Source organism: Triticum urartu, chromosome 2 (assembly GCF_003073215.2).
Source record: "Triticum urartu cultivar G1812 chromosome 2, Tu2.1, whole genome shotgun sequence".
Lineage (NCBI taxonomy): Eukaryota > Viridiplantae > Streptophyta > Magnoliopsida > Poales > Poaceae > Triticum > Triticum urartu.
Genome location: NC_053023.1, coordinates 445,559,451 through 445,703,629, shown reverse-complemented (window position 1 = coordinate 445,703,629; position 144,179 = coordinate 445,559,451).

The following is a 144,179-nucleotide window of genomic DNA, read 5'->3' as shown; positions in this document are numbered from 1 at the left end:
CACGATCACCGGACTGCCAGGAGCCCCGGAGGTATATGCTTCAGTGCAAAGGACGGCTCGCTTCCCCACTGCCCAACTGATATCAATGGCTGGTGCCGAAGATGATGGTGGGCGGCACCGGTTCGAGTTCCTCACCGGCCACTACTTCGCCATGGCCGGCACCGGCTCGAGTTCATCCTAACATTCCCCTCTTCCATGGAGCCCATGCGGGGTCAATGAAGGTCCTTGCAAAAAAGGATCCGGCAAGACACCTGCTGTGTACGCCGGCGTCGCCTCCGCGGTGGCCTTCATGGGACCCAAGCGGCGGCGGCCTCCCGTGTTCTATTTCTCCTCGATGATGGCGGCGGACGCAGAGGCGCTGGCCACCGACTCGTCGCTCTCCGCGCACCCGGCTTCTGTTGCTGCTTGCATGGCGCGGCCGCCGGCATGGGAGTCTGGGCCACAGAAACGGGAGACGCGGTATGAGGCGGCGGCGTGGACGACAGCAATGACGCCCGTGCGCCGCTCCTCGTCGAGCTGGCCAGGAGCGGCGAGTTGCTGAACCGCGCGCCGGCTTGGGGCGGCAACTGGCTCCGTCGGGCGAGGGGAGGGAGGTGGATCAGCGAGCTGCATAGCTCGTATCCGACGGGCTACCAGCCAGCTTGGATGCGGAATAACTACTCTTCGTAAGCCATTGTAAGAGTGGACAAAATGGTGGAGGAGATAGGGGAGCAGCCCATTCATGAACGGACGTGTGTCCAGAGTGGGTTTCTCGGCTTCCACACGGGCGGGTTTCATGGAGACATTTGAATGCGGCACGGAGGCGTGTTCAGCCGGGTGTGCCGCGAGTGGCGCCCTCGACTCTGACCTAGGACACCTCGCCGTTCTTCCACTGACATGTGGGCTCTTTGGGTGCATGGCATGGATGTCAGTGACCCAACGCAGGCAGCGCACAGCAGAGGAACCTTTGGTGGGCCAGGGCGGTCAGAAGCGGGCATTTCATAAACTGATGATTGTTCATTGAGTGTGACGTCATCTTTTTCATGTAGATAAGCCTACTATGTTGATAGCCCGTTCAATACGTTGTGATTCATAAAGACCGCTGCAAACATCAATGTTCTGCTTATCACAGATAAGATTGATTAATACCCGTAACAATCCATGTCCTTAACAAAGGGTGCATGCATGTATAGGTTGAACGTGTGTCTTGCGTCGTGTGCTGTGCATGCAGGCGTGCGAGTGTTGTGTGCATGCAAGGGTACATTTCAGTGTTGCATGCATGGGTGTGTACGTGCGTGTGTTCGTGAGTGCATGTGTACGTGTCAGTGTTGCACGCCAGCATGCGTGCGTGTGTATGTGTTAGTGTTGCACGCCTACATGCGTGTGTGTCTTGCGTGCGTGCATGTGTACGTGCGGGGTGAGGCTACATGTCAGTCGACTGACTTTTTCATCTCTGGTCATTAGATTTTCCAGCCGTTGGATACGAAATCAAGGGCCTCGAGTTTATCATCAAACTCCACCCCCCCTAAGCCGCCAGCCACCACCGGCCGAACCGCCAGCCCCCGCCGCCCGCGGCCGGCCTGCCCTCCCCGAAACCACTCCCCACCGCCGGTCCGCCGCCGCACCGGCCATCCCTCTAGCCCCCTCCCCCCGCCAAGCTTTTTCTCCGGGGATCCCCACCCCACCGCCCAATGAACGCCCCCAACTGCCGGTGACTGCCAACCAGAGGTCTCACGACTTCGAATACCCACCGACCACTAATTTATTACCATTTATGTCCTTCATATACGCACTGACGGGTGGGCCCTATGGTAATGTGCGCTACTGAATGTGGACCGTTTGACTTGTCAATTGGTCGTGTTATCAACAAATTACGGAGCTGTATGGTGAGCCAGTGACCGTATGATCACCCTAAAATGTACTCCTATTTTATTAACACAATACGGACTCAAACTACCATTTCTTTCTTTCATATACGGGCTGACAGGTGGGCCCCATGGTTACGCGCCCCGATGGTGCAACACTAGTTGCGCCGCATGGAACGTTTGACTGGTCAATTGATTGTGTCATCAACAAAATACGGAGTTGTACGGGTGAGCAGTGACCGTATAATCATGATATGTATTTGTTTAACACGGTACAGACGCAAGGGATCATATATACGCACAAGCACTCACCGCGATAAGCGCACACACGCGAACCCTACCCCTATGAGCACCTTCGAGAGAGTGGACCAGCATATATGATCTTGAGATTTTACAAAGTCACCATAGGTGCCTCGTAGTCGAGTGGAACGTCTCCTCCCACTGAACGTACGTCACCGGAAAATACTGAAATTAACGCAAGATAAATGCGAGCAATGGGACTTTAACCTTGGTGGGCTCGAGAAACCACTGTCCTCTAACCATCCAACCACATGTTGGTTAGCACGACAAAATGTATGTGGTGACCGTGATGAGCTTATTCTGAAGTCCAGTGACCATATCGTGCTTTCGCTTCAAATACAATGACCGTAAGTGTCGTCAACAAAATAAGGAGCACGCATCAAATGCAAAGTCCGTCAGTGTCATCAACAAAATATGGAGACGTATCGTGAGCAAGATACCGTTGTACTATTGTATATGCTTATTTTCTTAGCGGCTGATTGCGTGTGTGGTGTGGTGGGCACATCATTTCAAGTTGTGGTGGGTCAACATGAAGACTCATGGGTCGGTTCCATCCTGCGCCACATATAGGTTGGACCGAGACGTGTTATACGAAGACCCATGTGGAGGACTCGGTGTACAACACGAAGCTACCAGAGTCGCGGAGGACTCTATCCCCACTGGTGATAAGCCGACTATATATGATTTGTAACCCTAGGCCCTTAGTATGTTATACAAGCTTGGGGGCTAGTTCGTCGATAGTATACACACACGCACAATGCCTGGTATTCACGTGTACTTTGTACACACCCCTATCACTAATATACAGTACCAGGAGTAGGCTCTTTCTTCAACTGCAATTGAATTCTAGCATGTGCAGGTGTTTATTTCGTATTATCAATCCATAGAGTGAGAGCGGTTCGAAATACAGGCAATGGATGCTTTTGCATTTCATATATACACATTAATTACTGCACTCCATGTTGTTAGTGTGAAGCACTTTATACATTTGTCACTTGCATGGATACATTCCAAATTGCTAGCTACGAAATAGAATACATGTCGAATTCAACATAAAGGGGGTTTCGAAGATTCGAATTCATAGGAAGTGCATTCATCTATTTGAACCCAAGATAATGGCATTTGTAAATCAGATCTAAAAGGGGGCATCAATCTTTGTTGTGAGTTTGAACATGCTATATATATATTCATACGCATATCTAACTTTTTTTGCAACCAAGGAGATTATATCCGGAACCATGCATGAACTGAGGTAAGTTGCATATTTTTTAATATATACTCGTGTACAATGTATATTCAAATGTACCCCTTCCATTCCAAAATAATCGTAGCTTTAGGATTTTCAAGAGTAAAGATTTGTAAAGTTTGACAAATCCTGAAAGTTCAATTCAAGAGAACCGAAAACGTTAAGGCCTTCTTTGGTTCATAGGATAGGAATTTTATAGGAATAGGAAAATCATAGGAAGTGAGATGACATGCATGTTAATTCCTATAGAGAAAGAGATGTCATTTGGTGCATAGGATAGGATTTTTTCCATCGAGTCTAGGCTAATGTTTTTTTCCTCCAAAACGTGAAGGATTGATTCCTATCCTACATAGGAATAGGAATCCATTCCTACAAACCAAAGGGCTTCAAAGGAATTTTTCCTTTGCAAATCCTATCCTATAGAATTCCTACAAAAATCCTACAAACCAAAGGAGGCCTAATGCTTCTGCTCCAAAATATTGAATGAAGCGCCAAATAGGCCTCTGGTCACCCGAAACCGCGCGAGACTAATGTTTTGGTGGTAGGAAATTACTGTTCTGACTCTGGCCCGTGTAGCCTATCGGCCCAATGTCCAAAGGTCTAAACCGGGGTAGGTTTGTAACTTCACCAAGACGCCAGAGAAGCATTCATACGCCGTGGGAGCCTACCCATGCTCTCGGCCGAAAGCTATCCCGCCCACATTTGGGACACCTGACATGACTGTGCTACCCCCAACCCGCAATATGTCCGAAATTTTAGATGGGGGGAAAGTTTGTAACTTTCCCGAAATTTCAAACAAGCGCGTCTCAAACCGAAACATTGTTCCCCCTTAGTTCCCGCCTCCCTCCGTTTCCCCATTCATACTCTGTGGGCGCGAAAATGCCCTCTCCATCAGCCGCGAAACCCCAGCCTCCTCCGTCCTCCACCCCATAGCAGCAAATCCACCGCCGCCCTCCTCCATCACGCCAGAGCCGGTACCCCGACATCGTCATCCAACGCAACCACAACCGCAACGCCCTCAAGGACTTAGCAGCTGAAGCCGAGGCAGAGCTGCCTCCACGACACCGACGCTGACGTGCGCCGTACCAGAACCACTCCGACCACGCCGTCCTCCGCCTCACTGCTGCGGCTCCACTGTCGCAACCGTCCACCGCACCGGAGCTGTTCCCACTATGCCGTCGTTCGCCGCCTTGGATCTGCTTCCCCGCCGCCAACAGATAGCCACCGCACCACACTCAACAACTTGGCCATGGGTTCGTCCAAGGCTGCACCGTCCTCCACAACTTATGGTTTCCGGCGAACAACAAGAAGATTGTCGGAAAAACAGAAGGAGGACACAACACTGCCAGCAGAAAGAGGTACTCCACTTCCCTTATTCGTGCAAATATTACGTCTCCGCTCACACCGTATTCATCCCACGAAAGAAACCAATTGAGCGCTTCTTACTGCATCTTCTTCGTGATACTAAATGCACAAGGTTTCCTCCCTTTTACTATTTCACCTTTGCTAGAGGTCAGTAGCCTGCCTGGATTTCAATTCAGGGTCAGTCGAACCGCAATTAAAAGAAGCAACACCCGCTTAGGCGCGCGGAGCACCTAGTCTGCCTGTTCCCCGGGGAAGCGGTGCATCGGTGTCTATCATAGGGGTGTGGGGCACAGGAGCTGCTTGCGCCCGATCTGGAGGTCGGCGGTTCTTGAATGGATGGCCGGGGGCAGTGCCAAGCACAGTGGTGCGGTGAGGGCGAGGGGAGGGTGCAGGCAGGGGAGGAATACTGGGCCGGTGGTCGCTGGCGTTTCAAGGAAGATCGTCAACACTGACTCGCTGGAGGTAGATGAAGGTGATCTGCCCGTTCTTTGTACATCGGACGGTGCAGAAAAAATGGACTGACCTATTTGCTTTCAGTCGACTATTATTTTCATAGAATCTTGTAGTAATTTAGTGTGCCATGCATGTTGTAGAGCTATCATATGTCTCCCGTCATTTATTTCTCACCGACCCGCTATCTGCTACCTTTACACTGTACTAATTGTGCACACACTTCACCCATACTCACACTATTGTTTTTTTATGCATGGGTATTTCAGACTCTGACGTAGTGTTGATGAATGCAGAAAAGAAAAGACAGAAATCGCTCCAGTGTAATTTGAAGATAAGCACTAAGCGTTCCAGTGCTCTAACAGGTGCAGTGTCAGCAGTTGGAGATAGTAAACTTAGCTCTGCAGTTGATGATCTCAATTGCCACACACAACCATCCCAAGTGCTTGCTTTAACTTCACGCTGTCAAATGTGGTTGCATGTTGCATATGGTGTCTAGCTTGTATTGCTTCCAATTTGGTTAAATTGCATCTACTTACTTTACACATTATACCTTTGATAATGACATGCCTTCCTATTTTTGATACATACTACATATGTCTATTAACCATGTTCGTACATCAAACTAATGCTCTTTTGTATCCCTCGTCAATCACTTATGATGAGATAGTCACCCGGGTGGGTTTCTGTGAGACGCCATGCTCGTTTAAAGAGTGCAGTGTCATCCTCCCCACATGATTCTCAAGAAACAGCAAGGCTAAATGAAGATAGTCAACGTAGCTCTCTATTTGATCACCGCAATTCCCCCACACCACCATCGCAGGTGCTTGCTCTTACTTGGCAGTGTGATATGTAGTGTTTGTCTTACATGAAAGTAGTGTTCGTCAGTATCATGCATCAATGAGTTCTGAAGAGCAAATTTTATTCCTTTTTCTTGTGGGTTTGACTTGACAAGGCAAAATCAAGAAAGAGGAAGGAAAAGAGTAAGGAAGGCGATGATGGTGGTCCTCTGCAGCAACGTAAACGGAGCATCTGTACCGATTCTCCTTGTACTGATAGTGCAGTACAAGGTCCAAGTCTCCGCTCCCCTACTCCACCATCCAAGGTGCTTGCTCTAACTTAGCAGTGTGATATCTGGTTGCATGTTGCATATGGTGTCTAGCTCGTATTGCTCCTAATTAGTGTAAACTGCATCTGCTTAGCTTACACATGATACATGTGAACATGACACGCTTTCCTGTTTTTGGTACATACTATATCTTATGATAAGGCACCTTTAAGTCGCCACTGTGATATTGGTTGTGTCTTGCATATTGTCGGATTTCAGGTTCCGGCAGACCCTTGAGGTTCGAACACTGGGGTGCGCATGGAGATTTCGCCTCCTACCTACCTGCACCCCTCCACCATGCTAGGATCTAAAACTAAGGAAAGAACAACACAAGAGACACAGGGTTTATACTGGTTCGGGCCACCGTTGTGGTGTAATACCCTACTCCAGTGTGTGGTGTGGTGGATTGCCTCTTGAGATGATGATGATTAACAATACAAGGAACGACAGCCTCGCGAGGGTCTGTTCTTGGCTGGGGCGATGAACTGCTCAGTGGAGTTCAGTCACCTTCTCTCTCTCTCTGCCTCCAGCCAACCGACCGAACCCCCTCTCTCTGTGGGTGGCTGGACCTATTTATAGAGGCCTTGGTCCTCTTCCCAAATATTGAGCGGGAAGGGAGCCAACAATGGCGGGCTAATTTGAAGGGGGACAGCTAGTATCAGCTATCCTGACAAAAGTGGTCTTCGTGTGCGCAAAGCTCTGGTGATGACGCCGTCTTGGGATCCACGATGACCTCCGTCTCGTAGTCCTCCTGGTCTTGGTCTCGTTGCACCGAAATGGCAACCTTTGCCTGATGCCTCGGTACTCCGCGGCTACGCTTGCCCCCTTTGCACCAAAGAGGAAAGGAGGATGCTACGCGGGCTGGCACCCGCCTGGCACCCTGAGTCGTCATGGCTTGCGTCACGGGCACCTCGTGAGGTACCCTGCCTTTGATCTCTCCGCCTCCTCGTGAGCCAGCCTAACGAGGCCGTGCCTGAGGAAGCTCCGCGTCGTCTGCCCCGCGAGGCTTGGCCCCTCGCGAGGGTCTTGGGTTTGTGTTGGTGAAGATGGGCCGTGCCGGGCCCCCTTTGAGCCACGCCGCAGGCAGGAAAGTCTGGGGACCCCCGTTCCCAAAACACCGACAGTAGCCCCCGGGCCCAAGGCGCGCCCGGACTTGGCCGTGCAGGGAGGCGGAAGGGCAAGAGCGAAGCGCCGCGGGCCCTAACAGCCTGCGGCCTTAGGCGCCGCGCAGCGGTTGACTGGTCATGGGCGGCACTGTTCCCCCACGCCCTCCTTATTTTGCGCCACGCTAGGCGGACCCGTAGTCGTACATAGCCGTTCCCTTTTCTGTTTCTCGAGTGCCCTCTGTCCTCCTTCCGCCTGAACTCCGGCTTCTGTTTTCAACCTAATCTCGAACCTTCCCCCCCTTCCCATCGCCATGGCTCTGACGAAGAAGGGGAGAGGGAAAAAACCCGTGTGTCCGCCTTGCCCGCCACCGTCGGCGGCCCCCGCCGAGGGCTTGGGCAAGGTGAGCTTGGCTCTGGCCACCATCTTCAATGAATGCGGGAGGACGACGGCCTGGCCCGCGTCCCACTTCTCCATCAACAGGACAGCCACCAAGGTCCCGTATCTTGCCGACGCCCTGTGGGCAGGTCTGGTTTCTTCAACGCCGTGCTTTCCCACTATCAGATCCACATGATGCATCTGGGTCCTGAATCCATCACCCTCCTTTCGGTCTTCGCCTTTGTTTGCGAAGCTATGGTGGTCATCCCTCCTTCGGTTGCCTTGCTGCGCCACTTCTTCTCATTGCATCTTGTCGACCCTACCCAATGCTGGGCTTGCATGAGCTTCGTTGCCGCGCCTGAGACGGCGGCCTCTGGGATTGACTTCAAGCTCCCCCTGCCCGCGGTTGGGTTCCGCGAGCGGTGGCTGTATGTGGACGCAGGGGTGCCCAGCCCCCTGCTATTGGAGCCGACCTCACCTGCCGTCCCCAATTCGGGCTGGGGCCAGGAGACGCTTGAGAGCCCCCGGCTCGTCTTCGTGTGGCGCCGCTTCACGCTCTTGAGGTCTCTTGGCGTGACAGCACCCAAGGTGGTGAGGGAGTTCCTGCTATGCCGTGTTGCTCCTCTTCAACGCCACTCTCGCCGAATGTGGGCCTTCCGTGGGCACGAGGATCGTATGAGGCTCCAGGAAGAGGACCTGACTCCTGAGGTGCTGAGGACGGCGCTCTTGACCCTGGCTGGGGACCCCAACCCCGGCAGCGTCCGGCAGGGAGGGGCCTTGCTGTACCTCTGCCAAAGCAGGGGCGACTTTGTGAAGTAGATGCCTGTCTTTGATGAGTGGGGGCCACGCCCCGCCGGCCTTCAAGGGCCTCGCGAGAATCCAGTGGTGGCGACTGCCCTTCCAGTCAGCCAAGGCGACTCATCCTTGAGGGGCGGAGCAGGGAGGCACGAGGCGCCAGAGGCCGAGGGGGCTCCCGGCGCGGTGACAGTGTCGGGCGAGGCTCATGAGGAAGCAGCTCTTGGGGCCCGTGCCGCTGAGGCTGAGGGTGACGAGCAGCTGCCCACAGTGCCTGCGACTGGGGCCCCTGAGGCTCCAGCTGCGTCTCTTGAGGAGGCGATTGGAAGCGCATGTCAGGCAGGCTCCCCTGCCGCAGATCGCCTTGACGCTCCGTCTTCATCGAAGGTTGATCCATGCGCCCAACTATTGGGCCGGTTCCGCGTGGACTTTGGGGCACTCCGGAGGAAAAGGGAGGCCCTTGGCGACGATTACCCTTGTCGCCTGCTGAAGCGTAGGAAGTACTTCGCCACTGATGAGTAAGCCTTCTCCTTTCCCGGCTCCTGATCCTTTTGTTACTTGTATTGACCCTTCCTCCGCAGGCCCCTTCCAGCCGAGCTTGCGGAGACGGCTGAGGAGCCGTCCCTATTGACCTCGCCCCCTCCATCGTCCTCAAGCGCTCCGAGCAGCGGAGCCCTTGTGGTGAGGGCGATTGAAGAGGCGAACCACCCCGAGGCATATCGTGGCCCCGCACACCCCGCGATCCTCCTTCGCGGGCCTTCTCGTGGCATAGCTAGCCTGCCATGGGCTTCTCGCCTGGTCGTGGACTGCGGTTGGCTAAGGCGTTTCCTGCGCTCTTCTCCTGAGCACGGGCTGGCCCCAGGCCGGGCTTCTGACGCGGCGTGCCCGGCCGTCGCGAGGGTGCCAGCCCCCAGCCCAGAGGGGGAGTGCTGACTCGCGGCCCCCGGCGCTTGCTTGGGGCAGATGATGGTGTGGAAGACGTGATCGAGCGTGCTCGGGAGCGTCGCGCTCTCCGCCAAGGATTCCTTCGAAGGGCGACTGACGCAGTGAGCCTGCTTGGTGAGGAGCTTGCTGATGAAGACGCGCGCCTTGAGGCCGAGGGCCTGCGCCTGGCTGCAGAGAGGCGCGAGCTGGAGGGCGCCATCAGCGTGATCTTGATGAAGCAGAGGCCAAGGTGTCACTGGTGGCCTCTCGGGAGGCCCGGTCTCGGGCCGCTGAGGAGGCTCGGGAAGCTGACCGACGGTGAACGGCTGCGAAGGAGCGGGCTCGGGAGCTTCTGGCCTGGTGCCACTCGCTGGAGGAGCAGGTGGAGCTGCGCGAGGCAGCCCTTGCGTAGATGAAGGTGGCCTCTGGCGACTCAGCAGAGCTCCAGAAGCGTGAGGAGGCGCTGACGCTGGAAGCCCTGAACGTACCCGTGAGTACGAGCGTCTGGAGACAAGGGAGCGCTTGGTGATGCAGGCGGAGGATGATGTTGCCGCACAGGAAGCCCGCGTCCTGGAGGAGGTCGGACGTCGAGTGGCGATGGCGCGCTTGAACCTTGAGCACGAGTTCGAAGAGAAGCTGGGGCTGATCCGGGCTGAAGCTGAAGGCAGGACTGCCGCCTTGAGGGCCAAGCTGGAGGAGGTGGCGCGGCGGGCCGATGCTTCCCGGGCCGCCCATGAGGTGGCGCGAGGTGAGTTAACCACCTCCCAGGCTGAGGTGCTCCTTCTTCACCAGCGGGTGGAGGAGGCTGAAGCCGTCGCGCGCCAGAATGCAGACGAGATACGTCAGCGGTGGATCTTGGAGCATGAGCACGGCCCCATGCTCGCCACTCTCCGGGAGTGAGCCAACGCGGCCTTGGGCAACATCTGCGAGGAGGCCGTCAGCGAGCTGCACGCAGTCAACTACGCGAGCAATCTTCAGTTCTTCACTGATGTGGTGACGCAGCTGGAGGCGCGGTCGACCAGGGCTGACAGGTTGGTGGAGGAGAGGAGCCGCGCCCTGCTCAGGCGCACCTTTTCCCGCGTCTTCAGCCACCTCCGGAACATGGATCCCCACTTTGATTTTGACGCCGCCATCGCCCCAGTCCCCCAGGCCGCTCGAGGCGAGCTGGCGCACTGGGTGGAAGACAATGTGGACGCTCTTATCAGGGCCTTCTCCTCGGACAACGACGACGTGATCGTGGCGGCTGACGAGGGCGGCGTGATGGACAGCTCTGGTGGTGCTCCTGAGGACGCATTAGGGGATTCATCCGACTGATTGTGCATCATTCCTGCTTCCTCACCCTGCATGAATAGAACTCAGGTTTTGGCCTGATAGCTGTGAGAGCATTTTGGAGGGGGAGCCCCTCATGTAAAACTTGTGTTTATCGTATCAGTAGAAGCTACATCGCCCATGCGCCCGCGCCAAGTGGCTGGCTTAAGCGACGCGCTGGTCGGCTAGTTTACCTTTGTTCCGTGCTGGCCCTGAGGCAGCCCGCAGGGGGTTGTGGTGTCCTGAGTGTCCCCTGATTGAATCCGTAGGATCTGCAGTAAAATACCTTCCTGAGAGGACGCGGCGGCGGCAGTCTGGGCTGCGCGCAAGCTAGGCCTGACCTGGCTCGCGAGGGGCTCGCGAGGGGAGGCGGCTGAGGCAAAGTGGTAACCAAAACGCGAGAAATTGCTCGAACAAGACTAAGCACCCCTTCCCCGAACACACGCAAATCTCAAATTCGAATCCAACTTGAATCCAGCGGGGGAAAGCGACAACCAAGGGGAAGAGCAACGAAAGCAAACAAAAGGCCGCGTCCGGCACCTAGTCTAGTCTTGGACGTCTTCTCACCAGTGCGGAGCTAAGTGCTGCCTCTGGGCGTGGGAGGGAGCCCCAGGGCCTGAGGCCGGCACCCCTGAGACTCCGGGGCGTGTACAGCCCCACTCATTATTACATGAGAGTGTCACGGGGCAGCGAGCTTCACACGCACTAGGCCTTCTTCACAAGTACAGGCCTTGCTTCATATCGCCAGATGAGGGCCCCACCTTGCGCCACACTCTAGTGCCATCAACGACGACCGGAAACAAGGACACCGCCGATGGGGTAGAGCGGTCGCCAGCGGTTCCCCCGACGACCACGGGTCCTCCGTCGGGGGCAGGCCCTGGGGCACCTCCCCAGCGGAGGGCCTACCTCCTGAGAACACCTTGCTCCGAACGCCGCGGTGGTGATGTCGAATCCCTGCCCCTCTCCTGCAGCCCCCTGCACCCTCCTCCCGAGGGGTAGGAGACTGTGGGAGCGGGGCAGCTGCCCGCTGCGACAACCTGCACCTCCTGCGATCCATGGTTAGCGTATGCCTGCTGAAGAATTAGCGGTACCCGATAATCGTTGCCTCCAGCGTGCCCAGTGGGACCGTCCCGAGACTCCTGGAAGGGCTCAGCTTCTGGCGCCTCGTCCCCCCAGCTTGGGCTGAGGAGCAAGCCTTGTTCGCCCTCGTGTGGGTTTCCTTGGTCCATCATGAGGGGCATGTATTCCTCTGGCGCCGTCACCCCGAAGGCCACGCCGTAGTGCTCTGCGCGCCAGGCGGTCCTGCCTGACGCGCCTACCGTGGGTGGCAGCGCGGCTGTCCATTGGGGCCGCGGGTTGCATCGAGTCCTTCTTCTTCGCGGACCAGGAGCGGGGGCTGCGCCGCCGCCGGTCCGGTGCTGACAGCCTCGCAGGTGTTGGATTAGCCTTGGAGCCCACGGGCGCGCGCGGGGCCCCCGCGCGGGCCGCCCTGGGTTGGAGATGGGAGCTCGATGCAAAAGGGGTGAGCCCCCGAGGCAGCGAAGCCCAGGAGCTCTGCCACCCGCTCCAGCAGCACGTCACGGCCGCCCTCTAGCAGTCTGCACTGCAGCAGCTCTCGGGCCACCGTGAGCGCGTCCCTCGAGTTCGCTTGCTCCCGGCGGGTGTACGGTGTCGTGGTCGCGGCGTGATTGGAGGCCCTTGCTGCCGACCACGCCTGCCGCGGTGTGAGAACTGTCGAAGCCTGTCCACGTCGCCCGTGGCCCGCAGCGCCCTGCGGACCGCGAGCTGCCTGGGGCACGGGGTCGCCCGAGGCGAGCGGCTCTGCGGACGGGCCATGCCGCCCATGGGTCTGGGTTGCCCTCCCGGTCGCCGGGCATGGTGATGGCGACGCGACAGGGCACGGAGCGGTGGAAGACGAATTCTGGCGCACCCCTACCTTGCGCGCCAAATGTCGGATTTCGGGTTTCGGCAGACCCTTGAGGTTCGAACACTGGGGTGTGCGTGGAGATTTCGCCTCCTACCTACCTGCACCCCTCCGCCATGCTAGGATCGAAAACTAAGGAAAGAACAACACAAGAGACACAGGGTTTATACTGGTTCGGGCCACCGTTGTGGTGCAATACCCTACTCCAGTGTGTGGTGTGGTGGATTGCCTCTTGGGCTGATGATGATGAACAATACAAGGAAGAACAGCCTCGCGAGGGTCTATTCTTGGCTGGGGCGATGAACTGCTCAGTGGAGTTTAGTCACCTTCTCTCTCTCTCTGCCTCCAGCCAACCGACCGAACCCCCTCTCTCTGTGGGTGGCTGGTCCTATTTATAGAGGCCCTGGTCCTCTTCCTGAATATCAAGCAGGAAGGGAGCCAACAATGGCGGGCTAATTTGAAGGGGGATAGCTAGTATCAGCTATCCTGACAAAAGTGGTCTTCTTCTGCGCAAAGCTCTGGTGATGACGCCGTCTTGGGCTCCACGATGACCTCCGTCTCGTAGTCCTCCTGGTCTTGGTCTCATTGCACCGAAATGGCAACCTTTGCCTGACGCCTCGGTACTCCGCGGCTGCGCTTGCCCCCTTTGCATCAAAGAGGAAAGGAGGACGCTACGCGGGCTGGCACCCGCCTGGCGCCCTGAGTCGTCATGGCTTGCGTCACGGGCACCTCGTGAGGTACCCTGCCTTGATCTCTCCGCCTCCTCGTGAGCCAGCCTGACGAGGCCATGCCTGAGGAAGCTCCGCGTCGTCCGCCCCGCGAGGCTTGGCCCCTCGCGAGGGTCTTGGGTTTGTGTTGGTGAAGATGGGCCGTGCTGGGCCCCCCTTTGAGCCACGCCGCAGGACGCAGGCAGGCAAGTCTGGGGACCCCCGTTCCCAGAATGCCGACACATATGATTTATAGCATGTACTACTTCTAATTTGTTGAAATGCCATACAGTTTGAACTTGGCAGAGTGATATTGGTTGCATCTTTCATATGGTGTCTAGCTTGCAGTGCTTCTAATTTGTTGAAATGCCTTCTGCTTAGTTACCACATCATAGGTGTGAATATGTCACACCATCCTGTTTTCCATACATATTCCATCCTCGCATCATGTGTTTGCCTTTCATCCTAGTAGTGTTCGTCAGTATCATGCATGAATGAGTTCTGAAGAGCGAATTTTATTCCTTTTTCTTATCGGTTTGACTTCACAATGCAAAATCATTATAGCTGAAGGAAATTAGTTCGGCAGTGGATGATGGTGGTCCTTCGGAGCAACTCAAACAGGGGGTCTCTACAGATTCTACTCCGCCATCCTCCCAACAAGATTCGCAAGACAACACAAGGCTGGACAGTCAACGTAGCTGTGTAGATGATGAGCACATCTCCCCTACTCCACCATCACAGGTGCTTGCTCTAACTTGACACTATTATATGTGGTTGCATGTTGCGTATGATGTCTATCTTGTATTGCTTCTAACTTGAATTACATCTGCTTACTTTACACATAATGCATGTGAATATGACACGTGTTCCTGTTTCTAGAACATACGTGTACATGATGAGCACATCTCCCCTACTCCACCATCATAGGTGCTTGTTCTTACTTGGAACTGTTATACATGGTTGCGTTTTCCGTATGATGTCTAGTTTGTATTGCTTCTGATTATGTTGAATTGCATCTGCGTAGCTTACAACTTATACCTATAACGGTCACTTACCCATAAGACACATTTAATTTGGGACTGTGATGTAGGTTGCATCTTGCATTGTCTTCTAGCTTGTACTGCTTCTAATTTCTTGAAATGGCACTTACGACGAGACACTTTTTACCTGATAGAGTGGTATTGGTTGCATGTTCATATGGTGCCTAGCTTTCATTTCTTCTAATTTTGTTGAAATGCCTCCCGCTTACTGTTTTTTCATACATATTCCATCCTCCTATCGTACGTGTGAGTATGAAACGTTGTCTTTTTATGTATATATTCCATCCTCCTATCCTGCGCTTGCCTTACATCAAAGTAGTGTTCATCTGTATCATGCATCAACCAGTTATGCAGAGCTAATTTTATTCATCTTCTTGTGGTTTTGACTTCATAAGGCAATATCAGAAAATAGGAAGGAAAAGAGTAATTTAGGAGATGTTGGTGGTCCTCTGCACCAACGCAAACAGAGACTCTCTAGATTTGCCACTGCTACTGCTAATGAAGTTGAAGTCCCAAGTCTACATGATGAGTTCATCTCCCGTACTCCACCATCGCAGGTGCTTGCTCTAAGTTGACAGTGTGATAATTGGTTTCATGTTGCATATGTTGTCTAGCCTGTATTTCTTCTATTTTGATTAAATTGCACCTGCTGAGTTTATACGTTATACATGTGCATATGACATGGCTTTCTGTGTCTAGAATACACTGCATCTATCTATCATACCATGTTCTTACATCAAAGTACTGTTGTTGTGTATCCCGCATCAGTCACTCATGATTGGACGCTTTTAACATGGCTTTGATAGTGGTTGCATCTTGCATTGATTTCTATGTTGTACTGCTTCTAATTTTTCGAATTTTCACTTATGACAAGACACTTTTAACTTGGCAGAGTAATATTGGTTGCATCTTTCATATGGTGTCTAGCTTGCATTACTTCTATTTTCTTGAACATCCTTCTGCTTAGTTTGCACATCGTAGCTGTGAATATGTCATGTCGTCCTATTTTTCTTACATATTCCATCCTCATACGGTTGTCTTACATCAAAGTATTGCTTGTCTGTATCATGCATCAATGAGTTCTGAAGAGTGATTTTATTCTTTTGTGTTGTGGGTACAGCTTGACATGGCAGTCAAAAAAGAGCAAGGAAAATAATATAGTAGGGAGTGTTGTTACTCGTCAGGTGAAATGGAAAAGGTTCTGCCATCAAGATTCTGCTGGTACTTATAGTGCAGTAGCAGGTCCAAGTCCACCGGCTAAATCTACCAACACAGTATCACCTGCTCCACCAGCTGCAGCATCCGCTTCAACTGTACCAGCATCTCAACCAGTTACTCGTTCATTTGCTCCGGAACTGGCCAGTTCCCAAGCTGCATTCACACCTAGCACTACTTCCGAAGCACTGCTGACAAAACATGACTTGGCAAGATCAGATGAACCTCATGAGCATCAACACTAAGACAGTACCTGAGCGAGTCAAGTTGCAGTTGCATGCTCCTTTATATGTACTCTCACAGTTTGATGTACACTAACACTTTCCATATTCGTTGTTGAACTAGCACCACGGCGCAAGCGGAAACAGACATCAGGGATAATTCTTGACAAATTAACAAAATCTAAAGGAGGAAGAATGGAGATCCATTTTGAGGCAGGTTTAAAAAGGCCACGTGATGCTACAGAGTCAGCCAAGTTAGTATCAGAGGCAGCTGTTGCCGTCAGGTGTCATGCACGTATCCTCCCAACGTGGATCCAGTACAAGAATGAGAAAGACAATATGCAGTTTAACACCTTCCTTGACCATTTATCCGTAAGTAATGTTATTCATCGCAATTAGTAATATTGTCTTGCTCTGTCCCATACTTTCTAGATTCCTCCTAATAAGACTCACATTCTTTTTTCAACAGATGAGGTTCAAGTTGGATCCGAAAGATGATGCAACTAGACAAGCATGCACTCATGTTTTTCAGTCTGCTCTGCGACAGTATCGGTACCACCTTAGAAAATCTCACTTTGAAGGCAAGGCTAACAATGAAATCGCCCAAACATCTCCAGTGGAATATATTATAGATGAAGACTGGACAACCCTTGTTAAACATTGGTCCGATCCAAAGTATCAGGTAGGCTATATGTATTTGATCAGACCACATATTGAACTTGTATTTATGTATGTGCCTTACAAGTGTATCTTCTTCTAGGCTAACTGTTTGAAGAACAAAACCAACCGTTCTAAAGTGAAATTCCAACAGACCACAGGATCTCATAGCTATATTGCACACTGCGAGGCTCTTGTAAATAACTGCTACTTCCTTCTTTTTTTGTGCCATATTATCGTATCTATATTGACTTGTTCCAAATACAGAGGAAATCCTGTGCGGACCAAAAAGAACCTGAACTGAATGCAGTGCAAATCTTCAAGGATTGCCACACCAGCAAGATGAAGGGCATGAGCACACTAGTGCAAGCCGCTGTTGTAAGTCCTTACTCCTCCTGCCTTGAACTGATTGGTACTGTGATGTGTTCATTTAACTACTTGGTTTGCAGCCAATGTCAGTTACTCTGTTCACTTTTATTCACATTTGTCTTAACGTATCATTTCACCTTACATGGTTTAAAAGAGATGAAGGATATTCTTTTGGTCTTGATGTGTAATCTAGTTGTTATGTTCACGTGCGCACACAATGACAAAATAGCCTGTTTGTTTTATATCTGTTTGCCCATGATATGAATGATGTCATACTATGTTCATCCTACTTTAAACCATGTCTCTTTATCCTTAGATGTCAACAAATGTGAGGAATAGACAATACAATAGGCATGCTACATGGACATATGTTACGAAAGTGATTTTATTATGTAGTTGGCACTACAATACATGCTATTGTATTACAGTAGTTCACCGAAATAAGTTATGTATAAATGTTTAACCTACTTTGTTTGTTTTTATCTCATTAGTAACTTATCTGGTACACTAATCTACAAGTTCAAACTTTCAGGAAGCTATGGAACAAATGATTGAACAGCCACAACCACCTGAAGGTGACGAGGCTACTATAGGCACAATGTCACCTCTTGCTGCAGTGCGTCAGTATCTCTCCACTAACAGTGCAAAAAGCACCTTTCTGCGTAATTCTGGGTTGGTTGTCAATGTAACCTCATCCAAAACATCTACTGAACAAAATCTTCCTGCTAGACAGAGTGATATATCTGTGCTCCAGACACAAGTCCAGTCCCTAATGGACGTTGTTTCGGAAACAAGAATAGTGGTTGAGAAATGTCGTCAAGATATGAATGGTTTTGAAACCAGACTACCAGACATTCACTTCGTTGTACAAGAGTAATGGCGGAAAAAAGGTGGAGATCGTGCTGCTCCATCAGATTTTACAGCCTGAAACATTAGCACTTAGGTCAAATGATCTGTGCTTCTATACATCTGATGGTTCTTTTATCTAGAAGGACTGTAAACTTTATGCCAACAGGCCTTTTGTTGTATGGTTGGAATTTATTTTGTTGTGATACAACATTTATGATGCTGCCTCAGGCTGTAGTAATTACGACACTATTTTTGTACTAGTATGCAAGCACGCGCAATGCGCGTCTTTACGTTGCAGAGTGATTCTTGGGAATGTAAGTCATGAAAATTATTGACAAATAAAACAAATGTCCATTGTGCATGTAATCGGAATTACAATAAGAAAGCTTCTCTTGTTCTTACGGAATCACTCTCACATGAATATGTAATTTGCACAAAAATTGGGGTACCTATTGCGGAAAATACATTGATGAACCCACTTCAAAAACATAGTTCTAAATGACAAAAAAGTCTAAAAAAGTACATATGAGCACACTTCGAAAAACACATTCTTAAAAAAGTATATATGAACCCACTTCGAAAAACACATTTCTGAAAAAAAAGTTGCAGGCATTCATCCCCACCATGTTATACGTGCAAATAGAAAATTTCGTGGAAGAATTAAACAATTTTTTGCTTTAAAAAAGACGAAAAAACGTGTTGTGAAACACTATTTAGAAGCACTAAAAATTATATTTTATATGGAGTCAAAATAAAAATGCAATTATTCTTAAAATATTGTTTCCCGCACATATTTTGTGAAGATATACGCGTGAAATTTTGTTTTGTGCTTTGACATTTTCAAACATGCTTAAAATGCATTTTGAAAAAACGGGTTTATATATACCTAGGTTTAGGTAGTGCAGACCCTACCAATTGCTATGTTTCATTGTAGCATTTACTAAAGCATTCCACCCGGAACCAGAATGCGGCAGTGAGGCCATGTATCGTATGTGCATGCTGAAAAAGACGTACGTGGGCGCTGCACCTTGTTTGATTTGTTTACTTTTTATTTTTTATCCTTTCACTTTTTCACCTCCTGCCGGACTTGTTTCTCTGACCACACAGGCCATGTAGCTCTGCGGGTGTCAGTACTACTATAAAACAGTTTGTTAGCAATGTGAATATGGCATGGTGACTGTTTGCTCGAACGAACTGACATGCAGCGGGGTTCTTTACTCGAAGCTAACCCATTGATGTTTCTAGAATGACCCAGGCAACACCGAATGACATTGTAGCAGCGAATCCCTGCGCTATAAGCCGTCGGATGGAGCCCAGCGAATGGTCAGAAATGCATTTCAATGCGTGAATTCAAACATTCAAAACTCGTACACTATATAGAAGTATAGATATAGTGTAGGTTTATCTTAGTAATGTATTCGGCTGAAACCTTCGTAGGAGCCCAACATGCCAACATTCGTCGGGCCCATTCCAATTGGGCTAAAAACGATTACGGGCCGAAATGGCATGTAGCCCACTAAAAATATCTGGGCCTAAATCAGCATAAGCTTTCATATTTTTCTGGTAGGCTCGTGCCCATAGTGGGCCTTTAACAGGCCTAAACATAATTTGGGCCCTCTGTAAAAATAGGCCGTTTACAGGTGTAAATATCTCGAGCCCATAAAATACATGGGCCTTTAATAGACCGAAAGTGAGATTGGGACCTGATTGTGCCAAATAACCCACTGGACTTTAACAGGCCGAAATTTGGACGGGCCGTAAATGCGCCGACCTAATACACGGGCCTTTAACAGGCCGGAACTTCAGTCGGGCTAGATTATCGTCATTTTTATATGGGTCGTTAATGGGCCCAATATGACGTTGGGCCACATAGGCCCATGGTTTACGTCCGACATTAACAGGCCGAAAATGACGACAGGACGAAAGTGGCCCTAAGCTATAGTGGGCCTCTAACAGGCCGAATGTCAAACATGGCCGAATATGACCCAAATCCTTCACGGTCGTTTATGGGCCGAAAGTTTTGATGGCCTGTAAATGGGCCCAAATGAAGCCAGACCTTTAACAGGCCGGAAATACACCTGGCCGTAATTCGGCCCAATTACTTAGCGGACTGTTAACGGGCCAGAAGTGACCATGGGCCGCGTTGATGACAAGTTTAGGACAGGCTGTTGACGGGACGATTTGACAGAGAATGTTGGGCCTTTAGCTGGGCCGGCCCATTATGGTCAGCAGAATCTTGTGGGCCTTTAGCTGGGCCGGCCCATTGTGGTCCGCAAAATCTTGTGGGCCTTTAGCTGGGCCGGCCCATTATGGTCTGCAAAATCGTGTGGGCCTTTAGCTGGGCCGGCCCATTATGGTCCGCTAAATTTTGTTGGCCTTTAGCTGGGCCGGCCCATTATGGTCCGCTGAATCTTATGGGCCTTCGGTTGGGCCGGCCCATTTAATCTTTGTGGCCCAATTTTGGGCTGGTTCACGTGTCAACATATCATGGCCCATCTCAACCGTTGGATGAGTGACACATGTGCCAACGTGGAGCTGACGCGTGGATCCATCAGCCAATGATAATTTTACACGTGGAAAATCGGCATTGGTCGTGGCTGTTAACAGGTTATCGGATCCAAAATCCGACCTGATAGCTTAACGGCGTTCCGTTAGGGTGGATGCCATGTGTCGGTCACCCTTGACGAAAGCACTTCTGTGATGCGCGATTTATCATCATGGAAGTGGACACTTCCGTGATGATAATTTTGGCAATGTCATGGAACACTTCTACGACAACACAGGTATGACTATCTTGATTCTGTCATAAATTTGTCATGGATGTACATGCATGACAGAAAACGCGACCTACTGTGACAAACACATATCATCACGGAAGTGTATTTTTTTGTAGTGTATGCGGTGAAGAGGGGGAAGGGGACCATCATATGGAGTACACTTGATATGAACCCCGCTCTATGTGGGTGCATGGTTTATGGTTTTTGAGGCATGTGGCACATCAAAGTTGTGCATTTTGGGTATTCAACATATATATGTTTGGACCACATGCAAAGCAATGGTGGTTGTCCTCTCGCACCCACTTAAGCGGTTATCAGCGATATCGATGCTTTCCATTTGTGAGCCCGCTTGGTCCATCACTACTTTTTGCCTGACAACAAGAGAGGTTAATTTGACTTAGGAGGGGATTATTATTTTTTCTCTGGGATGACATGCATGATACAGCTTGAGCACACACGCATGCATGTGTACACATGAATCCCTCCCATCGAGTCGAAGAGGCTAGTACAACGACACATCATGAACCGATCTCGCTCTATGTGGGGAGATAGTGTATGATTTTTGACACACGTGTCACATCAATGTTGTGTATTCAAACATGCATGCACGCATCACCTCCATACATATGCATGTAGTGGTTGCCTTCGAACGGTACACTCCCTCGTGTGGTTATCAGGGACAAGCCTATATATTCGTGGGCCCGCGTGGGCATCCATGATCACCTGACCAACAACAAGATAAGTTACCATGGCAGATTCTTCATTTGGTTCGTGTTATCGTAGTATAGGTCATGGTGAGATTCAGACCTAATTAAGTTTGAGCGCATATACTATGCACGCATGCATGCATGAATCCCCGTCATTGGCTTGAAGTGTGGTGTAACATACATATGCATCGTCAACCTAACCCTCACTCAGTCTGGGGATTTCTAGTTCGAAATCACGGTGTCACATCAAAGTTGTTCCATTGTTACTCAAAAACGCACCTCTCCATACATATGTTTGGGCCACATGCATGTAGTGGTTGTCTTCGGGGACTAGCTACTTGCGTGATTATTGGCGAGCTAGCCCATATCCGGGGTCACATGGACGGCCATCACTTTGACCAACAACAAGAGAGAGGTTGTGCGACCAAGGTGGATTATTCTTGGTCCGTTTTACGATCCATGTTGGTGAGATATATGCCTCTCTGGCCCGCCGACTGAAAGTGTGTGTGTGGGGGGTGCTACTTCGCACTTTGCTTGGTGAACCTTGGTTGGGGGGGCATGCATTCATAGCATAGGATTCCCTTCATGGCGACACGAGGGGGTGGGGGATGCTACCTACTTCTCAATTTGCTAGGGGAACCTGTATTAGGGGGAGGGGGCTGCTACCTCTTGAGCATGTGTTGGTTTTCCCTAGAAGAGGAAAGGGTGATTCAAAAAAGTAGCGTAAGTATTTCCCTCGGTTTTTGAGAACCAAGGTAACAATCAAGTAGGAGACTAGACGCAAATCGCCTAGTACCTGCACAAACAATCAAGAACCTTGCAACCAACGCGATAAAGGGGTTGTCAATCCCTTCACGACCACTTGCAAAAATGAGATCTGATAAAGATAATAAGATAAATATTTTTGGTATTTTTGTTGTATAGATTGAAAAGTAAAGATTGCAAAATAAATAGTAAACTAGAATTATAGATCAGAAACTTATATGATGTAAAGTAGACCCGAGGGCCATAGGTTTCACTAGTGGCTTCTCTCAAGATAGCATATATTATGGTGAGTGAACAAATTACTGCCGAGCAATTGATAGAAAAGCGCATAGTTATGAGAATATCTAGGCATGAACATAGGTGAGGGAGTCCTGGATTAGGGGGTCTCTGGACAACCGGACTATATCCTTTGGCCGGACTATTGGACTGTGAAGATACAAGATTGAAGACTTCGTCCCGTGTCTGGATGGGACTCTCCTTGGTGTGGAAGGCAAGCTAGGCAATACGGATATGTAGATCTCCTCCCTTGTAACCGACTCTGTATAACCCTAGCCCTCTCCGATGTCTATATAAACTGGAGGGTTTAGTCCGTAGGACAACATACAATCATACCATAGGCTAGCTTCTAGGGTTTAGCCTCTACGATCTCGTGGTAGATCAACTCTTGTAATACTCATATCATCAAGAACAATCAAGCAGGACGTAGGGTATTACCTCCTTCAAGAGGGCCCGAACCTGGGTAAACATCGTGTCCCTTGTCTCCTGTTACCATCCGCCTTAGACACACAGTTCGGGACCCCCTACTCGAGATCCGCCGGTTTTGACACCGACATTGGTGCTTTCATTGAGAGTTCCACTGTGTCGTCACCATAAGGCTCGATGGCTCCTTCAATCCTCGTAGCGATGCGGTCCAGGGTGAGGTTTTCCTCCCCGGACAGATCTTCGTGTTCGGCGGCTTCGCACTACGGGCCAATTCGCTTGTCCATCTGGAGCAGATCGAGAGCTACACCCCTGGCCATCAGGTCAGGTTCGGAAACTTAAACTACACTGCCGACTTCCGCGGAGACTTGATCTTCGACGGATTCGAGCCCATGTCAGGTGCGCCGCACAGTCACGACGAGCATGACATAACTCTGCCATCGGACAATATTCGGGAGATCGCATCTGCAACTACTCCGACCGTCAATCCGGAGCAAATCGCGCCATCCGAGAGCGGAGGGATATACCCCGCCATGGAGGCCGCACTCTCAATGGCGATAGAGCTGGATACTGACCTCACCCCTTACGAGAGCCGTGTCACCGAACCACTGGATTCATCTTCGGCCACGGACTCCGAGCCGCTTAGATCCATACCCGTCGAATCCGACTGGGCGCCGACCATGGAGTTCACCTCCGCGGATATCTTTCAGCACTCGCCCTTCGGCGATGTGCTAAATTCTTTAAGGTCTCTCTCCTTGTCAGGAGAACCTTGGGCGAACTATGTCCGGCTAGCATGGGATGCGGACGACAAAGAAAATCGCTGCCCACCCACCACCCATTTAGTAGCCACTGTTGATGATTTAACCGACATGCTCGACTTCGACTTCGAAGACATCGACGGTATGGACGATGATGCAGGAGACGAGCAGGAACCACCGCCCACAGGGCGCTGGACCGCTACCTCATCATATGACATATACATGGTGGACACCCCTAAAGAAGGCAATGGCGACGAGACAGCGGAGGATGACCCCTCCAAGAAGCAACCCAAGCGCCAATGTCAGTGGCGCCGCTCTAAGACCCGCCACAGCAAAAATAGTGATATCGGCACAGGAGATAATAACACTCCGGATAGTGCCGAAGACAACCACAATCCCCTCCTGCACGATGTAGAGCCGGAGGATGAACAAGCTAGCCCTCCAGAGTAGGCAGCAGATGGAGAACCGGAGGAGGACAATTACATGCCTCTCTCCGAAGATGAGGCGAGCCTCGACAACGAAGAATTTATCGTGCCTAAGGACCCCGTCGAGCAAGAGCGCCTCAAGCGCCGGCTTATGGCCACAGCAAATAGCCTGAAGAAAAAGTAACAACGGCTTCAAGCTGATCAAGACCTGCTACCAGACAGATGGACCGAAGTCCTTGCGGCCGAGGAATACGAACTCGAGCGCCCCTCCAAGAGTTACCCAAAATGCAGGTTGCTACTAACCTTGAGAAGGAAGCATTGAAACCTCCATCACCAGTGTACGATGCGGTTGACCGGCCACCGCGTGGACGAGCCAGAGAGGCGTTTCATCCTGAAGTTCAGCCTGCACCCCGCCGCCACTCAATCAAAAATACCAAGGCCCGAGGCAACACACGTGACCTACGAGACGTATTGGACAGTAAGGAAAAACTCACAAGGTCAATATACGGGTCACGGGCGCGTGCGCCAACGCGGGACGATGATCGTCACGCCGGATACACCAAAGGTAAATTCGGCCGGGCCGAATACAGCAGACAAGACTCATATGAACTGCGTCGTGATATAGCCCGGCACAGAGGCGCCGCACGCCCCCTATGCTTCACTGATGAAGTTATGGATCACGAATTCCCGGAGGGTTTCAAACCCGTAAACATCGAATCATATGATGGAACAACAGATCCCGCTGTATGGATTGAGGATTTCCTCCTCCACATCCACATGGCTCGCGGTGATGATCTACATGCCATCAAGTACCTCCCACTAAAACTCAACGGACCAGCTCGGCATTGGCTGAATAGCTTCCAGCAAACTCCATCGGTAGTTGGGAGGATCTGGAAGACGCATTCCTTGACAACTTCCAGGGCACTTATGTGCGACCACCGGATGCTGATGACTTGAGCCATATAACTCAGCACCCAGGGGAATCGGCCAGACAATTCTGGACTCGGTTCCTGACTAAGAAAAACCAAATTGTCAACTGTCCGAACGTAGAGGCCCTAGCGTCATTCAAGCACAACATCCGTGACGAGTGGCTTGCCCGCCACCTTGGCTAGGAGAAGCCGAAGTCTATGGCAGCCCTCACGACACTCATGACGCGCTTTTGCACGAGTGAGGATAGCTGGTTGGCTCGCAACAACAACACATCCAGGAATCCGGGCACTCCGGATAACAAAGATGCCAACGGCAAACCAGGACGCAACAAACACAAGCGCCACAAATATGGTGATAAAACCAATAATACGGCCGTTAATGCCGGGTTCAGGGTCCCAAAGCCCGGTCAGCGGAAAGGGCCCCACAAAAATACAAATCCGGGTCCATCCAGTCCAGACCGCATACTCGCTCGCCAATGCCAAATTCATGGAACCCCAGAAACGCTAGCCACCCATACCAACAGAGAATGCTGGGTCTTCAAACAAGTCGGCAAGGCAGGCGCCAAACACGAAGAGGGGTCTGAAAGCGACGATAGCAACGAAGAGCCCCGATTTCCAAACACAGGAGGGCAAAAGAAATCCCCCCCATACTCAATCGGTAAATGTGGTAAATACCACCCGACCGGCCCACTTGGACCATATATACACCCTTAAGCATGGCGGCTCAACAGAACTCGCTGTCCCACAATATAAGCTAGGGCCGGTCACCTTCAACCGCACGGATCGTCCGGTTAAAGCCAATTGGGGCAATCCAGCCGCACTAATCCTCGACCCAATAGTAGACGGGTTCCACCTCACTCGAGTCCTTATGGACGGAGGTAGAAGTTTAAATCTACTTCACCAGGATACAGTGCGCAAGATGGGCATCGATCAGTCAGCGATCAAGCCCACTAAGGCCACTATTAGAGGCATCATACAGATATGGAGGTCAGTTGTACAGGCTCCATTTCCCTCGAGGTAATCTTCGGGTCACCAAAAAATTACCGTACTGAAGAGTTAATCTTCGAAATCGCCCCTTTCCGCGGTGACTATCAAGCACTGCTCGGGCAAACCGCGTTCGCTTGATTAAATGCGGTACCACATGATGCCTACCGTAAGATCAAAATGCCCGGTCCACCCGGTGCCATTACGGTTCATGTCAAGGCCGAATTTTACTTCGACACCAACAAATACATCACTGCCTTAGCAGCAGGAACACCGAGCAGCACCTTGCAGCTGAACCTTGAGTCGACACCTAGGCTCCCGGACACCGTCAAGGGGCTTCGAACTACTTTGCGGAAGGACACTCGGGCTCGTCCAGGGCTCAATTAAACACTCCGGCGAAGGCCATGATAGGCCGAACTCAGCGGGTCAACCGCCCTCCGGCACGCAAACATTTCTTATATTTCCTCCGCAGGTTCACCTTCGCACCGACCAGGACGGACTCCACAGAGACATTCCCCGCAGCAAACATCCGGCTACAATACGGGTCCGCACTCAACCTCTTCCCCCTGGTCACAGCAGGTTCTGCTATCACAACTCCTTTTTTTATCACATTACTTGTACCCATACGCATAGACGTATTATTCAAATACAACATGTGGATTTATATGATGTTCTACCGCTGATTATTTCTCATTGAAATCATTTCGTCAAATGGCACCCATACACAACGATATGCCTTAAAAATGCCAGGGGGGCTTCGTTTTCCCCGTAGCATGGCAATACAAGTCCGAACACCTTCATGGAAGTTCGGCACCCCGAACTTATAACATTATATGCATCAGCTCCGAATCATGTCTTGGGTCAATAGTTGGGTTTGCCCGGCTCCTATGTTTTGGTACCTTACGTTCTGCTATATCGGCTAAGGTAGCACTGGGAGAACTACTGCGATTGTGTCCCGGTTCTTCCGGACGAGCACCTCAGTAGAGAAAGCCGAAAACTGACTGTCATGATACGGCGAGAGCTGGTCAGCTATTCGAGCGATCGCAAAATCTTTAAGGATTTCTCTCGCATAATGCCATAACCAATGCAGCACGCGATGGATCGGCTTTTTTCTTCGATCAGGCGGTTATAGAGCCCCTAATACGGTCTTCCGAACACAAGGGGCTGCGCCGACCATACTAAAGCTCCTTTGGCTAAGTGAGAGTGATAAAGCCCTATAGTCCAATTGCCTGGTTCGTTGTGCTGAGCACCTCCCTTGGAGGACCCAAAACTGGGATAAAGAGTGCTCAGGTTTATCCCGAACACCCCCGTAATCCTTACGTGGGGGCAGAAGCCGACGACTGGCCAACTCTCATCCTTAATATACAAATGGTCGCACAGGAGGGTAAACTTTTATATAACAGGCGACATATCAACGACCTTGTTTAAACATTACAACGGACAACATGATCTGTATTCAGGGAAATATAATGTCGTTGGTGATGACCCACAAGTATAGGGGATCTATCGTAGTCCTTTTGATAAGTAAGAGTGTCGAACCGAATGAGGAGCAGAAGGAAATGATAAGCGGTTTCCAGCAAGGTATTCTCTGCAAGTACTGAAATAAGTGGTAACAAATAGTTTTGTGATAGGATAATTTGTAACGAGCAACAAGTAACAAAAGTAAATAAAGTGCAGCAAGGTGGCCCAATCCTTTTTGTAGCAAAGGACAAGCCTGGACAAACTCTTATATAGAGAAAAGCGCTCCTGAGGACACATGGGAATATCGTCAAGCTAGTTTTCATCACGCTCATATGATTCGCGTTCGGTACTTTGATAATCTGGTATGTGGGTGGACCGGTGCCTGGGTACTGCCCTTACTTGGACAAGCATCCCACTTATGATTAACCTCTATTGCAAGCATCCGCAACTACAACAAAAGTATGAAGGTAAACCTAACCATAGCATGAAACATATGGATCCAAATCAGCCCCTTACAAAGCAACGCATAAACTAGGGTTTAAGCTTCTGTCACTCTAGCAACCCATCATCTACTTATTACTCCCCAATGCCTTCCTCTAGGCCCAAACAATGGTGAAGTGTCATGTAGTCGACGTTCACATAACACCACTAGAGGAGAGACAACATACATCTCATCAATATATCGAACGAATACCAAATTCACATGACTACTAATAGCAAGACTTCTCCCATGTCCTCAGGAACAAAAGTAACTACTCACAAAGCATAAACATGTTCATAATCAGAGGGGTATTAATATGCATATAGGATCTGAACATATGATCTTCCACCAATTAAACCAACTAGCATCAACTACAAGGAGTAATTAACACTACTAGCAACCTACTAGCACCAATCCCGGACTTGGAGACAAGAATTGGATACAAGAGATGAACTAGGGTTTTGAGAGGAGATGGTGCTGATGAAGATGTTGATGGAGATTTCCCTCTCCCGATGAGAGGAGCGTTGGTGATGACGATGACGGTGATTTCCCCCTCCGGGAGGGAAGTTTCCCCGGCAGAATAGCTCAGCCAGAGCCCTAGATTGGTTCCGCCAAGGTTCCGCCTCGTGGCGGCCGAGTTTCGTCCGAGAAGATGGCTTCTTATTTTTTTCCCATCGAAAAACTTCATATAGCAGAAGATGGCCACCGAAGGGCCACCAGGGGGCCCACGAGGTAGGGGGGCGCGCCCAAGGGGGTAGGGCACGCTCCCCCACCCTCGTGGGCAGGGTGTGCCCCCCTGGTGAAGTTCTTTCTTTCAGTATTTTTTATATATTTGGAAAACATCTTCCGTGGAGTTTCAGGACTTTTGGAGCTGTGCAGAATAGGTCTCTAATATTTGCTCCTTTTCCAGCCCAGAATCCTAGCTGCCGGCATTCTCCCTCTTTATGTAAACCTTGTAAAATAAGAGAGAATAGGCATAAGTATTGTGACATAATGTGTAATAACATCCCATAATGCAATAAATATCGATATAAAAGCATGATGCAAAAAGGACGTATCAACTCCCCCAAGCTTAGACCTCGCTTGTCCTCAAGCGAAAAGCCAAAATCGAAAAATATGTCCACATGTTTAGAGATAGAGGTGTCGATAAAAATAAAATACGGACATGAGGGCATCATGATCATTCTTAGAACAGCAACTTATATAATTCTTGTCATATGATTTCATATGCTAGAGTAATAATTCAATCAAAATTTCAAGTATGAATCGTAGACTTCATTGAAAACTAACAAACTATAATCTTAGTCATTGGAGCAATTGCAATTTATCATAACATAGGAAAGAGTCAACATATAAGAGCTTTTTAGCAAGTCCACATACTCAACTTTCATATAGTCTTTCACAATTGCTGACACTCACGCAATACTTATGGGTATGGAGTTTTAATCGGAAACAGAGAAAGATAAGGGCTTATAGTTTTGCCTCCCAATGCTTTACCTCAAGGGTAATGTCAACAATAATAGTTCATTAAAACTCACATCCAATTAGCCATATATACCAGGATCTTTCCAACATACTGTGCTTGCCAAAGGATAAAATGTAAAAAGGAAGGGTGAAGATCACCATGACTCTTATGCAAGGTAGGAGATAAAAGTAAAAGATAGGACCATCGCAGAGGGAAGCAGAGGTTGTCATGCGCTTTTATGGTTGGATGCACAAAATCTTAATGCGAAAGAATGCCACTTTATATTGCCACTTGTGATATGGACCTTTATTATGCAGTCTGTCGCTTTTATTTCTTCTATATCACACGATCGTATAAAGCTTATTTTCTCCCACACTAATAAGTCATACATATTTAGAGAGCAATTTTTATTGCTTGCACCGATGACAACTTAGTTGGAGGATCTTACTCAATCCATAGGTAGGTGTGGTGGACTCTCACGGCAAGACTGGTTTAAGGGTATTTGGAAGCACAAGTAGTATCTCTACTTGGTGTGATGAATTTGGCTAGCATGAGGGGGAATGGCAAGCTCAACCATGTTGGAGGATCCAAGACAATATAATTTATCTCAGATGTAAGAAAACATAAACCATTACGTTGTGTTCCTTGTCCAACATCAACTCTTTAGCATGTCATATTTTAATGAGTGCTCACAATCATAAAAGATGTCCAAGATAGTATATCTATATGTGAAGACCTCTCTTTCTTTATTACTTCCTATTAATTGCAACGATGACCAAAACTATGTTTGTCAACTCTCAACAACTTTTATCCATCATACTTTTTCTATGTGAGCTCATTACTCTCCATAAGGCTCACATGATCTCTTTGTTTCTTTTTATTTCTTTCTCTTTTCTTTTATTCACTTAGGATCATGGCAAAATAATCAAGCCTTTGACTCAACACTAATCTTTATTATATATAGCTCACGGACTCGATTACATAGAAGGATAATAAAGCAAAACTCACAACTAGATCATACTAAGAACTTTTATTCTACTAGATCAAGATATTACCAAAAGGATCGAACTAAGAAAAACGATAAAGATAAAAGTGATGGAGATACGATACCGGGGCACTCCCGCAAGATTGGCAATTGCCAAGGGGAGTGCCCATACACGATGTTCAATTCTTCTTTGTTGGTGAAGAAGGTGGAGTTGTTGATGATGGATAGTCACACATCGAGCGTAGGAGGTCTTCTAACTTGCGGATAATGCCTTTGAGTGCAATGATGTGCTCCTTCAACAAAATATTTTCACGTGTGAGATACTTATTTTGTATACGAGCTAACTCAATCATCTTGAAAGCTTCAATCTCAGTTGGGGTAAGAAGATTGTGATCAAGTTGAAGGATGTCTGTTGTTGCCGGAACTTGGTCCTCCATTGCCTTCTTGATCCCTTCATCCTTGCTAATCTTCATGGGTTCTTCTCTGTTCAGCTCTATCTTCATTAGCCAAGCATCGTTGCCCTCATGGTTGGAGGAGGAGGGAGACGGCATAGTGCCTGGCCTTGACAACCCTGACAGAAAACAGCTCGAAACAAATACATGAGATTTTTGCGTGATACAGGAGTCAAAACCCCCGGGAGATTATATAATGAATTTTTACTGACCAAAATACGTGTCGTGTACGAAAACAGAGTCCGGAAAGCGCACGAGGTGCCCACGAGGTAGGGGGGCGCGCCCTCCACCCTCTGGAGCCCTTGTGTCCTTCCCGGAGTAATTCTTATTTTTCTATTTCTTGAAATATTCCAAAACGGAGAAATATTGCCTTAAAACTATTTTGGAGTCGGTTTACTTACCATACCACATACCTATTCCTTTTCGGAGTCTGAAACATTCCAAAAAGTGTCCCTTATGTATTCCTCTAGGGTTACGGTTTCAATAACATTGGTTTCAAAATTTATGGGATTACCTGAGATATAATGTTTGATTCTTTGACCGTTCACCACCTTCGGATTTGTGCCTTTGAAGTTGTTGATTTTTATGGCACTGGAACGATAGACCTCCTCGATAACGTAAGGACCTTCCCATTTAGAGAGAAGTTTTCCTGCAAAGAATCTTTAACGAGAGTTGTATATCAATACATAATCACCTACATTAAACTCACGCTTTTGTATTCTTTTGTCATGCCATCTTTTAACTTTTTCTTTAAACAACTTGACATTTAAATAGGCTTGGGTTCTCTATTCATCAAGTGAGCTAATATCAAATAGCCTCTTCTCACCGGCAAGTTTGAAATCATAATTGAGCTCTTTAATAGCCCAATATGCCTTGTGTTCTAGTTCGAGAGGTAAGTGACATGCTTTTCCATAAACCATTTTATACGGAGACATACCCATAGGATTTTTATATGTAGTTCTATAGGCCCATAATGCATCATCAAGTTTCTTGGACCAATTCCTTCTAGATCTATTAACAGTCTTTTGCAAAATTAATTTGAGCTCTCTATTACTCAGTTCTACTTGACCACTAGACTGTGGGTGATAAGGAGATGCAATTCTATGATTAACATCATATTTAGCAAGCATTTTACGGAAAGCACCATGAATAAAATGTGAACCACTATCAGTCAGTAAATATCTAGGGACTCCGAATCTTGGAAAAATAACTTCTTTAAGCATTTTAATAGAAGTGTTATGATCAACACTACTAGTTGGAATAGCTTCTACCCACTTAGTAACGTAATCAACAACAACTAAAATATGTGTATATCCATTAGAGGAAGGAAAGGGTCCCATATAGTCAAAGCCCCAAACATCAAATGGTTCAATAACGAGTGAATAGTTCATAGGAATTTCTTGACGTCTACTAATATTACCAATTCTTTGACATTCATCACAAGATAAGACGAACTTACGGGAATCCTTGAAGAGAGTAGGCCCATAAAAACCAGATTGCAATACCTTATGTGTAGTTCTATCTCAAGCATGGTGTCCTCCATAAGCTTCGGAGTGACACTTGTGTAGGATATGTTCCTGTTCATGCTCAGGTACACAATGTCGAATAACACCATCTACTCCTTCTTTATAAAGATGTGGGTCATCCCAAAAGTAATGCCTCAAATCCTAGAATAACTTTTTCTTTTGCTAGTATGAGAAACTAGGTGGTATAAACTTAGCAACAATGTAATTAGCATAATCAGCATACCATGGAGCAGTATAAGAAGCATTTATGACATTTAATTGCTCATCCAGAAAGCTATCATCAATACGAAGTGGGTCATCAAGCACATTTTCTAACCTAGACAAGTTGTCTACAAAGGGGTTCTCAGCTCCCTTTCTATCAACAATATGTAAGTCAAATTCTTGTAGCAAGAGAACCCATCTAATAAGTCTAGGTTTAGCATCTTTCTTTTCCATGAGATATTTAATAGCAGTGTGATTATTGTGAATAGTTACTTTAGAATCAACAATATAAGGTTTGATCTTATCACAAGCAAATACAATTGCTAAGAATTCTTTTTCAGTGGTAGCATAATTTCTTTGAGCATTGTCTGGGGTTTTACTAGCATATTGAATAACATTTAATTTCTTATCAACTCTTTGTCCTAGAACAGCACCTACAGCATAATCACTAGCATCACACATAATTTCAAAGGGTAAATTCCAATCAGGTGGCTGAACAATAGGTGTAGAAATCAATGCTTTCTTAAGTATTTCGAATGCTTCTACACAATCATCATCAAAAACAAATGGTATATATTTTTGTAATAAATTAGTAAGAGGCCGAGAATTTTTTGAGAAGTCCTTAATGAACCTCCTATAAAATCCAGCATGACCAAGGAAACTTCTTATACCTTTGATGTCCTTGGGACATGGCATCTTTTCAATAGCATCAACCTTGGCTTTATCAACTTCAATACCTCTTTCAGAAACTTTATGCCCCAAGACAATACCTTCATTGACCATAAAGTGGCACTTTTCCCAATTCAAGACAAGATTAGTTTCTTCGCATCTCTGCAAAACTCGATCAAGGTTGCTTAAGCAATCACCAAAAGAAGATCCATAGACGGAAAAGTCGTCCATGAAAACATCACAAATCTTTTCACAATAGTCAAAGAATATAGCCATCATGCATCTTTGGAAGGTAGCAGGTGCATTACATAAACCAAAAGGCATACGTCTATAAGCAGAAGTACCAAAAGGGCATGTAAAAGTAGTCTTTGATTGATCTTTGGCTGACACAGGTATTTGAGAGAAACCAGAATAACCATCTAGAAAGCAAAAATGTGTATGTTTGGATAATCTTTCTAGCATTTGATCGATAAAAGGTAAGGGGTAATGATCCTTTTTAGTTGCCTTATTTAATTTGCGGAAATCAATTACCATCCTATAACCTATAATAATTCTTTGAGGAATCAATTCATCTTTATCATTAGGAACAACAGTAATACCTCCCTTCTTAGGGACACAATGGACAGGACTTACCCACTGACTATCAGCAATGGGATAGATTATACCTGCCTCAAGGAGCTTTAGTATTTCCTTTCTTACCACTTCTTTCATTTTAGGATTCAGCCGTCGTTGATGATCACGAACTGGTTTAGCATCTTCTTCCAAATTAATTTTATGTTGACATAGAGTGGGACTAATGCCCTTAAGATCATCAAGAGTATACCCAATAGCAGCACGGTGCTTCTTTAGAGTTTTCAATAATCTCTCTTCCTCATGCTCTGAAAGGTTAGCACTAATAATAACAGTATATATCTTTTTCTCATCAAGATAAGCATATTTAAGAGTATCAGGTAACGGTTGAAGCTCAAACACGGGATCACCCTTGGGTGGAGGAGGATCCCCTAGGATTTCAATAGGTAAATTATTTTTCAGAATAGGTTCCTGTTTAAAGAATACCTCATCTAATTCCCTTCTTTCATTCATAAACATATCATTTTCATGGTCTACCAATAATGTTCTAAAGGATCACTAGGAGGTACGGCAATAGAAGCAAGACCAATAATTTCATCCTTACTAGGTAATTCTTCTTCACGGTGTTGTCTACTAAATTTAGAGAAATTAAATTCATGAGGCATATCATCTAAACCGATAGTAACAACATCCCTTTTGTAATCTATGGTAGCATTAACAGTGTTCAAGAAGGGTCTACCAAATATAATGGGACAAAAGCTATCTTGTGGGGAACCAAGAACAACAAAATCAGCAGGACATTTAGTTTTCCCACACAATACTTCAACATCTCTAACAATTCCCATTGGTGAAATAGTATCTCTATTGGCAAGTTTAATTGTGACATCAATATCTTCCATCTCAGCAGGTGTGATATCATGCATAACTTCTTTGTATAAGGAATAAGGTATTGCAGTAGCACTAGCACCCATATCACATAAGCCATGATAACAATGATCTCCTATTTTAACAGAAATAACAAGCATGCCCACCACAGGTCTAGGTTTATCTTTAGCACAGGGTTTAGAAATTCTAGTAGTTTCATCACAGAAATAAATAACATGCCCATCAATATAATCAGACAATAGATCTTTAACAATAGCAATATTAGGTTCAACTTTAACTTTCTCAGGAGGTGTATATGTTTTAATATTGCTTTTACAAACTACAGTTGAAGCTTTAGCATGATCCTTTATCCTAACAGGGAAAGGTGGTTTCTCAACATATGCAGTAGGAACAATAGGATCATTATAAGTGACAATCTTTTCTTAAACTTTAATAGGTGCAGCTACTTTTACTTCTATGGGAGGATGATATTTAAACCACTTCTCCTTGGGGAGATCAACATAGGTAGCAAAAGATTCACAGAAAGAAGCTACTATCTCAGAGTCAAGTCCATATTAGTGCTAAATTTATGAAAAATATCGGTATCCATAAAAGATTTAACACAATCAAAACTAGGTGTTATACCTGACTCCTTACCTTTGTCGAGGTCCCAATCTTCAGAGTTGCGTTTAATTCTTTCCGATAAATCCCATTTGAATTCAATAGTCTTCATCATAAAAGAGCCAGCACAAGAAGTATCAAGCATGGTGTGATTGTTATCAGAAAGCCGAGCATAGAAATTTTGAATAATCATTTTTCTCGAGAGCTCATGATTGGGGCATGAATATAACATTGATTTAAGCCTCCCCCAAGCTTGGGCGATGTTTTCTCCTTCGCGAGGCCAAAAATAATATATGTAATTGCGATCACGATGAACAAGATGCATAGGATAAAACTTCTGATGAAATTCCAATTTCAATCGTTTGTAACACCAAGACCCCATATCATCACATATCCTATACCATGTCGATGCGTCTCCCTTCAAAGATAAAGGGAAGACCTTCTTCTTAACAACATCTCCGGGTACACCTGCAAGCTTAAATAATCGACAAACTTCATCCACATATATATCAGATGCTCATTAGGATGTTTTGTTCCATCTCCTAAAAAGGGATTAGCTAGCAGTTTTTCTATCATACCCTAAGGAATTTCAAAGCAGACATTTTCATTGTCATTTTCAGTAGGTTGAGGAGCAACTCTTTGCTCTACTGATCGGGGTGAAGATACCCCGAACAAGCCCCTCGAAGGATTACTTTCCATAGTAACAAGTGACAGTAAATTTCAGCACACTATATAAATTTTTCCTTACCAAATTCCACCTACCAAAGGCGCTTCACTCCCTGGCAATGGCGCCAGAAAAGAGTCTTGATGACCCACAAGTCTAGGGGATCTATCATAGTCCTTTCGATAAGTAAGAGTGTCGAACCCAACGAGGAGTAGAAGGAAATGATAAGCGGTTTCCAGCAAGGTATTCTCTGCAAGTACTGAAATAAGTGGTAACAGATAGTTTTGTGATAGGATAATTTGTAACGAGCAACAAGTAAAAAAAGTAAATAAAGTGCAGCAAGGTGTCCCAATCCTTTTTGTAGCAAAGGACAAGCCTGGACAAACTCTTATATAGAGAAAAGCGCTCCCGAGGACACATGGGAATATCGTCAAGCTAGTTTTCATCACGCTCATATGATTCACGTTCGGTACTTTGATAATCTGGTATGTGGGTGGACCAGTGCTTGGGTACCCTTACTTGGACAAGCATCCCACTTATGATTAACCTCTATTGCAAGCATCGACAACTACAACAAAAGTATTAAGGTAAACCTAACCATAGCATGAAACATGTGGATCCAAATCAGCCCCTTACGAAGCAACGCATAAACTAGGGTTTAAGCTTATGTCACTCTAGCAACCCATCATCTACTTATTACTCCCCAATGCCTTCCTCTAGGCCCAAACAATGGTGAAGTGTCATGTAGTCGACGTTCACATAACACCACTAGAGGAGAGACAACATACATCTCATCAAAATATCGAACGAATACCAAATTCACATGACTACTAATAGCAAGACTTCTCCCATGTCCTTAGGAACAAAAGTAACTACTCACAAAGCATAAACATGTTCATAATCAGATTGGTATTAATATGCAAATAGGATCTGAACATATGATCTTCCACCAATTAAACCAACTAGCATCAACTACAAGGAGTAATTAACACTACTAGCAACCTACTAGCACGAATCCCGGACTTGGAGACAAGAATTGGATACAAGAGATGACCTAGGGTTTTGAGATGAGATGGTGCTATTGAAGATGTTGATGGAGATTTCCCTCTCCCAATGAGAGGAGCGTTGGTGATGACGATGACGGTGATTTCCCCCTCCGGGAGGGAAGTTTCCCCGGCAGAACAGCTCCGCCAGAGCCCTAAATTGGTTCCGCCAAGGTTCCGCCTTGTGGCGACGGAGTTTCTTCCGAGAAGATGGCTTCTTATTTTTTTCCCATCGAAAGACTTCATATAGCATAAGATGGCCACCGGAGGGCCACCAGGGGCCCACGAGGTAGGGCATGCCTAGGGGGGTACGGCGCGCCCCTCACCCTCGTGGGCAGGGTGTGGCCCCCCTGGTGAAGTTCTTGCTCTCAGTATTTTTTATATATTTGGAAAACGTCTTCCGTTGAGTTTCAGGACTTTTGGAGCTATGCAGAATATGTCTCTAATATTTGCTCCTTTTCCAGCCCAGAATCCCAGCTGCCGACATTCTCCCTCTTTATGTAAACCTTGTAAAATAAGAGAGAATAGGCATAAGTATTGTGACATAATGTGTAATAAAAGCCCATAATGCAAAAAATATCGATATAAAAGCATGATGCAAAATGGATGTATCACTTGGTACATAGCTCCGCCGCAAGGTAGGATCCTTTCAGGACACTCTTATAATACGATTCAGGCTTTCGGTGCTCCTTCCCCTCCGGCGGTCCTTCGGTCACCAGCTTTTCGGCATCCATCTTCCCCCTGTGGACCTTTGCAAGGGCGAAGGCCATTCGCGCTTCTTCTATACAGACCGACCGCTTGATGACGTCAAGTCAAGGTCAAGCGCTTCTAAGCCGCCTTACGAGCCCGAAGTAGCTGCTTCGAATCGGTTCGGCAGGCCATAGCCGGATAACCACATCTTTCATGGCTAGTTCCGCCGCCTTATGCAGTTCGATCAGCTGTTTCAGTTGATCGGCAAAAGGCACTGGATAATTCGGTGCCAAATACTGAGACCAAAAAAGCTTATCGGCGGTGTTCCTTCCTTCAGCTCGGTAGAAGTGAGCGGCATCTGATACACTGTGCGGCAGCTCGGCAAATACACCTTAGAAGCCTAGATTCACATTCAGAAACATAGTTTTCCTTCAAATATCTTCTTTACATGGGAAAAACTTACCTGCCGCGATCTTCCCCGCCTCTTGGATCCCCTGCAGCACGCTTTGGGTTTCCCCCTGGGCGTCGCTCGTGGCTTGGCGCGCCTTGGTGAGTTCAGACTCTTTCTCCGTTAAACTCTGCTCCAAGGCCTCGCATTTACTTACGGCCTCTTGCAGCTCCTGCTCAGCTTTAATAACTCTGGCTTCGTGTTTCTCATGAAGAGTCTGCCTCGTGGCCGCCTTTTTCTCAGCCTCGGCAACAGCCCTTTTGAGGGCCTGAACTTCGGTCATAACTCCTAGCACAAATTATGCGGCTTATTTCATACTGAACATTTATCTCACAATAAATGCACATAATACTGGTGCATACCTTGTTTATCCCTCAACTGCATTTGCAGTTAGCCAATTTCTTCTTTGGCCCGCTCCAGACACTGATTCAGTCCGGCGATCTCTGCAGTGTGAGAGGCAGCAGCCGCTACAGGTATCTGCTTCAAACAAGAGAGAAATCATGAATTCGATCCCCTATCCGGTTCTTTCTTTCACCGAATAGTGTATCAGGGGCTACTATCTATACTATGACACTCTTCGATAACTCATAAAACATACCTCAAAGCCTTTTATAAGACTGATACAGGCTTCGTTCAGTTCACTCTCGGTCGACTGAATTTTCTCAATCTCCGCGCCCATCAGGGCAGGGTGTTCGTCAACGATGGAGGCATCTCGTAGCGCCACCAACAAAGCATCCGACACTTCTAGATGGACAGAGGTTGCCTACGGAATCTTTTTCCCCATGTCTCCGGCCCCTGCGGTTCGACCTCCAGGCGCCGCCTTCACAGTTTTTTCCTTTTCTCTTTGGCCGGGGTCCTTTTGGGACGAGGCCTCGGTGTTTGGCAGATGCTTGGAGAAAGGGTACTTCCAGGGCGTCCCGCTCTCCACAGCGTTTGAGCTCAGCAGGGGCTCCGATGAGGATTGTTCGGTACGGGACCTCGCTGGACTACAAGAAATATACGGCTTAGGTTAAGAATACTAAGCCATGATGAGTCCGGACGCTTAAACGTATTCGGATACTCACGAGTTCACCAGGGGCTGGGCCCTGGGATCCCATGCCGGCCCGCTGTCGGTAGCGGCAGGAGACTCCTCTTGACGAGGAAGCTTTCCTCTTTCGGGTAGTTCGGCCTCCAAGGATGCGGAGGCCGTCCTCTTCCTTCTTCCTTCCGCAGGGGATTCATCTCCCTCCTCCTTTTCGTCCTCTTCGAATGCAGAATGGGCATCAGAGCCTTCGGGTATTGTGCCCGAAGTGCCGCGATGACGAAGGCCGCCCCGGGTCTTTTTAGCCTCCTTCTCGACCGTCTTCTTCGGCACCTTGTAAGGCGCTGGGACCAGCATCTTCGTCAGAAGTGGGATGGCCGGGTCTTCGGGCAGCGGGGCCGGACAATGGATCCGCTCCGCCTTCTTTGTCAAGCGCTTCCTTTGGGTCATGCGGATGGAAAGGTTTGATAAACTCACCGAACTTGCAGGACGGGACAGTTGGTACCCATGGTCTTCGGCGGAGTCCGGCCATGATTTGCTGGACTTAAAAAGCCCCTTCCACATGTCCTCGTGCGACGAGCCGAAGAGCCTTCGCAAGGTTTGGTGCCTGGCCGGATCAAACTCCCATAGATTGCAAGTCTGGTGTTGACAAGGCAGTATCCGGCGGACTAACATCACATGGACTATGTCGACGAGTTCAATATTCTTATCCCCCATATCTTTAACGCGCGTCTGGAGCACCGACAGTTCATCGGACGAGGACCAATCCAGTCCTTTCTTGACCCAGGACGTAAGCCGCAGAGGGGTGCCGGATCGAAACTCGGGAGAAGCGGCCCGCTCCTTACCGCTCGGCTCAGTGATGTAAAACCACTGTTGTTGCCACTCCTTGACAGAATCATTAAAGGTTCCTGTTGGCCATATGACGTTGGGCATCTTGCTCACCATAGCGCCCCCACACTCGGCGTTCTCGCCGCCCACCACCTTGGGCTTCACATTAAAGACCTTCAGCCATAAACCGAAGTGTGGAGAAATGCGGAGAAAAGCCTCGCACACGACAATGAATGTCGAGATGTTGAGGAAGGAATTAGGGGACAGATCATGAAGATCGATCCCATAATAGTAAATGATACCACGAACGAATGGGTGGAGGGGAAATCCTAGCCCGCGGACAAAGTGAGGGAGGAATACAACCCTCTCGTGGGGTTCTGGAGTGGGGACGATCTGTCCCGCCGTCGGGAGACGGTGGCCGATTTTCTTGGCCAGATACCCGGCCTCGTGAAGCTTTTTGATATCGTTCTCTCGGACAGTAGAGGCCATCCATTTGCCTCCTGCTCTGGATCCAGACATCTTTGGAAGACCTCTTGTGGGTAGAGGAGGTGAACGCTCGCGCGTTGGAGCCTGAGCAGAATGGAACGAGTTGGGAAGAAGGTATGGGTGAAGAGGGTGAATTCTTGCCCCTTTATAAGGGCGGAAGATGCGATGCACCCCCCTCGCTTGGTAAAACCTCTTATTCCCCAAGCTCCATAAGTAATGGCGCGGTTGGGTTACCCACGTTTGTATTGATGAGAATCCCGTAATAAGGGGAACACGATCTCTGCTTTGACAAGACGTGTCGAGAAAACTGCCCCACAATATGTGTGGTGCTGGTTGAGAAAAACGGTTCGAATAAAGACCGGGCCGTGACATGATGTCATGCTGTCGAAACATGTCAGCAGATTGGATTTGTGGAAATGTTTTTCTCTCTACGGTGGTATGTGGAACTTGTTTTACAGAGTCGGACACTATCCTTGTGTTAAAAATCTTCCATGGAGTATTCGGAGGAGGAACCCGCCTTGCAATGCCGAAGACAATACTGCGCGCCAGACTCATCGTCATTGAAGCCTGGTTCAGGGGCTACTGAGGGAGTCCTGGATTAGGGGGTCTCCGGACATCCGGACTATATCCTTTGGCCGGACTGTTGGACTGTGAAGATACAAGATTGAAGATTTCGTCCTGTGTCCGGATGGGACTCTCGTTGGCGTGGAAGGCAAGCTAGGCGATACGGATATGTAGATATCCTCCCTTGTAACCGACTCTGCGTAACCCTAGCCCCCTCCGGTGTCTATATAAACCGGAGGGTTTAGTCCGTAGGACAACATACAATCATACCATAGGCTAGCTTCTAGGGTTTAGCCTCTACGATCTCGTGGTAGATCAACTCTTGTAATACTCATATCATCAAGAACAATCAAGCAGGACGTAGAGTATTACCTCCTTCAAGAGGGCCCGAACCTGGGTAAACATCATGTCCCTTGTCTCCTGTTACCATCCGCCTTAGACGCACAGTTCGGGACCCCTACCCGAGATCCACCGGTTTTGACACCGACAATAGGCATCACGTCCATGTCAAGTAGACCGAAACGATTATGCATCTACTACTATTACTCCACACATCGACCGCTATCTAGCATGCATCTAGAGTATTAAGTTCATAAGAATAGAGTAACGCATTAGGCAAGATGACATGATGTAGAGGGATAAACTCAAGCAATATGATATAAACCCCATCTTTTTTTCCTTGATAGCAATATTACAATACGTGCCTTGCTGCCCCTACTGTCACTGGGAAAGGACACCGCAAGATTGAACCCAAAGCTAAGCACTTCTCCCGTTGCAAGAAAGATCAATCTAGTAGGCCAAACTAAACCGATAATTCGAAGAGACTTGCAAAGATATCAAATCATGCATATAAGAATTTAGAGAAGAACCAAATATTGTCCGTAGATAATCTGGATGATAAACCCACAATTCATCAGATCTCGGCAAACACACCGCAAAAAGTATTACATCGAATAGATCTCCAAGAACATCGAGGAGAACTTTGTATTGAGAACCAAAGAGAGAGAAGAAGCCATCTAGCTAATAACTATGGACCCGAAGGTCTGTGGTAAACTACTCACACATCATCGGAGAGGCTATGGTGTTGATGTAGAACCCCTCCGTGATCGATTCCCCCTCCGGCAGATTGCCGGAGAAGGCCCCAAGATGGGATCTCACGGGTACAGAAGGTTGCGGCGGTGTAAAAGTGGTTTCGGGGATACCCTAGATGTTTTCAGGGTATAGGAGTATATATAGGTGAAATAAGTAGGTCGATGAAGCTACTAGGGGCCACGAGGGTGGGGGCGCGCCTACCCCCCTGGGCGCGCCCTCCTGCCTCATGGCCGCCTCGTTGCATCTCTGACTTCCACTCCAAGTCTCCTGGATTGCGTTTCTTCCAAGAAAGATCCTCGCGAAGGTTTCGTTTCGTTTGGATTCCGTTTGATATTCCTTTTCTGCGAAACACTAAAATAGGCAAAAAAAACAACAATTTGCACTGGGCCTTCGGTTAATACGTTAGTCCCAAAAATAATACAAAAGTGCATATTAAAGCCCATTAAACATCCAAAACATATAATATAATAGCATGGAACAATCAAAAATTATAGATACGTTGGACACGTATCAAGCATCCCCAAGCTTAATTCCTGCTCGTCCTCGAGTAGGTAAATGATAAAAACAGAATTTTTGATCTAGAATGCTACCTAACAGAATTTTCAATGTAATACTCTTTATTGCGGCATGAATGTTTAGAGCCAAAAGATTCTAGACGAAAGTTTAATATTGACATAAAAATAATAGTACTTCAAGCATGCAAACCAAGCAATTATGTCTTACCACAATAACATATCCTTTTCAAACTCTTTCAACTTTCACGCAATATATGAGCGCGAGCCATGGACATAGCACTATGGGTGGAATAGAATATGATGATGGACGTTGTGTGAGAAGACAAAAAAGGAGAAAGTATCACATTGACGCGGCTAATCAACGGGCTATGGAGATGCCCATCAATTGATGTCAATGCGAGGAGTAGGGATTGCCATGCAACAGATGCACTAGGGCTATAAATATATGAAAGCTCAACAAAAGAAACTAAGTGGGTGTGCATCCAACTTGCTTGCTCACGAAGACCTAGGGCATTTTGAGAAAGCCCATCATTGGAATATACAAGCCAAGTTCTATAATGAAAATTCCCACCAGTATATGAAAGTGAGAAAATAAGAGACTCTCTATCATGAAGATCATGGTGCCACTTTGAAGCACAAGTGTGGAAAAGGATAGTAACATTGCCCTTCTCTCTTTTTCTCTCATTTTTTTATTTGGACCTTTTTCTCTTTTTATGGTCTCTTTTTTTTCGTCCGGAATCTCATCCCGACTTGTGGGGGAATCATAGTCTCCATCATCCTTTCCTCACATGGGATAATGCTCTAATAATGAAAATCATCACACTTTTATTTACTTACAACTCAAGAATTACAACTCGATACTTAGAATAAAATATGACTCTATGTGGATGCCTCCGGCGGTCTACCGGGATGTGCAATGAATCAAGAGTGACATGTATGAAAGAATTATGAAGGTGGCTTTGCCACAAATACGATGTCAACTTCATGATCATGCAAAGCAATATGACAATGATGGAGCGTGTCATAATAAACGGAACAGTGGAAAGTTTCATGGCAATATATCTCGGAATGGCAATGGAAATGCCATAATAGGTAGGTATGGTGGCTGTTTTGAGGGAGATATAAGGGGGCTTATGTGTGATAGAGCGTATCATATCATGGGGTTTGGATGCACCGGCGAAGTTTGCACCAACTCTCGAGGTGAGAAAGGGCAATGCACGGTACCGAAGAGGCTAGCAATGATGGAAGGGTGAGAGTGCGTATAATCCAAGGACTCAACATTAGTCATAAAGAACTCACATACTTATTGCAAAAATCTACTAGTCATCAAAACCAAGCACTAAGTGCATGCTCCTAGCGGGATAGATTGGTAGGAAAATACCATCGCTCGTCCCCGGCCGCCACTCATAAGGAAAGCAATCAAAGAACACCTCATGCTTCAAATTTGTCACACAACGTTTACCATACGTGCATTCTACGGGACATGCAAACTTCAACAGAAGTATTTCTCAATTCCACAATTACTCACCTAGCACGACTCTAATATTACCATCTTTATATCTCAAAACAATTATCAAGTATCAAACTTCTCATAGTATTTAATGCACTCTATATGAAAGTTTTTATTGTACTCATCCTGGATGCCTATCATATTAGGACTAATTTTATAGCCAAAGCGAATTACCATGCTGTTCTAAAAGACTCTCAAAATAATATAAGTGAAGCATGAGAGATCAATAATTTCTATAAAATAAAACCACAACCGTGCTCTAAAAAGGTATAAGTGAAGCACTAGAGCAAAATTATCTAGCTCAATAGATATAAGTGAAGCACATAGAGTATTCTAATAAATTCTGATTCATGTGTGTCTCTCCAAAATGTGTGTACAGCAAGTATGATTGTGGTAAACTAAAAATCAAAGACTCAAATCATACAAGACGCTCCAAGCAAAACACATATCATGTGGTGAATAAAAATATAGCCTCAAGTAAAGTTACCGATAGACGAAGACGAAAGAGCGGATGCCTTCCGGGGCATCCCCAAGCTTAGGATTTTGGTTGTCCTTGAATTTTACCTTGGGGTGCCTTGGGTATCCCCAAACTTAGACTCTTGCCACTCCTTGTTCCAAAATCCATCAAATCTTTACCCCAAAACTTGAAAACTTCACAACAGAAAACTCAACAAAAAATCTCATGAGCTCCGTTAGTATAAGAAAATAAATCACCACTTTAAAGTACTGTAATTAACTCATTCTTTATTTATATTGGTGTTAAACCTACCGTATTCCAACTTCTCTATGGTTCATACCCCCCGATACTAGCCATAGATTCATCAAAATAAGCAAAAAACACACGAAAAACAAAATCTGTCAAAAACAGAACAGTGTGTAGTAGTCCAGAAGTTTCGAATACTTATGTGACTCCAAAAATTCTGAAAAATTAGGAAGTCCTAAATAATTTGTATATTGATCTACTGCAGTTGGAGTTGGTATTTTATCACTCTCTGGTAAAAAATGAAAATTATTCTCGTGAACGCATACTTTCTGTTTTTTCTGCAAGATCAAACAACAATCACCCAAGAAGATCCTAAAGGCTTTACTTGGCACAAACACTAACTAAAACATAAAAGACACAATCATAACACAGGGTAGATGATTTATTTATTGCTAAACAGGAACAAAAAGCAAGGAACAAAAATAAAATTGGGTTGCCTCCCAACAAGCGCTATCGTTTAACGCCCCTAGCTAGGAATAAAAAAAGAATAGATCTAAGTGTTCCCATGATAGTGATAATGCAAATTGTGAAAACTCATCTCATACACCCTACGTTCAGCAGCACATTTTCTTTGTGCCAAGAAAAAGTAATCAAAAGGGCTAAATTCAATGGGACAAAAGTCCCCAAGATCAAGCTCAAGAGGTATTGGTTCCTCCTTTGGCCCCTCATATTGCACAACCAATTCATCATTATAAGCATTCTTTTGGCAAAAAGTCATGAGCCTTTGTTCAAGGGAAAGACCTAACCCATTGTTCTGGATAGCAAAATTATCATTAAGTTCAGAAATCTTGTCAACTAGAACATCGGTAGGAACCTTTTTTTCTAAGGTTTTCATTAAAAGCAACATGATCTAAAGATCGTAAGTCCATTATGTCTTCTTGATAAAAAAGGATTGCTTCCATGGGAGGACGGCCGTCATCCACCCTATAATGCTCAACAATTTCGTTGGCCTCTTTTATTATAAATCTAGACTCATGAGCTAAAAAGATGGTAGCTGCTCGCATAACAGAAGAATGTTCAATATTGGAAAATTCTAGAAAATTCCTCTGTATGCAAGGATGCATGTGGATAAATTGTCTTTCAAGTTCAACCATGAGCAAAGATATAGCATCCGCAAGACTACTAGTTTTATGAAGAATAGACCTGCCCATAGTGGGCAAAGCACCGGCGCAAGTAAAGAAATCTTGAATAACTCCTTTTCTAATAATATTACCACTACCAATCCGAAACTTCTTAGTGTGTAACATAGTACGTTCTTCATGAGGATAATAAAAAGCATCAACGTTTCCCCCATCGTTACTACTATCCTTTTCAATGATAACCTCCCCAGTTTCAGACATCATGGCAACAAACCGCACAAGGAAGGAACACACAAGAGGTAAGTGGAAAGAGACGAACAGAAAGGGGGCGAATAAAACAACAAAGGTGAAGTGGGGGAGACGAAAACGAGAGGCAAATGGCAAATAATGTGTAACGCCCCATATGTAACTTGCCATATTTGTATTCCAACTCTTGCCATTTTCGGCACTAAGTTATGATATTCCTCGTGGTTGGGTTTTTTCTTCGTTTTGCTTTTGCCCATGTCATGCATCTCATATCATGTCATCATGTGCATCGCATTTTCATACGTGTTCGTCTCATGCAACCGAGCATTTTCCCCGTTGTCCGTTTTGCATTCCGGCACTCCTATGTCCTCTGGCGTCCCCTTTTGCCTCTTTTCTTGTGCGGGTGTTAAACGTTCTAGGATTGGATGGAGACTTGCCAAGCGGCCTTGGTATACTACCGGTAGACCGCCTATCAAGTTTTGTGCCATTTAGACTTCGTTTGATACTCCAATGGTTAACCGAGGAACCGTAAAGGCCTCGTGTGTGTTGCAGCCCAACACCCCTCCAATGTGGCCCAAAACCCACCAAAACCCACTCCATCCTCTCGGTCGTTCGATCACGATCGCGTGGCCGAAAACCGCACTCCATTTGGAGTCTCCTAGCTCCTTCTATGTATAAATAGGCATCCCCCTCCGAAATTCCCGCAGTCCAAAACCCTAGCCTCTTCCTCCTCCCGCCGCCGGACATGTCCGGTCCGGCCGGGCAAAACGCGCCGCCACCCCGAGCCACTTACAGGCCGACACGTGGCCCACCGCCGCCTCCAACCGCGCCGGCCCACGTGGCCCGCCGCCACCTCCAACCGCTCGTCCTCCGCCTCCGCGCGCCGGTCGCCGCCCGAGCGCCGCCGTCGCGACCCCGCCGCCGGCGCGCCACCGGCACGGCGTCCGACCGCTGCCTCGTCTGGACCTCGTCCGGACCTCGTCCGCCGCCGCCCGACCGGCCTCCTCCTCGCCCGCGGCCGCGCCACCTCGCCGCCTCCCTGCTCCTCGTTGTCGAGGAGCAAATTCGGCGAAGCTCCGACCACTGCCCCGTCTTCTCCGGCGAAGCCCCGGCGATCCTCGAACTGCGTGCCAGATCTGGATCTGAGAGGATTAGGGTTGACTTTCGTTTTTTTCTCCAAGTCCCCAGTTTTAAATATTTTTTAGGCATCTTCATCATGTCGTATCTCTGCATCCGTAGTTCCGTTTTGCACGTATGATATATCAAATTGTTCGTTTGGATGTGATATTCATTTCATTCCATTGCACTATGCTTGTTTATGTTCATCTTGATGCCCTAAATGTTGTTGCAAGAGTGCTATGTAATGTTAGTTTCTGTTTCTTATCAGATTATGGACATTTGTCATTTTTACCATGTTTAATGTGTGCCTCTTATGAACTTGAGCCCTACATGTGTTTTGGGATATGCCATGCCATCTTTACAGGGGTGTATGCCATGTATTTTTGTGATCATTGTGGTGACTAGCACAAGCATGCAAAGTAGCTCTCGTGATGTTGCCGATTTCAGGGACTTAGAATTCTTCTAAGTCATTTCCCTGATGTTATTTTTATGCCATGTATTCATGTTGCTATAGAGTGATCCATGCCTCTTTTGAGCTTGTTCAGTAAGGATGATTTTGAGATATTGTTATGTTCTATCCATCCATGGCTTTGTTTGCAATTATGGAGTACCATAGCCTAACTCAATCTTGCTCTACTTTAGCTATAAAATGTTCCTGGTAGATTGTTTACGTGTTAATCAATTTTTCCAAGGTTGTTATAGTTGATCCATGCATGCTATGAGTTTGTTCTTGCCATGGTAAGCTACTTGAACATGTCTTCTTGCTGGGTGTATGCTTAGTTTGTCATGCAATGCCTTGTGGTGAGTGCATCGAGCTCGCAAACATGCCTACATAAGTCTGAATCTGACAACGAAACTTGCTATGTTTACATGGTTGCCATTGTATCTTCTGATCCTTTTTGACTTATGGTCAGTAAGGGACTTTTCTTATATGCTTTGAGTAGTTTCATGCCATGCCTTTCTTTGCCATGATATGATCCTATAGCATGTTGTTATCTTGCTCTAAACATTGCTTCCTGATGTTAATTCCTGACGTGTTGTTATTTTCACTAAGTCTGTGAACCTGATATCTTTTGCACTTTTGCCATGCTTCTTTGAACCTTCTATTGTGTGGTTTAGCCGTAGCTCAGTGTTCATCTTTTTTCAAGCATCTTGAGTAGATCACTGCCATGTGCTTTGTTGCTATGTTAGAGTGCAGTAGCTTATTTTTCTCGATGCATTTAGATGGCATCGTGCTGTTAATCGCAGCTTAGTGCCATTATTGTTTTGCTTGCCATTTGCAAACCGTGCATCCGATTCCGGTGATCTTTATATCGATTTCGACCGAAATCAACTAATATTTCCAGCGGCGCTCTTGGTTTGACAAGTTGAGGCCTGGTTCAATCTTTTCCTTCTGGAGCACGCATATGCATTGCATATCACATCCCCCATATCATGCCATGTTTTGCATCATGTTGCTTGCGCATTGCACCGTGGATGATTGTGGTTCCCTTTGCTTGTGTTCTTGCTTTGGGTAGAGCCGGGAGATGAGTACGTGATCGAGGAACCCATTGAGAACGCTTACGAGGATCAAGCTTACGTCAACTCGGAGAACTTTGCAGGCAAGATGACCATACCCTCGAAATCACTTCTATCTTTGCTTGCTAGTTGCTCGCTCTATTGTTATGCCTATGTCGCGATACCTACCACATGTTTTATCATGCCTCCCATATTGCCATGTCAAACCTCTAACCCACCTTGTCCTAGCAAACCGTTGTTTGGCTATGTTACCGCTTTGCTCAGCCCCTCTTATAGCGTTGCTAGTTGCAGGCGAAGATTGGAGTTTGTTCCTTGTTGGAACATGATTATTGTTGGGATATCATTATTATATCTTGTTTACTTTAATGCATCTATATACTTGGTAAAGGGTGGAAGGCTCGGCCTTATGCCTGGTGTTTTGTTCCACTCTTGCCGCCCTAGTTTCCGTCATACCGATGTTATGTTCCTTGATTTTGTGTTCCTTACACGGTTGGGTTATAATGGGAACCCCTTGACAGTTCGCCTTGAATAAAACTCCTCCAGCAAGGCCCTACCTTGGTTTTACCATTTGCACCCTAGCCTTTTTCCCTTGGGTTTCGCAGACTCAGGTGTCATCTTTATTTTAAACCCCCGGGCCAGTGCTTCTCTAAGTGTTGGTCCAACCTAGAGCACCGTGCGGGGCTGTCCCTTGGTAACTTGGGTTACGTTGGCTCCCGTACGCTTAGCTTATCCGGTGTGCCCTGAGAACGAGATATGTGCAGCTCCTATCAGGATTTTTCGGCACAGCGGGTGGTCTTGCCGGTCTTGTTTTACCATTGTTGAAATGTCTTGTAACCGGGATTCCGAGTCTGATCGGCCATCCTGGGAGAAGGAATATCCTTCGTTGACCGTGAGAGCTTGTGATGGGCTAAGTTGGTACACCCCTGCAAGGATTTGAACTTTCGAAAGCCGTGCCCGCGGTTATGGGCAGATGGGAATTTGTTAATGTCCGGTTGTAGAAAACCTGAAACTAAACTTAAGTAAAATGAATCAACAGCGTGTGTAGCCGTGATGGTCTCTTTTCGGCGGAGTCCGGGAAGAGAACACGGTCTCGGGTTATGCTTGAACGTAAGTATTTCTAGGATCACTTATTGATCATAGATTCTCGAACGTGCTTTGCCTTCTCTTCTCGCTCTCATTTGCGTATGTTAGCCACCATATATGCTAGTGCTTGCTGCAGCTCCACCTCATACGTTTTACCTACCCATAAGCTTAAATAGTCCTGATCGCGAGGGTGTGAGATTGTTGAGTCCCCGTGACTCACAGATTACTTCCAAAACCAGTTGCAGGTGACGATGATACCGTTCTAGGGGATGCGACTGAACTCAAGTGGGAGTTTGATGAGGACTCAGGACGATACTACGTTTCCTTTCCAGACGATCAGTAGTGGAGCCCAGTTGGGGCGATCGGGGATCTTATGCATTTGGGGTTGTCTTTATTTTGGTTCCGTAGTCGAACCTTGATTGTATCTGGATGATTGTAATGCTATATTTATGTATTGTGTGAAGTGGCGATTGTAAGCCAACTCTGTACCTCTTTCTTATTCAGTACATGGGATGTGTAAAGATTACCCCTCTTGCGACATTGCCTACAATGTGGTTATGCCTCTAAGTCGTGCTCCGGCACGTGGGAGATATAGCCGCATCGTGGGTGTTACAAGTTGGTAATCATAGCCTTCCCCGACTTAGGAGCCCCCTGCTTGATCGAATCGTTGGCGTTGTTGAGTCTAGAAAAATGTTTTGAGTCTTTTAGGATTATATATATCGGAGAGTAGGATTCTTTTTACTCCTCAATCCCTTCGTCGCTCTGGTGAGGCATCCTGACGTAGAGTTTTGACTCTTCTCTTCTCAAATTTCACTAAAAAAAATTTAGGATCACGCGGGTATTTTGGAATCGTTCCGATGGTTTTGTGACGAGAACATTGTTCTTGGTGCCTCCTGACATTTAGGGGTCGTGGCAGTGTCCTGGGGAGTTGAGCTCCGAGGTGTTGTCGTCACAATTTTATCGTTGCAGTTCTAGAATACCTGAGTTTCGCCGACATCGAAAATCTCCTTTATGCAGTTGTTGGTGAGATAACCTCGACGCCACCCAGTATTGGGGCGGGAGTTCAGGAGTATTGCCATAACTCGTATAACGGATGCTTTTCGAAGGTTGAGGTAAATGCTTTCCGAAGGTTTCTTGGTTATGTGTTGAAGGATGGATACAACTGGATGTAGGATTTTCTAGTTTTGGGTGAGATATTATGCTTCCCCTGTATCCCCAACACCTGATTGCATAACGAGAAAATTTCGGGAGTTTCATAGGTGGGAATTCATGTAGCTCTAGTATTTCTTCCGCAGATATTTGGTTTGTGATTGGGTAATCCTTACCAAGTATTTGTTCATGTCCGTACCTTATTGTTTTATTCATCTACCTCTATCTAAGTGGCTTCTCAATTTATGGAAGTGTGACCATTTAATTTGGAATTCATTCGTTCATTCTTGTTCGAATGTTAAGGCTATATGTTGCAATTTCGATCCATTTGATTCAGCTTGAATTTATGTCTTTCAAGATGCTAACAGATGTCACCCTCTTCAGGATGGCTCCTCCAACGCGTCAGAATCCGGAACCACCGCCACCACCTCCACCTCCGGAGGCATGGCAAGCTGTGATGGCCGCTACCAACGCCAACACGCAGCTGATTATGCAACTCTTGCAAGAGAGCAACCAAGGAAATCAAGGCAATGGCAACAATCACACTCAGTTTGCTACCCTCAACCAATTCCTTGCAAACTAGCCAAAGACCTTCAGTAACTGTGTCGAGGCCACAGACGCTGATGATTGGCTCGTGGATATCTGCAAACATTTCGAGTGCAGCAACGTCGGGCCTGAGGACTTTGTCAAGTTTGCCTTGTTCCAACTCAAAGACCAAGCTGCAGAGTGGTATCAACAATACAAAGATTCTAGAGGAGGTCGTGTGATTACCTGGGATGATTTCCGCTAAGACTTCAGAGCTCACCACATTCCTCAGAGTGTTGTTGAGAGCAACCGTGAGGAGTTCCGCAATCTGAAGCAAGGCAGCTTGTCTGTTTACCAATACAACATCTTGTTCCAGAAGCTCGCTCGCTTCGCCAAGCAAGACGTCCCTGATAAGAAGAGCATGATTTATCAGTTCAGAGGTGGCCTCAGAGAAGATCTGCAACTAGCCCTCGTGCTATTTGAGTCGAAAAAGTACGATGAGTTCTACAATATGGCACTAAAGCAAGAGACTGCTCAGCTCAAGTGTGAAGCTTCCAAGAAGAGAGTCAGGGATGCAACTCCTTCTTCTTCTTCAACTCAAGTGACAACTAAGCAGCAAAAGTTTTGGTTGCCTCCTCCTCCTCCGTTCTGTCAGCCTTATCAGCAGAAGAGCAAAGGTGGCAATGGATCTTCCTACCCACCCAACCCAGGCTTTCAGAACAAGGCTTCGTCTCATGCTCCAAGATCAAGTGCTCCGTATCACCATCCGCTCTCAGAGGTTACGTGCAACAAGTGTCAGCAGAAGGGTCACTATGCAAACAAATGCTTCAACCAGAGGAGTCTTCCTCCTCCTCCTGTGAGATCTGCCAGCAATGCAGGGGTCAAGCATAATCCCAAGTTTGCAAAGGTCAACATGGTGAACGCAGCTCAGGAAGAGGACTCTTCAGAAGTGATCATGGGTAACTTTCCAGTTAACTCTACACCTGCAAAAGTCCTTTTCGATGCTGGTGCATTGCATTGTTTCTTGTCAAGATCATTTGTTTCAAAGCATGACTTCGTTTCAGAAATGTTGGGTAAACCTATGGGAGTGGATTCTCCGGCCAAGTCTATGAGGGCTACCACGATGGTCCCGTATGTTTCTATCATGATGGGTGACTATAAGTTTTTCTGTCTTCTCCAATGGTCCTTGTGACTCGGATATTGATCTAATTCTCGGAATGGACTGGCTTTCTAAGCACAAGGCTCAACTTGATTGTGCTGCTAGGCAGATTCAATTGACACACTCGTCTGAGGATGTGATCGTCTTTGCCGCTCGTGATGATACCATTCGTTTGTTTTCTCTCAATGAGAAGGGCGAGTTGGATGCCATCTCTCAGATTCCAGTCGTTTGTGAATATCAAGACGTCTTTCCAGAAGAGCTTCCAGGAATGCCTCCTCACCGGCCAGTTGAATTCGTCATCGATCTTGAGCTTGGCACGGAACCTGTTTGCAAACGTCCTTACAAGCTTGGACCTGAAGAGTTGAAGGAGCCGAAGAAACAACTCGATATTCAAGAGCGTATGGGTCTCATCCGACCAAGTTCTTCTCCATGGGGTTCTGGTGTTCTTTTTGTCAAGAAGAATGATGGAACAGACAGACTTTGTGTCGACTATCGTCCATTGAACAAGAAGACCATAAAGAACAAGTACCCACTTCCCAACATCAATGAGCTTTTCAAAAAACTCAAAGGTGCTCAAGTATTCTCCAAGCTTGACCTCCGTATGGGCTATCATCAGATTCGCATTCGTGAACAAGACATCCCCAAGACAGCATTCAGGACAAGCTATGGTTCATATGAATACACTGTCATGTCTTTCGGCCTTGTCAACGCTCCTCCAACATTCTCTCGCATGATGAACTTCATCTTCAACCCCTACACAAATGACTTCATCTTGGTCTATCTCGATGACATTTTGGTCTTTTCCAAGAACAAGGAGGATCATGCCAAGCACTTGAGATTGGTGCTTGACAAACTCAGAGAACATCAGTTCTATGCGAAGTTTTCAAAGTGTGAGTTTTGGCTCGATGAGGTTCTCTACCTTGGGCATATCATCTCCGCCAAGGGCATAGCTGTTAATCCTGAGAAGGTGTCTGCAATTGTGAATTGGGAACCGCCTCAGAATGTGAAGCAACTCCGCAACTTCCTTGGGCTCGCAAGCTATTGTCGAAGGTTCGTTGAGAATTTCTCTAAGATCGCGAAGCCTCTTTCCAACCTCCTCCAGAAGCATGTGAAGTATGTCTGGACACCTAAATGTGACATCGCTTTCAACACCCTCAAAGAGAAGTTAGTCACAGCTCCAGTTATGACTCCTCCTGATGAATCCAAACCATTCGAGGTTTTCTGTGATGCTTCCCTGCAAGGTCTCGGTGCTGTGTTAATGCAAGAGAAGAAAGTTGTCGCCTATACCTCTCGCCAGTTGAAGCCCAACGAAAAGAACTACCCCACTCATGACCTTGAGTTGGCGGCAGTTTTCCATGCTCTTTTAACATGGAGACATCTCTTGTTGGGAAGGAAAGTGGACATCTTCACTGATCATAAGAGTCTCAAGTATATCTTCACTCAGCCCAACCTCATCCTCAGGCAGAATCGTTGGGTCGAAATGATTCAAGAGTATAATCCGAGTATTGAATATACTTGTGGGGACCCCGACTCATAAGTCGTGATCACCGAATGCACGTGTACAGTGATCCCAGAGATCAATGCTCACTGAACACACAGAAGCGGCTCACCATGGATGCGGCGCACGGGTGGCCGCGGCAACGGCTCGGGAGGCCGGGAGAGAGGGCGAGGGGCTGTCTATGGCGTCCGTGGGAGTTGAGTGCGGCGCCAGGAAGTGAGAGGAGGAGCGAGGCAAGGATCTGGTGCTCGCGCGTGCGAGGCCATGCATTGGCCGAGCCGGGCGGCTCTGGCCATGCGCCGACGGAGGTGAGAGAGAGAGGGAGAGACGAGGGGGACTACACGGTGGCTTGTTGTGGACGTCGAGGCACCTCGACTGGCGCAAGGGGGAGCCTCGAGGTGGTCAGGGGACGCGGCGTCAACGGTCGCCTGCTCTGCCTCGCGCTCCAAAGCGCGTCTTTGGCCGGCATCCACAGCTTTTCCGCACGCACTCGCGCGTCCACTTGTGTCTGGAAGCTGCAGGGGAGAGTAAACAATGGGAAAGTGGCATTGGATGCTCTGGAACTTGCCAGGAGTGGGAGAGAGATGAGAAAGGGAGAGGAAAGTGGCTGTCCAGAGAGGAAAATTGGGTCTCTGGCCCCCTTAATCATTGATCCTTGGGCAGCCAAGCACGAAGGAGGTAGAGGAGGAGCAGATGAGGCTGTGGGAAAAAGTTGAGCTCATGGAGATTAGTGGAAATTGCCAAAACATGCATTTTAAATTTCTGCCAGAAGGTGTTTGATGGTGTTTTGGGAAAGCAGATGATTTCCATTTGCCAGGAGACTCCACAGGGTGAAATGTCACATATAATTAGGGCCTTCCACCAATTTTGAGCTCATTTGGGCAAAGTTGCCAATGCAACTTTTGTAAACCCTAGAAATTAGCAGAAATGGACTTTTCAAGATTTAGTCATGCAAATCTATTCTCCTTGATGCACCACTTAGTGTAGTGTCATCATTTGAGGCTCTGAACATGTCCACAAAAGTTGAGATCAAAAGGACACACTTGGCAATGAAGAGTTGTTCAAACTTGGATCTGGACAGAGAGGGTTTTGGGGCACTTTTGTGAACCATAGTTATTTTGATTGATATGAAACATTGCAAGATCTTCACATTATGAATATGTGACTTGCTAGAATTTTCCTGGATTTATTTGAAAATATTTCTTATAGAAATATTTCAAATATTTGAAATGATCTGAAATGGTTATGGACGGTTTTGTCCAATATTTTGATCATGACCATGTGTTTAAACTCATATATATGGACAATATATGTCCACTGAGCTTCCCTGATTTTTCTCAAATATTTTTGAAGCTTTAAAATAATTTTAACCTATTAAAGACCATTTCTGGCCTAAAGAAAAAGCCTTTAAATAAAATAGGAAAATAACTTTCAAAATTATATTTTTGTGGTTTCTGGGTGTCCTATATCTAATAGGAGTCAAATATATTTTTGGAAATATTTTTACTGCCCTTAATTAAGTACTTGCAGCGCAAACCTCAATTCAGGGGTTTTTCGAAAACTAATTTTTGAAAATACTATTTGGCCAAATTATTTTTGTAAGAAAATACTATATTGTTCTATACACATGGTATGATCATTGGGAAAAGGTTTTGGATCAAGGAGAAGGAGTATAATAGTTGGATGATTTATTTGATTTTTAGAGCACTTGCAAACAACAGTCAAACATTCAATCAAAGCTAAGACAAAACACTCAAAAGTTTTTGTCAAACCACATTTTATCATGATTTATTAGCTTAAGTGTTGTGGCATGAAAATCAGGGTGTGACAGACCTACCCCCCTTACAAGAATCTCGTCCCTGAGATTCCCAGACTAGGTGCGGGAAGGAACATGGAAACTTGGATTTGGGGTAGTCTTCACATCCTCGTACTGCTTCTGCTTCCATTTGGTGCTCCATTGAACCTTGAAGTACTCGATGGCGTGGCTTCGTGTTTGTCGTCCTGCTTGATCCAGATTGCAATTGGGGTCTCTCGCGTAGGTCATATTGGGCTGGAGGTCGATGGCTCGGTGATCGATGTCCTTGTTAGTGATCGGGCTAGCTAAGAAGTTGAAAACACTTCCGGAGTTGTGTCATGTGGACACATTACGCACACTGGGTAACTCAGGTGGTAATCCATCTGGTAACTGTCTTCTCTTCATCTTGTGACGATCTCGGTGGGGGTTGTTAAATCTTGGAGTGAGCTTCTGCTTGACATGGAAATGCTTGGTTCTTCTGAGAGGAGTGACCCGTTGGTGCACATGGTCTTCGACGCCGGAGTTTACTTCTTCACGATGGCGGTTGGTTTAGTTCTTCCCCCTTGACATGGCGGTCTTCAGATGTTCCCTAACCAACTGAACGACTCTTCTTCCGTCTTCGGGTAGACAAGTAGGTTACCAAATAATGATGACAATTATCTTGTCTAAGTACTCCATGAAGACTTTGTTCATGGGGTACATAAAGTAGGCTGGGGGATTAGTGGTGGTCACAGTTGAGTGTTTGCCAGGGTCTACTTGACCTAGAGCCAAAGCCCATGGTCATGATCCAAGTATGTCATGGCTTGGTAGGGCTTAAGGGTTTCAAGGATTCTAGTGTGCGAGTGAACGTTTATCATCTTATCCTTGAGCACGATTTCTGAGAGGCCAATAGTCTATTTAGTCCTTCAAACAAATAACCTTATACCACCGAAAGCATCATCTCGTATAGGCCAAATCCAATCATCACTCCTGTGATCCATATGCTCGTGACTCCCGAGGGGAGGTCTAACAAAATCATATATGTCTACGATCCCCAAACTCATATGTATGGCTACCCCTAAAAATCCATGGGTACAGCATATAAGCCGCTAAGCTTGAATGTGACAATCGAAGTGCTCAGCCTATTCTTCCAAGGTCTAAGATAAAGCACCTCTATCCTAAGGAAACACGTCACATGCCACTCCAAAATCTTGTTTCCTTCCTATGAATCATCTCCAACAACCCGTTAACTACCATTAATCACTACATAATCTACAAATCCAGTGTCTATGGTGTTCCACATGATCTCCTAAAGTCCTATAATCCCAAAATACTTGAAAAGGCTATCTCTACTATAGTCAGTCCACCAATTTCCATTATCATGGTCAAGTAAACTCCAAGGTCAAGCTTATATCAACTCTGACAATTAATACAATCTCCTAGTTTATCGCCCATCGAGAAACATGGTATCGCGATCGAGATTATCGGTCTAAATCCAATTTACTCCGAACCATGTAGACTTACTCAGCATCTATATTCAACTAGAATCATCTTCTTAAATCCAAATCTCATGTTCAACGAGAATTCCTACATGTTTCCATCAAGTTATCATCGTAATGCCAACTATCTCCTATCAATACCCCTTGGCTAAGTCTAATCCTCATGCATCCAAGAATTTCAGATTGCAACCATAATTGTCCTACTAAATCCAATTTACTCAGGGGTAATGAAAGCTATGCTGCCATATTAACATGATCCCACCGAGTTCACCTACCAACATGAAAGCCTCACAATCCACCAAATAGTCTCAGATAAATCCCTCTAGGTCACTGATATAAACTCATCAAGTCATTTGTCCTCTATTCCTATATCCTCAATTTGTCTTCCCTATGGCATCATCAGTTCTGGTGCTACCTTAGGATGATAATGTGCTCATTCACTATGCCCATTAGTTCCATAATGAACCAAGTGATAGGCAAGGACTTCTGTAGCTTAACTTGTTTTCTTGCAATTCTGTGGGTTAAGCACATGGTTAAGTCTCGACGGGTCTAGGAATGGGTTTCTAGTCTGGAGGGTTAAACATAATTCTACGGGGTTGCACTTGGTCGTGGAGATTGTAGCAGAAGTCTTCATTGCTAGTTGGTTGCCGAGGTGGAATCCTTGGTGTAGCTTGTCTTGCTGGTCTTCAGTTGAGGAGAGAGATGAGAGGGAAAAGTAGCATAGAGGAGGGGAATGCCTAAAGGGGGTTCTATAGTGCAGGTGCAAACAAACGGGTGCCAAAAAGGGCCAAACAACAGAAACAAGGTAAGGAAGGTGATATAGTCGCATACTTGTTGCCTAGGGCAAAAGTGCGACCTATATCAAAACACAAAAAAATAAAAACAAGCAACACACAATCATGGTTCTATTCGAACCATCGTACGGACTCGACTGCGCATAGGGGGGTACACGACTCATCCTACCCTAGGGGTTCTCGGACTCAGTAGTCGTGCCTTGTGCCTCGTGCAGTCTTCTGAGTTTTCCTCTGGTGTTGCTACGTCTCTTGTAGTTGTTCGATGAAACGATCTGGGTTGAGCCTGAAGAGTCTTCAACAACTTCTCGCCTTTTGAAGTGATGGGGTGAAGGTGGCTCCTCGTAGCAGGCATTGACTCGGTCTTCTGTTGTCTTGTTAATCATGACGACCCCTTTTGCCTTCTAAGGCGTCGACGGTACCAGGTAGGTAATCCCTTATGCAATGATATTAACAAGGCATAGTAGAGGTCCAACATGTCAGTTACGTTGATGAAGACATCGACACCAAGAGCAGGGGATGAAGAGAACCATTTTCCTACTCACTATAGTGAGGCGGGCCAAATGGCGAGGTTCTCATCCACCGGTGGTTGCCGATACAACAACGGTAAGGACATGATTGCTCTATTAGCGATGTCTATCATGGTCTTGCATATCTTACACCCTGATCGTCATAGGACAAGGTTGCATCATCCTGGGGCAAATTCAAAGGTGTCACCATCCTATGGGTCTTCATGTCCTCATTCTTCAAAGGCATATCTTCTGTTGGCATCGTCTTGTTGTAGTGTCGCGAATCTTGGGTTCAGAAGAGGTGGGTGAGTATTTGGCAAGGTGTACCCCTTCTAGGCTATCCACGAGAATTACAAGGAATCCCGTGGTTAGGGGCTTGAGGGTGCTAGCGACCGTTTGCAATAGTTTTGAAGGGAAGAGATCGATGGGGAAAGTATACCTTAGTTTTTGAAAAACTGAGAAGGGAAGAGAAGTATAGATAGTTTTGAAAACCAGTAATAATTTTAGAAATAACTTTACCCTATCTAATGACCATGCTAACTAAGGCTTCCTACAGTTAGGATGGCTCTGATACCAGCTCTGTGGGGACCCCGACTCATAAGTCATGATCACCGAATGCACGTGTACAGTGATCCCAGAGATCAATGCCCACTGAACACACAGAAGCTAAATAACAAGAGTCTTACATCCATACATACCGTCTTACATAAATTATGACCGTTATGGTCGAGCCTCAAGTATAACTTAGCAGCGGAAATCTTCGTTGATAACTTGGACCCATGCCATCTGCCTTAACCCACAGGCATTCTGACTGGGAAGCGTCCTAGCTCGCATGTTCGTCACCGAAGTATTCTTCATCATATCCTGTTTTTCCTGCCTGGCCAATAAAATAAACAGTGGCAAGCCAATGAGTACTTTGAATGTACTCGCAAGCAACCCATGTTTTGGCTCAAGATACATCAATGCATGATATAGGTAAATTTTTGCAGAAAGCTAGTTTTGAGTGCAATGCCATGTTCAAGAACTTGTAAGACATGCATTAGGAGAATTCAAGTAACCATAAGGACAATTACAGATATCAACATAAATAGAGTGGGCACCAACCCAATTTAATCATGTCAAGTCCTCTGACTTGACCCAAGTAGTTCTTCCCACTTATCCAAACACATACACTGGTTTGTAAACATGTGGACGTAGCCCAAGAGCGGTTACCCAACTGTCCTTGACCGTGGACACGGCTATTCGAATAGTTTTACACTCTGCAGAGGTTGCACTTTACCCACAAGATCCGGGGAACTTCCGTGTCATCCACGACCCGCGGTACCTCAAGTACCCGGGGTAAGCACCCGATCACTATCTTTCCCTAGACGACACTAACATGGAGTCCACTCGTTGTTCTGTATCCTCACGATGTACATCATACGAGACTCACTCGAGATCGTAACATCCGAGAGGGGACACAACGGTGTATCCGGTGCCCTGTGAAAACAGTCATGGCCGCCCTACCTGGCACGACCCCGGCCCGAGAGAGCGCACCAACAACTCTCCCGTCACTAGTAATGCGGGCTCCAAGCTAGTATTGGCCTAGGTAATCAATAATGCCCTTTCCCATATAAGGGTAGAGTGGTTGCGCATGTAAGGTTGGAATAACGGTCGCAACTTAAACCAATCCGTTTTTGAAAGCAACACACACACTTGCCTCGGTACACCACTTCGTCATCAAGCGGTTACCCATCTCATTATCTCCCTCGGGCATAAGTGGCACCCGATGGGGTTTTCAAAAAGTCCTTTGAAAATCCTTTATCTCCATCACCATGCATATTCCCATCCCTTTTTGCGTAGCAACTACTTTAGCATCCTATCTACTCCCACCGGCATAACCCTCATAAGGAGGTAGGGTCATGCATAATGCAAGTATCAACGAGGAAGTAACAGAGGCAACCCATCAAAGTGGTTACCACGTCATCATGATTCCGTTGCAACAACAATATGGTGCTATATGACATGCATAAAATGGGTTTCATAGACATGGTCAAAGGGCTGCTTGCCTGGTTCATCAGAGTCTTGAGATCTTCTAGTCCTTCTCCAAGTACTCCGTCTACTTCGTCAACTAACGTCGAAACAATCATAATAAGCAACACAACAAGGTAGAAAATAAAGTGCTCTAAAAATATGGATTTGACTTTTCTAAGACTTCCCTGGTCATATGAAAAATAACCAGGGTGGTTTCATTGGAATTGGATTAGTGAATATTTCTGAACATTTCAATATGATGGAATCAAGGGGTTTATGGATTTGCAAGAAGTGTACAGAAATATATTTTTAAAAAATGAGAAAAGGCACCCATTTAACAAACAATGATTTTAGATGCATCTAGGAGTTGGTTTCACTAGATTTGGAGTTCAAATGATTTTCCTATGAATTTGCAAAGTTGACAAATATGAAGAAATGGCTCATTATATTGTGTTGTATAGAAAGTATTAAGAAAAATGTTCATAAACTAAGTTATGAACTTAGAAGCATCTAGGAATTTAAATCATGGCATTTGGATCAATTTTGAGCTCTCTGTGATTTTCTGAAGTTTATGACAGAAATGGAAAAATGGTATTTGATAATTATTTGTGAAAGAAATATTTATGTAAAAATGTGCAAATAGCACCATGAGGTAGGGCATGAATTTATAAACCACTAGAAATTTGAATCATCAAATTTGGAGCTCTGTTGGATTATTTATGGATTTTTGAATTTGACTGAAAAAAGAAAAAGGAAAAAAAGGTTTAGGGTTTACCCAAAGTGTGCACAGGGCGAAGGATGGCCACTGGGCCGGCCTAGTGGCTCAGCCGTGCGGCGCTCGGGCGACGTCAAAAGCGGCTTCCCGCAAGTACGCCTTCACGAGGGGGAAACGGGTTTACTCCCGGCCCGTCTCCACTTAAACGGGCAAGGCCCGCCCACCGGGTTGCTGACGAGCGGGGCCTGGTGCTCAGGCCGTCTCCTACCTCCCGCTCGAACAGAGCAGAGGCAGGGGAGGCGAGGCCAAGCGGCGCCGGCGCTCTCCCGGGTGGCACGGGCCACCTCCGGCCGCGCCCGGCACACCGGAGGACTCAGCGCGCCGTGGCGCACCCGTCCATGTGCTGCACACCCACGAGGGAGCCCGGGAAGAGGAGGGCTTCGGGTGCGGCGGACCGGGGCTGACGGCGGGCTCGACAAGGCGAGGAAGGCATGAGGAGGAGGGGATGGAGCACGGGGGGAGTTGGCGGTGGTGATGAGAGGTTGTGGGTGTGTTCATGGGGATGAGAGAGGGGTCGAGGCCCATGAATTTAAGCGGCGGCCGGTGGCTCGGCTCCGGCCATGGACGGGGTTGGAAGGCGCAAGGAGGGGAGTGGGTTGGTCTAGGGGATGCACGGGAGGGTGAGAGGGACAAAGGAGTAGAGAGGGGGCTCGGGGGTGGCCTTAAGTAGCTGACCAGCGGCTCACCATGGACGCGGCACACGGGTGGCCGCGGCAACGGCTCGGGAGGCCAGGAGAGAGGGCGAGGGGCTGTCTACGGCGTCCGTGGGAGTTGAGTGGGGCGTCAGGAAGAGAGAGGAGGAGCGGGGCAAGGCTCTGGTGCTCGCACGTGCGAGGCCATGCATTGGCCGAGCCGGGCGGGTCTGGGCACGCGCCGCAGGAGGTGAGAGAGAGGGAGAGACGAGGGGGCCTACACGGTGGTGTGTTGCGGACGTCGAGGCACCTCGACTGGCGCAAGGGGGAGGCTCGAGGTGGTCGCGGGACGCGGCGTCAACGGTCGCCTGCTCTGCCTCGCGCTCCAGAGCGCGTCTTTGGTCGGCATCCGCGGCTTTTCCGCGCGCCCTCATGCGTCCACTTGTGTCTGGAAGCTGCAGGGGAGAGTAAACAATGGGAAAGTGGCATTGGATGCTCTGGGACTTGCCAGGAGTGGGAGAGAGATGAGAAAGGGAGGGGAAAGTGGCTGTCCAGAGAGGAAAATTGGGTCTCTGCCCCCCTTAATCATTGAACCTTGGGCAGCCAAGCATGAAGGAGGTAGAGGAGGAGCAGATGAGGCTGTGGGAAAAAGTTGAGCTCATGGAGATCAGTGGAAATTGCCAAAACATGCATTTTAAATTTCTGCCAGAAGGTGTTTGATGGTGTTTTGGGAAAGCAGATGATTTCCATTTGCCAGGAGACTCCACAGGGTGAAATGTCACGTATAATTAGGGCCTTCCACCAATTTTGAGCTCATTTGGGCAAAGTTGCCAATGCAACTTTTGTAAACTCTGGAAATTAGCAGAAATGGACTTTTCAAGATTTAGTCATGCAAATCTATTCTCCTTGATGCACCACTTAGTGTAGTGTCATCATTTGAGGCTCTGAACATGTCCACAAAAGTTGAGATTAAAAGGACACTTTTGGCAATGAAGAGTTGTTCAAACTTGGATCTGGACAGAGAGGGTTTTGGGGCACTTTTGTGAATCATAGTTATTTTGATTGATATGAAACTTTACAAGATCTTCACATTATGAATATGTGACTTGCTAGAATTTTCCTGTATTTATTTGAAAATATTTCTTATGGAAATATTTCAAATATTTGAAATGATCTGAAATGGTTCTAGATGGTTTTGTCCAATATTTTGATCATGACCATGTGTTTAAACTCATATATATGGACAATATATGTCCACTGAGCTTCCCTGATTTTTCTCAAATATTTTTGAAGCTTTAAAATAATTTTAACCTATTAAAGACCATTTGTGGCCTAAAGAAAAAGCCTTTAAATAAAATAGGAAAATAACTTTCAAAATTATATTTTTGTGGTTTCTGGGTGTCCTATATCTAATAGGAGTCAAATATATTTTTGGAAATATTTTTACTGCCCTTAATTAAGTACTTGCAGTGCAAACCTCAATTCGGGGGTTTTGGAAAACTAATTTTTGAAAATACTATTTTGCCAAATTATTTTTGTAAGAAAATACTATATTGTTCTATACACATGGTATGATCATTAGGAAAAGGTTTTGGATCAAGGAGAAGGAGTATAAGAGTTGGAGGATTTATTTGATTTTTAGAGCACTTGCAAACAATAGTCAAACATTCAATCAAAGCTAAGACAAAACACTCAAAACTTTTTGTCAAACCACATTTAATCATGATTTATTAGCTTAAGTGTTGTGGCATGAAAATCAGGGTGTGACAATACTCCAGGCAAGGCCAATGTCATTGCTGACGCTTTGAGCAGGAAGGCTTACTGCAACAGTTTGATTCTCAAGCCCTACCAACCGGATCTTTGTGAAGCTTTCTGCAAACTTAATCTCCAAGTTGTTCCTCAAGGATTCCTTGCCAACCTTCAAGTCTCTCCTACTTTGGAAGATCAGATTCGTGAGGCTCAGCTTCTCGACGCTATGGTGAAGAAGGTGAAGATTGGGATTGCCAAGAGCCAACCCAAGTACAAGTGCAATCGCCTTGATGACAAGGATACTCTATTCTTCGAGGATCGCATTATTGTTCCTAAGGGTGACCTTCGTTAAGTCATTATGAAAGAGGCTCACAATTCACTCCTGTCTATTCATCCCGGAAGTACAAAGATGTACCATGACCTCAAGCAGTCGTATTGGTGGACTCGAATGAAGCGCGAGATTGCTCAGTTCGTGAATGAATGTGATGTCTGCAGAAGAGTGAAAGAAGAACACCAACGACCAGCTGGTCTCCTACAACCTCTTGCCATTCCAGAATGGAAGTTTGACCATATTGGGATGGACTTCGTGACTGGATTTCCTAAGTCCAAGCGTGGCAATGATGCTATCTTCGTTGTCATCGACAGGCTCACTAAAGTGGCTCATTTTCTTCCTATCAAAGAATCTATCTCAGCAGTTCAGTTGGCAGAGCTATATACCTCCAGGATTGTCTCCCTACACAGCATTCCACAGTTGATATCTTCAGATCGTGGAAGCATCTTCACCTGTAAGTTCTGGGACTCCTTTTAGAAGGCCATGGGCACCAACATTCGCTTCAGCACAACTTTTCATCCTCAAACTAGTGGCCAAGTCAAGCGAGTCAATCAAATTCTTGAAGATATGCTCAGGGCATGTGTCATTTCTTTCGGAATGAAGTAGGAAGATTGTCTTCCATATGCCGAGTTCTCCTACAACAACAACTTCCAAGCCAGTTTGGGCAAGGCCCCATTCGAGATTCTCTATGGCAGGAAGTGCCGTACTCCTCTTAATTGGTCAGAGACTGGTGAACGCCAACTTCTTGGCAATGACTTGATCATAGAGGCTGAAGAAATGTGCAAAGTCATTCGTGAAAATCTCAAAGCCGCGCAATCGCGCCAGAAGAGTTACTATGATAGCAAGCATCGTGACTTGGCTTTCGAGATCGGAGACCATGTCTACCTCCGCGTCTCTCCAATGAAAGGTACTCGTCGCTTCAGTATCAAAGGGAAGCTTGCCCCTAGATACGTGGGTCCTTTCAAGATCATTGGCAAAAGAGGCAATCTCGCCTATCAACTTGAGCTTTCATCCAACTTTGCAAACGTGCACGACGTGTTTCACGTGTCTCATCTTCGCAAGTGTTTCAAGACTCCTGATCGCACCATCAACTTCGAAGAGATTGATCTCCAAGAAGACCTGTCTTATCATGAGCATACCGTTGCTCATCTTGAAGAAACTGAGTGCAAGACTCGCAACAAGTCTATCAAATTCCTGAAAGTGAAGTGGTCACATCATTTCGACTGTGAAGCCACCTGGGAACGCGAGGACCACCTCTGTTCCGAATATCCGGAGTTTTTCCAGTCCTAGATCTCGGGACGAGATCCTTTCGTAGTGGTGGAGTGTTGTAACGCCCCGTATGTAACTTGCCATATTTGTATTCCAACTCTTGCCACTTTCGGCACTAAGTTATGATATTCCTCGTGGTTGGTTTTTGTCTTTGTTTTGCTTTTGCCCATGTCATGCATCTCATATCATGTCATCATGTGCATCGCATTTGCATACGTGTTCGTCTCATGCATCTGAACATTTTCCCCGTTGTCCGTTTTGCATTCCGGCACTCCTATGTCCTCCGGCGTCCCCTTTTGCCTCTTTTCGTGTGCGGGTGTTAAACGTTCTCGGATTGGACCGAGACTTGCCCAGCGGCCTTGGTATACTACCGGTAGACCACCTGTCAAGTTTCGTGCCATTTGGACTTCGTTTGATACTCCAACGGTTAACCGAGGAACCGTAAAGGCCTCGTTTGTGTTGCAGCCCAACACCCCTCCAAAGTGGCCCAAAACCCACCTAAACCCCCTCCATCCTCTCGGTCGTTCAATCACAATCGCGTGGCCGAAAACCGCACTCCATTTGGAGTCTCCTAGCTCCTTCTATGTATAAATAGGCATCCCCCTCCGAAATTCCCGCGGTCCAAAACCCTAGCCTCTTCCTCCTCCCGCCGCCGGACACGTCCGGTCCGGCCGGACAAAACGCGCCGCCACCCCGAGCCACTCACAGGCCGACAGGTGGCCCGGCGCTGCCTCCCACCGCGCTGGCCCGCGCGGCTCGCGGTAGGCCCCCGCGGCCCATCTCCGCCGTCCGCTCGTCCTCCGCCTCCGCACGCCGGTCGCCGCCCAAGCACCGCCACAGCATCCGACCGCCGCCTCATCCCGACCTTGTCCGCCGCTGCCCGACCAGCCTCCTCCTTGCCCACGGCCGCGCCACCTCGCCGCCTCCCTACTCCTCGTCACCAGCGAGCGAATCCGGTGAAACTCCGGCCACCGCCCCGTCTTCTCCAGCGAATCCCCGGCGATCCTTGAACTGCGTGCCAGATCTGGATCTGAGAGGATTAGGGTTGACTCATTTTTTTCTCAGTCCCCAGTTTTAAATATTTTTTAGGCATCTTCATCATGTCGTATCTCTGCATCCGTAGCTCCGTTTTGCGCGTATGATATATCCAATTGTTTGTCTGGATGTGATCTTCATTTCACTCCATTGCACCATGCTTGTTTGAGTTCATCTTGATGCCATAAATGCTGTTGCAAGAGTGCTATGTAATGATAGTTTCTGTTTCTTATCAGATTATGGACATTTGTCATTTTTTCCATGTTTAATGTGTGCCTCCTATGAACTTGAGCCCTACATGTGTTTTGGGCTATGCCATGCCATCTTTACAGGGGTGTATGCCATGTATTTTTGAGATCATTGTGGTGACTAGCACAAGCATGCAAACTAGCTCCTGTGATGTTGTTGATTTCAGGGACTTAGAATTCTTCTAAGTCATTTCCCTGATGTTATTTTTATGCCATGTATTCATGTTGCTATAGAGTGATCCATACCTCTTTTGAGCATGTTCAGTAAGGATGATTTTTAGATATTGTTATGTTCTATCCATCCATGTCTTTGTTTGCAATTATGGTGTACCATAGCATGACTCAATCTTACTCTACTTTTGCTATAAAATGTTCCTGGCAGATTGTTTACGTGTTAATCAATTTTGCCAAGGTTGTTGTAGTTGATCCGTGCATGCTATGAGTTTGTTCTTTCCATGGTCAGCTACTTGAACATGTCTTCTTGCCGGGTGTATGCTTATTTTGTCATGCAATGCCTTGTGGTGAGTGCATCAAGCTCTCAAACATACCTACGTAACTCTGTTTTGCCATGTCCAATTTTTCTGCTAAGTCTGAATCTGATAACGAAACTTGCTATGTTTACATGGTTGCCATTGTATCGTATGATCCTTTTTGGCTTATGGTCAGTAAGGGACTTTTCTTATATGCTTTGAGTAGTTTCATGCCATGCCTTTCTTTGCCATGATATGATCCGGTAGCATGTTGTTATCCTGCTCTAAACATTGCTTCCTGATGTTAATTCCTGACGTGTTGTTATTTTCACTAAGTCTGTGAACCTGATATCTTTTGCACTTTTGCCATGCTTGTTTGAACCTGCTATTGTGTGATTTAGCCGTAGCTCACTATTCATATTTTGTCAAGCATCTTGAGTGGATCACTGCCATGTGCTTTTTTGCTATGTTAGAGTGCAGTAGCTTATTTTTCTCGATGCATTTAGATGGCATCGTGCTGTTAATCGTAGCTTAGTGCCATTATTGTTTTGTTTGCCATTTGCAAACCGTGCATCCGATTCCGGTGATCTTTCTATAGATTTCGACCGAAATCAACTCATCTTTCCAGCGGTGCTCTTGGTTTGCCAAGTTGAGGCCTGGTTTAATATTTTCCTTCCGGAGCACGCATATGCATTGCATATCACATCCCGCATATCATGCCATGTTTTGCATCATGTTGCTTGCGCATTGCACCGTGGTTGATCATGGTTCCCTTTGCTTGTGTTCTTGCTTTGGGTAGAGCCGGGAGACGAGTATGTGATCGAGGAACCCGTTGAGAACGCTTACGAGGATCAAGCTTACGTCAACTCGGAGAACTTTGCAGGCAAGATGACCATACCCTCGAAATCACTTCTATCTTTGCTTGCTAGTTGCTCGCTCTATGGCTATGCCTATGTCGCGATACCTACCACATGTTTTATCATGCCTCCCATATTGCCATGTCAAACCTCTAACCCACCTTGTCCTAGCAAACCGTTGTTTGGCTATGTTACCGCTTTGCTCAGCCCCTCTTATAGCGTTGCTAGTTGCAGGCAAAGATTGGAGTTTGTTCCATGTTGGAACATGGTTATTGTTGGGATATCATTATTATATCTTGTTTACTTTAATGCATCTATATATTTGGTAAAGGGTGGAAGGCTCGGCCTTATGCCTGGTGTTTTATTCCACTCTTCTGCCCTAGTTTCCGTCATACCGGTGTTATGTTCCTTGATTTTGCGTTCCTTACACGGTTGGGTTATAATGGGAACCCCTTGACAGTTCGCCTTGAATAAAAATTCTGTAGCAAGGCCCAACCTTGGTTTTACCATTTGCACCCTAGCCTTTTTCCCTTGGGTTTCGCGGACTCAAGGGTCATCTTTATTTTAAACCCCCGGGCCAGTGCTTCTCTAAGTGTTGGTCCAACCTAGAGCATAGTGCAGGGTCGTCCCTTGGCAACTTGGGTTACGTTGGCTCCCGTATGCTTAGCTTATCCGGTGTGCCCTGACAACGAGATATGTGCAGCTCCTATCGGGATTTGTTGGCACAGCAGGTGGTCTTGCTGGTCTTGTTTTACCATTGTCGAAATGTCTTGTAACCGGGATTCCGAGTCTGATCGGGCCGTCCTGGGAGAAGGAATATCCTTCGTTGACCGTGAGAGCTTGTGATGGGCTAATTTGAGACACCCCTTCAGGGATTTGAAGTTTCGAAAGCCGTGCCCGCGGTCATGGGCAGATGGTAATTTGTTAATGTCCGGTTGTAGAAAACCTGAAACTAAACATAAGTAAAATGAATCAACAGCGTGTGTAGCCGTGATGGTCTCTTTTCGACGGAGTCCGGGAAGAGAACACGGTCTCGGGTTATGCTTGAACCTAAGTATTTCTAGGATCACATCTTGATCATAGATTCTCAAACGTGCTTTGCCTTCTCTTCTTGCTCTCATTTGCGTATGTTAGCCACCATATATGCTAGTGCTTGCTGCAGCTCCACCTCATACCTTTTACCTACCCATAAGCTTAAATAGTCCTAGTGAGAGAAGGGGAACCGACATAGATAGATCTTGTCTACATCATGTCATCGTTCTAATTGCATTACTCCATTTCTCCATGAATTTAATACACTAGATGCATGCTGGATAGGGGTCGATGTGTGGAGTAATAGTAGTAGATGCTGGCAGGGGTCGGTCTAAAATTCTTGGACGTGATGCCTATATAATGATCATTGCCTGGATATCGTCATGAGTATTTGAAGTTCTATCAATTTCCCAACAGTAGTTTGTTCACCCACCTTTTGCTATTTTTCTCGAGAGAAGCCACTAGTGAAATCTACGGCCCCTGGGTCTCTTTCCCATATTATTTGCCTTTGTGATCTACTTTTATTTGCTTTTATTTTCATACCTATTTATCCAAAAACCCAAAAATACTTTGTTGCACTTTATTTTATTTGTGATCTATTTATTCAATCTATTACAACTTTCTCCCGTCACGCACCAATTTTTGGCACCGTTACCCGAAAGGGATTGACAACCCCTTTAACACGTCGGGTTGCGAGGATTTGTTATCTCTGTGCAGGGCTGTTTACGTTGTGTTGCTTGGTTCTCCTATTGGTTCGATAACCTTGGTTTCATATCTGAGGGAAATACCTACTGCCGCTGTGCTACATCATCCCTTCCTCTTTGGGGAAATACCGACGTAGCTCAAGCGACATCAAAAGGAATTTCTGGCGCCGTTGCCGGGGAGGATCTTCAACATATACCAGGTTCCAAATCACAAATCTCATCTCCTCGCAATTTACATTATTTGCCATTTTCCTCTCGTTTTCGTCTCCCCCACTTCACAAAAATTTGACATTTTATTCGCCCCTCTTTTTCCGTTCGCCTCTTTCTCGTCAGATCTATCCTTTGCTTGCAATCATGAGTGATTTTGGTATGGCACCAACAGATAATGGCCTAACTCCTAAAATTGGGCGTGTGGGCAATCTGGATGCTAAAACTTTAATCTTGGGGCAAGGGAATGTTACAGGAAAAGAACTTATCCAAGATTTTTTCAATTGTGTTGGGAATCTAAGTCTTGATGATGCTCCTATACTTAAAACTACTAGATCTTATGCGGATGCTATTACAGCACTAGTTCTAAAACTTGAATGTAAATTTATTCGTACCCATCCTACTTTGGAAAGATTGTTTTTTGATCTTCCCGTTATAAAGAATCCTAGGGCTAAAATGTTGGCCACTCTCGTTCTTATGAATGAGTTTGAATACATAATACGGGAAGCTAGGGAAATCTTTGATTTTTATGGTATGAATCATGAAAAACCTGTGAAAATGAAATTATTTACAACAGTGACTATGCTTTAAGACTTTTGCTTGGGGATAATAAAATCTTTTATCAAAAACTTGAAAAGGAAGTCCCCATTCTAGATATAATCCAACAAGTTTTCAATAATGTTAATCAACATTACTCTTGGATTGTTGCTGGGAATCAAAAAGGTTATGATGAACATCAACTTAGGAATGCTAAGGTTTCTATACATAATATGTTTTATCTTGTGTTTACAAAACCCCATGATCAAAACACCTCTAAGAAGGTTAAGAACAAGAAATAAAAAACTTAGATCCTTGCTTTATGCCTAGCTAAGGGCGTAAAACTATAGCACTTGTTGGGAGGCAACCCAATGAATAAAATTTATTTTTGCTTTTTGCTTCCTGTTTTTGAGTGTTAGCACAATTATGTTACTATTATGATTGTGTTATTTATGTTTTAATTAGTGTTTGTGCCAAGTAAATCCTTTAGGATCTTCTTGGGTGATAGTTGTTTGATCTTGCTGAAAAAACAGAAACTTTTGCGCTCACGAAAATAATTATCGTTTTTTATCAGAGAGTGATAAAATACATATTCCACTTGCAGTAGATCAATATACAAATTGGTCAGGTCGTCCTAATTTTTCATAATTTTTGGAGTTACAGATGTATTCGAAATAGTCACGTTGCTACACACTGTCCTGTTTTGACAGATTCTGTTTTCTTTGTGTTGTGTGCTTATTTTGATGGCTCTATGATTTTCTTTGATGAGTTTTTGCCATAGAAAAGTTGGAATATAGTAGATACAATGAAATAACAAAATATGAATTGGTTTGATACATCACTTATAGTAGTGATTTATTATTCTTATACTAACAGATCTCACGAAGGTTTTGTTGAGTTTTGTGTGATTGAAGTTTTCAAGTTTTGGGTTATCTTACGATGGATGAAGGAATAAGGAGTAGAAGAGCCTAAGCTTGGGGATACCCCGGAATCCCAAGATATTATCCAAAAATGAGCAACCAACTAAGCTTGGGGATGCCCCCGAGTGGCACCCCCTCTTTCTTCTAACGACCATCGGTATTATACTCGAAGCTATATTTTTATTCGTCACATACTATGTGTTTTGCTTCGAGCGTATTGTATGATATGAGTCTTTGCTTGTTTTATTTTGTGTTTTAAGTCTTGATCCCTTGCTGGACACACCTATTTGAGAGAGCCAAAATTATGTCAAGACTTGTTAGAATTTCTCTCTATGCTTCACTTAATTTTTTTTGAGCTATGGACTTGCTCTAGTGCTTCACTTATATCTTTTTGTGTACGGTGGGCTTAGTAATTTTGAAGAAATGCTCTCTTGCTTTAATTATATTTATTTGAGAGTTAGTAAAATTTTCAAGAAATTCTCTCTTGCTTCACTTAAATTAATTTGAGAGAAAGAAATATTATGCTCATGATCTTCACTTATATTTGTTTGAGCTTATGAAAATCAACACATGAAAATTAGTTCCAAAGTGATAGATATCCAAGAAGGATATAATAAAAACTTTCATGAAGATCATTGGACAAAATAAACTTGATTCTTAGTAATAGTTTTGAGATATGATGAGGTGATACATGAGTCATCTTGATGAGTAATTATGCTTTAGTAAGAATATTGGTGTTAAGGTTTGTGATTCCCTATGCAAGCACGAAAGTCAATAATTATGCAATGAAATTATATCTTATGGTGCATTATTCGGTGTTAGTTATGCTTAATGCTCGCTTATGAGATTATTCCTTTCTTGTTTGGTCGCTTCTCAATCTTTTGCTAGCCTTCATTTTGCACTATGTATGATCTCTACTTGTGCATCCAAAAACCTTTAAACATGTTTTGCCACGTGAGTCCACTATATCTACCTATATGCGGTATTCTTTTGCCATTCTAAGCAAATTTGCATGTGCCATCTCTAATTTACAAAAATAAACTTCTCTTTTGTGTGTTTGTTTCGCTCGCGGAGCGGTGAGGGGTGGCTAATAATTTCCATGCTAGATGTGTTATTCTCAAGATGAGTGTTTATTCACTTGTCATTGCACGAGAGTAAGGCAAAAGTATTAGGGATGCCTAGTCTCGAAATAAAAAAAATCAATTTACTTTATGTTGTCAAATAATAAATTCCTTGGAAAGTGTTGGTATGGAGGGAAACCGTGGATACGGCTAGCCATGGAAAGTGAAAGTATGGTGGAAATAGGAATAAACTTTATTTTTTCTGTTTGGGAACCGCCTATGATATATCTAAGCATGGAAAGTATTGGGAACTCTAAGTCGTTTTCGTTGGTGGGATGGATACACCTCCCAAAATGTTTTTATCTCTAAGTTTTTCGCTTTGAGCTTTGGCACCTCTACAAATCCCTACTTCCCTCTGTGAAGGGCCTTTCGTTTACTTTATGCAATTTTTATTTTTGAATTCGAGTCTCCATCTTCTCTTACAAAAGCACCAACTAGGAGGCAATATGATCGTACTTGAGTATTGGGTGTAGCTAATATGCGAATGTGTTTCATGAATGGATCAATGGTTGAGTATGATGGGCTAGGGATAGCTTATTTTAGCGTTGATATTTTGAAAGACATGGTTTCTTGTTGATATGCTTGAGTATCTAAATTATCAGGTCAAAACTAGACTATTGCTTTGAACAATATAAAAGTCCAAATGTCCATGCTATAAAGAAAATAATATGATATGACATGTTAGCCAGCATTCCACATCAAAAATTCTGTTTTTATCACTTCCCTACTCGAGGACGAGTAGGAGTTAAGCTAGGGGATGCTGATACGTCTCCAACACATCTATATTTTTTATTGTTCCATGCTGTTATATTATCAATCTTGGATTTTTTATAATCATTTTATAGTCATTTTATATCATTTTTTGGTACTAACCTATTGACGTAGTGCCAAGTGCCAGTTGTTTTTTTCATGTTTTTTTACATCGCGGAAAATCAACATCAAACGGAGTCCAAATGCCACGAAACTTTACGGAGAATTTTTATCGGCCAGAAGGAACACACCGGGCCCTGGCTGCGCCTGGGTGGTGCCCCGAGGGGGCACAACCCACCAGGGCACGCCAGGAGGACCAGGCGCGCCCTAGTGTGTTGTGCCCACCTCGGGTGCATCCCGGACCGCCTCTTTGATCTATATATACCCAAATATTCCCAAAACCATAGGGGAGTCGACGAAATATTCATCCAGCCGCCGCAGAGTCCAGAACCACCAGATCCAATCTCGACACCATCTCCGATGATGCGCGAGTAATTCTTTGTAGACCATTGGGTCCGTAGTTAGTAGCTAGATGGATTCCTCTCTCTCTCTCTTTTGATTCTCAATACAATGGTCTCTTGGAGATCCAAATCATGTAACTCTTTTGCATTGTGTTTGTTGGGATCAACGATCGAATCTCGGGAAAGTAACATACCGATTGACAAAGGGAATTGTGTATGTTGTCATAACGGTTCGACCGATAAAGATCTTCATAGAATATGTAGGAGCCAATATGAGCATCCAGGCTCCGCTATTGGTTATTGACCGGAGAGGTGTCTTGGTCATGTCTACATAGTTCTTGAACCCGTAGGGTCTGCACACTTAACGTTCCATGACAATTTTGTATTATATGAGTTTTGTGATTTGGTGACTGAATGTTTTTCGGAGTCTCGGATGAGATCAGGACATGACGAGGAGTCTTGAAATGGTCGAGAGGTAAATATTGATATATGACGATAGTATTCGGACACCGGAAGTGTTCCGGAGGGTACTGGGGACATATCGGGTCAGCGGAAGGGGTTTCGGGCACCCCCGGCAAAAGATATGGGCCTAATTGGCCAAGAGGGGAAACGCAGCAGCCAACAGGGGCTGCTGCGCCCCCCATATGGGCCGCACCATTGGAGAAGGAAAGAGGGGAAGAGAGAAGGAATGGGAGGGATTTGGCCTCCCCCTTCCTTCCCTCTTCCTCCTTTCCCCTCCGTAAAACATTGTAGGGGGGAATTGGACTAGGCCCCCAAGTAGGATTCCTCCTACTTGGGGCGCCCCAAGGCGGTTCCCTCCCCCTCCCACCTATATATACATGGGGAGGGGGCGCCTAGAACACACACCAACAATTGTTAGCCGTGTGTGGCGTCCCCCTCCACAGTTTACACCTCCCATCATATCTTCGCAGTGCTTAGGTGAAGCTCTGTGCGGATCACTTCACCATCACCACGCCGCCGTGCTGATGGAACTCATCTACATCCTCGACACTTTGCTGGATCAAGAGTTCGAGGGACGTCATCGAGCTGAACATGTGCAGAACTCGGAGGTGCCGTACGTTTGGTGATTGATCGGTCAGAACGAGAAGAAAGTTCCACTACATCAACCGCATTGTCGAACGCTTCCGCTTTCGATCTACGAGGCTACGTAGACACACTCTCCCCCTCTCGTTGCTATGCATCTCCTAGATAGATCTTGCATGACTGTAGGAATTTTTTTGAAATTGCATGCTACGTTACCCAACAAGAACATGGAACAAGTTCGTCCTTAATGATGGATTTGTGTTCCGTGCTAACAAGCTATGCATTCCAGCTAGCTCCGTTCATCTTTTGTTGCTGCAGGAGGTGCATGGAGGAGGATTAATGGGACACTTTGGCATGAAGAAGATGGATGATGTGCTTGCTACACATTTCTTTTGGCCAAAGATGAGACGGGATGTTGAGCGTTTTGTCGCTCGCTGCACTACATGTCACAAAGCTAAGTCACGACTTAATCATCATGGCTTATATATGCCTTTGCCTATACCTAGCATTCCTTGGGAGGATATATCTATGGACTTTGTTTTAGGTTTACCTTGAACAAAGAAGGGGAGGGATAGTATATTTGTTGTCGTGGATGTATTTTTGAAAATGGCACACTTTATACCATGTCATAAAAGCGATGATGCTGCTAATGTTGTTGATTTGTTCTTTAGTGAAATTATTCGCTTGGATGGTGTGCCAAATACAATTGTTTCAGGTCGTGATACTAAGTTTCTTAGCCACTTTTGGAGATGTTTATGGGCTAAGTTGGGGACTAAACTACTTTTTAGTACTACATGTCACCAACAAACTGATGGACAAACTAAAGTAGTCAATAGAACATTGTCTACTATGCTTAGGGCTGTTTTGAAGAATAACAGGAAAATGTGGGAAGAATGCTTGACTCGTATTGAATTTGCTTATAATCGTTCATTACATTCTACTACAAAGATGTGCCCTTTTGAGATTGTGTATGTCTTCCTACCTCATGCACCCATTGATTTGTTGCCTCTTCCATCTCCAGAGAAGGTTAATTTTGATGCTAAAGAACGTGCTGAATTGATCTTAAAAATGCATGAGTTAACTAAGGAGAACATTGAGCATATGAATGCTAAATATAAACATGCGTTTGCACCTGGAGACCTTGTTTGGTTACATTTGCGTAAGGATAGATTTCCTAATTTGCGCAAACCAATGCTAATGCCACGTGTTGGTGGTACTTTTAAGGTGTTAGAGAAAATAAATGATTGTGCATATAAACTTGAGCTGCCTGCAGATTTTGGGGTTAGTCCCACTTTTAACATTGCAGATTTGAAGCCTTATTTGGGTGAGGAAGATGAGCTTCCGTCGAGGACGACTTCATTTGAAGAAGGGGAGGATGATGACGACATCAATACCATTGTTACATCCACAGCCCCTGCTGCTATACATACTGGACTAATCACTAGAGCTTGCGCATGCCAATTGAATTATCAGGTACTTTCGTTTCTTGATAACAATTCTAATTTTCATGAGAATATGATGCTGCCTAAATTGTATACATTTGTGTTGATTACTAATGAAGGGCCTAGCATGGACAAGAGGGATGAACACTAGAGAAGAAACAAACATGGAGATGAAGCCGCGCGCGAAGGGAACCAGAACAGTGTTTCTACTTTCTAGTGTGGATTTCAGTACTTTGAAGCCTCATTGATGGCATACAAGGACATGGATTAAATATACAAGATTCCCTTTCATAAATTTCGCCCATATCTTATAATAGGTGCAAAGCCACCTTATTTTTGGGCCAGGCCTATGTAATTTCGAAATACTTGAATATAGGTTGTTTTTAGAGTCTGTATGTGTGGGGAAACAAGATCTAGGGTTGGTTTCAGACACCTCCTCCAAGGGTCATGACCCCCCTCTTATCCATATATACAGCCCTTGGGCGTCGTTTAGACATAGGGTTTGGTTCAGATTAAAAGTTTGCCATAGCTACAACTCCACGTACTTCGTTTGTGTTCAACGACCAAACCAAGACATCACAGAACCCCACCTTCATTAATAAAACTTTCCTCTTACATTCGCAATATCCAGATTGCAATTTCAGTTTTTGCTTGTTCTTCATTTGCGTGCAGGAAACAGACCCTCGTGGTCAGGTTGATCGTGCTCCGGTGTGGTTAATAACCTCTTGGAGTTGGTTTAGCGATTGCTAAGGCGATACGTCCTTGCACATTCGTAGTCGGATCGTCAAAGTATACCCCACCAAAAACGATAACCATCATCTCATCGAAAGACAGGACACGTTTGCCTCTATTAGCACCCAAGGACGGTGGCCCTAGGTGGGCACATGGTCCACCCATCATGGATTGGAGAGCAGGGTCGCCCAGGTACACGTTGTGTTGGCAACGGACGGCGTGTTGAGCCACCGCAGCATGCCACCAAGGAACGGACCGCTCAGAGGGTCTGTTCTCCCTCGAAGCCCCAGGAGGCAGGTACTCTAGCATTCTTTATAGGAGTAATACCATATCCTGCATACATCTTCATCATGTTTTCCTGGAGAAATGTCTAAAAAGGGTCTTTCATCGGAATGTCAAATCTCACATTTCCTTCAAAGACATTGATGGTAAGTTTTTTCTTAAAAATGGCTTACCTTGTCTAACAGGTGCAATCAGATCTTCTGGCATATCACCTATAACAAAATTAATCATCAAGGGGAATCATTAATTTGAATGACTACAACATGTTTAATCCCTACTGCTAGTAGTAAAGGTAGAACTTGTTAAAACCAATATCAATTTCAAAAGCGGGTTCAAAGATATCCTCTTGTTTAGCGGGTAGCTTACCATATAGCTTCATTTCTTCAGTATCTAATTCATGTACCTTGATTGCGACATCATCAATGAAGCTTTTATACGCCTCGTCATTTGATAGCTCAGGTAGTGGATGCTTCACTATCAACATCTTCACAATATCTGCAATAGATTAAGATTGTTTGGGTATATGGCTCCTATCAAGCTCCTTTGAAGCTTCTTTGATACTTCTCATCATTTTGACACTCTCAACTAGATTAGGATCAGGCTTTCGGGCGAACTTTTCTAGAATCAATGTTTTACTTTCAACAATTTTAGCAACTTGCGCTTCCATGCTTCTAGTTCTTCCTTCAAGAGCCTTCATATTGTCAGTGAGTCCAGCAATCTTACCTGTCAAGTGACCGAGTGAGTTATCATGATTCTCCAAGATATCGATAAACTTCTTATTTTGCTCGCTTTGGCAGGTAAGAAAAGTTTTGAGAGTTTCATCCAGAACATTTCTATTACTGTTTCTCGTTCTACTAAAATTTTTGGGGCCTCCATTATTATTAGGATGGGGTGGTCTAGGAGCATACCCATTATTATTCCAATTGGGATTATAATTATTGCAAGCAATGAAGCTAATAACATTAACATCTGCTTCGGTAATTGCATTAAGGTTACCTCTTCTTTACCTTCCATAACATTGATGAGCTCATCAAGTTGTGCGGTCAGCTCTCCATTATTCCACAGAGATAGCGTTGACCTTTCTTATGATATACCTTTCTGCATGCCATTGGGCATGATTTTCTTGCATGTCAAGCAACTTTTAGAATTCATCAATAGGTCTTTGCATAATAGTTCCACCTGCAGCTATATCAAGCATATTTTTGGACATGGGAGTAAGAGCATTATAAAACATATGAAAAAAATTACCATTCTTCCATCTCGTGATTGGGGTAGTTCCTTATATCCTCCTTCATGTGATCCCATGCAAACGGTAGTGGCTCACAATTTTCTTGCTTAGAAACTATGATCTGAGATCACAATTGCATAATTTTTGCAGGGGGGACTTAAATTAAAACCTTCTATGACAAGCGGTCCATGAAGTTATACTACCTATGTTGGGAATAATTACATATTGCTCGGCGGCAACATTAGGTTGCGCAATTATTGCAAGCATAAAGTTCTCATTTCAAGAACCAAAGTATCTAACATTTTGAGACAGAGTAATTTTTGCGTTTTGGTAACACAACTAGAAAATGAAATAACAAAAAGAACAAAAACTGAAATGGAACTTAAAATAGAAACTCCAACAAAAACTCTAGCAGAGTGACTACTAACACGATGCCTCCCCAACAACGGCACAAGAAAAGGAGGTTGATGCCCTTTAAGATCAGGTTCGGATAGCATAAAGGCTCCCTCCTTTTCCCCAATGAGTGACCCTGAGTAATATAACCCATGAGAGAATGTGCACTACGACAAAGGCTCTAATAAGTCCTTGCAAGAAAACTAAATTCTAGTTTTGTAACCAGGCCTTTAACAGCCTTAGGGGTGTAAACACTAGTATTAAAACATACATGAGTATGAGTTCTTGATTCCTACAACCATATATTTGTGCTCGGGTTCATCATGATATTAATTTGTGCTCTAGAAGATACCCCTTCAGATGTCCTTGCACCGCGATTATGTGGATGTGTCCAAATTAAGTCTTGACCGGTGTGTGGCCTACATCAAGAGTCAGTTGTCCAACCGCATGCCCTTTCCGTCTCATGGGTTACCTCAATTACAAAGAATGAATATTCAGACAGAAGCATTGGGTGTTTGATGACTACACCTCATGAATCCCCAAGGATTAGCACTACAAAAAAACCACTTCCGTGAACGTACGTGTTTGTCATAGTAGGTCACGTTTTCTATCATGCATGTACATCCATGAAGATTTTATGATAGAATCAAGATAGTCATACCTGTGCTGTCGTAGAAGTGTTCCATGACATTACCAAAATTATCATATCAGAAGTGTCCACTTCCATGACGATAAATCGCGCGTCATAGAAGTGCTTTCGTCAAGGGTAACGGACACGTCGCCTCCATCGTAATGGGTCGCTGCTAAGCTATCGAGTTCCGGTTTGGATCCGATAACCCGTTAACACCCTGGACCAATGGGGATTTTCCACGTGTAAAAATCTCATTTGCCGGTAGATTCACATGTCGGCCCGGCGTTCAGAAAGTTTTCATCTAGCGAATGGATGGGACGCGCCTATGATACGTCGACACGTGTCTCGGCCCAATAGTGGCCATTCAGGTTAAAAGGACAGGCCCGTCAAAATAACCGGGCCGGCCCATTAGCGGCCTACTTGAGTCAGGCCCATTCACAAGCACGGCCCATACAAGTTACACAAAATCGGCCCATCAAAGGCCCATTCTAGATTTGACAATTTCCAGCCCATCGTCAGTTTCAGCCCGTTAACGCCCCGCTACGTCTCTGGCCCAATTACGGCCCGAGCTTCTTTCGGCCTGTTAGCATACATCGTCAGTTACAACCCGTCAATGGCCAGGAACGTCTTTCGGCCTTTTCTCGGCCCATTCTGCAGTTGGGCCAACTTCTAGCCCGTTGTGACTTTAGGCCTGTCCTCGGCCCATTCGGTAAATGGGCCAATTCCTAGCCCATTTTGTCTTTCGTCCTATTAACGGCCCGCACAACAGTTGGCCTTTGAATGTGCAGCCTATTTTTGGTCCCATCAGGAGCCCACGTTCCACACGGCAAAATTTCAGCCCGACGGGACTTTCGGCCTGTTAAAAGCCTAGTTTGCAAATTGGTTTAACAGTTTTGACCTCTTACTGGTCCGTAAAGTAAAAGAGCCGAGAAAAAATTGACATTTACTCGGCATGCTAGAGGCCCACGGGCCATTTCCATTTATACAACCCTATTGAGATTTCGGCCTGTTAACGGCCTGCTAAGAGCCGTTGTTGCCGTGGGCCACATCATTTGGGATCCAATAAATATTATTTTGACCAGTCCAATTAAGGCCTACTTTGACTACACATGTTTGTTCGTTTGTATGGTGTCCAGGAAATGTCTGGGCATGTTGGCCCCCGTTTCAACGATATAGCATATTCAAAGAATTATCCTACTCTATACTATCGCCTCTAAAAACATACACTATACAATAAAAATACTAAGGCATAGAAACATAGAATAATCCTACACTATACAATAAAGAAATTACAGCCGATTATACCCACTGGGCATGATAGTTCGGCACCTGTGATAATAAAGCGTACACAAACAACAAATTACATACACTGGGAAAATAAAGCTCATACATCATGGACACACATCAACAAAACTTACCATTTGAACTATAATCTCTTTAGAAAATAGGATTGGCCGGATTCAGATAGCACAAATTTCAGTCTGCAAAATCTCCAACTCCTTCGTGGTTACCTCAGTGTCTCATTTCATTTTTTTGACTCCTGCATCTAATACCTGCAAGTCCAGTCTCAAGTTGTTTATTGCAAGTTGAGAATCATGTACACGTTGTCTTGCCACCTCTAGTTGATGCTCGAGAACATTAGCACATTCCAATTCCAATCCATAATTATTTGGTAACGGCCATGCCACACTACTCGCAGATCTTTGTGTTGGTGTCACTTCATCCTGAAATGTTTTTGTAAGTACACAGGACTAGGGCAAATATATAGTTACAACAGTGAAGCGAGCAAGACAGACTATTTTGTACATGGAAAAATAGGACTAACAATAATGTTACACGTCATGAAGCATAAGCGGGTGATATTTTAAAAATTGTAAAAATTGTAGTCTATGCAGCCCACATACAAAAATCTCTCTTAGCTCACCAGAGGAGCATGAAGTTGGGGCCAAATCCAAACCACAGACAGGTTACAAATTTAGACAACACGTTGCATATAAGTAAGCAAGCAGTTGGCCATTCCGTAGCTCAATTAAAGTCTTAGGGAGCATAATGAACAGTAGAGGGATTCATACAAACCTACTACAACAAGCAAAACTATGCAATCATTAGCCTAGTATAAACTAGATTGTGAGCCTCATGCAGTAATAGTTGGTTAATAGACTTTAAAGCTTCAGGCACACTTCGCCAGAGTAATTAAATGGTAAGGCCTTTAATTATGTCAACTAATACAAGTACCAAACATCAGGCATCATTGTTTGGGCATCTCATTAACTAAGGACAAATAAAGCAATTGAAAAGAGCAATTTAACTATGCCTGAAACAAACAAGCAATTGAAATGTTGAGTTGGCAGCATGCATACACGCATGCCTCAATAACATCCATGGCCTAGCTACATTTACTACATAAAGGAACAACTAATGTAATATTGTTTCCCCCTATGAAGTATCTTGACTAGTATGTAATCAATATCCTAGTAATGATAGGGAGGCTAATGATGTGAATATGCGTTTGGTTATGACATTTATGACATCGACAACTCTACCGTGGTAGGAAGTAGTTTCACACTGTTCACTACTATAAGATGTTTTAGATATTTAAAAGTAGACTACATCCATAATGAGTGAATAGACAAATTATAATGTGTTCACATACATCGGATTTACAAAAAAGTTAGAACATCATATAGTAGTGAGTCGAGGGGTTTTTAATCAATGGCCCAATGATTGGGTTACAGCTGAAGAACCCTACACAAGCACAATGTTAGAAAAATACGATGTCTCGGTAATTGTAATATAGTGTGACTTACTTGAACTGGTTCAACAGGCTCAGTGCTGCTCCTCCTCTTGCAAGGCTCCTTCCTAACATCTTGTACTTGGAAATCCTCAATCTTATCTTCATTGCACCCCCTCTAAAAGGTGACACAAACTAGTTACTGGTCTCCTTGGAAGATAAATATGCACACTTTCTAGTCTGTGAACAACACAAAAGGATGATATTATAACAAAAACAACTCCACATAATGAAACATGCCACATCTCTTGCACACAATGAAATAAGCATTTACTATGTGTGCACGATGTAAAAACTAGGCATACCTTCGAACTGGATCTCCAAGTACTCTTGGAGAGACTACTTTAGTGTACAACCAAACCTTTATGTTACCAGTCAGTTATACAAACCCCCACTACAACAAACCTTAGTGTTTAAATCATTGACAAACTCTAATAGGTCAAGAACAGCAAGTAATCAAAGCAAACAATCCTAGTATGGCTGGCTGACACAAAAAAGCAATTGAACAGATGTGTGAGCAAATCTTACATATCAAGAAAAGAAGCATAGAAGGAGGCTTAAAGACTATCACTTGATTGACCAGATTTAAGGGGCATTTAAACATCATGTGCAATGTACGAACTAACATAAACATTGCATATTTCAGATTATATACTGAAATGCACATGTATTAGGTTATGCCATGTATGATGATGCCTAAATGTACACTATAGCAGGCAGGAGTGATTCATCATTGCACGCACAATTGAATTGCAGGTTAAGGGTCGGTTCTATTCCGCCTTTTCAGAGCTTATTGTCAAAATAAGCCATAAAAGATGTAAAGAAGTCATTTTTGAGTTATGGGCATGGGCTTAACTTATTTCGCTTTGGAGGGGGTATTTCGGGTAGAAGCTCACTAAAAATTGAAGGGAAGGGAAATAGTGAAATGACTCTAATGTCTGCCTATATGACACTCAAAAAGCCACTGCTCATGCCCACGTCACACCTGACCCTCAAGTAAAATAAACACTTAAGCGTTCATTGCCCTGCCCGCTTGCATCGCCTCTCTCCTTTCCCTCTACCTTGATCCCCTGCTTGCAGCGCTAGGGTTCCTCCAGCGAGTCGTCGCCACTGGTCCCATCTTGTTGGATTTAGGGTTCCGGCAAAACCCTTGAGGTTCGAACACTGGGGTGCGCATGAAGATCTCCCCCCTCCTGTAGCTCGCACACATCATGATATCGCGGCCTAGCTCAACGAACCCAAAGAACACGAGACACAAGAGTTTATACTGGTTCGGGCCAGCGACGTGGTGTAATACCCTACTCCAGTATGGTGTGGTGGATTGCCTCTTGAGCTGAGGATGAACAGTTACAAGCGAAGAACAACCTCCTGAGGAGAGGTGTTCTTGTGCTTGGTGAGTGTGGTGGCTTTGGTGGAATGGATCCGGTCCAAGATGAGATGCCTCCCTACGGTGGTGGCTAGTCCTATATCTTGAGGCCCGAGTCCTCTTCCCAAATATTAGGCTGGAAGGGATCCCACAACGGCCAATTTGAAGGGGGACAACTAGTACAAGCTATCTTGACAAAAGATAGTCTTCGCCTGCCAAAGGCTCTGGTGGTGACGCCGTATTGGGCTCCATGGTGACCTCCGTCGTGCTATCCTGCTGGTCTTGGTCTTGTTGCACCGATATGGAAACCTTTGCCTGATGCCTCGGGACTCCTCGCATGCGCTTGCCTCTGCAGCACCAAAGAGGAAACGAGGACACTGTGCGCTGGCGCTCGCCTGACTCCAGTCATCATGGCTTGCGTCCCACAAACCTCGTGAGGTGTCCCTTGCCTTGATCTCTCCGTCCCTCGTGAGCCAGCCTGGTGAGGCCGACCCTGAGGAGGTCTTGCATCGTCTGCCTCGCGAGGCTTGGCCCCTCGCGAGGGTCTTGAGTGTTTGCTGGTGAATATGGGCCGTATAGGGCCGCTAGTGGAGCCACGCCGCGGGCCGTAGGCAGGCAAGTCTAGGGACCCCGTTCCCAAAACGCCGACAGTAGCCCCCGGGCCCAAGGCGTGCTCGGGCTTGGCTTCGAGGCGAAGCCAAAAGGCAAGTGGGGAGCGCCGCGGGCCCCAACAGCCTACGGCCATGATTGGCGCGTGGTGACTGATTGGACGTGAGTGTCTCCGCTTCCCCACGCTGCCTCGGCAACTGCCCGACTTGACGAGTCCTTGTTACATGTAGAAAAGATCATTATTACCTTAGATCATGGAGTCCAGCGGTTGGCCTCCCCTTGGCTATAAATGGAAAGAGGGGGCGGAGCCCCAGTTACCCATCTCCTCCTTCGCTTCTCCCGCTCGTTCTTCTCCCTCGCTTCATCGCTTGTTGCATCGACCATGGCGGTGATACAGAGGTTCTTGGCCGCGGAGAAGGGTAAGACTCTCCTTGACGAGCCCGAGCCACTTCCGCCGAAGAAGAGGTTGTCTCATCGTCGCGACATCATCGTGAGGCCGGAAGTGTCGCGGCCATGGTACAAGCGGCCACCTCCTAGGTATCCGTTGCCTTTCTACACCCAAGCTGAGGGCTCCAAAGGGAGGGGCGACGAGCGCCGCCGCCCGTGCCAGGGCCATGGTCGTCGCGCCGCGGTGACACACGCCGTCGCCCCAGGGGTCCATGTCATGGACTCCTTGCGCGAATTCGTGCTGTGGGCGGCGATGCCTCCGCGCACTTGGATTCGCTTCCCGCAGTTCTTCCCCGTCAAGGTGCCGCTGAGGGCCCCCCTCGAGCTTTGGTTGCAGCACACCGACTGCGATGCCCCGGTGATTGGAGCGGAGGTTGAAGCCGTCTCCTCTGGGAAGATCTTCATGACTCGTGGGTGGGGCGAGGTCGCCCGAGTCTACCGTGCGGAAGGTGCCCTCTCCATCCACTTCAGGTACGACGGCGCCTCCATGATGTTTTTCAAGGTCTTCGACGACGTAGGCCGCCCCTTGGAGTGCTTCCCGGAAGGGGGTCGTCAGGACGGCGCAGCGGCCAACGCCGAGCCTACCGCTGGGCTCGCCAGTAGCTCCTCCAGCGACAGTGGTGACTCCTGGTGGTCCAGCGACTCTCCCGAGCTTGTCGAGACTCCGAAGACAAGCAACGACAGCTACGTGCCCCCGAGTTCTCGCCGGGCCCGCAGCAAGGCTGCAGCGTCCGGCCGCCGCCGTCGCTAATCTGGATGGGGTAGGCACCGCCCCCCTGGCCAACTGTTGATGATGACGTCGGCGACGTTCGGTGCATGTAGATAGGGCTCCTAGGAATTCCCTCCTTTTTGTTTCCTACGAAGAATCGAACGGACCCCGTGGGGGCGTCCAAAGGGTATGTAATGTCTTTTGTTGATATTATACTTATTATAAAAATTTGCGAACACATGTCCTGCTAAGGCTCGGTCTCCCCTTTCCAACCCCACGGCATCTTAGTGCTCTACGCTAATAGGTCCCGGTCCCCAGGCAGGCTGCAGCCGACGCTGGTATGCCAGGTCGCGATGCCATGGTCAAGGCCAGGAGGTGAGCGGACCGAGGTCCACTAAGAGCTCTTGAGGCGCAATGCTCAAGAGGTCTCTGACGGTGTCCTAGACTAGGGGTACTCACCACATCGTCTCCCGATCAGTTGGATTGGGCCGAGGACCCCCATGGCCGGTTACTCATGGGCCAGTTCGGACAGCCGAAGACATATACGAGGAAGATTCCACAAGACTTGGTGATCAAGACAAGAACTCCTCTCCACCGACATATTCGACTAGGACTCTTGCTATCCTAGGCCTCTGGTATGTTATATAAACCGAGGCCAGGCTGGTCAATAGATGATTATGATATTACTCATCATACCTATAGGGTTTAGACCACAACATATGATCTCGAGGTAGATCAACTCTTGTAACACTCATATCATCAAGATCAATCAAGCAGGAAATAGGGTATTATCTCCATCGAGAGGGCCCGAACCTGGGTAAACATTGTGTCCCCCCTCCTATTACCATCCGCCTTAGATGCACAGTTCGGGACCCCCTACTCGAGATCCGCCGCTTTTGACACCGACGTTGGTGCTTTCATTGAGAATTCCGCTGTGTGTTCGATAAAAGATCGATGGCTCGCCTGCAGATCAACTGCGACTTCGGCAACTTCGGCATCTTTGGCATCTTCAGATCACAACATTCGGACAAGGGCCTTCATCAAACATCAACTCCGATCTCTATCAAGATCATGGAGGAATCATCCATGGAGCTCGGGGGCTCAACGTCAAGATTGCCCTCGAGCGGCCGTGCTATTTTTCTGGAAAGCGAACTCATATCTGCCGCCACCGCCTCCTCGTGTATTGCTTTGACTATTTCTTCGGTGGGATTGTGTGTAATTGAGTCTACAAAAACCATGCAAAATTTCATTGAGTTCCAATGGAGGAATCTCTGGCAATCTATGATATACCGGAGCCGTTTCGAATCTGGACGGGAATCTGGACGAGTTTGGAGCGTGGCGTCCAACATCTAGCTCGGATGTCCTTTGGAAGATCCAACCGTTGATCGGGTGCGGAATTCCCATATCTCCACCCCTCAAAATTTCAGCTCGATCCGGCCGTTCAAACTCCGGGAAACCTCCTATGAGCGCAATGATTTTCGGATCCGTTTTCTGCGCGAATACGAATCCGGCCCGAGTTCATGTTTCTTCATGAACGTGATATCGGACATCCATATTGAAGGAATTTTTTTAGGGTATTGCGCGTTGTTTTTAAACATGTACCCATAAAATTTTAAGCCTCCTCTGAGGTAATCTTCACCATCACGCTGGTGTCAAACCAGTCCGGCAGTATTGCTCCACGGCTGCCGACCTGTGCTAGACACGTCGCCGCTTTATCGAGCCGAGCTCAACTCCATCGATCATCATCTCGGCAAGCCGAACAAGAGTTCGGCATCGCGAAGGATAAATCATCATCAACGTTGCTACCCCACGGATTACACGGAGCGGGCACACCGGCATCTCCACGCGGTAGCTTCATCAAGCAAGCGTCGATCGCATCACAAGTCTTGACCTACGTCGGCATCTCCATGCTGCCTCTTCTTTGAATCATCATCAAACACGCCGACCTGTTTCGACACATCGGCTGATAGGTAGACTCTGGCATCTCTTCGCCGAGCCGCTCCAACACCTTGGCTAGACCGGGGGCTTCATCATCTCTTGATCAACCTACTCCGGTGACTTTGGCGTCACCAGCCGACCAACTTCGTCACGATTAGCTGGACCGAGGGCTTTGTCTCCCATCAGGCAATGGGTGTGCAGATCGAGTCCCATTGTTGGGTGTCTACTTTCTTTGGATTGTTACAATAAATAAACCAGGTGCTATTTATCCCAGTAATTTTTGCTTGTTTGGGTCTATTCTCCCCAAAGAATTATTACTCCGGTTTGACCCATCATCTCTACGTAGGCCTGTCAAATGCCGGCCGCATTATCGACGGTCATGCGGTGGTACGGTCAGTTTCCGTATATAGTCCGGCAAACGTCGAATCCGAAACTCGGACCGACATGTGAATTCGGTCTTTTACCACGCCTTCATCGCGTCATGCCGACGCTCTGCATCAACATTGACTTCGGCGCCAGGCCACATCTCTTTAAATAAATTATTTTTGGACAAAGCAATTATGAAAGGATTATATATATATATATTATTCTTTTTGGACCGCACTATTTTATGCGTGTAGGTGATCGACTTCGACTGCGTTACGTGGTCGCTTCGGCAAGCCAACGTCGCTGTCTCAAATTGGCATAAATCGGCTTGCGTGATCACCTTGTTTGTCGTGTTGCCATACCGACGTGTTTGGTTGCCTCGGGGACTTCGGCATCGCCGAGAGAGCTCTACGTCACCGAGTGTTCGGCGCAGGCATACTTCTTTTATTGTTGACTTTGCATAAATTATTTATTATGCAACAATTTTATTCATCATTATTTCCACTATCTCCGGTTTGCACTATTTTTTGTGCACAGGTAAATGAATCGAGTTGGGTAGTGTTGTCTCCTCGGCTGGACAGGAGGTTTCGTGAACACTTCATTAACCCGCACCGGGGGCTTCGGTGTCACTCTACCGGCCCGCTTTGGTCGTGCTATGCCACCACTTCGGAGTGCTGTGCTCTTCGCCCCGCCACCTTGGGACTGGCTTGGGGGATGGAACCTTGTCCTGCATCAAGCTTGGACCGCGTCATCAATGCCGAACACATTAACAAGCTAAGCCACTTTCATGCTCAAAAACTTTCGGTTTTAAATTATTTTTCTTCCCGGTTCGACCAAGCGTCATACTTCCTTGTCAAAATTTCGTATGTGACGCACAAATTCAAATACCCCATTTACTTGGGGATTCATTCATGAAGCTTTTCCTCTTGCATATGATTATACTTGTACGGCTTCATTCCTTCTTCGTGTATTACGCCACAATATGCACCAGGTTGCCTGGCTCCTGTGCTTACCCCTACGTCCCGATTGTTCAGCTAGGGAGTAAAGGGATCACCTCTGCGATTGTCCCAATCGGGTCATCCGAGCTCTGACCTCAGACTGGGTGAAGCCGAAAGCTAGCGCTCTTATTGTTTTCAATCATGGTCGGCACACAACGGAACTCATGAGTACAAAAAATCTATTGCACAAGTCTCATAGTAATAATGAGCACCAAAGAAAGGTATCAGTGAGGGTACTATTTTCTTCGAAGATGCTTCTTACACTTCGTTAGTAATATAGCATAAGTTCCCTGAGCGTGCTTTGTCTGTTACAGCCTTATGGCCTGATTGCCTGGCCATCGGAAACACCGTCGATACTCTCGACAGGTGGAGTACATGACACTTTTCGGCCCTTGGCCGAAGAGGGAGAAGCCGACGGTCGGTTAAGACGCGTTTAAAGTACAGGTGAATGCAGATATGATATAAGTACTTCGGTACATACATTCTTTATACATAAAATTCTTTTACCCAAGTCACTTGGGGGCTCTTAAAATTTACATGAGCTGTTTTATAGTAAATGTATTTTCTTCTTGGTCATTGCAAAGTCTTTTTCTACCGCTCCTTTTTCGACTCGAGTTTATGGTCAATAGTCGGATAGCCCGTCTTCTCTCTGAACGCCGCTTGAGTGTAGTTTGCTAAGCTGACCTCGGAGAAGTACTCCGCCTTTGGGATAAGGAGCTTGAAGCCGTAGGCTGACCCGCGTGAAGTCTTGAGATCGGATGTGTCATGTTAAAGCACGACAGAAGCACAATTTTTTTCTTTCCAATTTTCGGATTGGCACCGGACACTTGATCTTGTTCGGACGTCAAGTTTTTACTGACGTTTTTTTGGTTTTCCAAGCTTATGGCACTTTCAGACTATTTGTGTGTTTTCAGCACAAGTCTCGCAGTGCAACGCCGGACACCTTTAGAGATTGGCCAAAACATTCTCGCATATTGCTATATATGCATCGGTTTCGAATTGTGTCTTTGGTCAATAGTTGGGTTGCACGGATCCTGCGCTTGCCTCCTACGTTCCGTTTTGTTCGGCTAGGTGTGCAAACGGAGAACCACTGCGATTTTGCTTCCAGCTCACATGGTTAAGCACCTCAGTGGAGAAAGCCGAAAACTGACTGTCACAATAAGCGTAAACTGGTCAGCGATCCGATGACTGTGTTAAATGACGGGCCATTCATAACATTGGCCGAAGTTTTTACGGCTTGACCTCGACTGTCGTCGAACACTACCGGGGGCTAGTAACTGGCCTCCCAAACTAAATCCTCAATATTTTGCTCTTACATTAGAGCTGAGGTTTCATTACCATGCTTAGCATGACAACTCAAAGAAAGGAACCGATAGCGGGACTATTTTCTTTGGAAGACATTTCTTATGTAAAACAGTAATATAACATATCTCTCTGCGTACCTTTGTTCATAAAACCGTATGGCTAGATTGCCTTTTTTGTCGTAAATCTTTGCCCTCATAAAGGCTTTATAAAGTAGGACAAACACTCCTTGGCTACTGGCCGAGGAGGTGGAAGCTGATGGTCGGTCAACAAAGTTTTGTACAATGCGGATCCAAGCATTAATGATGTAACGTCCTTGGATACATAGAGTCACTGCACATAATTTGTGATTTTATGATGGATATTGATCCTTAATTCGGCCACCCGTGCCCGCATTAAGGCTCGGGGGCTACTGGGATCCCGCTCATTATTTATAAATATTAAGGGGCACATCGATCCTATGATCTGGTATTGCCACCTGACCAATGTCTTGGGGGCTACTGCGTTGGCAATCCACTGCAGAAAATTTAAGTGCAATATAGCTTTTGAGGAGATTATAATCCTCAGGATTGGTCAGTCGCACCCAACCTGAGTCTCAAGGACTTTGCACACCGCTTTTTTGTCCCGAAGTATTCTGCCGAGCTAGGAGTTGATCCTCAGGGCGATTTTCCAAATCAACCTAAGTCTCAGCGGCTATTGGGATCAGCGGTCTTATGTCATCCTTCAGGTGCATCTCGGGTTTTAGACAGATACACACCTTGAGGGCTACTTGCTATATATCTCAGCAGAGAATAAATTGCACCAATCAAAATTACTGACAAAAAATCGGCCCACAGTCGGGGTGGTGCACCACCTCGGAAGCAGTCCGGCATAAAGCTCCGGCGCTAGTGGCTGGCTCCATAGAGGGCATTTCCGGCATTAAAGCTCGGCTAAATTCCTTCAACTTCTTTGAACCAAGGTGATTTATGACACCTCGGATACAGTCCGGCGTTGGAGCTCGGATACATAGTCCAGCGTTGGAGCTCGAATACATTTCGGCGTTAGAGCTCGGAAGCGGTCCGGTGTTGGTGCTCGGCTGCAAAAGATACCTCGAATGCAATCCGGAGTTGGAGCTCGGACGCAAGAGGACGCTGCCGCCCGGGAACAACTTCAAACCCGAGGTGTGGCATAGAAATAACAAGGCATTGATAAAGGCGGAAGACTTAAAGGGCTCCCCGGATACCCGACGTGTTAGATCTTTAGATTTAGCTCGGCAATCCTCAAGATAGAAGATGGGAAGATTTGTTGAACCAGTTTTCAAGACCGATGACCGAAGACGAAGAACAGTTCGGAAGAACCGAGGAGCGTCCCCAACTTGAAGACCGGTTCAGGGGACTACTGACGGTGTCCTGGACTAGGGGGTACTCACCACATCGTCTCCCGATCAGTTGGATTGGGCCGAGGACCCCCATGGCCGGTTACTCATGGGACAGTTCGGACAGCCGAAGACATATACGAGGAAGATTCCACAAGACTTGGTGATCAATACAAGGACTCCTATCCACCGACGTATTCAACTAGGACTCTTGTTATCCTAGGCCTCTGGTATGTTATATAAGCCGAGGCCAGGCTAGTCAATAGATGATTATGATATTACTCATCATACCTATAGGGTTTAGACCACAACATATGATCTCGAGGTAGATCAACTCTTGTAACACTCAAATCATCAAGATCAATCAAGCAGGAAGTAGGGTATTACCTCCATCGAGAGGGCCCGAACCTGGGTAGACATTGTGTCCCCCGCCTCCTGTTACCATCCGCCTTAGACGCACAGTTCGGGACCCCCTACCCGAGATCCGCTAGTTTTGACACTGACAGTCTCCTTTAGCGCCCAAGCAACTACTGAGAGGCAGGAAAGGGAGGCGACGTTGCTGCAGCGGGGCAACGAAAAGCGGGTATCTTATGCCACACCGCTGGGTCGATCCAGGTGCAAGACTTATCTTGGCATTCCGGAGCTGGTTCCTCGTGTTGCGCCAGACTTGTGTGTCGGCCGCTGTTGGGTAGCTAGGTTAAGCCCATGGGACCCTCCCCCTCTTCTCCATGCTATTCTGTGTGCTCTACATCCTCAGGTCTCGGCCCTCGAGCGAGCTCAGCCGCCGCTGGCATGCCAGGTCGTGATGCCGTGGTCAAGGTCAGGGGGTGAGGGCTGGAGAGCCAGTAAGAGCTCTTGAGTCACGATGCTCAGGAGCCCCCCTTTTAACGCGGAAGCGAATTGCATGGGAGAAGAGAGAGAGAGAGCCCGCGGTACCGCCCGCTGTAGTCCTCAGGAGGTTCCTGCAAGTTAGCGCAAGGAAGGCACAAATTGCCATGGTGATTGCTAGTCCGCCACTGGTTGCTTCACAAGGAGGTGAAGGCACTAAGGGTCTGGTGAGATGACTTGCGCGGGTGTGTCGCGAGCCAGAGCTCGACCGCTCAGATTTGTCAGCATTGCAGGGACAGACCCGAGCACAAGCGCCGTGCCGGCATGAGAGGTTCCCGTGGCAGGCGATAATCAAGCAGGCAGTGATGACCACAGATAGATTATGCATGAAAAGCGAACTAGTTTAGGTAAATGCAAGAACAACGCACGCCATTGGGTTGGACCCGAGAGGCTTGGGGATGATGCAGCCCGAGGGGCGCCCCTAACAGGGTGAACTAAGGATGCAAGTGGATACATGCCGCAGGGACAGACCCACGCGGCATGGGAATGATGAAGCCCAGGGGGCGCTCCCGGCTAAATAAACTTGGAAAATGTCACCTGGTTTGGTTGTTGAAGGAGTGTTTGGGTAGCTGAAGATGTGTGGCGAAGAAATTGCTCCTCACGAGCCGTCGAGGCCCAGGGCCTTAGGAGGCTCTGGAGTCTTAGGTGGCCTTCTGAGCACCGTCTCCGTCTCCGCAAGGACTGCGTGGTGCCTGGCCTCCTGACCTGCCAAGATGCTCCGCAGATCGCGCTGGAAGGCGGCTGCCACACTTGGTAGGCCAAACGGCATGCGAACGTAGTTGTGAGGTGGACCCTCACACCGGCCAGCATGCGAAGGTCAGAAGCGCTCCTCGGATGCGGGCCTATTGGGCCCTGGGATTTCGATGCAGACGCGCAGCTCGCCACCCTCGCCTGGGGAGCAGCGCCAGGTGGGCGGCGGTCGACGCGTATTGCTCTTGCTTCATGAAGCCCCTGAGTGGTCTTGACGATGAACTCCTAAGCGTCGGGCGCTCCTCGCCTGGTGCCCTCCAGAGGGAAACGTGCCGCGAAGCACGCCTCCACGCAGTGACCGAGCGCCTCCCTCATGACGTTGGCCAGGTCTGAGGCCCTCCAGAAGAGAGCCCCCGATCCCTGCCCGAGGATGGCATCGGGCGCGCCTCCCTATGCGAGGTTGGGAGGCGCCCCAGGCACGGGCGCCGATCCTGAGGTGGCGCCGCTGGAGGCGCCGCACCCCTGAGGTTCAGTGCGGAGTAGCTGCTTCTTTTTCTTGGGGTTGGCCTTAGGAGGGTACTGCACACCTGCGCTGTCAGGGTCTTCGATTGATGCAGCTTGGAAGGTGCGCACGAGGGAGCACACCACGTCTCTTTTTTCACAGGGGACTGTGATGATTCCGCCGCTTCCCGGCATCTTGAGGATGTTGTAGCCATGGTGGGTGACTGCCATGAATTTGGCTAGCGCTGGGTACCCGAGGATGGCATTGTACGGCAGGCGTAGGTGGGCGACGTCGATGTCGACGAGCTCGGTGTGGTGGTTGTCGCGCTGACCGAAGGTGACAGGGAGATGAACTAGCCCTATCGGGGTGGTGGAGCCGTCAGTCACTCCTGAGAAAGGCTTGGTGGGCTAGAGCTGATCTTATGGAACTTGAAGGCTGTCGAACGTCTCGACGGACAGGACACTGAGCCCTGCGCCGCCGTCGCTGAGAGTCTTGGTGACTTGGACATTGCTGATGACGGGTGAACAGAGCATCGGGAGGACTCCGGCGGTTGCCGCACATTTGAGCTGGTCCGCCGAGCTAAAGGTGATGGCTTAGTTGTACCATCTGAGCGGGCGCGTTGCCTCGAGCTTGGGGAGGGCTGCATTCACCTCGCGAGAGAACTGCTTGAAGATGCGCTGGGAAGCTATGGCCTGAGCGCCACCCAAGATGCTGGCGATGGCACGTGGCTCCTGGATGCCCCCAGCCCCTTCGTCCTGTTGTTGGTCATCGTTCCTCCTTGGTGGCGGCGGTAGCGGAGGGAGACCAAGGTTGCCCTGAGGATGATCCTCGCGAGGCTGGTCCCTCCAGGCGCCCTCACGAGGCTGGTCCTGCCAGCGGTCCTAGCGAGGCTGGTCGCGCCACTCCTGGCGGGGCCCGCGATCGTCCCAACGTCCTCCACCTCGTCCACCTCCTCGGTCATAGCCCCGGTCATTGCGCTCGAGGCATTGACCGAAGCGTCCATCTCGAATGGCCCTGAGCTCTTGACAATCGTTGGGGTCATGGCTATGCACCTTGTGGAAGGCGCAGAACATACGGCTGCCCTTGGACGACTCGGGAAGATCTCGGCCACGCTTTGTGTCTGGCTCTGCCGCAAGTACGGCCGCCCCCTTGCGCTTCATGTCCTTGACATTGGCCTTCTTCTCCTCTGGATCCGCAGTGGGGAGCTCGAGGAGGGAGAGGCGCCCCTTGAGGGAGTCCTGGATTAGGGGGTGTCCGGATTGCCGGACTATACCTTCAGCCGGACTCCCGGACTATGAAGATACAAGATTAAATACTTCGTCCCGGACTTTCCTTGGCGTGGAAGGCAAGCTTGGCGATACGGATATGTGGATCTCCTACCATTGTAACCGACTTTGTGTAACCCTAACCCTCTCCGGTGTCTATATAAACCGGAGGATTTTAGTCCATACGAAAACATACAGAACAACAATCATACCATAGGCTAGCTTCTTGGGTTTAGCCTCTCCGATCTCGTGGTAGATCTACTCTTGTACTACCCATATCATCAATATTAATCAAGCAGGACGTAGGGTTTTACCTCCATCAAGAGGGCCCGAACCTGTGTAAAACTTCGTGTCCCTTGCCTCCTGTTACCATCCGGCCTAGACGCACAGTTCGGGACCCCCTACCCGAGATCCGCCGGTTTTGACACCGACATTGGTGCTTTCATTGAGAGTTCCTTTGTGTCGTCGCCGTTAGGCTTGATGGCTCCTACGATCATCAATAGCGATGCAGTCCAGGGTGAGACCTTCCTCCTCGGACTTCGCACTACGGGCCAATTCACTTGGCCATCTGGAGCAGATCGAAAGCTATGCCCCTGGCCGTTAGGTCAGATTTGGAAGTTTAAACTACACGGCTGACATCCGCGGGGACGTGATCTTCGACGGATTCGAGATACTGCCTAGCACGCCGCACTGTCACGACGAGCATGATCTAGCTCTGCCGCCGAACAGTGCCCTGGAGGCCGCACCCACATCGGCTTCGACCCTTAATTTGGAGCCAACTGTGCCGATCGAGGATGGGTGGTTGGATGCCGCCCGCGGGCTGCGATCCCAACAGCGACCGAGCCGAACACCAGCCCCGCACTCCGCGAGACTTGTGACTCCAAGGAGTCGGACTCCTCTCCGGACTCCGAACCCTCCGCGCCCCTGCCGATCGAATCCGATTGGGCGCCGATCATGGAATTTACTGCCGCGGACATCTTTCAGCACCCGCCTTTCGGCGATATTCTGAAGACACTAAAGTCTCTCTCTTTATCAGGAGAGCCCTGGCCGGACTACGGTCGGCAAGGTTGGGATACGGACGATGAAGAAATTCAAAGCCCACCCACCACCCACTTTGTAGCCACTGTCGACGATTTAACCGACATGCTCGACTTCGACTCCGAAGACATCGACGGTATGGATGCCGATGCAGGAGACGGTGAAGAACCAGGGCCTATTGGGCCCTGGAAAGCCACCTCATCATATGACGTATACATGGTGGACGCACCAAAAGATGACGACGAGGAGCGGAAGGATGCACCGAAGGCTTGTTCCCTCGAGAAGCAGTCAAAGCGGCGACGCAAGAGCCGCTCCAAATCCCGCCTCGACAGAAATAACGATCACACAGACCCAGCGCAGGAGCAGGGCGAACCGCTGCCGGACAACGACAATCCGGATAATCAAACCGAACAAATAAATTCTATCAAGGATAATGGTCCGGACGACATAACGCCGGACAGGCACCCGGAGCAGCAGAATGCCCGTAAAAGGCTTGTTGCCACCGCGAGGAGTCTTAAAAAGCAGAAGCAAAGGCTCAAGGCTGCGCAAGACACTCTCCAAATCAGATGGAGTAAAATACTCAACACAGCAGCGAGGTACGGCGACAGTCGCCCCTCCAAGAGCTACCCAAAGCGGAAGCTGCTACCTGAATTCGATGCGGAGGCCTCAGACCCCCCACAAACAAATATCAAAGCAGCCACCTGGCCGGATAGATGACCCCTCTACCAACACAGAGCGGCATACAACGCCACTCACAATACAACACGCGACCCATGCGAGGGCTCGCACCCAAAGGACGGCGCAACAAGGTCCATCTATGGACCACGCAAGCGCGCCATAGAATACAATGCAACACACTAAAATCCGAACAACGCGGTACACCCAGCCACAAGGGTGCCGCACACCCCCTATGTTTCACCGATGAGGTGCTGGACCATGAATTTCCAGAGGGATTCAAACCCGTAAACATAGAGACATACGATGGAACAACAGACCCTGGGGTCTGGATTGAGGACTACATCCTTCATATCCATATGGCTCGAGGAGATGATCTCCACGCCATCAAGTACTTACCCCTCAAGCTCAAAGGGCCAGCTCGTCACTGGCTTAAAGGCCTCCCCGAAAGCTCCATTGGAAGTTGGGAAGAGCTCGAAGACGCCTTTCGGGCAAATTTTCAAGGGACTTATGTCCGACCTCCAGATGCGGACGATTTGAGTAATATAACTCAATAGCCCGGAGAGTCAGCCCGAAAGCTTTGGAACAGGTTTCTTACTAAAAAGAACCAGATTGTCGACTGTCCGGCGACCGAAGCCTTGGCAGCTTTTAAGCATAGCGTCCGTGACGAATGGCTCGCCAGACACCTCAGCCAAAATAAGCCGAGAACGATGGCCGCATTAACAAGCCTCATGACCCGCTTTTGCGCGGGTGAGGACAGCTGGCTAGCTAGATGCAGCACCAACGACCCCAGTACATCTGAAGTTAGAGATGGAAACGGGAAATCACGGCGCAACAACACTAACAAACGCCGGAATAAAGAAGACAACACGAAGGGCACAGCAGTAAACGCCGGATTCAAAAGCTCTCGGCCAGGTCAGCAAAAGCCGCCCTCTATAGGCACCAGGGATGAACTGTCCAGCCTCAACAAAATTCTGGACCAAGTATGTCAGATCCATAGTACCCCTGGTAAACCTCCTAATCATACCCACAGAGAATGTTGGGTCTTCAAGCAGTCCGGCAAGCTCAACGCCGTACACAAGGGGAGGATACACCAAGTGAAGACGAGGACGAGCCTCCCATGCAAGACACTGGGGAACAAAAGAAATTTCCACTAGAAGTCAAAACAGTAAATGTGTTACACATGATCAAGGGAAAAAACAACGCGGCACTCCCAGGAAAATATACCCAAGTGCCTATCACCGTGAAGTCCTGCCACTGGTCGTCTCAATAGATCACTTTCGACCATCGCGATTACTCAGCAACTATCCGACGTGCAGGATGGGCTGCCCTCGTATTAGACCCAGTAATTGGCGGATATCACTTCACACGAGTCTTGATGGACGGTGGCATCAATCTAAACCTAATATATCAGGATACAATCCGCGGGATGGGGTTAGACCCAACAAAAATTCGCCATAGCAATACTACCTTTAAAGGAGTAACGCCAGGCCCAGGGGCTCGTTGTACGGGCTCCCTCCTACTACAAGTTATATTCGGCTCCCCCGATAACTTCCGTCGCGAGCATTTAACCTTCCACATCGCCCCGTTCCAAAGTGGCTATCAAGCCCTGCTCGGATGCGAAGCTTTCGCTCGCTTTAATGCAATACCACACTACGCCTCCCTCACACTCAAGATGCCCGGTCCACGTGGCATCATTTCAGTGAACGGAAATATCAAGTGATCTCTGCGCGCCGAAGAGAGTGCGGCTGCCTTGGCAGCCGCACACTAAAGGCGCCCGGACCAGCGAAAGCATCCAATAGGTTGTCAAGACCTCAGACACAACTCATCAAGTCCGGCGCCGCTATTTATACCGAACAAATGGTCACACCCCTATTTGTCAATACAAGGGGCTCAACGTGCGCAGACAAGTGGCAATTTTTTCTCATCTTGAATTATACATGGTTTCTTTAAAAACTATCTTTTTGCACGACAACTTTTTCACCTAAATTCCTCTCTTTTACAGACGATCATCGTGCTACACCCGTCCAGAATACGGCACAATGGAGACACAGGCGCAGACGTGTAGCAGGGACCCGCTCCAAGGATTCTTTTTAGATTAAGACCCTGCGTAAACCTTTTTTACTATCTCTTGTTGATACATATCCACCGTTGAGAAGGATGCTGACGTCTTGGCATGTGGCCACGCCAGAACAATGCACGTACCTGGACACAAGGGGCTTCTTACAAAGGCCATTATTTAGGCCCGGTTTATACCACAAAGACCGAATACCTTAGGGAGTGTTCGGCGTCGCGAGTTTGGCCCTATATGCATCAGCTCCAAATCATTGTCTTTGGTAAAATGTTGGGTTTGCCCGGCTCCTGTGTTTTCGTGCCTTACGTTCCGCTTTACCGGCTAAGGTAGCACCAGGAGAACTACTGCGATTGTGCCTTGGTTCATCCGGACGAGCACCTCAGTAGAGAAAGCCGAAAACTGACTGTCATGATATAGCGTGAGACTGGTCAACCAGTCGATGACCTGTTGGAATGTTAGAATTCCTCCGCCTTAACGAAGGGCCGTTTTCCGGCCAGGCATGTACGCACCCCGGATCGGGAGAGTGCGGAGCCACCAGGGGCTATCTAGTAGCCCGACTGTCAAACTCCTATGGCTAAGTGAAAGTGCTAAAGCATTATAGTCCGGTTGCCTCACTCGCTCCGCTATCACCTCCTTAATAGGACCAAGACGTTGGGTTAAGTGTGAATGCGTCTTTTTTGTGAGCACCTCTGCATTATATGCGTGGGGGTTGAAGCCGACGGCTGCAATCTTTCAGGTTATACACATGTATACATAAACGGCCGCCTAGGAGGCATCATAATACTTTCAGGCAAAAGTATAAAAATATCCTTATAAAAATTTATAAAAGCATTTTGCTTACAATGAGATTACATATCACTCAAACATAATATTTTTGAGCACTGGGTCTCTATCAAACGAGCACCCTCAAGAACTTCTTCAAAGTAGTGCTCAGTAGCCATTCGGCCTATGGCCGAATCCCGCGCTGCAACAGTGGTAGCATCCATCTCCGCCCAGTATGCTTTACACCGGGCAAAGGCCATCCGTGAGCCCTCTATGCACGCCGACCTCTTCATCGCATTAATGCGCGGCACCACGCCAAGGAACTGCTGCACCAAGCTGAAATAGCTGTTCGGTTTTGGCCTTTCCGGCCATAGCTGATCCACAACAGACCTCATGGCGAGTCCGGACAACCTATTCAGTTTGGCCCATTTGGCTAATTGGTCAGTCAATGAAAGCGGACGCTCGGGAGAATGGAATTGTCTCCAAAACAACTGGTCTACTCCACGGTCCATCTGACCCTGGAAGTACTTGGCCGCATCGGCAACGCTCGCTGCCAAATCCATATACACATCCTCCGAACTGCACAGCCGATCCAGAGGGGCATACCGTGGATCTCCGAACTTCCTCCGCAACATAAAGGATTTCCCAGCTACAATATCCCCGGCTTCCCACAGCTCCTCCTTCTTCGCCCTCATAGCAGAGCGGATGTCTTTTCTCGTCAAAGCAGCCTTCTCAAGGTCCGATGCCTTCGGTAGGTTTTCCTTTTCAAGAACCCGGCAACGGTCGGCGGCCGCTTTTAATTCTATGGCCATCTTGGCCATCTTATCTCGGCTCTCACCATGCGCAGCCTTCTCGGCTTTCAACTCTTGGGCCGCCTTCAAAGCAGCCGCATTACAAAACCTCGCTTGTTCCTTGGCTCGGGCAAGTTCTGCCCGCAAGGCTTCAACAGTGGGAGCTCCATCTGCAGTCACAAGATATTAAAGATACTGGCATCATGTTGCTCTTACTATGTGGCGTTTACCAGATAATGACACTTACCCTGTGCCTCGTCAAGCCTTTTGTTAACAAGCTCGATGTCGGCGTCTGCCGCATCCAACTGCCGTTTTAAATGGGAAAACTCACTAGTCTGGCTAGCCATCGGAGCTTCCATCACCTGCACATAGAGGCAGTATGGTTATTACCTGGGAATATGATCCTCTGTTCGTCGTCGTTTCCGATGACAACCAGAGTCTCAGGGGCTACTATCTACACAGGGCACACCTATCATACATTATTTTATGTACCTCAAAGCCTGTCAGTAGACTCATAAAAGCTTCATGCAATCCGCTTTCGGCGGACGAGATTCTCTCCATCACCGTATTCATCAGCATACGGTGTACATCTGAGATGGCCGCTCGCCCCACCAACTCCCTCAGAACATCCGATCGCACACCAGACGGTGCCGGATTCTTTTGTCTGCTCTCTTCGGGAGCCAGACACTGGGAGCTTCGGGGGTCAATGGGATTATCTTCTGGCCTCACCGAACTCGGAGAGGCCCTCCGCGACGACACTTCGGGGTCGCCCGCTTCCAGAGCGGAGGAGTCCGGAGGAGGCGTTTCGCTCTCCATCATCTCTGGAAGAAGATCCCCCGAAGACGAGCTCATTCGAGAGGGGCTAAGGCCCGAACTACAAAGATATATGCGGTGGCATACCTATACTATTAAAGTATTTCAGGTCACTTACGACTCACTGGAGAATTGATCCCCCCACGGACTTTGTGCGGCAAAAGCACCCCCCAAGGTAGGACCCTCTGTGGGAGACTTCTTCTCCCGTTTGGAAGCTTTGGCTTCCGAATCCCCGGGCGCAGTCCTTTTCCTCCTTCAGTCGTCTTCCTTCATGGAGACGCTCGCTCCCTCGGTTAGAATGGGCAGCATTGGGGGCCCGCGTCCGCCCGTATTATCCTCCCCAGTATCTTCCTTCAAGGGCTCCGGGCAAGGTGCGACCTAGAGCATCTTTTCCAATACCGGATTGTCCAAACCCTCAGGGAGGGGGGCTGAACACCGAATCAACTTCGCCTTTGTTAGCCAGTCCTGGTCAAAAAGCAAACTCTCAGAAATAACTTCGTAACAAATGAGAGATAGTATGTTTGGCCGGAAGATTCCTTACCTGTTTGGCGGTGCGGTTACTGCTCAGGGCCACGTCCTCGGTGATTTCCGGACACTCTACCTGAGGTCCGAAGAATGACTTGTACATCTCCTCGTGCGTCAGGCCGAGGAAATTTTGAATGACACGCGGTCCCTCGGGATTGAACTCCCACAAGCGAAGGGGCCGGCGTTTGTAAGGCTGGACTTGACGAACCAGCATAACTTGTATTACCGCAACCAAACTAAAATCTCCATTGAAGAGATCTCAAATGCGGCTTTGCAGTATAGGCACGTCCTTGGCTGGACCCCAGCTCAGACCTCTGCTGATCCATGACATCAGTTGTGGTGGAGGGCCCGAGCAGAAAACAGGGGCGGCCACCCACTTGGCACTTCTAGGAGCCGTGATGTAGAACCACTCCTGTTGCCACAATTCAGACACCTCTGGAATGGAACCTTTGGGCCATGGAGCTCCCGTCATCTTGCATATTGATGCACCTCCGCATGCTGCATGTTGCCCCTCGATCATCTTCGGATTTACTTCAAAGGTCTTGAGCCACAGGCCAAAGTGATGGGTAACTCAGAGGAAGGCCTCACACATGACAATAAATGTCGTGATATGAAGAAAGGAGTCCGGAGCTAGATCATGGAAATCTAGCCCGTAATAAAACATCAAACCCCTGACGAAAGGATCCAGAGCAAGGCCTAGACCTCGGAGGAAGTGGGAGACGAACACGACGTTCTTGTTGGGTTCGGGAGAGGGGACGGCCTGCCCTCGGGCAGGCAGCCGATGCAAAACCTCGGCGGTCAGATATCTGGCCTCCCTCAACTTTTTGATGTCTTCTTCCGTGACGGAGGAAGGCATCCATCGGCCTTGAAGGCTAGATCCGGACATGATTGAAGGTTCGGAGCACCTGACCTGAACTTTGGGTGTTTGAGCTTGAGGTGGCGGAAGGATTCGATTGAGCACGGGAGGGAAAAAAATAAAAGCCTTGTCCCTTTATAAAGAGGGTGAATATCAAGCGTCCCCTCCGTGGACGTTTGGACTTGCCTACAGTCTAGGAGTCCTAGAAGCGGTTGGGATACCCACGCCCATATTGATGAGAATCCCGGAATAAGGGGACACGATCTCTGCTTCGACGAGACGTGCCAAGGAAACCGCCTCGCATGACACGCTGAGGTGGGACAATAAAATGATTCGAATAAAGGCTTAGCCGTGGTGCGATGTCACACTACGGAATACGTCAGCAGATTAGATTTGTGTAAATATTATTCTCTCTACGGCAATATGTGGAAACTTATTTTGCAGAGCCGGACACTATCTTTGTGTTCAAAATATGAAGTACTTGGAGGAGGAACCCGCCTTGCAATGCCGAAGACAATCTGCGTGTCGGACTCGTCGTCATTGAAGCCTGGTTCAGGGGCTACTGAGGGAGTCCTGGATTAGGGGGTGTCCGGATGGCCGGACTATACCTTCAGTCGGACTCCCGGACTATGAAGATACAAGATTAAATACTTTGTCCCGTGTCCGGGAGGGACTTTCCTTGGCGTGGAAGGCAAGCTTGGCGATACGGATATGTGGATCTCCTACCATTGTAATCGACTTTGTGTTACCCTAACCCTCTCCGGTGTCTATATAAACCGGAGGGTTTTAGTCCGTAGGACAACATACAGAACAACAATCATACGATAGGCTAGCTTCTAGGATTTAGCCTCTCCGATCTCGTTGTAGATCTACTCTTGTACTACCCATATCATCAATATTAATCAAGCAGGACGTAGGGTTTTACCTCCATCAAGAGGGCCCGAACCTGGGTAAAACTTCGTGTTCCTTGCCTCCTGTTACCATCCGGCCTAGACGCACAGTTCGGGACCCCCTACCCGAGATCCGCCGGTTTTGACACCGACACCCCTCCTCAGCTATTACGCACTTGGTTGCTATGTTGAACAGCTCCAAAGTCATGCATAGCTCCTAATGGATGGTGAGATCCTCCTTCATCTTGATGTTGCGAACACCATCGGAAAATGCTGAGATGACGGCCTCTTCTGTCACCTTGGGGATCTTGAGGCGCACATTGTTGAAGCGCTGGATGTATTTCTGCAGGGTCCCTCCCAGCTGTTGCTTGATGCGGCGCAGGTCACCCGCGGTCGGGGGGCGGTTGCGAGTTCCCTGGAAGTTGGCGACAAAGTGGTCGCGCATCTCATCCCAAGAGGAGATCGAGCCCGGGGGCAGGTTCAGGAGCCATGAGCGAGCGCCGTCCTTGAGAGCCATGGGAAACCAGTTCGCCGTGACCTTCTCGTCGCCGTTGGTCGCCTCGATGCTCAGCTCATAGAGCTGCAAGAACGCCGCAGGGTCGGGGGTGCCGTCATAGCAAGGAGGCAGATCCGGCTCAAACTTGCCTGGCCAGACGACGATACGCAGCTTAGGAGTGAAGGCGCGGCAGCCTGTCGTGGCCATCGGGGCCCATCGTGGAGGCGGAGCTTGATCTTGGTGCCCCTGCGCCGCCACGGCAAGTGGCGCATGGCCCTGCCGTGGCAAGCGATCCTGACGTGGCGGTGCTGGGAGAGGTGGAGCATTTTTTGCGAACGGGGAACCTCTTGGCAGCTTCTTTCTTGATGCGTGGGCACACGGCGCGGTGGATCACGCCGTGGGACCGCACATCTTGGAGCGAGGAAGCCGTCTTAACGCGGAGGAGGCGGAGGCGCTCCAAGAGCCTCATGTCTCGGCGCGAGGGCGCCATCTTGGTGCAGAGGTGGCGGAGGCGCTCCATGAGCCACATCGCCCGCAGCGGGGACGGGCAAGGCTGCGAGAGGGATGGAGCAGGAGAGCCACCCGCGACGTTGACGAGCTCGACGATGCGGTCCAATGTGACGCCCTGAGTCCGTTGCGCCAGGTGTCTTCCAGTTATTCGCTGTCTTTGCCATGTCATTTGCTTGCATGTTGCTTCTTGCCATGTCATCATGTGCATTGCATCATCATGTTTTCAAAACTTGCATCTGTCCGGGTCTCTCCATTCTCTCCGTTGTCCATTCTGAGGTCAACCACACTCACACGCGCCTGCAGCATGTCCGAAATTGTATTTTTATAAGTGGCCGGGAAATGTTCTCGTAATGGGTTGAAAGATGGCATGCGGTGTTGTTATGTTGTCGGTAGGCCGCCTACCAAGTTTCATCGCATTCGGAGTCCATTTCACGCCCCAACAGATAACTATAGTGGCACCGCTACCAGTCTAACGTCGGACGTTTTCGGTCTCCGAAAACTGTTACCGGGCTTTCCCTCTCTTTCCTCCCTAGACCATCTACACAGTCCACTACCAGCCGCCAGGCCCAACCTAACCCTCCTCACATCCGGAGCCGTCCGATTGTTATCGGAGGGCCCCGAAACCCCTCCTAACCACCTGACCCATCCTTGCACAGTGCATCAACCCCTCGAGTGCGCGTCCGAAGCTATCCCGAACCCGACCCGAGCAGTCGTGACCGTTGGATCCAGATCATCCCCAACCATCTATAAAATATCTTCGTTTTATTTATTGGACTGCCTAACCTATATTTTTCTCGACCGTCCAATTTAAAATCGGAGGGGCCAAATACCCCTACACCTAGCCACACTTGCTATATATAGTCCACCCTTAGTCATTTTGGACAAACCCTAAAATCTAGGGACTTGTCCCGTCGAGCCGCCGCCACCCGCCGCATCTTCATCGGGATCCCCATCACCCAAATCCAGCGTCTCCACTATTTTTCCCCGATCCAATCCCCTCCGCCTCCACTCGCTGCCTCCACCACACATCCATCCAGCCGCTCGTCCCCGCAACAGAGCAAGCCGCGGCCACTCCTCCAGAGGCTCAGGGCCCCGGTGGCTCATGAGGAGTAGCCCCTTCGTCGCATACCATCAGCTGCCCCAACTCTCCTTCATCAACAGAACCAGGTGACATTTTCCAAGTTCATTTAGCTGGGAGCGCCCCCAGGGCTGCATCATTCCCAGGTCGCGTGGGTCCGTCCCTGTGGTATGTATCTTTCTTTGTTTATGTCTTTATCTTAGCTTGCTGGGGGCGCCCCTCGGGCTGCATCATCCCCAAGCCGCTCGGGCCTGACCCAGTGGCATGCATCTTCCCTGCATTTACTTAAGCCAGTATGCTTTTCATGCTTAATCTATCTATGAATATCACCTGCTTGATTGTCGCCCACCATGGGAGCCGCGCGCCGGCCGTCTTTCTTTAGGATCCTTCACGTGAGTAAGTTAAGCACGACGTCTATGCTCGGGCCCGTCCCTGAAGCGTCAATAAATCCAGCGGCTGAGCTCTGCCTGGCAGGCTGGCCCCGTTCACATAACCTCCTGGGGCTGTTAGTGCTTATCTTTCTCACGCGATAACCTCAAGAGATTCGTTTTGCGCAGGTTGTCCAACCACCTCGCAGGACCAAGACAGCGAACAAGAACCAAGACCAGGCGCAACCCGCCTTGAGGTAGGGCCTTGTGAGTCCCGCGCTGGCTCGCGAAGTGCCCAGACACACCTCGTCTAGCCTTACCATGCAAGCCACGTGTCCGGGTGGGGCTATACACGCCTCGGGGGCTCTCCGCAGTATGGAGTCCCCTCTAACGCACTAGAAGCGAACCTGCAATCACCATGGTGACCGGTACCCTTCCTCGCGCTAACTTGCAGGAACTTCCTGAGGGCCACAGCAGGCGGCACCGCGAGCTTCCTCTTCTCACATGCAATCCTCTTGCGCGTTAAAAGGGGGGTCCTGAGCATCGCGTCTCAGGAGCTCCTACTGGCTCTCCTGCCCTCACCCCCTGGCGTTGACCACGGCACACGACCTGGCATACCAGCGGCGGCTGAGCTTGCTCCAGGGCCAGGACCTGAAGACTTAGAGCACGAAGGAGAGCGTGGGAGAGGGGCAAACTCGTATGGCCCCGACCTAGCTACACTACGGTGACCGACATGCGAGTTCGACACGACTCGAGGAGCCGACCCCGGACACCCAAGATAAGTTCTCGCTCCGGATCCACCAATCGCTATGGCATGAGACCCTCGCTCACTCCCTTCGCTGCCCTGCTGCGGCAACGTTCTCTTCCTCTCCCATCCTAAGACAGCTGCTTGCGCGCTAAAGGGGACCTCTTGAGCATCGCGCCTTAGGAGCTCTTACTGGACCTCAGGCCACTCACCTCCTGGCCTTGACCACGGCACGCGACCTGGCATACCAGTGACGGCTGCACCCTGCCTGGGGACCGGGACCTGTCAGCGTAGAGCACCAAGCTGCCGCAGGATTGGGAAGGGGAGGCCGAGCCTCGGCAGGATATGCGCATGCAAATCTTCATAATGAGGGCTATGTTGACAAAAGGTATTGCAGACGCTTTACACGCCCCCACGGGGTTCATTTCTTGATTCCTCGCAGGGGACAAAAGGGAAGGAATTCCTAGGAGTTCTATCTACACGCACCAGATGTCGCCGATGCCATCATCAAAAGTGGCCAACGTGGGGTTGGCGCCAACCCCATCCAGATCAGTGGCGACGGCGGCTGTATGCCGCAGCCCTACTCCGGGCTCGGCGGGAGCTCGGGGGCACGTAGCAGTCATCGCTCGTCTCCGGAGACACCACGAGCTCACGAGAGTTGTTGGACTTCCAGGTCGCTGGAGGAGCAGCAAGCGAGGCCTGCGGCGGGCGCAGCGCCCACTACAGCGTCGTCCTGGCGACCTCCTTCAGGGCAGCACTCCAGGCGGCGGCCTTCCTCATCGAAGACCTTGAAGAACAGCACAGAGGCACCGTTGTACTCAAAGTGGATCGCGAGGGCACCCTCCGCGCGGATGACTCGGGCAATCTCGCCCCAGCCTCGGGTCATGAAGATCTTCCCGGAGGCAACGGCTCCAATCTCCGCTCCAGTCGCTGGGGCGTCGCAGTCGGCGTGCTACAGCCAAAGTGTAAGACCCCCGATGTAACTTTCCCAATTTGTATTCCAACTCTTGCCGTTTCCGGCTTTAAGTTATTTTATTTTCTCGGGTTCGGGTCTTTGTCTCCGTGTGTTGTTATCGTTGTCATGCAGCTCATATCATGTCATCATGTGCATTGCATTTGCATACATGTTCATCTCATGCATTCGAGCATTTTCCCCGTTATTCGTTTTGCATTCCGGCGCTTCGTTCTCCTCCGGTGGCCATTTCTAGATTTCTTTCGTGTGTGGGGATTAAACATTTCCGGATTGGACCGAGACATGCCAAGCAGCCTTGGTTTACTACCGGTAGACCGCCTATCAAGTTTCGTGCCATTTGGACTTCGTTTGATACTCCAACGGTTAACCGAGGGACCGAAAAGGCCTCGTGTGTGTTGCAGACCAACACCCCTCCAAGTTGGCCCAAAACCCACCAAAACCCTCTCCATCATCTAGAGCATTCGATCACGATCGCGTGGCCGAAAACCGCACCTCATTTAGACTCTCCTAGCTCCCTCTACCTATAAATATGTGCACTCCTCCAAAAATTCGGGCGAAACCCTAGTCTCCCCCTTCCTCCGCGCGCCGGACACGTCCGCCCGGTGCCGGACACTGTCCGCCGCTCGCCCGGACCAACCGGGAGCTGCCACGTGGCGCCCCCGTGACCACATCATCACCCCGCGCCACCAGGCCCGCTCAGGCCCGTCCCCGGCCCCCGCGGCCCGAAGTCGTTCCGCCGCCCGCGCCCGGCCGCCTGCCCTCAAGCGTCGTCCCGCCGCCTTCGCCGGTGCCGCCCCGCCGCCGCGCTGGTCATCGTCGACCCGCAGGACGCCGCCGCCTCGCCCCGGTCGCCGCCGTCCTACCGCGCCAGTGCCACCTCAGATCCGGCTGCCTCCGCCTCCGCGACGCCTCCCGGAGCCAGATCCGGCCGCCCCCGCCGGAGTCCGGCCGCTCCCCGGCCTTCCCCGCCGCGTTCGGGCCTCGCCGTCGCCGGAGACGATGGATCCAGCCTCGACCCGCCGGAGTTGACTTTTTCTGCGGAGGGGTTGTTTTCTTCTCTAAGTCCTTTTTTCTTCATAACATTTGCCCTTCTTCATTGCATCATAACTCCGCATCCGTAGCTCCGTTTTGGGCATATAGCATATCAAAATGTTCATCTCAGAGAATACATCATTTCATTCCACTGCATCATTTTCATTTGAGTTCATCCTGATGCCCGAAATGCTGTTAGAAGAGTGCTACTTGAGATAATTGTCAGATCTGCTGCTCCATTTAGCTATTTGTCATTTTTGCCATGATTATTGTGTGCATGATATGCCCATGAGTTCTTTATATGTTTTGTTAAGGGTTTTGTCATCTTTCCAGAGGTGCAACCCATGTATTTTTGTAATGTGTGTGGTGACTAGCACAAGCTTGCCAAGTGAGGCACTTGGTAATGCTGATTTCAGAGACCTAGCATTTCCACTAAGTCCTTGGGCTGTCTATCTCATATGGCCATATGTTCATGTAGTTTCCTAGCGATCCATGCATCTTTTGAGGATGATCAGTAAGGATGTTTTGTTAATCTTGTAGTGCTCTATCCATCCATCTCTTTGTTTGCAATTATGGAGCACCCTAGCTTGAGTCAATCGAGCTCTACTTTTGCTACTTTGTGAATCTGGGCAGATTGTCTACTTGATTAGCGATTTTGCCGATGGTGTTGTAGTTGATCCATGCATGCTATGTTATTGTTCTTGCCATGTCTAGATTATATTTTGTGTATTCTTTATGGATATATGCTTAGCTTGTCATGACTTGCTCCGTAGTGAGTGCATCGAGCCTGTAAACATGCCTACTTGATATCTGTTTTCAGCATGCTCCAGTTTTCACTAAGTCTGTGATCTGATTATGTTTTTACCATGTTCACATGCTTGCAATTGTATTTTCTGATCCCTTTTGGCTCAAGGTCACTAAGGGAATTTTGTTTAGCTCTTTGAGTAGCTCCATGCCATGCTTTACTTTGCCATGTTCAGGTCCTGTAGCATGTAGTTTTGTTGCTCTGAAGAGTGCTACCTGATCTGAAATTCCAGACAAGTGTTGATTTCACTAAGTCTGAAATCAGTTTGCCATATGCATTTTTGCCATGTTTGTTTGAACCTATTAATGGATGAATTGGCCGTAGCTCAGTGCTAGACTTTTGTTAAGCATCTTGAATGCATCCCTGCCATGTATTTTGTTGTCATGTTTGGGTGCTATAGCATGTTCATCTCGTTGCATTTAGGTGGCTACTTGCTGTAAATTGCAGACCGGTGCCATATTCGAATCGCTTGCCATTTCCAAACCATAACTCCGATTCCAGCGTTCTTTATATTGTTTTCAAGCGATTTCATCTCATCTTTCCAGTGGCACACTTGGAGTTCCAAGTTGAGGCCAGCACTACAGGAATCAGCTATTTTGCCGTCTGCCATGGCGGACGGCAAAGGCCTTTGCCGTCAGCCACGGACGGCAAAAGGCTCCGGCAAAGTAGGCTACGGTAAACAGCTACTTTGTCGTCTGCTTCCTGGCGGCTGACGGCAAAGGCCCTTTGCCGTCTGCGGCGGACGGCAAAGAGAGCGGACGGCAATAATTGCGCTGTCAATCCGTTAAGTGGCTAACGGCATGCCTTTGCCATCCGTCGCTGACGGCAAAATTTCTAGTGTCTTTGCCGTCCGCCGTATGATGTCATCTACACGTCACTACATGGCAGGTTCTTTGCCGTCTCCCACTGATGGCAAAGTGCAGGTTCTTTGCCGTCTGCCACTGATGGCAAAGTCTTTGCCGTCTGCCACTGTAGGCAAACTGACCAAATGGGTCAGCTCCCAGGAAGCACAGCTAGATGCCACGTGTCTTCTTTGCCGTCCGCGGCAGACGGAAAAGAGCCCGTTGCCGTCGGTGGCAGACGGCAAAGAGCCTGCATATTGGCTCTTTTATCTGTTTTTTATTAAATCCAACAATTTTCATCACAAATATATATGACATATATAGATATATTTCAAAAGGCCATTATAGAGCAAACATATAAGATATCCAACACATAACTTCATCATCCAACCATATATATTACATGCATAGTTCCATCATACATAACAAGTTCAACATAGAGGCATCCAACCATATATATTACAATAGTTTCATCCAATGATACATGCATAGTTCAATGATACAAAAGAAACAGAGAAAGGGATAAGGAGCACTCCATCTATGCAAGCTTTCGTCAAGTGAATGAAATCTGCAAAATGAAAAATAAGAAATTTAGAACAAGAAGAGTAGAACAAGAAGAAGAGTAGAACAAGAAGAAGACTAGAACAAGAAGAGTAGAACAAGAAGAAGACTAGAACAAGAAGAGTATGTCATTTATGAGCTAACTTATGTGAAATGGATCATATATGAGCTAACTAAGTTGAAATGGGTCGTTTATGAGCTAGCTAAGGTGAAATGGATCATTTATGAGCTAACTTAGTTGAAATGGGTCTTTTATGAGCTAACTAAGGTCAAATGGATCATTTTTGAGGTAACTAAGGTGAAATGGATCGTTTTTTAGCTAACTTAGGTGAAATGGATCATTTATGAGCTAACTTAGTTGAAATGGATCGTTTTTGAGCTAACTTAGGTGAAATGGATCATTTATGAGCTAATTTAGTTGAAATGGATCTTTTTGAGCTAACTTAGGTGAAATGGATCATTTAAGAGCTAATTTAGGTGAAATGGATCGTTTTTTAGCTAACTTGGTGAAATGGATCGTTTATGAGCTAAATTAGTTGAAATGGATCATTTATGAGATAACCTAGGTAAGATGGGTCATTTTGGAGTTAACCTAGGTGAAATGGGTCATTTTAAAGCTAACGTAGGTAAAATGGATCATTTAGGAGCTAATCTAGGTAAAATGGGTCATTTTTGAGCTAACTTGGATGAACTGGATCATTTATAAGCTAACCTAGGTAAAATGGGTCATTTTAGAGCTAACTTAGGTAAAATGGATCGTCTATGAGCTAACTAAGCTAATTATGCAATTTTTGACATAAGTAAGCTAAGTACAGATCGTTTTAGAGCTAACTTAGGTAAAATGGATGGTTTTGGAGGTCAGTAAGCTTATTAAGTCATTTTGGAGGAGAAGAAGCTAAGTCTAGGTCATTATGGTAAGCATTGGAGGAAATAAAGCTAAGTCTAGGTCTTTATGCATGTGTTAAGCAAAACACTAGATAAACTTACCAAGATCCAGGAGGTGTAGGAGCGGGGTGGCTCGTGTCGGTAGCTGGAGAAGGATCGTGCGATGCTTGTCTGGAGTTACGCTGCACCAAAGATCATTTCCAATGTCTTGTTAGCATGATGACACTCAAATGTTAAGACTAGCAAGTAATGTCCATCCAAATAAAACTCACCGTGGTCCCAGGAGCAATCACTGGCATCGGCGGAGCGGTCTGACCTGTCTTCTCGCACACAGACTGCACATTTGGTTTTGACAACTCAGTCATAGTAGTTAGTAATGAGACAAACACTACATGAATGTTTTGGCTAATCTGCAGAAGAAACTTACCACAAGGAGGTCGTACATGGCCCTTGCCTGCATGTCATTCCGTGCCCTCTCCTCCTCCATTATCTTTGTCGTCCTCTCCTCCAACTCCCGCTGCCTCTCCGCCGCCTCCGCCAGAAGTTTCTCCGTTCTACCTCTCTCACTCTGTATAGCAGCCTGCAACACCACTCACATGACCATTTGTAATCATTGATGGAAGCGCACACAATGTAATGGAGAAAGATAACTGAGTACGTATCACTAACCTTGATGGCGAGTTGCACTGGCCGTTCACGAGGCCTTATCTTAGGAGCGGAGCTCGACTGGCGCGCCTTGATCTCCGGGAGAGTGCTAGGACAACGGATAAGTCCATCTCCAATGGCTATGGAGCCATGGGACCTCCCGCCACCAGATATCATCACCAGCTCTGGATCAATGGGACCCTGGCTCGGGTTAAAGTCCTCCCCTTTCCTCGCCTTCCCCTCATCTCTATATCTCACGAGCTTGTTGTGGGAGGAGATGTTGGTGAAGTTGTTTGCATCATCGAGGTCAGACTAAGAGAAAGCCTTGACTTTCTTGAAAGAGGCAGTGTGGGCCATGGCATACAGGTCGTACACCTCTGGCACCTTATCCGCCTTATTGTAGCGTGCCTGAAAGAGAGAAACAATGAAAATTAGTAATTAAAGGGCTCAAGCTAGCATGATGAATGAATTGCATGAATCATGAAGCAAACCACATACCCAGTTGCGCCCGAACTGATATAAGTTGGAGCTGCATTGATGGTGTGGCACACCTTCCATTTGGGCACGTTTGTCCTTGGCCTCGTTGTGGAGGGCTAGCCATTGTTTTGAGCACCACTCGTTGACCAACACCTCCCAACAATCCATCCGATCCGCACACCATCTCGGAGGCGCCTAAGTTAGCAAATAGAAACTTGAGCGCTACGGCTAAGAATTACTAAATGAAGGAACTTAAGTAGAGAAGGCCTTAAGAATTACCTTCATGTACTGCTCCTTTCTCAGGAACTTATCGCGGCACGCCGGCTTGGTCTTCTTGATACCACGCAAGGCGTAGTAGTCTCGAACAGCCTGCACCCGAGCCTCGTGCCGTAAGTTCTGGAGTAGGCGCTTGCAGACGTTCTCGATAACATGTGCCGCGTCCTCCTCGTATCCCTCCTCACACCTGTAGAATGTCTGCAATCAAATGAGACAATATTGATTAGTACAATTAATAACTAGCTAGTTGAAGATTTTTAAATGTGTAAAGGAGAAATTACCCAGAACTTTCTGATCACCATGTCTGCCCTCGTGTCGCACACGACACCGTCAATAATCTCATCCGGCGGGGCCGGGGCAGCCACGTAGTGCTCCCAGCTCAATCCAAGCTCTGGAAGCTGACCCTCACCAGGCAACGTGACAAACCCCGGGAAGTTTTGCCAGCAAAGAACTCCAAGGACAGAGTTGGGCCGGCGGACACTATGATGGTGGTCCCAACCCCTGCAGCATGACAAGGCCAACGCATTAGTTATTTGAAGAAACGTGAATGCAGAAGGTACAAAAATATTAAATGCACTTACGTACCTCTCCCCATCAGGGAAAATCAACCACCTCTGCTCGCGGGTCACCGGCACGGATGGGAGCCGTGTAGCACCACGCTGGTAGACGTTGCCCCCCTCCCCCCCCTCCTCATCAGTCGGCTCCCCGCCATCATCAGCATGGCCACTCGGCTCCCCGCCATGCTCAGGCTGACTCGACCAGGTACCCCATCCAGACGTGTGCTCCTCCGGGGTCTCATGGGCCCAAGTCTCGTGGGCCGAAGGCCCGTCGACCCGAGGCTCGTGGGCCGAAGACTCGTGGACCGGAGGCTCGTGGACCGGAGTCCGTGCATCCTCCTCCTCAGACGAGTCCACCCTAGCAGTCACGTGCTCGGGTGAAACAGCTGGGGGCGGTGGCGAGGAAGGCGCCGTAAGAGTCACCCTACCTCCTCTCCCACGACCACGTGCTCCACCTCCTCTCTTCTTCTTACCTCGTCCCCTGCTGGGCACCGCGGTCGACGAAGAAGGGCCCGGCGGTGTCGCCATACTGTCCAGCAACGCTCGGTGGAGAGGTGCGTGTGGAATGGAAGACCTCGCACCACGCGCCGACGAAGAAGGGGCCTCGGCGCGCTCCCGACCAGCGCCCACCATCTTTCAACACCTGCCATGACAAAGAATAAACGAAATTAGTACAACATAAAAAAAGTACCGACATGAATAATAATATGTATATCACTTAAGTGTATCATCATCAAGTACAACATAAAAAATTGAATACCTGACACTACTAATAATCTCGATCAGTATCATCAATAAATGCATAATCATCATCATCACTATAATCAATGATGGGCTCATAGGGTTCATTGGCATCAACATGTGCACGGCCACCTTGACGTAATTGGTCAAGCATTGACAGGTCATCCGCAGCAGTAACCTCTTCTTGTTCCGGCTCTTCTTGTTCCTCCTCTGGGGTGATGTCAGATTCATTGTCGCTGTCTTCAATGTTTTGGGGTGAAGTATAGCGGTTCTTGAAACGCTTTTTGGAAACACGTGTCTCTTGGAAGAATTCTCCTTCATATGTGTCTGGGTTAATGTGAGGTTCATAATCCTCTTCCTTTGGGGGAGAAAGTCTAGCACGTGGTGGCACTTCATAAACGGCATCCCAACCTTTCAGATTTGGATTAGTTTGGCAGGCCCACGGTAGATAGAATACTTGGGTCGCCTGTTGAGCCATAATATAGACATCAGGAACATCTAAATGAGTGCTTTGGTTGATTTCAACTAGCCCTATATGTTCATGAGTCCTTCTAGTCTCCTTCGGCTGAAACCAATAACATTTGAAGACTACGACATTCGGTGGGTTTTCACCATAGAACAGAAGTTCATAAATTGCTTCAACTCTCCCATAATACTAGGTACCTCCTTCGCTGATAGCAGATACACAACAATTTGTAGACTTTCGGTCGGCCATAGATAGCTCTTTGCCATAGGTACGAAAGCGATACCCGTTGATGTCGTACTTGTCAAATGAACGGACCTTATAGTCAAAACCATTAGCGACTTGTCTCAATTCGGCGTCCATAGACTCTGAATTAGCCTACAAGTTTAATATGAAAGGATTGTTGCATTATGCACAAATTAGCGAATGAAATGAAATTGTCTAATAGAAATTACCGTTTGTTTGAACCAAGAGATGAAACCGGGATAGCCACCTCCTTGCTTTGCGAGAAGCTCATACTCTTCGACGGAATCCTTTTGGATCTCCGCTCCATACGAGAATATGGCGACGTATCGACTGTATGACATATCCAGGAATAAGAGTAGTTCAAAGGAAATAGAAGTTGCGAAACAATGTACCGAGAACTTACTCGATGTACGGCCGCACTTCTATCAGGTTGTTGAAGATATACAACGAAATGGTCCGCCATTCTTCGTTATCCAAAGATACTGGATGTGAAACACTAGCTGGTGCGAGATTCCCTTTGAATAGGCTGAGGTTGGATCCACCCTTTTTAGGCTCGTCAGCATTGTACCGAGGCTTCGGATTATGCAAATGACGATTTTTGGCTTCATAGTGCGCTGTTACGAAGTTTGCCGCCTCCTCTGTGATGAATGCCTCAGCCATCGATGCTTCAATTCTACGTTTATTTTTACATTTTTTTCGAAGCGTCTTCTGCATCCTCTCAGTTGGGTAGCACCAACTATTTTGCATGGGCCCCCCAATCTTGCCTCGGTCGGGAGATGCAAAATCAAATGCTGCATTGGATTAAAGAAGCCCGGTGGAAAGATCTTCTCTAACTTGCAGATCAACACCGGCGCCAACTCTTCCATTTCTTCTAGCACGCCAGGCGATAGTTCTTTCGCACAAAGAACATGGAAGAAATAGCTGATTTCTGCCAGTACTAGCCATTCATCCTGAGGGATGAAGCCACGCAACATCACCGGCATTACCCGCTCAATTCATATGTGCCAATCATGACTCTTGAGACCAAATATCTTCAGTTTATCAAGATTCGCTCCCCTCTTTAGATTCGCTGCATACCCATTGGGGAACATCAACTGCTGTTGCACCCACAAGAGAATTTCCCTCATAGCTGGCCTTCCAAGATTGAACCATGCCTTTGGCTTCGTCCAGTTCTGCTTTCCTTTCGGTTCTTTCATGTTTTGTAACGGCCTATCACATAGCGCCTCCAGATCGACTCTAGCCTTAGTATTATCCTTTGACTTCCCATCTATGCCAAACAATGTACCAAAAAGTGCCTCGGCAATATTCTTCTCAGTGTGCATCACGTCGATGTTGTGTGGGCAAAGGAGGTCTTTGAAGTAAGGCAGATCCCATAAGCATGTTTTGTGAGTCCACGCGTGCTTAGTATTATACCCCTTGAAGTACCCTGGACGTTGTGGATCTGGCTCGAGAGCGTTTAACTGATCCAGGGTCTGTTGGCCTGTCAATGCAGGTGGTGCAGAGTTTTTCACAACTCTACCCCTGATGAAGTTCTTCTTGTCTTTCCTGAACTTATGGAGAGGATCCAGGAACTGTCTATGCATGTCGAAGCAAGAAAACTTGCGACCGGCCTGAAGCCAACGAAACTCAAGAGCTCCCTTGCATGTGGGGCACGGGAACCTTCCATGCACACACCAGCCAACGAATAGCGCATACGCCGGCAAGTCATGCGTTGAGTACATGTACCAGACACGCATTATGAAGTTCCATTTGCTAAAGGCGTCGTATGTCTTGAACCCATTATCCCAGGCTTCTTGCAATTCGTCCTTAAGCGGCTGCATGTACACATTCATATTTTTGCCCGGATAGTTGGACCCTGGAATTATCAACGTCAGGAAAATGTTCTTTCTTTGCATAATCTGTCCGGGGGGGAGATTGAGTGGAAAGAAAAATACGGGCCAACAACTGTATTGGGATGCCATCATACCAAACACACTGAACCCATCCGTGCTGACGCCGACTCAAGGATGCCTCGGATCTGCTGCTTTGTCAGCATGTAATTCATCAAACTTTTTCCACGCAACACCATCCGATGTGTGTACCATCATCAGATTCCCATCTGCATCTAGTTCGGTTCTTTTGCCTGTTTTGTGCCATGTCATCTGTCTGGCCGTCTCTTCGACCATGAAAAGACGTTGAAGTCTTGGTACGATTGGCATATACCGAAGAACACTAATGGGGATTTTGGTCTGTGTCTTCTCACCCATACCGTTGTCTACCACAATATACCTGGAAGACTTGCAAATGGGACAATAGTTCAAGTCCGCATAGTCAAGCCTAAATAAGGCACATCCTTTCTCACAGGCATGTATCTTCTCATAGGGCATCTTCAGTGCACGGAGGATTTTGTCCGACTGGTACAGGTTTGCAGGCATTACATGGCCTTTGGGTAGAAAGCGTCCAAATACTGTCATAATTGCATCATAGCATTCTCTGCCCAAGTTGAACTGAGCCTTCAGAGCCATTACTTGTGAGATGGCATCCAACTGAGAAAGCTCAGTGTGCTCATGGAGCGGACGTTTCGAAGACTCCAACATTTCATTGAAGGCCTTTGCAGATTCCTCCATCTCCTCGTCCGAATCCCGAGCATCATCATAGCCTTGCACCATGTTTTCCATCCCGGTACCATGCTCGTCGGTGCGACGACGATCCACCTCAGCTCGGTCACATTGGGCAGACTCACCATGAAATGTCCACACCGTATAATCGGGCGTAAAACCACTCTTCTGCAGGTGTTTGCCCATTTCAGCCTCTGTCTTCTTTTCCCAATTGCCGCACCGGAAACAGGGGCACCAGGTTTTCTTTTGGCCATTTGCAAATGCGGCTTGCACAAACCCCTTAGTTTTCGTGAACCATTCAGAGCTCCATTTGTTCTGACCAGTGTGACCGGTATACATCCAAGCACGGTCACTCATCTTGACTTTCAGAGCTACTGGACACACAACAATTATATATGTAATTCACCATGTATATATTCATCAGTTGATCTACTTTGTCAATTTTATTACGTCCATGCAACCTACACTCTAATAGGTAATGATAGGTCCTAATCCCACCCGAGTATGTGTAGATTGGGTTCATTTTCCCATATGCTATGCTCCGGATCCGACGCAAAATTTCGGCAGCACCTCCCCGCTGTTCTCCTGATACACGTCTCTGCAATAAACAGAGAGGATGTGTACCCGGAGAACAACAGGGGAGGCACTGACGAAATTTATGCGCCGGATCCGGAGCAAAGCATATGGGAAAACGAACCCAATCTACACATACTTGGGCTGTCCATGGATAGCGTTGGACAATTCGAAAGAATCAAGGTTATAAATATGCAAATGCATGCATATTTATAACTATGACGCTTTCGAACGGGAGACACATATTGGTTACGCATACTGATGATTCAAGACACATATATAGCTAGCTATCAAGTTTCATGTCATTTGTGCAAATAATTAATGCGGGAGAAGGACATGTCATTTGTGCTCACCCACGAACAAAGGGGCAGAGCTTGTCAAACGCACGGCGCGGTCGTCGAACACCAAACCTCGCAGCGATGAAACAACTGCACATTTAAATCTACCCGATCAACACAATTATATATGATGTTTTTCATAACAAAATCGAAAAATACATGACCTAAATAATAATTCACAAATATATAACCCCGTCGGCCTCTGGAAGGCCAAAGAGCACCTTTTCGGGAGGTTTAGGGGGTCGGGGTGTCATGTCGGTGTCAGGGTGCTGTTTCGAGGTTAGGGTGTCGTGTCGGGGTCGGGGTGTCGGGGTGTGGTGTCGTGGTCTGTGTGTCGGGGTGTGGTGTCGGGGTCGGGGTCGGGGTGTCAGGGTCAGGTGTCGGGGTGTGGTGTCGGGGTCAGTGGTCGGGGTGTTTCCTTCTATCCTTCTTCTTCTTTCCTTCTCTTCTTCTTCTTTTTTCTTCTTCTTTCCTTTCTTCTTCTTCTATTCTTCTTCTTCTTTCCTTTCTTCTTCTTCTTCTTCTTCTTCTTCTTCTTCTTTCCTTTCTTCTTCTTTCCTTTCTTCTTCTTCTTCTTCTTCTTCTTCTTCTTCTTCTTCTTCTTCTTTTTTCATCTTTTTTCTACTTCTTTTACTTCTTTTCTTTTCTTCTATTCTTCTTCTTCTACTTCTTCTACTGCTTCTACTTCTTTTCTTCTTCTTCTTTTTCATCTTTTTTCTACTTCTTTTCTTTTCTTCTTTTTCATCTTTTTTCCACTTCTTCTTCTTTTCTTCTACATATTCTTTTTTCTAACACTAACACTAAATTTTCTTCTTTTCTAACACTAAATCTAACACTAACACTAACACTAACAATTAAACAAGAATTAAACATCAAAAAAAAGAAAAACAGAAAAAAAAAACTCACCGGAGCAGGGGGCGACGCTGGCGCCGGGGTGGTGGGTGGGTGGGGCGGCGGCTCCGGGAGTGGGATGGCCGGGGGGGAGGGGGGGGGGCGGGGCGGCGCCGGACGGCGATGGGCGGTGGCGGGTGCGGCGAGGGCGGGGGCGGCGCCAGGCGGCGGGGGCGGGGGCGGAGGAGGTCGAGGGAGAGAGATGAGTAATGGGCGGGGGAGGGGGCTCGGTCGTTAGTTAGGTTAGTTAGGGTAGCCTTTGCCGTCCGCCCTCCTTTGCCGTCCGCTTTTCTTCATATTTGCCATCTGCGGCGGACGGCAAAGCGGGGGGACGTTAAGTATTTTTTAACCAGCTCCTCAGTGGGCCCCCCTCCCTCTTTACCGTCTGCTAGCGGACGGCAAAGATTCTTTGCCGTCAGCCAGCGGACGGCAAAGAGCTGGCTGATGGCAAAGGCTTTCTTTGCCATCAGCCAGTTCTTTGCCGTCTGCTTTCGGGTAGCTGATGGCAAAGAGCTTATTTGTTGTCCGCTAGCTGACGGCAAAGAGCTGGCAGATGGCAAAGTAGCTGATTCCAGTAGTGCAGGTTCATGCTTTCCCTTGTCAAATCTTGCATATGCATCCCGCATCGCATCCCGTATAGCATACCATCTTTGCATCATTTTGTTTGAGTTGCACGTGGTTGATTGTGTCCTTGTTGCTTGTTTGTCTTGTTTTGGTAGAGCCGGGAGACGAGTTCACTAACGAGGAGCCCGTTGAGTTTGCTTTCGAGGATCCAGTCAACTCTGACAACTTTGCAGGCAAGATGATCATACCCTCGAAATCACTACTATCTTTGCTATGCTAGATTGCTCGCTCTTTTGCTATGCCAATGCTACGATGCCTACCACTTGCTTTCAAGCCTCCCAAATTTCCATGTCAAACCTCTAACCCGCCTTGTCCTAGCAAACCGTTGATTGGCTATGTTACCGCTTTGCTCAGCCCCTCTTATAGCGTTGCTAGTTGCAGGTGAAGATCGAAGGCTGTTCCTTGTTGGAACATTTATTTTACTTGTTGGGATATCATTTTATTATCTTGTTATCTTAATGCATCTATATACTTGGTAAAGGGTGGAAGGCTCGGCCTCTCGCCTAGTGTTTTGTTCCACTCTTGCCGCCCTAGTTTCCGTCATATCGGTGTTATGTTCCCGGATTTTGCGTTCCTTACGCGGTTGGGTTATAATGGGAACCCCTTGATAGTTCGCCTTGATTAAAGCTTTTCCAGCAATGCCTAACCTTGGTTTTACCATTTGCCACCTAGCCCTTCTTTTCCCTTGGGTTTCCGGAGCCCGAGGGTCATCTTATTTAAACCCCCCCCCCCCCAGGCCAGTGCTCCTTTGAGTGTTGGTCCACCTCGTCAGCCGCCGGTGGCTACCAGGGGCAACTCTGGGCTAGCCTGCCGGAAGTTTAGACAATCTGAGTGTGCCCTGAGAAAGAGATATGTGCAGCTTCTATCGGGATTTGTCGGCACGTTCGGGCGGTGTTGCTGGTCTTGTTTTAACCTGTCGAAGTGTCTTGAAGAACCGAGATACTGAGTCTGATCGGAACGTTTCGGGAGGAGGTCTATTCCTTCATTGACCGTGAGAGCTTGTCATGGGCTAAGTTGGGACTCCCCTGCAGGGATTTGAACTTTCAAAAGTCGTGCCCGCGGTTATGGGCAGATGGGAATTTGTTAATGTCCGGTTGTAGATAACTTGAACCTTAACTTAATTAAAATGAATCAACTGAGTGTGTTACCGTGATGGCCTCTTCTCGGCGGAGTCCGGGAAGTGGACACGGTGTTGGAGTAATGTTTGCGCAGGTTGCTCTCTAGTTTCCCGCTCACGCTTTGCCTCCTCTTCTCGCTCTCTTTTGCGAACAGGATAGTCACCATATTTTGCTAGTCGCTTGCTGCAGCTCCACATATTTACCTTGCCTTACCTATATGCTTAAATAGTCTTGATCGCGAGGGTGCGAGATTGCTGAGTCCCTGTGGCTCACAGATTACTATTACACCAGATGCAGGGCCTGATGATTCCGCTCCAGGAGACGCGCTTGAGCTCAAGTGGGAGTTCGACGAGGACTCTCAACGTTACTATGTTTCTTTTCCTGATGATCAGTAGTGGTGCCCAGTTGGGGTTGATCGGGACTGTGTCGCATGTTGGGTTATCTTTTATTTTGGCGCCGTAGTCGGGCCATGAGTGTTTGGATGATGTAATGTTATTTATGTACTTGATTGACGTGGCGAGTGTAAGCCAAGTATGTCATCTCCCCTTTTATTATCTATATTACATGGGATGTTGTGAAGATTGCCTAACTTGCGACATATGCCTTCAATGCGATTATGCCTCTAAGTCGTGCCTCGACACATGGGAGATATAGTCGCATCGAGGGTGTTACAAGTTGGTAATCAGAGCCTTCCCCGTCCTTAGGAGCCCCATTGCTTGATCGTTATTAGCGGCCGAGTTGTGTCTAGTAAAATGTTTTGAGTCATTTAGGAATTATATATCAGAGAGTTTAGGAATTCTTTTTACTTCCCAGTCTCGTCATCGCTCTGGTAAGGCATCATGACGTAGAGTTTTGGCTCTTCTCTTCTCAAATTTCACAAAAAAAAATTTAGGATCACGCGGGTATCTTGGAATCGTTCCGATGGTTTTATGATGAGAACATTGTCTTGGTGCCTCCCGTTAGGGGTTTTGTGGATGTGTCCCGGGGAGTTGAGCTCTGAGGTGTTGTCGTCATAATTTTATCGTTGCAGTTCTGGAATACCTAAGTTTAGTACGCCGACATCGAAAATCTCTTTTATGCAGTTCGTTGGTGAGATAACCTCGACGCCACCCAGTACTTGGCCAGGAGTTCGGGAGTATCGCCATAACTTGTATAACAGATGCTTTTCGAAGGTTGAGGTAGATGGTTTCCGAAGTTTTTCTCGGTTATGTGTTGAAGGATGGATACAGCTGGATGTAGGATTTGCTAGATTTGGGTGAGATATTATGCTTCCCCTGTATCCCCAACACCTGATTGCATAACCGGAAAGGTTCGGGAGTTTCATAGGTGGGAATTCTCGTAGCTCTAGTTCTTCTTCCACGGATAGTTGGTTTGAGATTGGGATTTCTTACCGATTATACGTTCTTGATCCGTACCTTGTTGATTTATTTCTCTACCTTAATTCTACGTGACTTCTCAATTTATGGATATGTGACCATTTCAAGAGGAATGCATTCGTTCATTTTTGTTCGGATGTGAAGACTATACGTTACAATTTTCATTCCGTTGGATTCAACTTCAATATTTGTCTATCAATGTGCTAATGGATGTCAACCTCTTCAGGATGGCTCCTCCAACGCGCACGACTCCGAATCCTGATCCGCCACCACCTCCCCCTCCTCCGGAGGCATGGCAAGCTGTGATGGCCGCAACCAATGCAAACACACAGTTGATCATGCAAATTCTTCAAGAGCGCAATCAAGGCAACCAAGGGAACCAAGGCAACAATCAGAATCACTTTCCTACACTCAACCAGTTCCTTGCTAACTGGCCAAAGACTTTGAGCAATTGTGTTGAGGCAACCGATGCTGACGATTGGCTTGTGGATCTGTGCAAGCATTTCGAGTGCAGTAACGTCAGGCCTGAGGACTTTGTTAAGTTCGCTTCCTTCCAACTCAAAGATCAAGCTGCAGAATGGTTCCAGCAGTACAAGGATTCCAGAGGTGGACGTGTTATCACTTGGGATGAATTCCGTCGAGATTTCAGAGCTCATCATATTCCTCAGAGCGTGGTTGAAAGCAAGCGTGAGGAATTCCGCAACCTGAAGCAAGGCTCTTTGTCTGTCTATGACTACAACAAGTTGTTTCAGAAGGTCGCCCGCTTTGCTAAGCAGGACGTCCCTGATGAGAAGAGCATGATATACCAGTTCAGGGGTGGTCTCAGAGAAGAAATTCAGCTAGCTCTTGTTCTCTTTGAGCCCTTGAGATACGATGAGTTCTACAACATGGCATTGAAGCAAGAGGCTGCTCAACTGAGGTGTGATGCTTCCAAGAAGCGAGTCAGAGATGTTACTCCTTCTTCCTCTACTCAAGTGGCCAAGTAGCAGAAGTATTGGCTTCCTCCTCCTCCGTTCCGTCAGTCGTATCAGCAGAAGAGCAAAAGTGGCAGTGGATCTTCCCACCCACCCAACCTTGGCTTTCAGAACAAGACTTCGTCTCAAGCTCCAAGATCGAGTGCTCCGTATCACCATCCGCTTTCAGAGGTCACGTGCAACAAGTGCCAACAGAAGGGTCACTATGCCAACAAGTGTTTCAACCAGAGGCGTCTTCCTCCTCCTCCTCCGGTCAGATCGGCAAGTATAGCTGTGGTCAAGCATAACCCCAAGTACGCCAAGGTCAATATGGTGAATGCAGCTCAGGCAGAGGATTCATCGGATGTCATCATGGGTAACCTCCCTGTTAATGATATTCCAGCTAAAGTTGTTTTTAACACTGGTGCATCACATTGTTTTATCTCGAGACCTTTTGCATCTAAGCATGGGTGGTTTTCTCAAGTTATGCATAAGCCATTAGCAGTTGTCTCTCCAGGTAGATGTTTGCTCGCTAACTACGAGGTTCCGGATATTTCTATCTCGATGGGTGATTTCAAGTTTCTGGCTTCTCCGATGATCCTTGGTAACTCGGATATTCATCTTATTCTCGGGATGGATTGGCTTTCTAAGCACAAGGCTCAGCTTGATTGTGCAGCCAGGCAGATTCAATTGACTCATTCATCTGAGGATGTAATTGTCTTTGCTGCTCGGGATAATAATATCCGTCTATTTTCTCTCAATGAGAAGGGTGAACTGGATGCTATCTCACAAATTCCAGTCGTTTGTGAATATCAAGACGTCTTTCTAGAAGAGCTTCCAGGAATGCCTCCGCACCGGCCAGTTGAATTCGTTATTGATCTTGAGCCTGGCACGGAAACTGTGTGCAAATTTCCTTACAAGCTCGGACCTGAAGAGTTGAAGGAGCTGAAGAAGCAACTCGATATTCAAGAGAAAATGGGTCTCATCCGGCCTAGTTCTTCTCTGTGGGGTTGTGGTGTTCTTTTTGTGAAGAAGAAGGATAGAACGGACCGACTCTGTGTCGATTACCGTCCATTGAACAAGAAGAGGATCAAGAACAAATACCCACTTCCCAACATCAACGAGCTGTTCGAACAACTCAAAGGTGGCCAAGTATTCGCCAAGCTTGATCTCCGTATGGGTTATCATCAGATTCGAATCCGTGAGCAAGATATTCCCAAGACGGCTTTTAGGACAAGCTATGGTTCATATGAATACACTGTCATGTCTTTTGGTCTCGTCAATGCTCCTCCGACTTTCTCTCGCATGATGAACTTCATCTTCAACGCCTACACCAATGACTTCGTTTTGGTCTATCTCGACGACATTCTGGTTTTCTCGAAGAACAAGGAAGATCATGCCAAGCATTTGCGTTTGGTTCTTGATAAGCTGAGGGAACACAAGTTCTACGCCAAGTTCTCCAAGTGCGAATTTTGGCTCGATGAGGTTCTTTATCTTGGTCATATCATCTCTGCCAAGGGCATTGCCGTGAATCCTGAGAAGGTGTCTGCAATTGTGAATTGGGATCCTCCTCAGAACGTGAAGCAACTCCGTAGCTTCCTCGGTCTCGCAAGCTACTGCCGAAGATTCGTTGAAAACTTTTCTGATCGCGAAGCCTCTCTCTAATCTTCTCCAGAAGAACGTCAAGTACGTTTGGTCTCCGGAGTGTGACATTGCTTTCAACACTTTGAAAGAGAAATTGATCACTGCTCCAGTTCTGACTCCGCCTGATGAATCCAAGCCGTACGAGGTCTTTTGTGATGCCTCTCTCCAAGGTCTTGGCGCAGTATTGATGCAAGAGAAGAAAGTTGTTGCTTATACCTCTCGCCAGTTTAAGCTTAATGAGAAGAACTACCCCACTCATGATCTCGAGTTGGCGGCAGTTGTGCATGCTCTTTTGACTGGGAGACATCTCTTATTGGGAAGAAAAGTGGACATTTTCACTGATCACAAGAGTCTCAAGTACATCTTCACTCATCCTAATCTTAACCTCAGGCAAACTCGATGGGTCGAAATGATTCAAGAGTATAATCCGAGTATCGAGTATACTCCAGGCAAGGCCAATGTGATTGCTGACGCATTGAGCAGAAAGGCTTATTGTAACAGTCTGATTCTCAAGCCTTATCAACCCGAGCTTTGTGAAGCTTTCCGCAAACTTAATCTGCAAGTTGTTCCTCAAGGTTTCCTCGCCAACCTTCAAGTCTCTCCTACCTTGGAAGACCAGATTCGCCAAGCCCAGCTTCTTGATGCTATGGTGAAAAAGGTGAAGATTGGGATTGCCAAGAGTCAACCCAAGTACAAGTGCTACCGCCTCAATGACAAAGATACTCTCTTCTTCGAGGATCGTATTGTTGTACCCAAAGGTGACCTCCGTAAAGTGATCATGAACGAGGCTCACAATTCTCTCCTCTCCATCCACCCTGGGAGCATGAAGATGTATCAGGACCTCAAGCAGGCTTATTGGTGGACTCGAATGAAGCGCGAGATTGCTCAATTCGTGAATGAATGTGATGTCTGCAGAAGAGTGAAGGCAGAACATCAAAGTCCAGCTGGTCTCCTCCAACCTCTTGCCATTCCAGAATGGAAGTTTGATCACATTGAGATGGACTTCGTGACTGGGTTTCCAAAGTCCAAGCGTGGCAATGATGCTATATTCGTTGTCATCGACAAACTCACTAAAGTGGCTCACTTTCTGCCTATCAAAGAGTCGATCACTGCAGCTCAATTGACGAAACTCTATACCTCTCGGATCGTCTCTCTGCACGGTATTCCACAAGTGATCTCTTCAGACCATGGCAGCATCTTTACATCAAAGTTTTGGGATTCTTTTCAGAAGGCCATGGGCGCCAACATCCGCTTCAGCACAGCTTTCCATCCTCAAACTAGCGGTCAAGTCGAGCGTGTCAACCAGATTCTTGAAGATATGCTCAGGGCTTGTGTGATCTCCTTCGGCATGAAGTGGGAGGATTGTCTTCCTTATGCTGAATTCTCCTACAACAACAGTTTACAAGCAAGTTCGGGCAAGGCCCCATTTGAAATTCTGTATGGCAGGAAGTGCCGTACCCCTCTCAACTGGTCTGAAACCGGTGAACGTCAGCTTTTGGGTAATGACTTAATCACAGAGGCAGAGGAAATGTGCAAAGTCATTCGTGATAACCTCAAAGCAGCCCAATCCCGCCAGAAGAGCTACTATGATAGTAAGCACCGTGATTTGGCTTTCAAGATCGGAGATCATGTTTACCTCCGCATCTCTCCTATGAAAGGTACTCGTCGCTTCGGTATCAAAGGGAAGCTTGCCCCCAGATACGTGGGACCTTTCAAGATTGTCAGCAAGAGAGGCGATCTCGCCTATCAACTCGAGCTTCCTTCAAACTTTGCAAATGTTCATGACGTGTTCCATGTCTCTCAGCTCCGAAAGTGCTTCAAGACTCCTGACCGCACCGTCAACTTCCAGGACATTGAGCTCCAAGAAGATCTCTCTTATCGTGAGCACCCAATTGCTATTCTTGAAGAGACTGAATGCAAGACTCGCAATAAGTCAATCAAATTTCTCAAAGTCAAGTGGTCACACCATTCCGACCGTGAAGCTACCTGAGAACGCGAGGATCACCTCCGTTCTGAGTACCTGGCGTTCTTTCAGTCCTAGATCTCGGGACGAGATCCTTTCGTAGTGGTGGAGTGTTGTAACACCCCGGATGTAACTTTCCCAATTTGTATTCCAACTCTTGCCGTTTCCGGCTTTAAGTTATTTTATTTTCTTGGGTTCGGGTCTTTGTCTCCATGTGTTGTTATCGTTGTCATGCAGCTCATATCGTGTCGTCATGTGCATTGCATTTGCATATGTGTTCATCTCATGCATTCGAGCATTTTCCCCGTTATCCGTTTTGCATTCCGGTGCTTCGTTCTCCTCCGGTGGCCATTTCTAGCTTTATTTCATGTGTGGGGATTAAGCATTTCCGGATTAGACCGAGACTTGCCAAGTGGCCTTGGTTTACTACCGGTAGACCGCCTGTCAAGTTTCGTGTCATTTGGACTTCGTTTGATACTCCAACGGTTAACCGACGGACCGAAAAGGCCTCGTGTGTGTTGCAGACCAACACCCCTCCAAGTTGGCCCAAAACCCACCAAAACCCTCTCCATCATCTAGAGCGTTCGATCACGATCGCGTGGCCAAAAACCGCACCTCATTTGGACTCTCCTAGCTCCCTCTACCTATAAATATGTGCACTCCTCCAAAAATTCGGGCGAAACCCTAGTCTCCCCCTTCCTCCGCGCGACGGACACGTCCGCCCGACGCCGGACACTGTCCGCCGCTCGCCCGGACCAACCGGGAGCTGCCACGTGGCGCCCCCGTGACCACATCATCGCCCCGCGCCGCCAGGCCCGCTCGGGCCCGTCCCCGGCCCCCGCGGCCCGAAGTCGTTCCGCCGCCCGCGCCCGGCCGCCTGCCCTCCAGCGCCGCCCCCCCGCCTTCGCCGGTGCCGCCCCGCCGCCGTGCTGGTCGCCGTCGACCCGCAGGACGCCGCCGCCTCGCTCCGGTCGCCGCCGTCCTACCGCGCCACCGCCGCCTCAGATCCGGCTGCCTCCGCCTCCGCCACGCCTCCCGGAGCCAGATCCGGCCGCCCCCGCCGGAGTCCGGCCGCTCCCCGGCCTTCCCCGCCGCGTTCGGGCCTCGCCGTCGCCGAAGACAACGGATCCAGCCTCGACCCGCCGGAGTTGACTTTTTCTGCGGAGGGGTTGTTTTCTTCTCTAAGTCCTTTTTTTCTTCATAACATTTGCCCTTCTTCATCGCATCATAACTCCGCATCTGTAGCTCCGTTTTGGGCATACAGCATATCAAAATGTTCATCTCAGAGAGTACATCATTTCATTCCATTGCATCATTTTCATTTGAGTTCATCTTGATGCCCGAAATGCTGTTAGAAGAGTGCTACTTGAGATAATTGTCAGATCTGCTGCTCCATTTAGCTATTTTTCATTTTTGCCATGATTATTGCGTGCATGATATGCCCATGAGTTCTACATATGTTTTGTTAAGGGTTTTGTCATCTTTCCAGAGGTGCAACCCATGTATTTTTGTGATGTGTGTGGTGACTAGCACAAGCTTGCCAAGTGAGGCACTTGGTAATGCTGATTTCAGAGACTTAGCATTTCCACGAAGTCCTAGGGCTGTCTATCTCATATGGCCATATGTTCATGTTGTTTCCTAGCGGTCCGTGCCTCTTTTGAGGATGATCAGTAAGGATGTTTTGTTAATCTTGTAGTGCTCTATCCATCCATGTCTTTGTTTTCAATTATGGAGCATCCTAGCTTGAGTCAATCGAGCTCTACTTTTGCTACTTTGTGAATCTGGGCAGATTGTCTACTTGATTAGCGATTTTGCCGATGATGTTGTAGTTGATCCATACATGCTATGTTATTGTTCTTGCCATATCTAGCTTATATTTTGTGTATTCTTGATGGATGTATGCTTATCTTGTCATGACTTTCTCCGTACTGAGTGCATCGAGCCCGTAAACATGCCTACTTGATATCTGTTTTCAGCATGCTCCAGTTTTCACAGTCTGTGATCTGATTATGTTTTTGCCATGTTCACATGCTTGCAATTGTATTTTCTGATCCCTTTTGGCTCAAGGTCACTAAGGGAATTTTGTTTAGCTCTTTGAGTAGCTCCATGCCATGCTTTACTTTGCCATGTTCAGGTCCTGTAGCATGTAGTTTTGTTGCTCCGAAGAGTGCTACCTGTTCTGAAATTCCAGACAAGTGTTGATTTCACTAAGTCTGAAATCTGTTTGCCATATGCATTTTTGCCATGTTTGTTTGAACCTGTTAATGGATGAATTGGCCGTAGCTCAGTGCTAGACTTCTGTTCAGCATCTTGAATGCATCCCTGCCATGTATTTTTTTGTCATGTTTGGGTGCTATAGCATGTTCATCTCGTTGCATTTAGGTGGCTACTTGCTGTAAATCGCAGACCGGTGCCATATTCGAATCCCTTCCCATTTCCAAACCGTAACTCCGATTCCGGCGTTCTTTATATCGTTTTCAAGCGATTTTCTCTCATCTTTCCAGTGGCACACATTGATTTCCAAGTTGAGGCCAGGTTCATGCTTTCCCTTGTCAAATCTTGCATGTGCATCCCGCATCGCATCCCGCATAGCATACCATCTATGCGTCATTTTGTTTGAGTTGCACGTGGTTGATTGTGTCCTTGTTGCTTGTTTGTCTTGTTTGGGTAGATCTGGGAGATGAGTTCACTAACGAGGAGCCCGTCGAGTTTGCTTTCGAGGATCCAGTCAACTCTGACAACTTTGCAGGCAAGATGATCATACCCTCGTAATCACTACTATCTTTGCTATGCTAGATTGCTCGCTCTTTTTCTATGCCAATGCTACGATGCCTACCACTTGCTTTCAAGCCTCCCAAATTGCCATGTCAAACCTCTAACCCGCCTTGTCCTAGCAAACCGTTGATTGGCTATGTTACCGCTTTGCTCAGCCCCTCTTATAGCGTTGCTAGTTGCAGGTGAAGATCGGAGGCCGTTCCTTGTTGGAACATTTATTTTACTTGTTGGGATATCATTTTATTATCTTGTTATCTTAATGCATCTATATACTTGGTAAAGGGTGGAAGGCTCGGCCTCTCGCCTAGTGTTTTGTTCCACTCTTGCCGCCCTAGTTTCCGTCATATCGGTGTTATGTTCCCGGATTTTGCATACCTTACGCGGTTGGGTTATAATGGGAACCCCTTGATAGTTCGCTTTGATTAAAGCTTTTCCAGCAATGCCCAACCTTGGTTTTACCATTTGCCACATAGCCCTTCTTTTCCCTTGGGTTTCCGGAGCCCGAGGGTCATCTTATTTAAACCCCCCCGGGCCAGTGCTCCTCTGAGTATTGGTCCACCTCGTCAGCCGCCGGTGGCTACCAGGGGCAACTCTGGGCTGGCCTACCAGAAGTTTAGACAATCTGAGTGTGCCCTGAGAAAGAGATATGTGCAGCTCCTATCAGGATTTGTCGGCACGTTCGGGCGGTGTTGCTGGTCTTGTTTTCACCTGTCGAAGTGTCTTGAAGAACCAAGATACCGAGTCTGATCAGAACGTCTCGGGAGGAGGTCTATTCCTTCATTGACCGTGAGAGCTTTTCATGGGCTAAGTTGGGACTCCCCTGCAGGGATTTGAACTTTCGAAAGCCGTGCCCGCGGTTATGGGCAGATGGGAATTTGTTAATGTTCGGTTGTAGATAACTTGAACCTTAACTTAATTAAAATGAATCAACTGAGTGTGTTACCGTGATGGCCTCTTCTCGGCGGAGTCCGGGAAGTGGACACGGTGTTGGAGTAATGTTTGCGCAGGTTGCTCTCTAGTTTCCCGCTCGCCCTTTGCCTCCTTTTCTCGCTCTCTTTTGCGAACAGGATAGTCACCATATTTTGCTAGTCGCTTGCTGCAGCTCCACATATTTACCTTGCCTTACCTATAAGCTTAAATAGTCTTGATCGCGAGGGTGCGAGATTGCTGAGTCCCTGTGGCTCATATATTACTATTACACCAGATGCAGGGCCTGATGATTCTGCTCCAGGAGACGCGCTTGAGCTCAAGTGGGAGTTCGACGAGGACTCTCAACGTTACTATGTTTCTTTTCCTGATGATCAGTAGTGGTGCCCAGTTGGGGTTGATCGGGACCGTGTCGCATGTTGGGTTATCTTTTATTTTGGCGCCGTAGTCGGGCCATGAGTGTTTGGATGATGTAATGTTATTTATGTACTTGATTGACGTGGCGAGTGTAAGCCAACTATGTTATCTCCCCTTTTATTATCTATATTACATGGGATGTTGTGAAGATTGCCTAACTTGCGACATATGCCTTCAATGCGATTATGCCTCTAAGTCGTGCCTCGACACGTGGGAGATATAGTCGCATCGAGGGTGTTATACAAAGCTCACGAAGGCCCCTCGATGGCATCTCGGCGGTGAAGAACTGCGGGAGGCGAATCCAGGTGCTTGGGGGCATCGCCGCCCACAGCACGAACTCGTGTGAGGAGTCCGTAGCGTGGACCCCTAGGGCGACGGCGTGCGCCTCCGCGGCATGGCGAGCACGGCCTTAGCGCGGGCAGCACCGCTCACCGCTCCTCCCTCCGGAATCGTCGGCGTGAGTATACATGGGCAGTGGGTACCCAGGAGGCGGCCTCTCATACCAAGGCTACGACACCACCGGCCTCACGACCAAATCACGGCGATGAGATCTCCTCTTCTTCGGCGAGAGCAGCTCGGGCTCGGTGAGGGGAGCCTTGCCCTTCTCGGCGCCGATAACCTCTGGATCGGCGCCATGTCTACACAAGCAAGGAGTGGAGCTAGGAAGGAGAAGAAGCGGGAGAGGTAGAGGAAGAAATGGGAGACGGGGGCTCTGCCCCCCTCCTCATTTATAGCAGGAGAAGGTCAACCAGTGCCCCCCATGATCACAGGTAATGATGGTTTTCCTTGCATGTCACAGGGACTTGTCAAGTCGGGCAGTTGCCGAGGCAGCGTGGGGAAGCGGAGACGCCCACGTCCAATCAACCGCCATGCGTCGACCAAGGCCGCAGGCTATTGGGGCACGCGGCACTCCGCACTTGACCTTTGGCTTCGCCTCGAAGCCAAGACCGAGCGCGCCTTGGGCCCGGGGGTTACTGTCGGCGTTCTAGGAACGGGGGTCCCCAGACTTGCCTGCCTGCGGCCCATGGCGTGGTTCTGCGAGCGGGCCGGTATGGCCCATCTTCACTAGCAAGGACTCAAGACCCTCGCGAGGGGCCAAGCCTCGCGAGGCAGGCGACACAAGACCTCCTTAGGAGCGGCCTCACCAGGCAGGCTCGCGAGGGGCGGAGAGATCAAGGCAAGGCAAACCTCGCGAGGTTCTCGTGATGTGAGCCATGACGATCAAGACCAGGCGGGCGCCGGTGTGTGAAACGTCCTTATTTCCTCTTTGGTGCTAAGGGGGCAAGCATAGGCACGGAGTACTGAGGCATCAAGCAAAGGTTTCCATATCGGTGCAACGAGACCAAGACCAGCAGGACGGCAAGACGGAGGTCACCATGGAGCCCAAGGCAGGGTCACCACCAGAGCCTTTTTGTAGACGAAGACCACTTTTGTCAGGATAAGCTGTACTAGTTGTCTCCTTCCAAATTGGCCGTTGTTGGCTCCCTTCCCGCTCAAAATTTGGGGAGAGGACCAGGGCCTCTATAAATAGGACTAGCCACCACAGTAGAGAAAAGAGGGCGAATTGAATCCTCACACACACAAGTTCACCAAGCACAAGAACACCTCAACCTCAGGAGGCTGTTCTTCCCTTTGTACTGTTCATCACCAGCCCAAGAGGCAATCCACCACCACCACACTAGAGTAGGGTATTACACCACAACGGTGGCCCAAACCAGTATAAATCTCGTGTCCTCTGTGTTGCAAGTCCGTCGGGTTAGTTTGTAAGATCTTAGCTGAGTTAGGAGGTGGATCGGTAGGGGGGAAATCTTCGCGCGCACCCCAGAGTTCGAACCTTAAGGGTTTTGCCAGAACCCGTGATCCGACACACTCGTCAAGCTTGGATTGGTCCTTGCCATTGGAACGGAACTTGCCCGCGATAAGGCCTTTGATTGGGCCATCATGACTGCCGAGGATCTAGGAGAATGCATCCAAGCTTTGGCAATAGCCATGGCAGAGATTGTGGACGACGAGGAGGTCAACAGGGGTGCGGAGCCATAGGGTGCGCCACCACCGGGAAAGGACGGTTTTCCTTGCCCGATATGATGACTATCAACATATCATCGGGGAGGTTGTTGATGAAGTCTAGGCCTGCTGGAGTCGCTTGTGGTTCTTTCTCGACCCGCCTCTGCTTGTTGGCAGCCTCGTTCTCCACCTCGTCGGCGGGGACAGAAACTGCTGTCTTCATATTCACGCCGTGCTCCGGTGCTTCAGCAGCCCCGGCGTCGCCACTCCCTCTGATAGGGTGCTTCGGCAGCATCCTCATACACTGACGGCTTTGAGGACTTAGAGCGGCGTCGAGGATGCGGGCGGAGGGAGAGGAATTGTGTTTGTGGCGAGGATGGGGGGTGTGGCCGCTCGGCGTCACCATTAATATAGACTAGTGGGAGCGAGGCGGGTAGCGGTCCAAGGCTGTCTCGCTTCCTGGTGAGAACGACTGCTTAATCTCTAGTATCAATGAAATATATGCTTCATTACTGAATTTTAGTTGCAAAAAATAGATAGTGCTATTGATTTTTAGCTGCATATTTTGACAAATCGCAGTGTCTCTTGGCTTAGAGCCGAAATCTGGCTTTAATTTGCATACCGTATTCTGAATCGTTTGCGTGGAAGAGATGCACAGATCCTGCGTTGAATAGCTTGTACGCTTCCTGGTGAGCCTGCGCATCGGACTGCGCTCGCATGCCTCCTGTTCAGTCAAGCAGCTGTCCACACGGCACCTCCTATAGCCATTAAAACCAAGACAGATGGCGTCACATGAATGGTTAACCGAACACACACGATTTGAGTTAGACAAACGTTTGAGATATTAAAGTGGCAGCTATTTTTTTCAAAATGCCTTTGTTGGCTATCATTATTCGAGTGCGCCTTCTCTCAAAATGGACATGAAAAATACCACAACATGTCGGGTGCCCTTCCATGATAGCATGCCAAGTTTCATGAATTTCATACGAGTTTTAGATTTACTAGAATTTAAAAACAAAGTATCTCAACGTTTTGCCGACAATCAACGGTGCCCTAGTGTTTGAAATTCATTCCCATTTCTTGCATGCACCCAAGGACACAGATTTGATTGTTCAACCAATTTATATGCACTGGAGCATGTGCATGTAGTTCAAATTTCAATTATGCACATAAATGCATTGAAAACTCAGTTAATGCATAAAAATGTCCAAACGAACCCCGAAAAATCACAAAAAGTCACACAACACTCCTATTGTTCTATGTTGAGACAAGAAAAAAATTTGAAAGCAATCAGAGGCAATGGATCATCTCATCCCCAAAGGTGGGACGTTCCCTACCGAAAACCATCATGCTTGTTGTGAGAAGCACCAGTTTGTGAGAAGCATATACCCAAACCTGCCACAAATGGGACAAAAATTTTACCACGGCATGTTGATGCCGCTCCATGATAGCGTGCCAAGTTTCATGAATTTCAGATGAGTTTTGGATTTACTAGAATTTAAAAACCAGGCATCTGAATGTTTTGCCGGCAATCAACGGTGCCCTAGTGTTTGAAATTCATTCCCATTTCTTTCATGGGACCTAAGCATGCACCCAAGGACACATATTTGATTTTTCAACCAATTTATATGCACTGGAGCATGTGCATGTAGTTCAAATTTGAATTATGCTCATAAATGCATTGAAAAATCAGATAATGCATAAAAATGTCCAAACGAACCCCAGAAATTCACACAACACTCCTATTGTTCTATGTTGACACGAGAAAAAAATATGAAAGAAATAAGAGGCAATGGATATAGTTTCGTCCCCAAAGGTGGGGCGTTCACTACCGAAAACTATCATGCTTGTTGTGAGAAGCTCCGGTTTGTGAGAAGCATATACCCAAACCTGCCCCGAATGGGACAAATTTTTTACCACGGCATGTTGATGCCGCTCCATGATAGTATGCCAAGTTTCATGAGTTTTAGATGAGTTTAATTTGGATTTACTAGTATTTAAAATCCAGGCATCTCAATGTTTTGCCGGCAATCAACACTGCCCTGGTGTTTGAAATTCATTCCCATTTCTAGCATGGGACCTAAGAATGCACCCAAGAACACAGATTTGATTTTTCAACCAATTTATATGCACTGGAGCATGTGCATGTACTTCAAATTTGAATTATGCACATAAATGCATTGAAAACTCAGTTAATGCCTAAAAATGTCCAAACGAACCCCGAAAAATCACAAAAATAACACAACACTCTTGTTGTTCTATGTCGACATGAGAAAATTTTTGAAAGCAATAAGAGGAAATGGATACCGTTTCATCCCCAAAGGTAGGGCATTCCCTACCGAAACCATCATGCTTGTTGTGAGAAGCTCTGGTTTGTGAGAAGCATATACCCAAACCTGCCCCAAATGGGACAAAAGAGTTACCACGACATGTTGATGCCGCTCATTGATAGCATGCCAAGTTTCATGAATTTCAGACGATTTTTGGATTTACTAGAATTTTAAAACCAGGGATCTCAATGTTTGCGGCCGAGTGACGGTGGCAGGGTATTTGACATTAATTGCCATTTCTTGCATGGTACCTAAGTATGCACCCAAGGACAAAGATTTGATTTTTCAACCAATTTATATGCACTGGAGCATGTGCATGTAGTTCAAATTTGAATTATGCACATAAATGCATTGAAAACTCACTTAATGCATAAAAATGTCCAAACGAACCTTGAATAATTCCAATTCTTTTGTGACACACATATAGTTGCATGATCACTGCAGATAAAAGGTATATCAATTCAAACACCGTCCATAGCCGCTGTGACCACATTATGTAATTCAAATCAAGATGAAAAATCAAGTAGATCCCACACAGTTTATTATAACCAACCATGTGAGATGCATCACAAAATATCTTTGGACCATGTCTGAATAAGGGACCGTGTCTGATGACACTTTGCGCGCCAGTTCTTTGGCTGAAGCGATTCCAAACTTTCGGCTTCCGCGGAAATATGTACCTCCCCGCCCCTCCGCGTTACCAAAAGCCACATTTCCCCTCCTTCTGCCTTCCTTTCCAAGTTGAAACCTTCACTCCTTGCTTGCAGCGCCGCCACTTGCTCGCCGGCGACCCTCCTTCACACTGCTGGGCCTTGCCTATCCAGGAAGGTAATCCACACCCGACCCCCACCCTTCTCCTTCTTCCACATCCCACATACCCCGACCGCCGGCGCGAGTGCGACACCTTCCACCAAAATCACCGACCCCTTCACCAAATAAGTGCCGGCCTAAGCCATGGTGCACGTAGTATGGCGAGGACCTCAAGGAGCATTTGGCAGCGGAGAAGCAAATCGCGGCCGCACGCACAGATGAGGTCGCGATGGCGGCCATTCGTGCCAACCCCCAGATCTTGGAGGAGCACCTCGCCATCGAGGCCACCGTTGACGCCTCGCGCGCCGACGCTGCTACGCGGTTGGCTGCTTTAAACGACAATTCATGGCATTTTCTCGAGGCCACCATAGGTGCCTTCAACGAAGACTATGAGGTGTTTTCTCAGCGTGCACATGCTTACCTCATCTCGAGAGCCAGTAGGTTGGTGCCCGGAGCGGCTTAGGCAACTCACCACTACAACGAGGGCACCCATGATGTGGAGGCCTCGCCCTCTTCCATGTCCAAGGAGCCAATCATCATCGATATCTCCGATAATGAGGAGTAGCTTGTCTTATTAGCTCACTATAACGACCCATGTTCAGTTTGCTAGCTACTGCCTTTACTTAACAAATTCTAGTGAATTGTGCTATCTACTTTTAGCATGCAATCTTCTTCTATAGTGTATATGTTCTATATGTCATGCAATGTGGTGTTCAATTAACTGCTTGGTTCAATTCTACAAATGTGATGCTCGATTCTTCAGGGTGCAATATTTCTAAGTTGTTAAGCATGCTTGGTTTGGTTAACTGTCTGATCTTCTATTAGGAATATGTTATATTGTTCAATTGGTGTTACGTTAACTGCTTGGTTCATTTTTTGTGGCTTGGTTCACTTGTTGTGGTGTTTAGTTAACTGCTCGGTTCAATTCTGGAATGTGATGTTCAATTGTTGTGGCTGCATTCTGTTATTGTATACCATGTGAGGAATAAGTCGAATTTGGCTATACTAAATACATGAGAAACAAATACAATTGCTATATTTCCAAGTTGTTAAGCATGCTTGGTTTGGTTAACTGTCTAATTTCTATTAGGAGTATGTTATATTGTGCAATGTGGTGCTCAGTTAACGTTTGGTTCATTTTTTGTGGTGTTAATTAATTGCTTGGTTCAATTCTGCAATGCGTTGTTCAATTGTTGTGGCTGCATTCTGTTATTGTATACCATGTGAGGAATAAATTGAATTTGGCTGCACTTAATACATGAGAAACATATACAAGTGCTATATTTCCTAGTTCTTAATCATGCTAGGTTTGCATAAATGGGTTTTCCATGTGGCTTGAATTAATCTAATGAATCTGAAATGTGCTAATTTTTATCAACATATTTTACTCATAGAATGCAAACCCTTACTTAACCTGATGACTAACTACTTTATATGTGTTGCAGGGAAACAATGGGAAGCACTGAGGTTTACAAGATGGTACTAACTATTATACCTTGCCTTTTTTATTCCTTTGCCCCGTTTCCAATATAGAGAAGATATTTATGCACATCCTTTCTTTCAGGGTTCACTGATGATTACCTCTCAAACCACCTCTATGGTCACGAGGCGAGGAAAGTTTTCGTACAACACCCACGGTTCAATATTGAAGTGTTCCTGAAGAGGTCGAAGGATGGACGGTCAATCATCCACAGGCACTGGCCTAAAGTTGCAAAGACCTTCAACATGAATGAAGGCTCAATATTCGCCTTCTGCTTCAGCAGTTTTCCAGATGAGATGCATCTCTCTATGTACCATCTATGATGCTAATTTCGAAAGGTTCTAGATGTTGCATGTGAAACTTGCTGCTGGTGCAGTTGTGTAATGGGGTAGCTGAGTGCTAAAGCTATATCATGTTGAACTCCGATGTATTTCAATTATGAAATCCTGCTTCCTTAATATGGAAATGGAATATATTATGTGCTTAATATGAATGTCAATTAGATTAGTAAATGGATAATTAATAATAGGGCAATTGGCCTGCTAATTAGCCAATTAGCTTGCTAATTGGGTTTTCCTATTACAAACGGTTAATGAGAAAACACCGTGGGCGATGACCTCAGGCAACGCAGAAAGTTTCTAGGAATAAACCGTTTTGGATCAATGAACAATCACACACGACATTCTCTTCAAAATTGTTTGCGTTACGCCACCTTGCGCACACGTTTTCCTTGTAGTGACTGTGTGGGATGTATATATGAACGGAAATGTTTAGTGGTGAGTGACTGTGTGGGATGTAATTATGACCGGAAATGATTTCGCCTGTATAATTGTATTTTTTAGCACTATTGTACATATTTCTGTATTTGAGTTCTCGTCGGTCGCACACGACCTCATTTTGCCGAGCGTGTGTGCCAGGAGGGCATATCCCCAACGGTTTCTAGGTCGTGTGGGAAGGACCCCCCTATCGCCCACACTCATTTGGCAACGGTTCCGAATGCCGTCGCGGAAAGGGGTTAAAAACCGTTTGTTTAGGACCGACGTGTACAGGGACATCTCATATACTGAATAGATAGAATACGAGCTTTGGCTTACAATCGGCACAATGTCACACAATACCATCAAGTTATACAATCATTCAAGATGAACACAAAGTTCGGCTATAGACGAAATCAAACGAAGAAAAGACAACCACCCATGCTAAGTCCCGATCAACCCTACTGGGCACCACTACTGGTCATCTGGAAAGGAAACATAGTAACGGCCACGATCCTCGTCGAACTCCCACTTGAGTTCAGTGGCATCACCTGCATCAGACTCGTCGATACTTGCAGCTGTGTTTGTAGAATCTGGTGAGTCACGAGGACTCACCAATCTCAAAACATGTGATAGCAACACTATTTAAGCCCATAGGAAAAGTATGGGTGTATGGTGGAGTTGCAGCAAGCGTTAAGCATTGTATGGTGGCTATCTTACAAATACAAGAATAATATGAGAAACTACACCACGATCGCAAACTAGTAATGATGAAGAACTTATCCTGAACTACTTACATTCAAACATAACCCCATCGTGTTCTGTTCCCGAACCTTGTCGAAAAGAGACCATCATGGTTACACACACGGTTGGTGTATTTTAATTAAGTCAAGTGTCAAGTTCTCTACAACCGGATATTAAAAACTCACATCTGCCACATAACCGCGGGTACGGCTCTCGAAAGTTTAAATCCTATAGGAGTGTCCTAACTTAGCCCATGACAAGCTCACGATCCACCGAAACAATCCTCCATCACGGGACCCTCCGATCAGACTCGGAATCCCGGCGCACAAGACATTTCGGCAATGGTAAAACAAGTCCAGCAAGACCTCTCGACGTTCCGACACCCTAATAGTAGCCGCGTGTATCTCGTCTCAGGCCATGGCGGATGAGCTACACAAACAGGTGCCAAAATAACCCAGGTTGCCCTGGGGCGGCCCTGCACAGTGCTCTAGTTTGGACCAACACTCATGAGGAGCATTGTCCCGGGGGTTGATTGAGAATCCTCGGGTTAATTACTCCCTATGCAAATTTAGTTGTTATTCAAAGCGAATTTTATTCAAAGCGAATTGTCAAGAGGGGCCCATAAACCCTCACCGTGTTAGGGACGCAAAATTCAAGGAACATAACAGCGGTATGACGGAAACTAGGGCGGCAAGAGTGGAACAAAACACCAGGCATAAGGCCAAGCCTTCCACCCTTTACCAAATAAGAGATAATAATGATATCCCAACAATATCCATGTTCCAACAACGAACAAACTTCATCTTCACCTGCAACTAGCAACGCTATAAGAGGGGCTGAGCAAAAGCGGTAACATAGCCAAACAACGGTTTGCTAGGAAGGTGGCTTAGAGGCTTGACATGGCAGTATGGGAGGAATGATATAACAAGTGGTAGGTAGCGCGACATAATGATAGAGCGAACAACTAGCAAGCAAACATACAAGTGATTTCGAGGGTATGGTCATCTTGCGTGCAATGTTCTCAGAGTTGTTGAAATCTTGATCCTCGTTATCATACTCAACAGGTTCCTCGGTCACGTACTCGTCTCCCGGCTCTACCCAAGGCAAGAACACAAGCAATGGAACAACAATCAATCACAGTGCAATGCACAAGCAACATGATGCAATACATTGCATGATATGCAAGATATGATATGCAATGCATATGCGTGCTCCAGAAGAGAAAGAATGAACAAGGCATAAACTTGGCAAACCAAGTATGCCGCTGGAAAGAAGAGATGATTTCGGTCGAAATTGATATAAAGATCACCGGAAACGGATGCACGGTTTGCAAATGGCAAGCAAAACAAGAATGACGCAAAACTGCGATTAACAGCACGATGGCACTTAGAATGCAACAAGAAACTAAGCTACTGCACTCCAACATAGCAACAAAGCATATGGCAGTGATGTACAAGAGATGCTTGACAAAACATGAACATTGAGCTACGGCTAAATCACACTAGAACAGGTTCAAACAAGCATGGCAAAAGTGCAAAAGATATCAGCATCACACTTTGTGAAAATACTAACATGTGAAAAACAACATCAGGAAGAAGTGTTTAGAGCTAGCAAACAACATGCTACAGGAACATATCATAGAATATAAAGGAATGGCATGATTCTACTAGAAGCATAGAACACAAGTCTCTTACTGAACATGATCCGAAAAGGCACAGAAGATATGATGGCACCCATGTAAACATAGCAAGTTTTATTAACAGTTTCAGACTTAGCAGAAAACAAAGCATGGCATAAACAAAATTATGATAGAATCTTTGCGAGCTCATGCCACGCACCACAAAGCATAAAATGACAACATAAGCATACCAATAGCAAGATGATATGTTCATGAAGCTAACCGAGGCAAGAGCAAGTACATAGGATGCATGAATCACTAGAAAAAACCATGGCAATATTGATTAACATGTTAACATTCTGCCAGAAACACCACCATGAATTGTTGAGATACTCCGAGATGACGAATAGAAAGGTTGAGCCAACGATGAAAAGAATTTAACAGATCTTGGAGAAATACATATGACTGATGATAATTCATTCTTACGTCAAACTTGGAGAAGAATTTGAGAGTAACACCGGCAAAATAGAAGAGCCAGGTAAGATCCTGGGAAAAGACCTGTGGGTTAGGGCCCACTCAAGAGAAACATCGTTGAATGATTTAAAAGGAAGATTGTGCCGGTTGAATTAAATGGCTTGAATGAGATAACAACCTCGAAATAGCTTGAACGGATTGATAGTGGAGACACAAATCTTCTGAGATATCTTCGGCACTTCGGATACGAATAGAGAGAGGTGAGCGATTAAGAGGTGCAACGGCATGGGAAAGAATTTGAAACAAGGAAAAGATATGACCGACAAAGCTTGAATTGCATCCACCGGAGAAGAAAAGAACAAAGAATGATGAACTTGTAGAGCATCTTCATGAGAACCACCGGGTAAGAACATTGATTAACAAGAATGAAGAGACTTCACATCAATAAAAGTATACTTGCTTAATAAATTTGAATCCTTGAAGAAAAAAGTTGGGAGGGAGGGAAAACAAAGGCAACTTGGGACGGATGAAACAAACAACGTTGGGATAGAATTGAAAAGACAACCTTGGTGATCAAGAGGGATTAGCATCCTCATAGGAATATGAGAACACCACTTAGGGAAGGTAAGGAATCAATATTTGACATTGAAGCAACTCGAATACCGCAAATCAAAACAAAACAAAGGATTGGCTTGCAGAATAAGCCGGAACAAATACATATGATAGAGATTTACCCAATCCCATATCATGCATCTGTCGAAAAGATATTCTAGGAGCTACTTGAATTCCCACCTATAAACTCTCGAAACTTTCTGGTTATGCAATCAAGTGTTGGGGATACAGGGGAAGCATAATATCTCACCCAAACTAACAATCTCTACATCCAGCTGTATCCATCCTTCAACACATAACAAAGAAACCTTCGGAAATCGTGTACCTCAACCTTCGAAAAGCATCCGTTATACGAGTTATGGCAATACTCCCAAACTCCCGCCCCAGTATTGGGTGGCGTCGAGGTTATCTCACCAACAACTGCATAAAAGAGATTTTCGATGTCGGCGAACTCAGGTATTCCAGAACTACAACGATAAAATTGTGACGACAACACCTCGGAGCTCAACTCCCCGGGGCACTCCCACAACCCCTAAATGTCAGGAGGCACCAAGAACAATGTTCTCGTCACAAGAATATCGGAACGATTCAAAGATACCCACGTGATCCTAAAAAAATTCTGTGAAATTTGAGGAGAGAAAAGTCAAAACTTCTATGTCAGGAGGCCTCACCAGAGCGACGAAGGGACTGCGGAGTAAAAAGAATCCTACTCTCTGATATCAGCGATTTTGTTCTAGACTCAACAACATTAGCGATTCGATCAAGCAGGGGGCTCCTAAGTCGGGGATGGCTCTGATACCAACTTGCAACGCCCACAATGCGGCTATATCTCCCACGTGTCGAGGCACGACTTGGAGGCATAACCGCATGGTGGTTTAGTCGCAAGTGGGGTAATCTTCACACAATCCCATGTACTGAATAAGAAAGGGATAAAGAGTTGGCTTACAATCGCCACTTCACACAAATAACAAGTTAAACATACATCATCTAGAGTACAATCAAGGTCCGACTACGAAACCAAAATAAAGGAAGACAACCCCAAATCCTAGATCCCCGATCGTCCCAACTGGGCTCCACTACTGATCAACCGGAAATGACACAAAACAATGATCAAGATCTTCATCGAGCTCCCACTTGAGCTCATTTGCGTCACCTGCACTGGTATCATCGGCACCTGCAAGTATTTGGAAGTACCTATGAGTCACGAGGACTCAGCAATCTCACACCCGCGAGATCAACACTATTTAAGCTTATTGGTGGGGTAAGGTAATGAGGTGGAGCTGCAGCAAGCACTAAGCATATATGGTGGCTAACATACGCAAATAAGAGCGAGAAGAGAAGCAACGCAACGGTCGAGAAGCTAGAAGTGATCAAGAAGTGATCCTGAAACTACTTACGCACAACCATAACACAAGAACCATGTTCACTTCCCGGACTCCGCAGAAAAGAGACCATCATGGCTACACACGCAGTTGATGCATTTTAATTAAGTCAAGTGTCAAGTTCTCTACAACCGGATATTAACAAATTCCCATCTGCCACATAACCACGAGGCACAGCTCTAAAGTTTATACCCTGCAGGGGTGTCCCAACTTAGCCCATCACAAGCTCTCATAGTCAACGAAGGATATTCCTTCTCCTGGGAAGACCCGATCAGTCTCGGAATCTTGGTTACAAGACATTTCGACTATGGTAAAACAAGACCAGCAAAGCCGCCCAAATGTGCCGACAAATCCCGATAGGAGCTGCACATATCTCATTCTTAGGGCACACCGGATTGTCCAAACTTCCGGTAGGCCAGCCCAGAGTTTCCCCTGGTGGCCACCGGCGGTTGACAGGTTGGACCAACACTTAGAGGAGCACTGGCCCCGGGGTTTAAAATAAAGATGACCCTTGAGTCTGCAGAACCCAAGGGAAAAATTCTTAGGTGGCAAATGTTAAAACCAAGGTTGGGCCTTGCTGGAGGAGTTTTATTCAAGGCGAACTATCAAGGGGTTCCCATAACACCCAACTGCGTAAGGAAAGCAAAATCAAGGAACATAACATTGGTATGACGGAAACTAGGGTGGCAAGAGTGGAACAAAACACCATGAATAAGGCCGAGCCTTCCACCCTTTACCAAGTATATAGATGCATTAATTAAATAAGAGATATTGTGATATCCCAACATATCCATGTTCCAACATGGAACAACCTGCACTCCACCTGCAACTATCAATGCTATAAGA